Here is a 144179-nt window from a genome sequence, read left to right as displayed (position 1 = left end):
CTACAATTGTTCAGGAGGCTGAAGTTTCAGGGGATGCCCATGCTGTAATGATCTTTTTACTTTTACATGGCCTGAACTCTCTGCCAGATGTAATAAGCACCCCCCCTCCCCCTCCAAATTGCTTGTAAATGGGCCTTAATGTGTTAATCTGCCAGGATCTGAGGTTTCTCTGTCCTTGGCAGTTAGAACAGGAGCCTGGCTGTCAGTAGTTGGCCAAGCTATAGCTTTAGGCCTCCCTTCACACAGGCATTTTTGTACAGCGTTCAGCATTGCCTTTTCAGCGCTGTGCTAAACGCTGTACAACACTCCCATTCATTTTAATGGGGCTGCTCCCACAAGTATCAAAATGCAGCGTCAAAACGCTGCGCTTTGACAGCGATGCAGGTTCTATCTTTGGCCGTTTTCAGTCGTGCGTCATCCATTGAAATGAATGGGCAGCGGTTTCAGTGCTGCTGAAACGTGGCACAACTGAGTACCATGTTTCTGGTAGCGCTAAATACAAGTGCTAGGTATACTACCCAAGAAAAAAAAAAAAGCTGGTGCAGTCTAGGCCTCTGCTGCTGCTCTCCAGAGCTCCGGGGCAGGCTGCTGGGCAATTGTTATCGCCTTCGGAGCATATTTTGCTAGTGATGGGATTTGAAGACCCCGCCTAGAGTAAGAGATTGCTCAGATTGGTTTTTTTTTTTAGCGCTGGCCAAGCCAATCAGAGCCAGCGCTCGATGAACCCATCACAGCCATTTAAACCCCGTCACTAGCAAAAGATGCTCTGTCGGCACTGACAGCCAGGCAGCCCTGGAGCTCCGGAGAACAGCGTCAGGGACCCAGACGGCGCCTGCTAGAGGAGTATTGATTTTTTTTTTTCAGCTTCCTTGGCTTTCGGAACTGAAAACACAGCCAAAACGCTGGCAAAATGCATGCCAGCACTGCTTGAACCACAGTAAATGCAGCATTGAAAAACGCTGTGTTTCTGCAAACATCTATGTAAGGGAGGCCTTAAAAAGATGTATATGCAGATTTAAAGCTCATTAATGAGGTCAATAAAAAGACGTATTGGCCGCCCCTAAAGGGTTAAGATGTACCTATATGTTTCCATTGTAATGACAAAAAAAAAAAAAAAAAAGGGTCACTCTTGGGCATAGATTGTTGTGTGGATATCATTTTCTGGCTGGGAACTGAAAAGCTCAAGTGTCTACATTATTAGGTTGCCATCATCACAACAAATCGCACACTTGGTGTTCGTCAACGATTATGAAACCCAAAATACAGGCGATTCAAAAAGAATGGTGCAGAAGTAGCACGCATTTCTTCAGACACATAACATACAACTGCAAGAACAACATGAAAAGATTGAACATCTGTAAGTTGCGTTAGAAGAACTTTCAAGTTTTTACGTGGGCGTCATTAGTGACATTAGACGACTGAAAACACCACATCACCACAGTGGGATCAGTAACAGCAGATATCCCGGGACGTGTCTGGCCAGAGCTGAACCTCTTCTGCGTCATCGATTGTGCCCACATAGAACTCAAGTTTTAATGCACCTTACAGATGTTCTATCTTTTCAGGTCATTCTAGCTGTTGTACGTCACTTCATGTAAGAATAATGCAGCTGTACTGGTGCACCATTATATGTTAATCACCCTGTATTAAGGTTGTGTGCGATCTTAGAATTACTTTGAAATGTGGTCACCAAGAATCCAACTAGCTTATGAAGTACACCCCGGCCTTTCAGCCTACAGTTCGTAGTCACACAAACTGTTCATGGATACTTTCCCTGCAGTGACATCAGGTCCCATGTAAAGGATACAGACGTTCAGAGGCTTTTCCTGTTCTTTAGCCACTGAAGTCAGGATAATTGAGAAAGTAAGGGCTTGTTTTTCTATCATTGGAAAATATGACTTGTCTCAAGTCACAACATAATCAAGGAGGTATGCTCAAGGAGTACAAAGCAAGCTTTGTTTGCCCAATCTGAGGGTGAATCAATCACATCAACTATATACAAGGGCAGATGGTTTGCTTTCCTGGATCCTTTGCTGCAGGACTTTTTGATTGAGTGATGGACATTATGGGTCTTTCTGTGCCAGTGGATTGTTGTGTCCTTTAAACACCTACTACATTCCCAGAAATATGAAACCGTTTTCCAGACGACCACCCAAAAGAGAACTGTCTTTGCTACAAGAGCATTAGCAGATGTGCTGTGTTCAGTTCTCGAGAATTAGCATCCTTTAAGGTTCATCTCACTGCATCTTGTTCGCTCAAGATAGGCTTCATTGAAAAGGTCAAGACTTAGTACTTAAGGTTAAAGGAACTTTTAGCTCTAAATCACTCACCGTAAATATGAGTTACTAGGATGAGGTTCGTTAAGCGTTCTTTGCAAGTGTTACTTAGTATGTGTTCTTTTATAGTTGCCATTATAGTTTATATAGGGGTTGCCACAGATTTCTTGGTACGGGATGGAAAACCCTGCCTCTCATGTAGCAATAGAGGAGCAGGGGATGCATCACTGGGTATATATACACCATTCAGAATGCTAGAAGAGTAGGAAGAGCGAGACACTTTCCATTTTTGGTTATCAAAACTAGAATGAAAACTGGCTTTATAGCCCAAAGCAAAGCAGTCACTACTCTGATCTGTGGTATATGCTCCTTACATACAGTACAGATTTCATTTTTTCCAATTATAAATGTCCCCTTGTGAGGTCTGTACCCGTCTGTCAATGTGTGTCTGTTCACTCGGTGTGCATTCTGTCTCCATTAGCCTCTGTTCACACTTACATTAAATTTCTCATTTTTCTGTTCCATCATAGGGAGCATTAAAAAAAAAAAAAGACGAAATGCCGGATCCATAATATGGCAGACACCAACAGACCTCATTGACTTGCAATGCAATTTTTTCGGTTCCAATACAGGGTGCATTGATAAAAAGTTTTTCGTCAGTTTCTGACAAAGAAAAAGTGGTAAATTTTTGCACACAAGTGGGAATTTGCACAAAAATGTATGTTTTGGCGCCTCACTTGACACTTTTTTCTTTTTACAAATGTGGCCGTAGCTTGTCGAGAGGAGGTATGGCCACCCCAGGACGACACATGTCTACTTTACCCTAGAACTGGTGTAAATATCAGACATGGTAGGATGTGGAGTCCATTTCAGTGTAGGTGCCGAGATGGGCCTAACATATGAAGAGGCATATGCTTCTTCATATAATCAGGCGCATCATGCACTATGCAAAATCCTATTAAGAGCAGCATTTAAAAGACCGATTTTAATAAATGTTCCCCATGGTGTCTGTCATTCTGATAGGAAGACTAATACCGCATACTGCCCTACTCTTACCAACAAAAAAAGAAATCTCCTGATGGAAGTGTGAACAGAGTCTAAGAGGTGAGGATGTGCTCAAGGGGGAGTAATTCGTGGAAGAAGCTCTGACGAGCCAGTAGCAGTTGATGAGGAGCTCCTGGTGGCACAGTGAAATTGGCTCTCATTAGACACTACAGGCAAGAATCAATGTTGGTATGTGGGAATACCTGAATCTTTGACAAGTGTAAGGACAGCAGGAGTGATGTGTTCACCCCATACATAGATCCAGGTGGGACTTCTGCAAGGCTGAGCTCCCCGATCTCTGTATATCCCTTTAGTTCAAGTGCCTGGAAATGTGCATATGAGCCTCATGCACTAAAATATGGAGAGCCCCGTGGCCTTCCTCCCCTTTGTATGGGGTTGACCAGTGACAAATTTTAAAATATACAAAAAGGTAATCAGTGGCAGAGTGGACTTTTTTCTGCCAAAGCCTGTGAACACATAACCATTAAGAATACCCCCAACACCGGTCCTATTTACTTGCAAAGACACAATCTTACAAAGAGACTTCTGTAAAATGATGTTCAGTAGTGGAGGCTTGTTTAACATTGGTCATACATTTCCAAGTTCGCCAACCAAGAGTTTTACATGTAAGGAATTCTGGTAGGAAATTGGTTACATGAAGTATAGATAGAAGAAAGCAAATTATAACCTTTTCTATTAGGTTGGACTCCTTATTTACTAGCTGTGTGAGTTTCTGCAAGTTTGCATCTATTGCTTCCTGGCCTGCAGGAGAGGTTCCTAGACAGAGCAAGGAGATGGAGAGGAGAAAACGTGTGATAGACAGGATTAGTATGTACAGCAAAAAAGTAAAGCAATGTTAAAGAAGAAAGTGTACCAGGAAAGTTCATAAGAAATGCAAAGTTTTGACTGCATACTATCAAATCACTTTCTTAACTTTCATCTGCGTACTAGGTGTGGTCTTGACATTCAAGTGTAAATCTTAATATTCAGCTTCTGCCCAGTAATGGCTCTTTACAACCTATGGTATCTATACCATGACAACTATCGTCATTGTGTCTAAAGTTAAAAATTAAGCAATTTTGCAAATAGTCGCCAATAAAAATATTGCACCGTTCTACAGATCTGACATGTATATATGTCTCTCCATGTCTACAGACTAACTCCATGTAGTCTGATTCTGCAACCATACTCCCATCTATCCAGTAGCAGTAGACATGGCTAATACTCCTTTGTACATTCTCCTATGGGGGAAAATTTAAATTCTGCTTGAGTTGTTTTTACCCCAGGCATCATGTGCAGCCTAGAAGAGGACGGCAAAGGCATCTGCAGAACAGTGGCCTTCAGGTAGTCCCGTTTTTACAAAAACAGAGCAGCATAAGTATTGGCAAAATCTAAATTCTCAGTTTTTCCTAGGTTTAAACATTAAAGAGAAAGCTTAAAAAAAACTAGAAATTCCACTTTGACTTATTTTACAACCCAAGCACTTTACAGGCACCTTCATACCTTCAGCATGCTCCGTGAAATAGAGACAGAGAATGTGGTCACAGAAGTCACACAAGTTGGGAAGCTGCTTTAAATGTTCTTGTAGCTGAACCTTGAGTAGACGTGCTTTATAGAGGGGGGCAAGAAAACCAAAAACAAAGGCATCTAGGGTTGTAGGCCTGCAATAAAATATGTGAGTTATTTTGATACCCTAGAACAGCAGAAACAAAGTGTTTCCTACAAAGAGACCTGGTCCTACAGCGTTTCTTTCTACTGTAACCATGTGTAGCTAAAATATGCGGAATTGAAGAAAGGGGGGGGGGGGGGTTTGCGCTTTACCCCTAAATTAAGCATACATTTTTAGGAAAGCAGATTCAATAGAAGTAGTCTTGTGCCTTGTATCTCTCATTCCCACAACCCTCCAAACATGTAAACACTCCCTGAAAGCTTACCCATTTCAACTATCCTATAACTGGGCCTTAAAGGGGTTCTCATTTAAAAAAAATAAATAAATAAAAAACCTGCACTTACCTATTGCTCCCCAGTCAGTCTTCTTACCAGACCTTCACCCCGCCAATCTTCTCCTGGCTCCTCCAGTCCCCCGGGTCACCTCACCGCAAGCCGACCGGATCCTCCTCGTCTTGTGATGAAGCGTACATTGCCGGCATTCTGCTACTGCAGGTCAATGTACCCAGTCACTAGCAGGGAATGCTGAATGCTCAGCAGCTTGCTTTAACGCGACTGAAACACTAGCAGCGAGATATCGCGCATGCGCGCTAATGCAGGCTGGCAATGTCTCTGCATTTCCTGCTAGGCAGTGAACACTACGAACTGCAGCTAATGGATGCTCCAAAACAAGAAGAGGATCCGGCCGGCTAGAAAGGATGTGACCCGGGAGCCAGCAGAAGATAGGAGAGTAGAAGATGCGGTAAGATGGCTGAGGGGGAGGAATAGGTAAGTATTGTTTTTTTTCTTCTTCTAATGACAAAAAACCCTCTAAGAGTCCCCTACCCAGTATCCCAATACCAGCTCTGTCATTTTTAGAGCAGATAACTCTGATTCCTTATAGACTGTAAGCTCACATGGGCAGGGCTCCTACCTGATGCTTCTTACAAAACATTTTCACTTGCTCAAGTCATAGGAATGGTACCATGCTGGCCTCTCCCTGCTGGGACCACCGAGTTTGTGTAAAGGGAGAGCGCAATCACTCTAGAAGTTGCAGAGAGGTCCCCACAAATGGAAACGCTGTCCAGACCGGATCTTCAGAGTATATTTATTCGGAAATGCTGCAGCGTTCCAGAATATGACATATCTGTCCAGGGTTCATGCTGCCTGCGGTTTGGGCAGCATGAAACTGGAGACCAGTTCCTTTTAAAACTGTACTAGTGAAATTATATCCAGAATGTGATTGGCCGTTATTGACAATTCATCCACTGTTCTTTGTGCTAGCTTTTACATACTGTTTAGGTCTGTCTCTTTTCTACAACTCACGTATCTCCAAAAAAGAACTGTGATGTTCCGAGTCTGTTGGAAAGGAGATTCAGACATTCCTTGGCATCTTTATAGATCTGTAAAAATAAACAGAACCTGTATGAATCGACAAAAACTCATAGAAAAATTCCCAAATAAACCAATTACTGAAAAATATAAACAACTCTTGCTCTGGTATTTATTTAAAAAAAAATAATTCACCTAAAAAAAGAGAAAATCAGGACATAAATCTAAATTATTCCCACAAAAGGTAATGCCCTCTAACCAAATACATGTTGTATATTATGTGCTGTACATAACCTCTTAAACGACCTCATAATTTGAGGATAGGTGCTACATTTTAGAGTGAACCTGCTCAGTGGCGTAGGAAGGTGGGTGCGGCAGGTGCGGGAAGCCCCGGGTGCTATCACTGAGGGGAGTGACAGCTCAGCTGTGGTCCTGCCCGCCGTCTGGAGTTAGAGCCTGAGGATGCCTCATCCTGCAGTGGCTTCAGAATTCCCCTTACTCACTCGTGCACCCATTGTATGCACCCCCCCCCCCTTTTCAGTCTGTAGATCTTCATCTGCCCCCTCTGCTATAGAGGGCTGTGTCCTCCACCCCGACTCCTGGCAGCCCAGTAGCGGCCAGCAGCCGCGGGCAGCGCCATGCTCTGGAGGACTGTTATCGCCGTACATGTACTGCCAGGCGGCTGAAGGACCTGCGTGACATCATGGTGGGGGAGGAGTCACTGGGGAGCAGCCGTCTGCAAGAAGAAGAGCGGGCTGACAGCTGACTAAAGGCATTCCATGGATGTGACAGGTTCTCCTGGCCTCTTTGCTTGCACAGCTCATCCCGACTTCCAGGTAGAGTGAGCAGGTGGAGGGCACAGGAGAGTATAACTTTTTTTTGTTTTACATTTCTGCAAAAATGTCTTCTCCTTCACCGGCCCCAGGAACAGACCAGCCCACCAGGAATTGGTTGATTGGCCAGTCTGCCCCCGTTTACTGCTGTGTGACAGGATTCTACTGTGTAAGAGCTCTGAGTCACATATCTACAGTAGAGCTCTTTTTTTCGTTTTGCTGCGGGATCCTGAAGCAATCGCCCGCTCCGGATCCTGCAGTGCAAATACAACCGTGGGCATTGAACCTCACTGTTTACAATAGCGACCATAGGCCATTGCAGGCCGGGAAACAAGTGTCTGTCGCCTGGTTGCCACGGCAACTCATTGGCCCTCTGCGATTACATTGCGGATGCAGGCTGAACATTTGTCTTTTTTCAGCCTAGTATACTATGTTACAGTTGGAGCACGCTCCCTCTGTGAACCCTTTCCATGCCGCAATATGGCATGTAAGGTGTTCTAGAGCGGGGAATCGCTGTTCTCATCAATAGCGAGTCTGCACTATCCACAGAACACACGTTTACGCCTTGTTGCGTTAAGTGCCCCCCAACCATGACATTATGCCACAAAAGAAAGTTTAAGGGATTAAAGAGACTGTCACCATGTTTTTGCAGTCCTCACCATAAAGGTAATGCCCGTCACTGATTAGACATATGTCTGCTGTGTGCATCTCTGCAGTAGTTTTGGAGAAACTTGTATTTATATTAGTATCAGCCAGACACAGAACTAATCCTGCATATTCATGAGCTGCAGGATGGCCACACCCGCCCTGCCCTCCAACCAATGATTGGCTGCTTTCTCTCCATGCACAGTAATAGGCAGACAGCTGGAAGGCAGGGTGGGTGTAGTTAGCCTGCAGCTCATGAACATGCAGGACTACCCTTCAGTAGTCCTCTATGCATGTGCGGCTACTGATAAAGGCCACATTTTTTTTACAAACTCCTGCATAGATCCACACAGCAGACATATCACCATCATCAGTGACAGTGTGACTACCTGGTGCTGCCATCAGAGAGGTGCAAAAATAATGGTAACAATCTCTTTAAGGCCTGCTCACAGCAAGGCTTAGCACACAAAGATGAAAATCACCGATCAGTATATAGTAAAAGCAATTAAGTGATTGCAAGTTCAAGTCCCCTATAGGTGCTAATTAAAAATGTAAGAAAAGAGGTTTAACCCCTTAAAGGGGTTCTGACATCAAAAAAAAAAAAAATTGTACTCACCTTGCCTGGCCCGATCGCCAGGCATGTCCCCTCCAGCCGGCATCTTCTTCTGTGCCTTTAAAGCAGAGCAGGAGCGGTCAAAAAGACCACTTCCTGCTCTGGTCCATCCGTCAGGCACTTCCGAGGTGAACGGACGGACCGCACAGTGCTTGCTGTGGGCGGCCCGTCCGTCCTGCTGAACTCCGGAGTGCTGCGCATGCGCAGTGGAGACGCAGCCCGTCCTGACTCCTGTCAGAGGGCACCTCTCCACTGCGCATGCGCGCGATCCCGGAGCGGCGTGGCTTGTGCAGACAGAAGAGGAGGAACAGCACCTGCTGGGAGATGACCCCCCCCCCCCCCCCCGATGTCAACAACAGAAGAACAGGTAAGTGTTATCTTTTTATGCTTTAGCAGCCATTAAACTATGGGTTCACTGGGTCCATTAGGCAGACCAGGGAACAATGGCTGCTAAAGCATAAAAACATTATTTGTGTCAGGACCCCTTTAAGGATGCGGCCCTGGCCCCCCACCCCACCCCCCACCCCTTTTTCGTTTTTCCTCTCCTTTAAGAAAATCGTAACACCTTTATTTATCCATCGACGTCGCTGTATGAGGGCTTGTTTTTTGGAAGATGAGTTATATTTTTCAATGGTGCTATTTAATATACCACATAATTATTGAAAAACTTTAAAAAAATTCTAAGTGGAGTAAAATGAAAAAAATTAAAAAGTGAAATTCCACCATCTTTCGGTGCGGCTTGTTATCTACAGCGCACAAACTGCAACTAAAATGACATGACAACTTTACTCTATGGGTCAGTAATGATTACTACGATACTAAACTTATATAGTTTTTTTTCAAAGATTTAATTTCTTTAAATGATTTTCTGCCGCTATCTTCTGAGCACAATAACTTATTTTTCTGTCGACATAGTTGTGCAAGGGCTCATTTTTTGCACGATGTACCATTTTGGAATACGTACGACTTTTTGGTCACCTTTTATTGCAGTTTTTCCTGGAGACAGTGACCAAAAAAAAAAAAAAAAGCACATTTTTGGTGCCATTTTTTTTACATCATACTGTGATCAGGCAGGCATTCCATCAAGCCACCCCATGGAGATGGCATAATAGGCATTTTGCCATGACAGCCCTGGGGCCTTTTAGAAGGCCCCAGCTGACATGACGCACGAATGGCTCCCTGCGAACCCATCACTGTGGGCCATACAAGGGGTGGGGTTAATATGTTATTAACCCCTTTATAAAATAAAAAAGTTAAACCTTTTCCCACAATAAAACAAATTGTTTATGAAAAGTATGAACTATTAAAATATTGCACTATTTATGTCGCATGGTAGGCACTATAAAGGAGAAAAAATAAAAATCATGTGCTCCCCAAAAATTTAATTTAAAAAAGTGTCAGAAAAAAAAAAAAAGATAAGTATCCCAAAAATTGTACTAAAAAAAAACAAAAAAAAAAAAAAAACAAACAACTCAAAGCTTGGCCCACAAAAAATGAGCAGTCACACAGTCTAATTGACAACACAATAAATTCACTTTTGGCAAGTCAGTTCATCTAATTACGCCACAACTCTAATCATTGGCATATTAGCCCGAGATGTAACGGCATGCCGAGTTTTGCAGTAAAATAACTCCTTCTGGGGGCTGTAATTTTTTCCCTCACAAAGTATATATAAACCACCCAGCAACAAATGTACTGTATGGTTAAATGGGAGTATATCTTCCAACAATTCCTGCCAATAAGCAAATACTTGTCCTGACCACTAAAATATTTCAAGTTGCTCTGTGCTATTGTCTTTGGATCCAGAAAGTGGAAAACTTGGTTGTGATTATATTTCTAGCAAACCATAGCTGCAGAGGGACATGATAAACCACGGTAGATCTTCACAGTAACATGTCGAATACGCCTTATCAGAAATACATAGTGAACCGTTAAACATTAACAGTGAAAAAACGACTACAATACATTACAAATATCAATACATATGTTAATGCAGGTGGATGGTGTCGCAACGCTGAATCAGGAGGGATACAATGTAGCAGAAGGAGAACTAAAAATATCTAAGAACAGAGTAATGCAAGTAAATAATGCTATAACAAGTCAGCAATTAACTCGCACCTTTAAATAACCCAGCAAGATATAGTCAAGGCAAACTAGATCTTAACAATATTTTGTACACATTACTGAATAAGGAAGAACAGTATCAATGTTGTACAGAGATCAGTATTGGTGAACAGAAATGCACTTCTTGCAACAAAACACCCAGCTTGTCTGTAAAGTGTTACCACTCTTTAGCAATACACTTTGTTGGAAACTAAAGGCTCAAAACTCAAATGTAAAAGTCTCTATAATGTAGGCTCGCGTCCCAGCATCCCTATCTCAGCCTATAACCGCAAGCAATGGAGGTTTAGTACACGGTCCAAGTACTCTAGCATGGCATCTCACTACATATCAGGCATGTTACTTAAGTCACGTCCTTATTGGTGTGTACACCTAGTAGTTGGATTGAGGCCGGCCTCACTTACAGTTCTGTTGTATGGGAGTCCCCACTACTACCGTCTCAGGCTCGTCCAAGTCAAGAGTGCCACTCCACAATGCTGTTCTCATTTCCTTGTCGCGATCAGCTTATCACACCAGGTTGTGCCTGCAACATAGCTACTTTGTCTCCCTTTGAAGCAGGCAGCCTCCGGCTCCTCAGTCCGGCACCAGCTATCCTCTCCAAGCAGTCCCTTCTCAGTCTCTGAGCTCCGCTGCTGCACCTCTGCAGACTACGAGGTCCCTCTTAGCAGCTCTGCAGGAGAACCTCAGCTCACTAACACAGTCCCTACACTCTTCAATGCACAACAAAAACTGCCTTATATAATTATGACTAGTGTTACACTTTACATGGTCACTATAAGAAACTATAGGTTAGACTTTTCAGATGCTGTAGCACCAATTGGATTACTCGCACAACAAGGAGCTGGCTCATGTCCCTTCAGCTCCTGTCTAAATTGCTCAATTGAGTAGGAGGAGCATAATTCGAGGGCAGTCTTGGAAAGCCGACGGGAGTTGAAGGGGCTCAACATACAGAAGGCACCATGGCCCTTTTCACTCTCATGATTGGAAGGCATAGGTCAGTGACCCTGTAAGAAAACGGGAGGCTACAAGAATATGTTAAAGTAACAGTGTGCAATTACCTGTGCTTCCACTTCATTCATGCTGTATAGCGGTGGCTGCCCCTTGGTCACAAGAATTCTATTCAAAGCTTCTCTAGACATCTTTCCGGGCAAGTAAAATCTCAGAGGAAAAGGAATCCGTGAAGCATACCAGGGGCGCGTCACACTGGAATAATTGTCAGAATCCACCCAAAACGTATGCACCTGGGACATAAATACAGAAGGCTAGTAAGTACAAAGAAACCTGCTTTCATATGGGTGGTCAAACACTTTCACCCAATCCACAGTACTCATGAAAAGTATGACGTTTTTAAAATAATCTTAAATTGACCCTCTTGTTTTGGTACAAGATTCTGTCCAAGGCATGAAGGGAATATATCGCTGCACTTTAGCGTCGCCTCCATCCCACTGCACCAGTTCTACTCCTGTTATTTTGCGGCCAAGGTGGCTACCGCTAAATCACATGAGAAGTGCTAAGCAATTACAGAGCAGTTCTAAATTATTAGTAGTCTAACACTACTAGTATACTCGTGTTAAGGCAGCAGGAATGCAGTGCTAAGCTCTCGCTGACGACCTGAAGGTTGCAAGTTCAATCCCCGCTTGGTTTAGGTAGCCAACTCAAGGTCAACTCAGCCTTCCATCCTTCCGAGGCTGGTAAAATGAGTACCCAGCTTGGTGGTGGGGTAATAAATAATAAATAAATTACCTGAAAGCGCTGCGGAATAAGTTGGAGCTATACAAATAAGATTTTTTAAAGTTTTTATGGGTTATTCGGTAATATAAAAGATAACAGACTTCTTGGCCCCTTGAAAAAGAGAGTAGAAACAGTGGGATGTGAATTTCAATGGCAAGTAATATATTCCCTTCCACCCTCCAACCCAGAGACAGAATTTTGACCAGAAACTGGGGATGGTGGGGTGTTGCTTTAAACTGGTTATATACCTTACATAGTTCATGGCTAGTGGCAACCACCTCCTTAGACTCAGTCTTGTTGGATCTTGAAAACTACATGAAGTAAAACTCATGAAGTATCAATCACAGCAAACAATGGCTGGTATGAAGTCTTTAGATATTGGTGTAGAAAGTATAAGTAAATACTTACTATTGCAGGAAGCAGCCTCTCCTCAAGTAGGGCAATGTATGCCAGGGTGTCGGATCCCTCTCTCGCCGACAACACATAATCGGCGTTATATTTCTGCAAAGACGTGAAATAAAATATTCAGACATGAAACGTGCGCAATGATTCAAATAGCCAGCAAAATGATATATTCCCTTTCTAGATGGTGGTCCCCAGCCAGATCTGAATACACAGCGAGGTTCCTGGTGCAAGAGGCCCAATCACTCAACTTTATTCCGATCTAGTCTATACCTCCCCCCTCCCCATGCGGTGAGATCGGAAGAGCTGTGTGGGTGTCATGGCAGCCGGGGTCCTTCTGAAAGGCCCCAGGGCTGTCATGGCAGAATGCCTATCAAGATAGGCTGCCTGCCAGAATGCAGTATGATGGAATACTATAGCATTACATCATACTACAGGAGCGATCAAAGCATCACTGGTTGTGATCCCCTAGGAGGACTGAAAGAAAAAGTAAAAATAAGAATAACGTTTCATTAATTATTTTAAAAAAAACAAAAAAAAACAAAACAATAAAACATCTAAATAAAACAAAAATACATATTTGGTATCGCTACATCCGTAAGAGTCCAATCTATCAAAGTAATGCATTATTTACCACGCGCAGTGAACGTCGTCTGAAAAAAAGAAAACAAAAAAGCCAGAAATGCGCTTTTTTGGTCACCCTTTTGCCATGAAAAAAATTAATAAAAAGCGATCAAAAAGTCCTATGTATTCCAAAATGGTACCAACAGAAAAGACAGGACATAACGCAGAAAATGAGCCATCACACAACAGAAAATTTTAAAAGTTATTGTGCGCAGAAAATGGAGAAAGAAAATAATTTTTAAAAATTAAATATCTTAAAAAAAATATATATAAGTAGTACAGCAAAAAAAAAAAAAAAAAAAAAAAAATTATACAACTTCGGTATTGTAGTCATCTTACTGACCCATAGAATAAAGTTATCGGGTCATTTTTCTTGCAGTTAGTGCGCCGTAGAAAGAAGACGCACTGAAAGATGGCGAAATGTTTTTTTTTCCATTTCTCTCCACTTAGTGTTTTTTTTTTTTTTTTTAAGTTTTTCAGTACATAATAATATAATAATAATAATCTTTATTTGTATAGCGCCAACATATTCCGCAGCGCTTACATAGACAGGGGGAATACAGAAAGACAAAATACAAACATTACAGAACCACGGTTACATATAGTAATCAGTTGATGGAAACAATAGGGGTGAGGGTCCTGCTCCAACGAGCTTACATACTCCAAGTAATGGGGTGATACAGAGGGTAAAGGGGCTGGAGATGTGCACAGTATGGCGAGGTGGAGAGTGAGCGATGCTATACACATAGACAATGGTCAGACATTTAGCCGTGTGACGGCAGAAACGGTGTGACTGCAGGAGCGGTTTATGATGGCTAGCAGGGATTGCAGTCAGTAGGTCAGGGAGCATGTTATCAGGCGGAGTACAGAGAGGTTTGTTTAGGGAATGCGGTATGCCTCCCTGAAGAGGTGCGTTTTTAGAGCACGCCTGAAGTTCTGCGAGTCCTGGATTGCTCGGGTAGCCTTTGGTAGTGCGTTCCAGAGGACCGGTGCTGCTCTGGAGAAGTCTTGGAGGCGGGAATGAGAAGTTCGAATTAAAGGGGCGCTCAGTCTGGTTTCATTAGCAGAGCGGAGAGCCCGGGCTGGTTGATGGATTGAGATGAGGGAGGCGATATAGGGTGGCGCTGTACTGTGGAGGGCTTTGTGGATGAAGGTAGCGAGTTTGAATTGAATTCTGTATTTAACGGGCAGCCAGTGCAGTGACCGGCACAGGACAGAGGCGTCCGAGTAGCGGCTGGACAGGAATATGAGCCTGGCTGCTGCATTCAGGATGGATTGGAGAGGGTAGAGTCTGGTACAGGGGAGGCCGATCAGCAACGAGTTGCAATAATCGAGCCGGGAGTGGATGAGGGCGACAATAAGCGTTTTTAACGTCTCCACAGTGAGAAAAGAGCGGATTCTTGCGATGTTCTTGAGGTGCAGCTGACATGTTCGGGCCAGAGATTGGATGTAGGGGGCAAAAGAGAGATCAGAGTCAAATATGACCCCAAGGCAGCGGGCGTGTTGTCTAGGAGTTATGGTGGCGCCACACACTGAGATGGAGATGTCAGGATGAGGTCGGTTAGTGGAGGGTGGAAATACCAGTAAGTCAGTTTTAGAGAGGTTTAGTTTTAGGTAGAGAGAGGACATGGTGTTAGAGACAGCGGACAGACAGTTAGTGATGTTTTGGAGGAAGGGTGCAGAGATGTCACGGGCAGAGGTGTATAGCTGGGTGTCATCAGCGTACAGGTGGTATTTGAGGCCAAAACTCCTGATGGTTTGTCCAATAGGGGCTGTGTAGATAGAGAAGAGAAGGGGGCCAAGGACCGAGCCCTGGGGGACCCCAACAGCAAGGGGAAGAGGAGGGGAGGTAGAGCCAGCAAAGGAGACACTGAAAGAGCGGTCAGATAGGTAAGAGGAGAACCAGGAGAGGGCAGTGTCCTTTAGGCCAATGGAGCGTAGCATACTGAGGAGGAGTTTGTGGTCAACAGTGTCAAACGCTGCAGAAAGGTCAAGGAGGATCAGTAGGGAGTAATCGCCCCTCGATTTGGCTGACAGTAGGTCATTGGATACCCTAGTAAGGGCAGTTTCTGTCGAGTGTTGAGGTCGGAAGCCAGACTGTAGGGGGTCTAGGAGAGAGTTCTCTGATAAATAGCTTACAAGGCGGGAGTAAACATTATATGGTACATTAAATAGAACCATTGAAAAATACAACTTGTCGCGCAAAAAACAAGCTCCCATAGAGCTACGTCTATGGATAAATAAAGGAGTTACGATTTTTTAAAAGGGGAGGAAAAAACGAAAATGGAAAAAAAAGCAAAAAAAAGTATAGTCACTAAGGGGTTAAATACTATATTTTTAAAAGGCACGACACAAATTAATGAACGTATTCAATCATGTAGACTTGGAGTTCTGACCGCTAGCCAATATTTGGCAATAGAACATTTAGGCATGTAAAACCATCTGGAGGCTTTGAATAAATGTCAAGGACCATAAATAATAAGCCCAGCTCGGAACTCCCATTTGATCATTTAAGAATTTTATCAGCAGCACCCAATAACCCTGAAGCTTTGGACAGGACCCTAATAAATAGATACAAATATCCTGTAGGTTTTGGCACTTGAGACATGTCGAGGTATTCTGGTTTGAACCCATGAAGTCTACTAGCTGTGTAGTATGTAAGATATAAAGTTTACATTCTTTCTGCATAGTTGGGGGAAACTATTTACTTTCTCAAAATCTGCCATGTCACTCCAGCAGAATAGAAAACCGTGTTAAACTCTTTAATTTCAGTGGGATAAATGGACCACCAGAGATGCAGGCAACTCTTCAAAAAAAGCTATCGCATTCTACTGTTCTAGCTAAGAAATCCGATCAATTTCTTCTTGCTTGCCATTAAATATGTGCCAGTACCCAGTAGAAAAAATACAAGCGTTCCAGAGTCAGGAGCGGTGAACTGATACCTTCCTTCCACATGTGGGATTCATAGAGGAGTAAGCTATAGACTCAGGGGTCAGAGGAGAAGTCAGTAATAAAGCAATGGAAACACATGGATGGTAGCACTCCCTTTTAACTGTAAGAGTGAGGTGTAATTCCAGGGGTCCCACTATCATGGCTCTCTGCATCTTGTGAGAAGCTGTGACAATGTTTACAGGCTACAGCAGCGTTCAAGCTCTGAGGTCTGCGACTGGCTGCAGCCTGTAAACAAAGATAAGGTACATAGCTGATGCCTTGGGACATGCGGGGACCCAGGACAGATGAGCATATCCTAGCTTATTCTTTTCAGGTTCCCCATCATAGAAAGTAGCAAAGAAAAAAAGACCCTTTGAAGCTAATATTAGGGTATAACATTCACTCTAATAACAGGAAATATATTCAGCAAGCTATCTGGTTCTCTTCAAGACCCAGAGCTATCAGATTATGTGGGAAAGCCTTAAGATGGGGTTTCCTCAGTGACTACAGTACAAGTTTATACTGTAAAACACAATGTCCACGAGCAGATTTGAATTGCAGAATCTGCGCGGGTGCTCGGATCCAGAAGATCCGCAGTTCAAGTCGCCTATAGGGAACCATGGGCGTGCGCACTTCAATTTATACATGCAGATTTGTTTTCCAGCTTCCGCATGCGGAAAACAAAATCGCAGCATGCTTCCTGTTAGTGCGGTTCCTGACGGACGGCTTCCATTGAAGTCAATGGAAGCCGTCCAATCAGCAGCCCGTCCACAGTTGACACTGTGGATGGGCAAGCTGATTTCGTGGGAAAGCAGGGGTTTGAAAAAAAGAAATAAAAATGAACTGTGCCAGCACTTGCGCACACATCCACAGTACATTAAAAAAAAAAAAAAAAAAAAAAAAAAAAAAAAAAGACGACCCAAAAAGGTAAGCAGGGTCGGATTCCTCTGCGGGCTCCTGTCTGCAGAATTCAACCCGCCACTGGACATGAGGCCTAAAGGCCCACTTACAGTTAGGAAAGCATTATCTCCACAGAGATTCATGCTTCAGGGCATGGTAGCTCTGTAGATACTGGGTAAGAATACAAGGAGAGAACAGAAAGGACACCATTATAGGCATTTACTATAGGCCGCCTAGACAAGCAGAAGATATGGATGAACTCTTTCTACATCAGATGGCCAAGCTCTCAAAGAAGCATGACAGTAATTATGGGAGATTTTAACTATCCAGACATTTGTTGGGAATGTCTCTCGTAAAAGTAATGGATCCAACAAATTCTTATCCGCTCTTGCTGAAAACTTTATCTTCCAAAAGGTTGAAGAGAAAACAAAGGGATCTGCTATCTTGGACCTAATTCTTACCAGTGGGGACAAAATGGTTGAGGAAGTAAGAGTGGTTGGGACCTTAGGAGATAGTGATCATGCTATCCTTGAATTTTAGATAACAAGGGGAGAAAGACCTGAGAAAACTCAGACTTCAAGGTTGGATTTCAGAAAGGCAGATTTTAATGAACTCAGAAAGAGGATAGGAAGAATCCAATGGCTGGATGTTCTTAAGGACAGAAATGTCCAAGGTGGTTGGAAAATATTGCAAAATGAAATTCTAAAAGCACAATCGTTAACAGTCCCTAAAAGAAGGAAGGATGGGAAGCATTTAAAGAAACCAGGATGGATGAAAACAAAACTTAAATACATGTTAAAAAGGAAGAAAAATATATCTTTATCAAATGGAAAGAGGGGTGAATATCTAAAAAAGATTATACTGCAGTTTGCAGAAACTGTAGGGCAAGTGTCAGGAAACCTAAAGCTAATGAATTGAGGATTGTATAAGAGGCCAAAAGCAATTTAAAAAAAAATGATTTTGGGGGTATGTCAAAAGCAAAAGAAAGATGTTCTAGGAGGTTTACAGAATGGAAATGGTGAATTGGTTAAAAATGATGTTGAAAAGGCAGAACTGCTAAATTCCTATTTTGTATCCATTTTCTCTCAGAAAGTAGATGTAACGTCAGCTGATCTTTCATGTGCTATTTGGGGAATAAAAGAATGCAGGCCATCTATAAGAGATAAGGTGAGGGAACACTTAGATAACTTAAAAGGGTTGTCCCGTGGCAGCAAGTGGGGTTATACACTTCTGTATGGCCATATTAATGCACTTTGTAATATACATCGTACATTAAATATGAGCCATACAGAAGTTATTCACTTACCTGCTCCGTTGCTGGCGTCCCCGTCGCCATGGTGCCGTCTAATTTCAGCGTCTAATCGCCCGATTAGACGCACTTGCGCAGATGGGTCTTTTCCCTTCGGCTCGGTCCGGCAGCAGCGGCGTTCTGGCTCCGCCCCTTGTACGCGTCATCGCGTAGCTCCGCCCGTCACGTGTGCCGATTCCAGCCTCCTGATTGGCATTAATATGGCCATACAGAAGTGCATAACCCCACTTGCTATCGCGGGACAACCCCTTTAAGTGAATTAAAGTCTCAAGGTCTAGATGAATTACATCCTAGGATACTGAAGGAAGCGGCAGAGGTGATTGCTGAACTTTGAAAATTCCTGCAGAACAGGAGAAGTCCCAGAAGACTGGAGAAGGAAAATGTTGTTCCTATTCTCAAAGAAAGGTAAGAAGGTGGACCCAGGAAACTATAGGCCTGTGAGCCTGACTTCTATACCAGGAAAGATCTTTGAACAAATTGTTAAACAGAATGGATCAATTAACCAGAGCTAGCATGGGTTTGTAACAAACAAGTCATGCCAGACTAATCTAATTTCCTTCTAGGAAATTACCAACAGAATCACCAACTGCATTGATCAGGGAAATATGGTGGATATAGTATATCTTGACTTAAGCAAAGCATTTGACAAAGTAGCTCATACGATACTTATTGAAAAAAATGACCAAATATGGGATTGACAAGGCAACTGTTAGGTGGATTCACAACTGGTGGATTCACAACTGGCTGAGTAATCATACTCAAACAGTGGTCATAAGTGGCTGCACATCCAATAGAAAGAATGTCTCCCGTAGGGTACCACAAGGCTCTGTCCTAGGCCCAGTGTTCAATATTTTTATAAGTTACCTGGAGGAAGGAATTGAGGGGAAACTGATTACATTTGCAGATGACACAAACCTAGGAGGTATGGCTAACACTAGAGAAGAAAGAGAGGATTCAAAAAGATCTAGACAAGCTTGAACAGTGAGCAGCAACTAACAAGGAGAAATGTAGGGTCCTACATCTGGGCAAGAAAAATTAAAAAAAAAACAAAAAAAACCCACAACATACAGAATGGGAGGAACTGGGCTAAGCAGCAGCACATGTGAAAAAGACTTGGGTATACTAATAGATCATAGACTGAACATGAGTCAACAACGTGATGCAGCATCAAAAAAGGCAAAGACAATTCTGGGATGTATTAAGAGAAGCAAAGAGTCTAGATCATGTGAGGTAATTATCTCCCTCTACTCTTCCTTAGTCAGACCTCATCTGAAATACTGTATCCAGTTCTTGGCACCCCAATTTAAAAAAACAGACCAATAAACTCGAGCAAGTTCAGAGAAGAGCTACCAGGATAGTGAGTGGTCTGCAAATCATGTCCTATGAAGAATGGTTAAAGGATCTGGGAATGTTTAGTTTGCAAAAAAGAAGGCTGAGAGGAGACTTAATAGTTGTCTACAAATATCTGCAGAGGGATCAGCCCTATTCTTATTTGCACAAGGAAAGACTAGAAGCAATGGGATGAAACTGAAAGGGAGGAGACGCAAATTAGATACTAGAAAAAAAAAAAAACTTTCTAACAGTGAGGGTAATCAAAGAGTGGAACAGGTTGACATGGGAGGTGGTGAGTTTTCCTTCAATGGAAGTGTTCAAACAGAGGCTGGACAAATATCTGTCTGGGATGATTTAGTGATCCTGCAGTGAGCAGGGGGTTGGACGCGATGACCCTGGAGGTCCCTTTCAACTCTACCATCCTATGATTCTGTGAACTACACATCTGTCAGGCAACGATCTCAGTGCACACAAAAGATTTCAAATCACCCTGTGGATGACGTCTCGTACATGTCACTCTGGCAGAGAGCAGCAACATTATGGGATGTATTCTGGCCCCACCCACTGGACTACTTAGTCATATTTTTGGCGCAGGAAAATTTTTTAAACTTATTTTTCGGGGTATAACTTACATAGTAGTTATAACAAAATACGTTTCGGAATGAGGACTACTTTCATGCTGTATAGGCATAGTCAGTTTACTAGTCTTAGAAGCGATGACAGGTTCACTTGCATGTCTATACATCATTTATGTGTAATGTTTATATAGGTGCCATCTGTAAGCTAAGCCCTCAAACTGGAATTGGTGTTCATTTTACCTCTTCAACTGTGCAGATAAAATCACTAGCAGTTTTGAAAGAAGAAAAAATTAGATTCTGAGATAGCCCCTATAAACCGCAAGAGGGAAAATTCATGGGAACAAACATTACCTAATATTTTACGGATTATTACGCTTTCTTCTTACAGTAAGTCAAGTGTTTGACTGAAAGTTGTAAGCATTCCTCTTACAGATGTTTCATGACAAAGACGCACTCCAATAGCTGCAGCCAGGAGACAGATTTTCAGCCCAGAATTAGGGGGCGTCTTTAGACTACAAAACTTTAACACTCTTCACTTATTCTACGACTTTCTAAGAATGACATCAGCTTATGCAAAGGGGCTGAAAATGCACCTATGTTAGAGAATAGTTAAATTAGTTGTCTGCTTTACAGAACCCATATGCACAATAAGAGAATATTAGGTTAAAAGGGTATTCACATCTCAACAAATTATCACTTGCTGATCGGTGGAGGTCCAATCATTGAGACTTCCATCAATCCAGGGGATTCAGCCCCGGCATATCCTGCAGCTCTGGCAGTGATTGATGCCTCTGCTGCATTCACTTCCATGGGACTGCCAGAGATGCTGGAGTGCTTGAGCGCAGCCAACGTCAGCCGTTCCATTGAAGTGGAGTGGTGCATGAGCAGCCACTGCTTCAGGACGTACTGTAGCTGAAATTGGAGGACCAGTGCGGTCTATTTTATGGCTAGGGTATAACTATCCAACATGGGAAAACCAGATCCTTATTTCTTGGTCAAACTGAAGAGCAGCTAGAGGAAGGAAAGGGGGACAGGGGATGGGAAGGGGATTAGAAATGTAAGCTTAGGTTTACAAAAAATGACAAAACTCAAAAAATTATTGAATTAAAAAACTGAAAAGCAGCTACAAAGTCTCTCGCTCCAGAGAAATTGTCCTGTCTTAAAATACACAGAAAACGGAATACTTTGAACACACATTGTGCATTTACTATATTTTTTGGACGATAAGTTGCAACTGACATGAGGAAAGAGGGGAGGGGGGAAAACCGCTGCATAGTCCTCGCCATGACAAAGCTGAAAATAATTTGTACATTACACTCCGTTTCTCCTGCTGCCCTGCCCTCAACGCTCAGGCAGAGAGCAGTCTATTACACTTCCTGCCCTGACCACTGATGTGGACATCCGCTCCAAATAGTCAGGGTCGGAAGTGTAATAGGAGTGAAGAAGTGTATTACACTTCCGACTCCAACCGGGCCCCACTGCACTGACCATGGGCCAGAGGATCACCTGAATGAAGGGGATTTCAAGGAGCAGAAAGATCATCAATAGTAATAAGTGAGAAAACCAAATAACTTTCTCTAGTTTATTACCATCAGGTTACAGAGGATTAGTGAGTGATGATCTAAAAGCTTTAAAAGGGATTAGTCCAGGTACACACTCAATCCAATTTTCCCATGCAGCAAAGCATTAAAAAAAAACAATATTTTTTAATGTATAGACCCAAGTCTAAGGCCTGCAGACGGCCCGGTCGGATCCAGCTGCGAGAATTCTAGCAGCGGCACCTGACCCAAGCGCCTGCAGGGAGCACCACAGACTCACCCGCTCCCGCAGCTCTGGCTTTTTCATGTGCCGGCTGCCGAGCAGCCGGTGCATGTGCAGAGCGGAGCCAGCGGCCGGTGAGTGACGTTTCTGTGCGGGGCTCTGCGAGCCCCCCACAGAATTAGAGCATGCCGCGTTTTTTTTTGCTGCGCGTGATTTCGTGCAGACAAACCGCGGCAGTCTGCATAGGATTGCGTGCTGTAATGCAATCCTATGCAGGCGTCCAGGGGCGGAAATTCTGCAGGGAATCCCGCCGCGGAATTTCCGCCCGTCTGCAGGCGGCCTAACAGCAAAAACAATCACAATACAGTAATATATAAAAACATTGCAACTCACGTGTTTCCTGCAAAAGGTTAAAATGTTGGCAGGCTTGGTAATAATTTCATCCTCATATGTTAATATGGGCACTATACCTAAATAAAGAGAACACCGTATATATTTTTTTCGTAACAAAATAAGAGATCCTTAGGGGATGCGCTGAATAGGAAGCCCTGGCCCAATCATGCAATCTGTTTTACCAAATTCAAACACCACTTGAAGGCTGCTAGGCTTTATTAGAAGGCATATGGTAACATCCAAGCTTTCTAATCTGACTAAATCCCATTTACAGGAAAAAAAATGTCTGTAAGTATATAGGATGCACCCCATGCGTACTCAATTTAAAATGCATAAACGCCACATCCACATGGTTTGACTTCTTTAACCCCGCTGCAAAGGAACAGTAGCATTCCATATTGGTATTCAAATTAATGACTGACCATGGTATGCATAAATGAGCTGATTTTTTTCCTTTGGTGCCCCGCTAGGACATCCATATGCCATAAAATGGTTGTCCAGGTTGGTGATAGACCTGTGGGCAGAGAACTGGCCCAATTTCCTGATAGGGAGAGCCATGCCAAGCTCCATTACGGGGGAGTTAAGGTTCCCTACTACTCATATTCCAGCAACTGTGGCATTAGAGTCTTATGGCCAAGATCCGGCCACATTGGTTCCAGTGAGGACTTGGCTATGAAGTAAATGACCATGGCCCAAAGGCTCCAATGATAACTCACATAATCCATGGGAGTCACCACTGCTGAACACAAAAACAGTTCTTTATCAACCATAGAAAAAGATGTAAAAAGAACTTGTAAGCCGATAATCGGGGATGATTCAGTCTTTTAAAACCATCCAAGGATAACAGTTCTATACCTCGTTAACCAGGAGTTACCATGCTTAAGGCCAGCTAGAATGGGTACACAGAAGTTGGAGGCACTGGCGTAACTATAGGGGATGCGGTTACACCCGGGCCCAGGAGCCTTAGGGGGCCCATAAGGCCTCTCTTCTCCATATAGGGAACCCAGTACTATGAATAAAGCATTATAGTTGGGGGCCCTGTTACAGGTTTTGCATTGGGGCCCAGGAGCTTCAAGTTACGCCTCTGGTTGGAGGGACGGGAAAGGAGAAACACTTGGCTTCTGCCTTTCCTGATCCATTTGCAAAACCAATGAGAGACTCCCTGAGACTTTCACTTTTTACCCCACTGTTTGACAATCACGGCCTGCCTCCTCTTCACACTCGGCAAGGTTTCTCCCTTTCCACCCTCCTTAAAGACACTACAAATTCAAACAACATGAAAATAATGGCTGTCACCCCCTTACAATAACCCCTTTAAATAGAAAGTCCTTAAATAAGGTTAGAACCTTTCTCAGTATCCTCCAGCCACATCAAGTATGCCAACACTCAGGCCGAATGCATAGCTCCACTATAAAGGCATCTTTATGCCCGATTACAACTGAGCAGTGTGCAATGACTTGGAATCTGGAATAAGGACATCAAAATGGGCAGGCGGGTTTAATCAGTGCATATAGCTCATGCTCAAGATAACGTGGCATTGCTTTCAAAAGTCAAAACTAGATGTTCTTTGTTTAAATATCAGACCCGTCAATTGGGAACGAGGTTACATAATCCCTTTAGATCCCCTATGACCTAAAGAAAGCTATTAGTAAGCATTCTTTCTGCAGTACATAATGTCTATGCGAGTGGGACATCTCCTTATGTTATACCAATATTAAAAAGCTCATTCTTCAACATGTCACAGCCCCAGAACAGAATGGTTATTATCTTTTCGGGCTCTATAGAAATCTATTTTCTTCCTTATTACAGCATGGATGAAAGTTAAGATTTTTGGTTTTCTGGTAAAATTTCTACATGCACATAAGAGTAAAGTCAGTCTATTGCTCATAGGTAGTAGAAAGGATACCATTACTTTTCCAGCATAAGAAGCGAATCGTTTCACAATCATTTGTGAATGAAATTGCAGATTGTACCAGAAAAGTGACCGGTACCTTGTCTACCATTGTTGACCCCCATGGCACTATTCTCAGGAGGAGAACCAGACTGGGCAGCAGTCACATTAGGTGTTGCATCCCTTGCAACCCATAAAAGTGAGCACTATAACTTGTGACATACTGTCAGTTTTAAGTTCTTCCTCTACATGAAGAGCCCGCTTTTCTTTCTTTGCATGATAATGCTCAAAGGGTCACTGTCCAAGTACTTAGACCCCAGCAACCACTGGAACAAAAGGCAGACAAGTACTACAGGGGACATTCATAAAACAGTTTTCTACCAGTTTGTGGAATAAAAAGGTTGCAAATTTTTGTGTAAGCAGGCATTTCTGCAGAAATGTGTGACTTCTTTCTGCTGACTTTTTTTTTCCCTTTTGAAAAGCGGATGGGTCTTGCCAGCCGAGGACAGACATTTTGCTTAATTCAGGCCAAAAATTAGTGTAACTTATTAGAAATGTACGCTAGGTCAGACCTGGCATACATTTCTCTGAAGGCACACGGAGGACCTGGGGATGTGCTGAACACATGAAGAGGCATGCACCTCTTCACGTATTAAGCACACGGTGCATTGGGGAAACCTGTACTAAGCCCGGCAAATGGAAATGCTGGGCCTAGTACATTCGCCCCGTCCTTTCAGATTTCATTGAAAGCTGCAAATATGGCAATGGTAAGCCAAAGACAATCCGAGAGACATCTTCCAGTAAGCCTACCTACTGGACCAGAGGCAAAGATACCAACAGGAGCTAAACTGGCACAGAGCCCAACCAGGCAGCTGTGCAATCTGCTCTAAGGGCCTGTTCACATTAGGATTTAACCTTCCATCGAGTGCATACGTTTTACTACAAACTGGTGAAACAGTTCAAGAGCGATTACATTTTATCTCCCTTATGGCTGTGTACTTTTTTCCATGGAGTGCAGAAGTGCTGCTCACTAAGCTTTTCTGTCCCACAAAAAAAAACAAAAACGTATGGAACCCTCCGTAGTGAGAAGACGACTGAATGGAGCGCTGGTCGTACAAGCATACTGCCACTTCTTTCATTTTCAGTGGGACCGTACAAATACCCGAACGCTTGTCGCTCAGCTATTTCCGTCAGCCCCATCTAAATTAATGAGGCGCTGACCATGCATGCTTAGCTGGCGCTCCATTCACTGTGAGGTTATTGAAGCATCCCCACAGTGATGAGAAGATGATACACGGGACCCCGGATCTCAGGATTGATGGGAATCTCAGCAGTAAGACTCCTACCAATCAGCAAGTTATTACCCATCCTAGGGTCAGGGGATAACTTGTAATTCTGGTACAACCCCTTCAAAAAGGCAAAAAAAAAAAAAAAGGAGCAGTAAGTGTAGTCGAATGCACAGTACCACCGCCACTCCAGCGCTAATGTTCCAGACCGAGAAAAATATGGCTTACTCTACCACCGTTTCAATTTTAGTAGTCTAACAATATGTAATACACAACACAATGTACGATTACAAGTTAGGAAATACCTTGTGAACTTGCCCAGGTGTAATCCACAGGATTTAAGGTCAGCGGAGCACCACCAAATTTTGCATATGCCTAAAAAAATAAATAAATGAATGATAGCATGACATTTTGACAGAATGCAGGTTGTCATAATCAGCAGCGTAAACCCATATTCACACAGGGTGGATTTCCCATGCAGCCAACGTGCATCAGCGATCTAATGCCTGCCACCAGCACCCTACTCATGAACTACGGTCACCTTAACATAGACCTAATTTACATAAACATGTTCATGTTAGAAGCACTTGGCCTAGGTTATCATCTAGCAGTCCCTGACATCCCCTTTTGTTGGGATAATGGAAGCAATCTATAGCTATCTGGCTGCCTTTGGGGGGCACGGAACCAACAATAGCAGAAAAGTGTGAGAATTCATTATCATTCTGGTAGCCTGCAGCCATCACTAAGGAGGCCTGACTGCAAACATGGAACAATGGGAGAAATATAACTACATAAGCTAGTAGCTCCCGCTACTGGCAGTTGTTAGTAGCCATTTGCTGCTGGTAGTCCAGGAGTTCTCCTATTTCAGGTCAGGAAGAGTAGGTTTTCTCCTTAAGGAGATCACCTAGTAAGTATGAAGAGACTTATAATTCCATGCATGCTCCTCTGGGAAGTTTTTGGAAAAAGGGAGATGAAACAACGCCTCTACAGCTCCACCTATCGGAAGGCAGCATTCCGTGTCAATGTCAGAGCTTTTAGCAAGCCTTGAAACAATAACTGGGAATATGAGCCAAAGCTAAAGTCTTCTCCAGACGGAAAAGATAGCCATGTACAGACTATTCTGGAGTTTTTGCTCCGCATTGCTGTGCAGCAGGTTTCTGGCTTGGCTAACGAGAGGCCTATAGATGTGGGTCGGGAAGGGTATCATCACTTGTTAAGGAGAGCATCTAGAAGGTGTGAGGACACTTAAAGCCATACATGCTCCTCTGGGAAGTTTTTATGAATGGGAAGAGGGATCAACGAGGAGCAAAAACCCCAGAACAGTAAGTGGCTGCATGGTTACCTTTTCTTCTGAAGAGGGTTCGGGCTTAGATTACACGGCTTGTTAAAAGGTCTGACACTGATTTCCAGGACCGCTGCCTTCTAATAGGTGGCGCGATGGAGGCATTGTTCCATATTCCCATTTAATAATCTTTATTTATATGGCGCCAACATATTCCGCAGCGCTTCCAATACAGGGGAAAAAAAACAAGACCACGGTTATATGAAGTAATCGATTGATGGAAACAGAAGGGGTGAGGGTCCTGCTCCAATGAGCTTACACACTACAAATAATGGGGTAAAGGGGCTGGAGATGTGCACGGTATGGTGAGGTGGGGAGTGTGGGTTGCTATACACACAGACAATGGTCAGACCTTACAGTGGCGGAGTCGGTATGACTGCAGATACCGGTTAATTACGGCTAGCAGGAGCTGCAGTCGGTAGGACAGGGAGAATGTTATCAGGCGGAGTTCAGAGGGGTTTAGTTTAGGGGATATGGTATGCCTCCTTGAAGAGGTGCGTTTTTAGAGCACGCCTGAAGTTTAGTGTGTCAGTGATTGCATGGATATTTTTCAGTAGAGCATTCCAGAGGACCGGTGCTGCTCTGGAGAAGTCTTGGAGGCGGGAATGAGAGATTCGAATTAGACGGGCACTTAGTCTGATTTCGTTAGCATAGCAGAGGGCCCGGGCTGAGTGGTGGATTGAGATGAGGGAAGCAATGCAAGGCAGAGCAGTGCTGTGGAGCGCTTTGTGGATGAGGGTAGGGAGTTTAAATTGTATTCTGTATTTGACGGGCAGCCAGTGCAGTGACCGGCACAGGGCAGAGGCGTCCGAGTAGTGGCTGGACAGGAAGATGAGCCGGGCTGCCACATTCAGGATCGATTGGAGGGGGTAGACTCTGGAGCAGGGGAGGCCAATCAGCAGCGAATTGCAATAACTGAGCTGAGTGGATGAGGGCAACAGTGAGCGGTTTTAGTGTGTCCACGATGAGAAAAGGGTGGATTCTAGCGACCTGAAAAAGCTTCCCATCTCAGGAAACTCCTGTACACCTAGGAGCGTAGAAGGTACAGGTAGAAGCTGATTCAGAAGGAGTGGGAAATATAAAGGAAGGACTTGTAATTCTCCTTCCTGCGGGATCCACTTCTGGTTTGGCTCAAAAACACTATTAAAATCTGTTGTGGCCTTCATTAAAAAAAAAAAAAAGTTGTTTGTGAAACTAACCTGAGCAAGTTATTGCATCTGTGCCAAAAACCCTTCCTTGTACAGATCCTCATTCCATCGCTGGTTCTTCACTTTCCTGCCTACAATTATTAGGTTACACTCAAAAAAAAAAAAAATACTAGGAAGAGAACACTTTACATAAAGTTATTTACAGAATTTTTTCCTTGTTCTGCATCAAATAGAACAGCAGAATGTTCCCAACAACTTTGCGATGGTGAAAAGTTATTGACTGAAGTTGTTCTACAGGTTCTACAAGGCATCAGATTGAAATGCATTTAAGGACACGAATCCAACGATATAGGACTGCAAATGTATCTACAAATAGATATAGAGCTGAAAATGCTGCAGGAATTCTTGCAGGATTTTCTGCATCTACCATACAGAGACAAATAAGGGCTCATTCACATCTGTCCCGTAGGAGCAGAAAAAACATCTACTAAGGCCGCCTTAGTCGGGATTTCCGCCGCTCAAAGCCTGCATAGGAGTGCATTACAATACGCACTCCTATGCAGACGGCCGCGGTTTGGTCGCGCGGCAAACAAACCGCGGCATGTCCTATTTTTGTGCGGGGCTGGCAGAGCCTCGCACAGATACGTTACTCACCCGGCCGCCGGCTCCGGTCTGCGCATGCGCCGGCTGCCCGGCAGCCGGCACATAAAAAAAGAGCCGGGGCCGCCGGGCGCGGGTGAGTACGCGCTCATCTCTGCAGGCGCTCAGGTCGGGTCCCGCGGCGAGAATTCTCGCCGCTGGATCCGACCCGCTCGTCTGCAGGCGGCCTAACTGAACTAATCCTTCTAACAGAACCCAACAGATATATTGATTAAATGCGGCCAGTTGGGTTTCTATCCAACATTGTACGGGATAGAGTAGTGCTGCATGCTGCACTATTTTGACATGTGTTAACAGAACCCGGCTATGGAGGCTCCAAATGGAACCCCAGGCGCTGGCTCGTTGCATTGGGATATCAGCCTTGGACAAATTTCTGGCTAGACATTATATAATGTTAATTCCGATACAGTTAGGGCCAGAAATATTTGGACAGTAACACAATTTTCGCGAGTTGGGCTCTGCATGCCACCGCATTGGATTTGAAATGAAGCCTCTACAACAGAATTCAAGTGCAGATTGTAACGTTTAATTTAAAGGGTTGAACAAAAATATCTGATAGAAAATGTAGGAATTGTACACATTTCTTTACAAACACTCCACGTTTTAGGAGCTCAAAAGTAATTGGACAAATAAACATAACCCAAACAAAATATTTTTTCTTCAATATTTTGTTGCGAATCCTTTGGAGGCAATCACTGCCTTAAGTCTGGAACCCATGGACATCACCAAACGCTGGGTTTCCTCCTTCTTAATGCTTTGCCAGGCCTTTACAGCCGCAGCCTTCAGGTCTTGCTTGTTTGTGGGTCTTTCTGTCTGAAGTCTGGATTTGAGCAAGTGAAATGCATGCTCAATTGGGTTAAGATCTGGTGATTGACTTGGCCATTGCAGAATGTTCCACTTTTTTGCACTCATGAACTCCTGGGTAGCTTTGGCTGTATGCTTGGGGTCATTGTCCATCTGTACTGTGAAGCGCCGTCCGATCAACTTTGCAGCATTTGGCTGAATCTGGGCTGAAAGTATATCCCGGTACACTTCAGAATTCATCCGGCTACTCTTGTCTGCTGTTGTGTCATCAATAAACACAAGTAACCCAGTGCCATTGAAAGCCATGCATGCCCATGCCATCACGTTGCCTCCACCATGTTTTACAGAGGATGTGGTGTGCCTTGGATCATGTGCCGTTCCCTTTCTTCTCCAAACTTTTTTCTTCCCATCATTCTGGTACAGGTTGATCTTTGTCTCATCTGTCCATAGAATACTTTTCCAGAACTGGGCTGGCTTCTTGAGGTGTTTTTCGGCAAATTTAACTCTGGCCTGTCTATTTTTGGAATTGATGAATGGTTTGCATCTAGATGTGAACCCTTTGTATTTACTTTCATGGAGTCTTCTCTTTACTGTTGACTTAGAGACAGATACACCTACTTCCCTGAGAGTGTTCTGGACTTCAGTTGATGTTGTGAACGGGTTCTTCTTCACCAAAGAAAGTATGCGGCGATCATCCACCACCGTTGTCTTCCGTGGACGCCCAGGCCTTTTTGAGTTCCCAAGCTCACCAGTGAATTCCTTTTTTCTCAGAATGTACCCGACTGTTGATTTTGCTACTCCAAGCATGTCTGCTATCTCTCTGATGGATTTTTTCTTTTTTTTCAGCCTCAGGATGTTCTGCTTCACCTCAATTGAGAGTTCCTTTGACCGCATGTTGTCTGGTCACAGCAACAGCTTCCAAATCCCAAACCACACACCTGGAATCAACCCCAGACCTTTTAACTACTTAATTGATAACAGGTTAACGAGGGAGACGCCTTCTGAGTTAATTGCAGCCCTTAGAGTCCATTGTCCAATTACTTTTGGTCCCTTGAAAAAGAGGAGGCTATGCATTACAGAGCTATGATTCCTAAACCCTTTCTCCGATTTGGATGTGGAAACTCTCATATTGCAGCTGGGAGTGTGCACTTTCAGCCCATATTATATATATAATTGTATTTCTGAACATGTTTTTGTAAACAGCTAAAATAACAAAACTTGTGTCACTGTCCAAATATTTCTGGCCCTAACTGTACATCATTGCTGTTTGTGCACACATTCAGGGGCTCTACTAGACTTGGTCAGCCTTTCCAAAGTTTTTGAAGCATTCTGCAGCGCTATTCTTGCTATCAAAGATACTGGAATCCTCCATTAAAATCGTGAATTGATGGTCTTGGCTCTGCCGTGTGCCCAAGGCCTTAGACTGAAACAGATATGTACCAAATCTGCAGCTCACAAAACTTCTCCAGACCTTTATACCAGGGTGACTCAAAAATTATCTGCACGCCGTTATATTAAAGCTGCTGTTGGCCGCATTGTCTTAATGCTTTCCGTTGCAGGTCGCCGTCGCCCCAGTCACTGCTGTGCAGGTTTCAATGTTACGTCAGTTAATTTGGGACTGCAGTGCAAGAAATAAAAGGTTGCTCCACTAGTGACTTGCACAAAAGAAGATTCGTTTTTGTGATCTGAGGGTATGTCTGGTGCTGATATTTATTGAAGACTTTGTGCACAGTATGGCCGCCTGCAGACGGCCGGGTCGGATCCCTTGCGGGCACGGGCGGAAATTCTGCAGGAAATCCCGCCACAGAATTTCCACCCGTGTGCAGGGGCCCTATTGAGAAAGTGTTTTGCCACAAAGAAATCCACCCTACAATCCTGATGTTGCCCCCATCAGATTATCACCTGTTAGGGTCTCTTTCAGTGGACCAAAAAATTTTAGCAGCATGTCATATTCCAGTGCGAGCCTCGCACGGACAGCTTCCATTGTAGTCAATAGAAGCAGTCCATCCCACAGCGAGTTGCTGCGGAACTGCGTCATCACTGGCACGTCATTCTCTGTACTCCGCACATGCAGCGGCGCGCAGGCCGGCACGTCCGCAGAACAGAAAGACAACATGACAGGTTCACGGGGGTCACTGCCGGGGTACAGGGTCTGATTCGGCTGCGAGATCTTGCAGTCGGAATCTGACCCGGCCGTCTGCATTCAACCTTAATGAGGGAATCCGAAAGCTTGTTGACAGATGGACAAAGTGTATTAAAAAGCAGGGAGATTATGTTAAAAAAATAATGTATTTGTCTTTTGTGAAAGTTGATTAAAATAAATGCGAAAGCCAGAATGCGGCTAGCTTGAGTCGCCCACAAAGAATAACCTTTAGAAAGCTTAGGAAACAAGGAGTGCAATCAGTCCATGGCAAACATGTAAACCGTAATCTTACTTCAGCGCTGATATCTACACAATGCTCTGCAGCAGCTCCTACTGTGTACAGAAACACACATTCTTCACTGCCCAGGAAGGTTACATCGTCCCAATCGTGTTCAGCCCGGAACTGCTGGCACAGAACTGGCAGCGAGCTGAGGACAGCAAATAGGTAACAGGATAACCAGCGTCTCACTGCCCCACAGGTGGAATATTGGGCGAGTCACAGTCCTGACAAGCGGCAGATACAATTATTGGTTGCTTTTGCCCAACTGCTCCACTTACGGCCCTTTTACACACAACGAGAACGGCACGATTCTCCTTTGCCCGAGTGAATGAGCTTCTGACCACCATCACCATCATCATCCATGCAGCCCGTTTAGATCATCGTTGAGAATCATGCAGCTCTTGTTCAGCGTTTTCCATTACTATGTAATGTGTTTCAACGCACCGAGAAGTGAACGAGCCGATGATGATTTTTATGCCAACTGAAACGGAACAAGCGATTTCTGTTCTTCGTTGGCTTGCGTCTAAACTAAATGATCATCATTCACTTTTGTTCGTTTGAACGATTTTTGGAACAATAATCATTTTGTCTAAACGCACTTTTATTACTTGTATTCATTTTCTAACCTCATTGATCAGAGCAAGCAGAAGCTGACCAGCCATCGTTCATCAATCATTGCTATACTGCCAGCTTTACTTGCTACGTGAAAGGTCCAGAAATGATACATTTTAGCACAAGAGAAGGGCCTTTGCTATAAAGTAACATCCTCCAGCAACGGCCAGTACCAGGGCTACATGGCTTCACATCAATGGAGTTGCAAAACAGAGCGACTCAGGCTTTATGTCGGTGATTGGAGCAGGTCTCCACAGTTGTAAACAATATAAAGAAAACTGCCAAACTTCCACTTATTCAAAATGCTTTACGCCAATGCCCGCAGACGGATTATCTCTGCGGAATTCACAGTCAGACACCCGCAGCAATGCCCGTCCATAGACATGCTATGTTAACTGATTCTCCCCTGCCCACGAGCAAAAATCAACTGTGATTTTCCACTTGCGGGGAAGGGGTTGGGGGAGGAAAAAAGAAATATATTTCACAGCATGTTCTATTCTGTGCGGAGAATCGCACAGATGGCTTCCATTGCAGTCAATGGAAGCCATCCTTCCCGCAATACTTCCACAGAGAGAACTGTGGAAGCACTGCGAGGATCCGCGTCACAGCCCAATGAGTCATGCGCTGCACTGCGTGCTGGCTCACAAGGCAAGACGCTCGCGGCGGACCCGGAGAGGCAAGTATAGGGTCACTGGGGGGTGCCGGGTCTGATTCCACAGGGATATTTCACAGGCAGAATCCGACCCGGCCGTGGGCATGAGGCCTTACAGAAATAAGAATCCTCTTCACATACACTACCGTTCAAAAGTTTGGGGTCACCCAAACAATTTTGTGTTTTCCATGAAAAGTCACACTTATTCACCACCATGCGTTGTGAAATGAATAGAAAATAGAGTCAAGACATTGACAAGGTTAGAAATAATGATTTGTATTTGAAATAACATTGTTTTTACATCAAACTTTGCTTTCGTCAAAGAATCCTCCTTTTGCAGCAATTACAGCATTGCACACCTTTGACATTCTAGCTGTTAATTTGTTGAGGTAAGCTTGTGAAATTGCACCCCACGCTTCTAGAAGCATCTCCCACAAGTTGGATTGGTTGGATGGGCACTTCTGGCGTACCATACGGTCAAGCTGCTCCCACAACAGCTCAATGGGGTTCAGATCTGGTGACTGCGCTGGCCACTCCATTACCGATAGAATACCAGCTGCCTGCTTCTGCTGTAAATAGTTCTTGCACAATTTGGAGGTGTGTTTAGGGTCATTGTCCTGTTGTAGCATGAAATTGGTTCCAATCAAGCGCTGTCCACTGGGTATGGCATGGCGTTGCAAAATGGAGTGATAGCCTTCCTTATTCAGAATCCCTTTTACCCTGTACAAATCTCCCACCTTACCAGCACCAAAGCAACCCCAGACCATCACATTGCCTCCACCATGCTTAACAGATGGCGTCAGGCATTCTTCCAGCATCTTTTCATTTGTTCTGCGTCTCACAAACGTTCTTCTTTGTGATCCAAACACCTCAAACTTGGATTCATCCGTCCACAACACTTTTTTCCAGTCTTCCTCTGTCCAATGTCTGTGTTCTTTTGCCCATCTTAATCTTTTTCTTTTATTGGCCAGTCTCAGATATGGCTTTTTCTTTGCCACTCTGCCCTGAAGCCCAAAATCCCACAGCCGCCTCTTCACTGTAGATGTTGACACTGGTGTTTTGCGGGTACTATTTAATGAAGATGCCAGTTGGGTACCTGTGAGGCGTCTGTTTCTCAAACTAGAGACTCTAATGTGCTTATCTTCTTGCTTAGTTGTGCAACGCGGCCTCCCACTTCTTTTTCTACTCTGGTTAGAGCCTGTTTGTGCTGTCCTCTGAAGGGAGTAGTACACACCGTTGTAGGAAATCTTCAATTTCTTAGCAATTTCTTGCATGGAATAGCCTTCATTTCTAAGAACAAGAATAGACTGTCGAGTTTCAGATGAAAGTTCTCTTTTTCTGGCCATTTTGAGCGTTTAATTGACCCCACAAATGTGATGCTCCAGAAACTCAATCTGCTCACAGGAAGGTCAGTTTTGTACTTCTGTAACGAGCTAGACTGTTTTCAGATGTGTGAACATGATTGCACAAGGGTTTTCTAATCATCAATTAGCCTTCTGAGCCAATGAGCAAACACATTGTACCATTAGAACACTTGTGTGATAGTTGCTGGAAATGGGCCTCTATTCACCTTTGTAGATATTGCACAAAAAACCAGGCATTTGCAGCTAGAATAGTCATTTACCACATTAGCAATGTATAGAGTGCATTTGTTTAAAGTTAGGACTAGTTTAATGTTATCTTCATTGAAAAGTACAGTGCTTTTCCTTCAAAAATAAGGACATTTCAATGTGACCCCAAACTTTTGAACGGTAGTGTACACTTGTCAATCATCACCACAGTGTGTACAGCCCATTCGGTGAAGTCCAGAAGCATACGGCGGGGACACACCACACACTATGATAGCAACATTTTGGACACTTGCTTGAGGAAGGGGGAGAAGCGCCCGAAACATTGCTGTCAAGGTGGGCGGTATGCGGCTGCATTACTCACTGAGCAGAATTGCTAAATAAAATGTAATTGACTGAATGCAAGTTACCGAGTATCACACAGGCGTATAGCACGTGGGTAATATGTGGTAATCATATATTCGTGTGAGCCCAGCCTAAGGACAGAAAAACAAAAAACAAGATTTGGCCTGAACACAAAGTCTAAAACGAGTCAAATCCGATCTCCCAATTGTTCGTATTGCTTCCTCACTAAAATCCAATGCAGCAGCCCCAATTCGGAAAGAATGTGAAGGAACGCGTGGAGTCCTAATCCCAACAAAATGCTGAGCGTCCACAAAAGCCAATAGGTTATGAATCGGACATAAATCCAAACCAGCCAAACTAGTCACCCGAATCCAAACACCCCGACCCACCTGCTTTAGATCAACACAGGAATAACTTAAAAGAAACCCTCTCCAAAAAAACACCATCAACAGCAATAGAGGGAACATGTTAACGCTGGACCTCGACACCAAAGAAGGCCAACAAAAAGGCACATACTATATCATATACTGAAAAGCAAACCCAAGACAAGACCGATAAATCACCCAATAACTTGCATGAAATAGGACCCGATGATCTGGGCCCGACGTCTCACCTTTACCAACTGTTTCCAATGTCCAGGAGCAGCACCGATGGTGTACGGTAATTACAAACTCACCACTTCTTGAAAAAGCCCCATGCTGCGGGTTGAAACAGCTGTTGCTGTATATTATGACCATGGAAGGAAAATAAAAGTTAGGCCGCCTGCAGATGGCCGGGTTGGATCTGGCTGCGAGAATTCTCGCAGTGGGGCCCGACCCGAGCGTCTGCAGAGAGCAGCGTGACACTCACCTGCTCCCGCGGCCCGGCTCTTTCATGTGCCAGCTGCCGGCACATGCACAGAGCTGAGCCGGCAGCCGGTGAGTGACGTTTCTGTGCGGGGCTGCGATTTGTTTATTTTGCCCAATGTGTGCGAGTAGCAGCAAGGGAGCCTATGGCAGATTGGTGCAGCATATCGCAGACGTAAAACCCGCACGTGTAATACGCCGTCAATTCGTGTAAGAATTCATTGGGCAAGCGTTGTGCCGCTTCTGAAAAAAAAACGAAACCCCAGCGTCATACCGTAGCTGTAAAAACAACCACTCATGACGAAACGGAGGATAAAAAGGAATCAAAGCGCAATATAACGCTCGCCAACATGTGATATGCCCGCGGATACAAGGCATTTTTATCTCAAAACCGCCTTGCATCACTTCAGATAAGCAGCTCTCAATGGAGAAACCTAGCAAGCAGTGCGACGCTGCCACCGTCCCCAGTGTGAAGCCGGCTTTAGGTCACATGAGCAGATGTGCATTGGCTCTGCATTTTTGCGGGTCGAGCATTGCGTATTTCTATGCGCGCGGTCCTTTTTCTGTACTTTTTGTGCATGCACTTACACTGATAGTACACGGGTCTGGGGTATGTTCAGACATAGCAGAAGACGATCCTTATCATATCTGCTAGGTGGGACCCTGAAGGTGGTTGCCAACAAAATGACGTCATGTCCTGGATGATGACGACACGTTACTATCACTGCAAGACTGGGGAGCGCAGTGCCGGAGTGCTGCAGCAGTCACTGCACTCAGCGGCCGACAGGGGGCCACAACTACTAAGTTTATTACTGTCTAATTGCTGGAATACCCCCAGAACAAGTCCCCCTGCAGGGGCTGCAGCAGAGCATTACACCTGCGGGCTCTTACCAGCACGACCAGGCATTCGGGGTGTACGGAGGGCAGCCCCCAGTCACCACCCCAGTACCTCAGCTCCATCACCGGGAGTCCCCGGGGCAAACCGGCCGCAGCACCGAGCGTCGGTCCGGAATTTCCTGCCGGAGACTCAGCCTGATACGACGTGCCTCCCCTAGAGGCGGAGCCACGGCCTCACATGCATAGCGCGGTAACCCCGCCCACCACGGGGAAGCCGTGATGTAAATATTTATAGGCCACGCCCACTTCTAGCTCTTACCTATTTGCCCGCCCACTAGAGTACTCACTCCGCCCCGCTATGACGTCACTTTTGTAACTGTCTATATATTCTTGAGCGTGTGCTAGGTGACGACATTGTGGAGCTGCTTTACGGCTCAGCTTACGGTTTTGCTCCGGTTTTGGAGGAGAGAAACTGAAATAAGAGTGATTTCATATCTGTGCTGGAAACTCCTCAGATCCTGCACAAAATACCAGAAGGAATAGCACTTTTTCTTTCGGCAACATGCTGGGCGAAAACTGAACGGACTCCATTATAGTAATGGAGTCCTACGCCGCTGTTCGGTTCTGTCATAGGACGGATTTGTTTGGCCAGGAGACTCCCCTTTCTTGTTCCCTGGGAAATCAGACCCCCCCCCCCCCCCCAGCTGTAGATGTGAAAGATGCCGGAAAAGGAATAAAAAGATTGATTTCAATGGGGTTTAGAGAAAACAAAAAGGCTGCTATCACATTTGTGCTCAGGGGGCGTCCATTTTCCTGCTACTTTATGGGAGTCGGAAAGGGGAATCTCCTGGCTGAATGTATCCATCTTATAAAGGAACCGAAGAGTGCTGAACGGACCCGCCACTATAATGGCGTCTGTTCGGTTTCCGCTCAGCTGACTGGCATCTTACCGGACAAAAATGCGCTGCATGCAGCCCTACGTCTTCTGGTATTTTGTGTCGGATCTGCAGCAGAACCTCCGGCCAGAGATTCCAACGCAGATGTGGAAGCGGCCAAAGGCTTACGTTTGCTTCCATTTTTTAAAATGGCAAAATAGCGCAGTCCGCAGCATTATTTTTCTGTCCAAAAAATCAGAAACCTGATGGAATGGAAGCAAACTGACGCCTTTCCGTTTTTTTGACCTCCATTGAAATCAGTGCAGAGAAATCATAGCAGTTTTTACCGTTTTCTATCAGTTTCTCTCCTCCAAAAACGTAGCGTAATGAAGGAAACCCTTAGCTGCCTCTAACACAGCCGAATTCTAGCAGTTTGTGGAAAAATGACCTTCCTGTAATAAAACATGAGATTTAGAGGTTAATAGTGTGTTTTTTTACCGAAAATAAGACCTACCCCAAAAATATCCCTTTTGTTAGGGAACAGTGATGGCGAGGCTAGCCCTCTACCAGGGTCCTCGAATTTATGAGCGCCAGACAGAGAGAGAAATAAGCAGCTTCCGTGGAGAGACCAGCGAGCCTAGCAGAGGAGACAGAGACTGCAGAGCTGAGCGGAGAGACCAGCGAGCCTAGCAGAGGAGACAGACTCCAGAGCTGAGCGGAGAGACAAGCGAGCCTAGCAGAGGAGACAGAGACTGCAGAGCTGAGCGGAGAGACCAGCGAGCCTAGCAGAGGAGACAGAGACTGCAGAGCTGAGCGGAGAGACCAGCGAGCCTAGCAGAGGAGGCAGACTCCGGAGCTGAGCGGAGAGACCAGTGAGCCTAGCAGAGAAGACAGACTCCAGAGCTGAGCGGAGAGACAAGCGAGCCTAGCAGAGGAGACAGAGACTGCAGAGCTGAGCGGAGAGACCAGCGAGCCTAGCAGAGGAGACAGAGACTGCAGAGCTGAGTGGAGAGCAGCAAGCCTAGCACAGGAGACAGAGCCTGCAGAGCTGAGCAGAGGGACCAGCAAGCCTAGCAGAGGAGACAGAGACTGCAGTGCTGAGCGGAGAGACCAGCGAGCCTAGCAGAGGAGACAGACTCCGGAGCTGAGCGGAGAGACCAGCGAGCCTAGCAAAAGAGACAGAGTCCGGAGCTGAGCTGAGAGACCAGCGAGCCTAGCAGAGGAGACAGAGCCTGCAGAGCTGAGCAGAGAGACCAGCGAGCCTAGCAGAGGAGACAGAGACTGCAGAGCTGAGTGGAGAGACCAGCGAGCCTAGCAGAGAAGACAGACTCCAAAGCTGAGAGGAGAGAACAGCGAGCCTAGCAGAGGAGACAGAGACTGCAGAGCTGAGCAGAGAGACAAGCGAGCCTAGCAGAGGAGACAGAGACTGCAGAGCTGAGCGGAGAGACGAGCAGCGTTGCGTCAGCCGCTACAGAATGGCGATTGTGGGCAGTTTCCCCTGCTGGGGGGTGGCTGCCCAGAGCCTAGACCACCAGCGAGCCCTGGGGAGCAGCTGGGACGCAGAGGGACCACTGGATTTGCCCTGACACCAAAGAATGGGACACCGACCGTATCCCTGGGGTGAAGCGCCCCACAGCACGTGGGAGAAGACTTCATCCACGCATTGCCAGTCACTGTGGTGGCGGTGCGGAACAATCATCACAGACACTTCAGCAGAGAAGCGAAGCGGGCACTGAAAGAGATTATCAGCGAGTGGACTACTTTCCATATGAGATAAAAGATCCTGAGGATAGGTCATCAATATTTGAAGGTTGGATAATCGCTTTAAATGCTGCAGTCACAGCATCTTAAAGGGGTTTTCTGGGACTGAACTAATGACCTATCCTCAGGATAGGTCATTAATATTTGATCAGCGGGTGTCTGCCACTCAGGATCCCCAACAATTAGCCATCCGAAGAGGCTACGGCGCTTGTTTGTGTGTAACTGCCTCTTCCCAGGCATACATATAATGTCACGTTTATCAGTCAAGTGGCCTGAAAGCATCAAGTGATTAGGACTGAACTACTATACCAGACACAGCCACTATACAATGTACAGCGCTGCGCCCGATATGGACTGAAGTGGCTCTAACCTGGTGTGATCACTTCAAGTAGCTGATTGCGGGGGCATTCTGAGCGGTGGACCCCTGCTATTCAGCTAATGATGTCTCATCCTGGGGTACAAAGCCATAATAGTTCTCTCATAGCGGTGAATGAGTCCTCTACTGTTCTTCTGTACCCCTTCACTTTTATATGGAGGCATAGGGAGCCTTTGATGCCACTGCACCAAATGCACCTTTATGGAAGAACATGGAGGTTGTGTGGCTTTGTACCTGGAAGCCATATAGACGTGATGCATAGTGTTTTGCCACGTTCATGAGCCCTAAAGTCCAAAGGCACTTGGTTAGTATACAGTAATCCCTGAGGCCATACTCACACAGGCAAACTTGATATTGGTCTGAGAAACTAGAACGACATTGCACTTGTAAACTTGAAATTTTTCCTGCGATTACAGTACATTTTGTGAGAAAAACACATCATACCACTGTACTACGCGTGAAAACTGCATATTGTTTCAATAGTAAAAGTTTTAAAAATCGCATCGCATTCGCATGCAAATTGCATCTACGAGAGGGGGGGTTAAAAGGTCTTTGACTTTAACGAGAAAGAAACGAGATAGGAAGATGAAACTTTACATTTATTCCACATCCTCTCCACTGATGCCAACACACTTCTTACATCGGTATTCCAAGTTCTGTAAGCCTTGCAAAAAGAAGGATTTCGGTTGTGCCTCAAACCAGTCATCCATAGCAGTCATGGCATCAGAAATGGTGTGAAATTTGGTACCCTTGAGCTGTTTCTTCAGGTTTGAAAACAGATGATGGTCAGAGGGAGCTAGATCTGGTGAATAAGGTGGGTGGTCAACCAGCTGGAAGCCTAGCTCCACCAGTTTTGCCGTGGTTGCTTGTGCAGTGTGAGCGGAGGCATTGTCTTGCAGGAACAAGATTCCTTTGGACAGCTTGCCGCACCTTTTGGCCTTCAGAGCTGCCTTCAATTGGTCCAAAAGTTCAATGTAATACCTTGCATTGATGGTGTAACCATTTTGAAGGTAGTCCACTAGCAGCATGTCCTCCTTATCCCAGAACACAGACGCCATCACCTTAGTGGCTGATTCTTGCACCCTGAACGTCTTTGGGCGAGGAGAACCACTGTGCCTCCACTCTTTTGACTGCTCCTTGGTTTCAGGGTCATACAAATAAATCCAGGTCTCATCCATAGTGACCAGTCGATCCAGGAAGTTCTTATCAGTCCGGAAACGCTGACAAATGGACCGTATGCTTTTCTGATCTGTTGTCAAACATTTGGGGACCCCCTTTGCAGATAGCTTCATGTTCAAATGTTCATGGATAATGACACAAACACGTTCATGAGGAATCCCCCTGATGTCTGCCATTCCTTTAGCTAAAATTCGCCGAATCTCCAGTATGAGGTTGTACACAGCATCGACGATCTCCGGAACAACAACCTCTTTCGGTTGTCCAGGACGTTCCTCATCATTGGTGCTGAAGTGGCCCGTTTTAAATTTGGCAACCCAGTTCTTAACTGTAGAATATGAAGGGCATTGATCCCCCAATGTCTGTGACATATCACCATGAATATCCTTCGCGGACTTTCCTTGCAGAAACAAGAATTTTATCACTCCTCTGCTCTCATTTGCTGCGAATATCGCCTTAGACTCCACCATTTTGTTTTCCCGCGTGCCTAGATCACTGTTGCCATAAGCTACAAACACAAAATTTTGAAAACATATATTAGACACATAAGGCTTTAATGTGATGTAACATTCGTTACCATAGAAACAAAAAAAGAACACAAAGCCGAAGACTTATCAGCAGCGCCTCGTACATGCTACTGCTTTGCTTTTTATTTTTGCACACATAGAAAATCATGGGCAATATCGTCCCAAAAAATAGGACGTGCTGCAATTTTTCAACCTTGCACTTGCAGTGCGAGCAAAAAATCATTCATGTAAATTTACTCATTGTAAATTATGGGTTATTGCAACACGTGAGTTCTGTGCATTCTGCAATCGCACAGGACACGTAAGTTTTTCTTGCCCATGTAAATACTGCCTAAGTGATATTTTTGTACTCATGATGCTGTCCCGTGCGGCGTCCCAGCGGAGGCAAGCCAGATGTGCCAGGGGAGACCACAGGTAAAAATAAGATGGTGGTCACGGGTGGCTAAGCGATCCCTCCCATCACTGGCTGCAAAAATGGCCTTGCTGGGTCATGCACAGTAGAAACAGAATTTTACTCTGGGTAGACTAATAGTTAACAGTTTTGTCACGGATGACGCCAGTACCTTAGGGTTGTGAACTCTAACAGATGGCAATAAAAGAATTGAGGCGAGTCCACAGTAGTCTTGTTGTAAACTGAAGGCACACAGTTTACTAACAGTCCTTTTGAACAACTGGTACAATCCAAAGCAATGCAGGTTTTCCAATAGCAGTAGACAATAATGCTGAATTTAGTACATTCAAGAACATAAGAACAGAATTTTCTTCAAGGCACTCTCTCTGTGTTAAGATTTACTTTTAGCAGGAGTCCCGTCAGTCTAAGTTATCTGAGGGTTTTGCGTTAGTGGCTCACAATGCAGACTGTGTTTGTATTGGAGACTTGGGTAAACTGTACTTTCCCTGACTTCTGTATAACAGGGGCTCGTAACACTCACTGTTCTGTAGTACGATCCCAAACTATACTACTCCACACTGCACTGGGAGTTAGAACTTTGTAAGCTTGCTTCCTCCACTTTCTGCCTGGCTTTTGGACATAAGAAAAAGTACCAGCGCTTTACCTTCTGGTATTTTGAGCTGGCTCCGTAATGGATCCTTTGGACGGAGGTTGCGACGCAGATGTGAAACTGGCCTTAGTCAGTGTGCCTTGTCACAGTACAAATTGAAGATTAGGTGTTCTCAATATTATTACCGTATATCGCTCATGGCGTGCTATTTTAGCACCTCCAGCAATGTTTTAGTAGGACTGTGAATTTGTAAGACATGTGTCAGTTCTTAAAGGGGTTTTCCAGGCAGTGCCCGCTGTCAGTGCCGGGATACATCGGGGTCAGAGCTGCACCTGCAATTATGAGAGTCGACCCCTACACAGGAGTCAGAACAGCGGCTTCCGCTCTGACCACGGTGTATCCCGGCACTGACAGATGGTACTGCATGGAAAACCCTCATAATATTTCTCCAGACACATTTAGATTTTAATATGCTATGATATAAATAGTTTGCTTTACTAGTGGAAGGTTGGGTCACTAGCTGGGCATTTTGCCCTTTTAGTTGTTTTTCGCTATATTGGAATCATTGCCTTCTCCAGGCTCTCTTTTATCATCTTGTATTCTTAAAGGGGTTTCCAGAGAAATACTATTGATGACCTATCATCAGGATAGGTCATCAATAGTTGATCGGCTGGGGTCCGTCGCTTGGGCCCCCGACTGATCAGCTGAGCGGGCGCATGCTGTCAGCACCGCAAACGCGCAGAGGTCAGAGTAGAAACCTCTGTGCCGACCTCTGTGTAGTGGTCAGCTCTTGTAACTACAGGCACAGTTCTCATTGATTTCAGCATAGCTTCACTCAAAATACACAGAGGCCATCAGTAGTATATCCCTGGAAAACCCCTTTAAACATTATTATACATTGTTATTGTGGAAGCTACTGCTCCGATTCCTGTGTAGTGGTCGGCGCTTGTAATTGCAGAATGGGGTCCCATTGATTTCAATGAGAGCTACGCCTGCAATTACAAGTGCCGGCCACGACACAGGGGTCGGAGCAGCGCTTCCACTCCGACCCCAATGTAACCCGGCGGGCACTGCCTGGGAAAACCCATTTAATATCAACATAGTGATTCCCAGCCTGGGAGCCGCGACACACCTAGTTGGGAATCACTAAAGTATAATGTAATTGATCATAGTTCACATTTCACTTAATACTATTAGCTGGAATGAGGTGTGCTATGAGATCATCATTGGCGGCCATCCTAAAATTTCACTCACTGTCAATCTGAAGAATCAGTTGAAGTCACGTCTGCATCACATCTACATCCCATTATATGGTCCAAATGAATACTTTCCAGTTTACAGTAGAACATTTATAATGTCCTCCTCGTTATGACAGCTTCGTCACTGAACCATCAACTCCCTACAATTAGCAGCCATGTTTAATATATGCAATCAAGCTTAGCTGTGCCTTTCTGGTTTGGGTCTGTTTCCTTAAATCTGCAAGTATTTTATAATCGTTTAATTTTACTTCTGAGATCTTTTACTGTAATTCGCTGTCTGGAAAATTCATCAGTTCCCTAATTATGTGTTTCCTGCTTTCAATAATTTCATCTCATCCGGTGTTCTTTTTTTTTTCAGATATTTTCTCTTATGCTGTAGCCCTTTTTTTTCTAGTCTGACATTCTGGTAACGATAAAACAGAACCAGGGCTCATGTACAGACCCACTTGACTGAAAACCAGTATCTGTAATAGTGCTGCTCACCGCACCAATCGCCAGACAAGCGATGCTAAATAGACAAGGGGAAAACGTATTGCCGGCGCAGGACCACCACTCTGAAAGGGGAGTTAAAAAGCTTGATTAAATGTGGTAAAAACAGCTACAAGTTGCACAGCCGTTCTGGCTTCTTCCTCAGGCAGATCCCCACTGATACAAACAATGTCCTAATCAGCAATTATATACACCTGATAACCCACAAACTGTGAGATCAAATTCATCAAACATGCAGAATAAATGATGAAAACAAATCAATGGGTATGAATAAATAACGCATAAAGCAAGGCACACTTTCAGCGGATGAATTCATACAAATTTACATGCATAAGTGCCATTCTGGACTAATAGCGCTAAGGAATTCATAAAATAGTCATAAAAATGAAATCTGAATAAAAGATAAAGTTTAAAAGTATAAAGTTTAAAAATGAAATTTTAAAAAGTTTTCACTACTTTCCTAGAAATAGATCATCTATATACCGCCTATAAAATAATAAGTTACCATGATTGGGTTGTTTGAGGACCACCTATAGAATGATGTTACCATATGAGAATGAGCAGGTCTAATATAAATGTCTCCAAACAATCCAAATAGCAGGTTAGCATAAGCTTGGGCCACTGTCGTACCCGTGACTGTTCACAGCTTGTGGCGATATATTTCATTATTATAGGTTAATAAGTTACTATAGAATATCAATTTCAGGCAGTCCACTAAAAATTATTTTTGTTGGGCTGTAAGCGAAGGGTATCTTGTTAGATAATCTATACATGTAACCTCCAAGTTATGTTGGATATTTGAATAGAGGACCTCTACATCCATTCTAACCAAAAACACTCCTCTTCCCAAGTTTGAGATCCAAATATTGGGACAACTTGAGGCTGATTTTACTAGGGACTATTAGATTTTCGAATAATTTAATTTTATCATTACATTTAATTCCGAAGTGGAGGAGATCAGGTCTATGCTTGACAAGAATTGGTACATTTTACGGTAAGATCCTCATCTATAACCCATTCTTCCTTATAAACCTAGATTAACATATAGGATGGCCCCCTTACCCTTAAAAATATGCTGGTTTTGAGTAAAATTCGAAGACAAGAACAGTATTAAAAAAATCCATTTGGCTCCAGGTAGCTTCAAGTGCAATAAAGCTAGATGTTTTGTTCAGCAGCTGATGTTGAGGTATATTATATCATTTACCATTGGAATTGCATTTCACGTTATGTAATTTATCTTATTGAATGCAATTGCGGTTTACAGTATGTTGGCCTCACTGTACAGTCTTTAAATCAACATAGACATAATATTAAGAGGGGCGCTATGGATCACTGTCTGCCATTGTACAGTAAGTAACAAAGGCACTGTAATCCAGTCGTTATTACCCTGATAGATATTACTCCTGAATTCATAATTAATGGATACGAGAAGTTATGTCATAAGGAAACCTATTGGATTCAATGATGACACACCCTTGTCCCAATAGTGTTGAATGAACTGGCAGATACTTTATAATAACATCTAATTGTGTTCATTTTATATTTTTATGGGTATTTACAGTTTTTTCCATTATATGGTTCCTTGGTTTGATACTATTTTTCATCAGTTCCTCTCTAGCACACGTTCAGGTATCTTCAGGTTATAATGGTGACATTGAGTTGTTTTATATCCATTCCTTCTCTTATACTGGTTTTATTAAGAATATTAACACCTAGTGGCCATGCATATATTACATCACTCATACCATAGGATTAGTGATGAGCGAACGTACTCGTTTAGGGCGATTTCGCAATCGAGCATCGCTTTTTTCGAGTAACTGCCTACTCGGGTGAAAAGATTCGGGGGGCGGGGGGCGGCGTGGTGGAGCCGGGGGTAGCAGTGGGGAACAGGGGGGAGCTCTCTCTCTCTCTCTCCCCTCCTCACTCCCCTCTGCAACCCCCCGCTCAGCCCCGGCGCCCGCCGAATCTTTTCGTCCGAGTAGGCAGTTACTCAAAAAAAGCGATGCTCTATTGCGAAATAGCCCTAAACAAATACGTTCGCTCATCTCTACATAGGATATGTAGTCCCGGTGAATGAGTTTTCTTCCTTTTTTATGATTTTAAGCTCTAATTTGATATATATTTTTTTTACTTTATTGTTAAACTTCATTTTTTATACATATGTCATTTTTATGCATATTTTGTAAATTCCTTGGGTTTTAGTAATGGTCAGTAGATCAGTAGCACTACTGGTCCAGAATGGCACTTTTTATGTAAATTTGTAAGAATTAATCCACTGAAAGTGCATCTTGTTTTATTTATTATTTATTTATCCCCATTGATTTTGTTTTTATCACTTATTCTGCATGCTTGATGAATTTGATCCCACAGTTTGTGGGTTATCAGGTTATAGAATTGATCATTAGGACATTGTATCATTGGGGATCTGCGTAAGGCCTTAGTCAGACGGGCATTTTTAGCTGCGATTTGCGCATGCGCATGCGTCCGGCGATTTTTTAAAACCATTGCTTTGCAATGGTATCGGACACATGAGCGCTTTTTATGCGCTCGTCCGATAAATTATAGAACAAAAAATCGCAGATCGCACCTATCTGCGATCTGCGATTCCTGTTCTCTTCTGTATATGCGCTCAATGGGGCCGGCGGCAGCAGCGCTGACCCCATTGAGAACATATAGAAGACAAATCATTCTTCTCTGCCACAGCTGTAACAGCTGTGGCAGAGAAGAACGATGTTTGCCCATTGAATTCAATGGAGCGGCAATACAGCCGCTCCATTGAAAGCAATGGGCTGCCGGCGTGCGCAGGGTGAATTGTCGGGAAGGGGTTAAATATATAAGCCCTTCCCGGCAATTCATCCTAAAATGTGTTAAAATAAAAAAAAATTGTATACTCACCTTTCCGCTGCAGCCGGAGTCCAGCCGCGGCCGCTGTCAGTTCTCCTGAACTGCTTCTTGGCACTATTCAGCCGGCGGGGCTTTAAAATCCCCGCCTGCTGAATGATCTGACTCTGATTGGTCACAGCCCTGACCAATCAGAGGCTGAAAACACTCACACACCCATTCATGAATTCATGAATGGGTGAGTGACTGCTGCCTCTCAGCGCTGAGCCAATCAGGGGCAGGTCTGACTCACATCCATTCATGAATTCATGAATGGGTGTGAGTGAGGCATGCCTCTGATTGGCTCAGCGCTGAGCCAATCAGGGGGCAGGTCTGACTCACACCCCCTTCACACCCACTGCAGGACGGCCGCGCGGAGCTCCGGCTGCCAGCAGAAGGTGAGTATACAATTTTTTTTTATTTTTACACATTTTAGGATGCATTGCAGGTAAGGGCTTATATATTTAAGCCCTTACCGACAATTCATCCCGGGCTCACCCGCAGCGCATTGCTTTCAATGGAGACGGCTGTATTGCGGTCTCCATTGAATGCAATGCGCTGGACAGCTCCGGCCCGTTTCTAATGAAACGCGGCTAGGAGCAGATTTTCGGGCGATTTGCGGGCGACTTGCGCGCACCGGTCACGCGATTTGCGGATGCGCATCCGTCATGCGATCCGCAAATCGCGCGAAAAAACGCCCGTCTGACTAAGGCCTAAGGAAGAAGCCTGTCTGGCTGTGAAACATGTAGCTGTTTTTCCCTGTTTCAATAAAGATTTCTTAGTCACCTTTTTGGAGTGATGGTGCTGCGCCAGGACTACATTCTCCTCTTGTCTCTGCTTAGTACCATATTCTAAAATATATGTGGCATATCACTTTTGAGTTTTCTTTTAAAGGATAGTTACACACAAAAATCTAAGTGTTTGTCTGTATTTATACAGAAACTCAATGTCATGTTGTCTCACTATAGATCCAGCTTGTTATGGAATAATCAATGTACAATAGAGCTCATGAAAGCAAGCCATTAACCATCTTTGGAATTTATACGACCAACCAGAAACATCCGCTACATGTCGCTTTCTGTACTTAAGCTATACCTTTTGTCCATGGATAACGATTTGATGCGGATCTAAGCTTTCAAGAGGTACTTTGGGACTTTTGAGGGCCCATTCTTAGAATTAGGCTGCCAGCAGGCGGTCGGGTCGGATCCCCTGCGAGAATTCTCGTAGCGGACCCGACCCCTGCACCTGCAGCGAGCAGTGCGGCTCTCAGCTGCCCCCGCGGCTCCGGCTCTGTGATGGGGTGACATTACCTGATCATAACCTCACTGATTAACCTGTTTCCAGCTAAATTTCCACTATGAAATGCAAATGGCCTTACAACATGTCATTTGTATACTTCTATGTCCTTGTCTCTAGATACCATCCAATATTTAACTTCAGTTTTTAACATTACCTTCTCTCTTGTCCACTAATCTGCTCCTCATCTCCAATAATTCTCTTGTGTCTCCTCCCTGCTCTGGGATTCACTACCCATACATATCAAACTCTCTCCTACTCTCAAGACATTTATAGGGCTACATTCACACATAGCAGATTTTCCATAGTGGAAAATCCGCTATGGATTTTGGTGTGCTTCCTAATTTGCACCAAGTTCTGTAGATACAGATTTTTATGCAGATTTCACTTATCATTCAAATAGGTAACATCTGTTCACAGCATAAATTGACATGCTCCAAAATTAAAGAGTTTTTTACAAACTTTTGATATTTCAGAATGACATGTCAAAAGTTTTGATCAGTGGGGGTCCAGGTGCTGAGACCCCCACTGATCGCTGAAATGATTAGACAACCCCTTTAACCAATTTAGCTTATTTAAAGGGGTCGGTTCATAAAGACAATTCTCATCCATATGCTGTATTAGTAGATAAGGACTTTACAGACATGAGTACTCTAACTGGGAGCCTCTAGGAGCAGGAGCAGTGAACCACTAAGAATAGTTCATTCTATATTGGTTCTTCCATGCTTTTGATGGTTGACCATTCATTGAATGACCGGAACATAATGCTACATTTTTAAACATGCCATGCCACAGCTATAGCAGCTGATTGTTGGGGTTCAGAGAAGCCAGCATATGTCTTAAAAAGGCTTGTTACAGTATTTACGCGGGTTGTTCTGCAATCAGTTTTTCTGTAAACTTTCACTTCTTCATATCTTCATTTAGTGTTGCTCATAGGGTGACTTTATGAGGTTAACATAAAGGATAACATGGAGGCAAAGTAATCTGTTCTACAGAGACTGATAGTGTGGTGTGCAAGTTCCCCTAGGCATGTCTGGAAAAGTTTTTTCATTCCTACTCCGTGTTAAGATCAAAAGCCAATGTGACATCTGTAGAAAATTATACCAGTCCCCTGCCATCCTTCACAAGCCTGGAACATTTGGGCTATGTTCTGCTGCCTCCCTGATTATGATTGATACAGACATGCTGAAAATAAGGCCATTGTCATATTCTCATGGGGGGGCATTGGTGTTACTTACACATTCAGTGTTGTGGCTTTTCAGATATTCCCTTTTGCCATGCTTCGCCATACTGGGCATGATTAGACCTATTAAAATTTTTTGGAAAAGGTTTGGCAGGAATGATGTTCTCACGTACAGGATCCTAGAATGGAAAATGTAATTTTACAAGTTTTTTTGTCTTCGCTGTAGATGCGATAGTTGGATTTTATATGCTATGACATGTTGTTTCTAGAACATTTTCCTTAGTGATACTGTCAGAACTAAGAAGGTATTTGTGAAGAGACCTACTTGGAGCCAGATTAATTGGCCCTGGGTTCTGATAGTGCACCTGCAATAACAGAGGAGATATACTGCTGTTGTCTTATTAACTTACATCAATGGGAATGAGGTCAGTGGAATCAGCAAGAGTATTTACTTTATGTGATTCATCTGTAGTTATTTGGCTAGATCTTCCGGTAATTATAGGATGAATGTTAGTGTACCGACAATACCGCTGTTGTCATGGAATTACCAAAGTATGCCGTGACTTCTTGAGAAAGATGACGAAAATATTGCCATGGAATAATGACTGAATATGTTTTACTGTAATGCCACACCATGACGATTTTGTTCCCGTATTCTTTAACTTTCAGGACATGTTCAGGTAAACAAGTTATGGAAATTGATGCAGTTTCGGGTCAATCACGTGATCAGGCAGTAGGCGAAAAACACGAACTTTGGAAACATTGTCACGATAACAGAAACTGCTTTGTGTTGTGTTTTTGTGTCAGGATAAAGATGAAGGAATGAAGATGCCATCAAAACCCATTTCATCAAATGTAGTCAAAGGTTTCATCGTAGGGCTACCTGAAGCCAGTTGGTCTTTGCATCGAATTGCAACAAAAATTCAACAGGATGCCACAACCGCGGGTCAGATTTGGAGACAGTGGTCGTCTTTGTGGGATTGGTTGAGGCAGGTTTGCGGTCAAGCTGTCCGTAGCAAAGACTGGCCCTCACATTGCACCATCGCCACAATTGCTTGCAGAGGTGTCACTCCTGAGCTAACTGGCATGAAGAATGGCACTGTATGGTGATCAGCAACAAATGGAGATTCTGTTTTAGCAATGTTGATCACTTATGGTGGATTCTGACGAGCGTGTTTATGTGCACACAATTGTGCGCACCAAAACATGCATCTATTAGAACTATTGGTTCCCTATGTTGTGTTCACATGTCCGTGTTTTACAGGCGTGCAAACGCATGTACCAGCAAAACATAGGACATGCGTGCACCATAGGTCCATTGTGCATGTCAATATTCCCCAGTAGGGAGTCCCCTTGTCACTGAGCACTGTGACAGCACTGTCCCAGTGTTCAGTGACAAGGGGACTCTCCGCGGGGAGTAAAGAATCCCCTGCCACAGCTGTGACAGCTGGGACAGAGGATTTCTTCATCTCTGCGGGGAGTAAAGAATCCCCTGCCAGGGCTGTGACAGCTGTGGCAGAGGAGTTCTTCATTTCTGCGGGGCTGTGACAGCTGTGGCAGAGGAGTTCTTCATTTCTGCGGGGCTGTGACAGCTCTGGCAGAGGATCGCGATGTTCTCCCATTGCATTCAATGGGACTGGCGCTTCTGCAGTCCCATTGAAAGCAATGGGCTGCCGTCAAGCCCTGCAGGAATTTTCAGGGAAGGGCTTTAAATATAAGCCCTTCTCTGAAAAATCATCCCTGGAATGTGTTAAAAATAAAAAATATATATATACTCCTCAGCTGCCGGGGCTCAGGCGCGTCCAGCTGTGTCTTCTACTTGAACTGCTCTGAATCTCTTTCAGCAGGCTGAAAGGGCTGCATGTGATTGGCTGAGCGCTCAACCAATCACAGGCAGCACTTAGCCATTCATTGAATGACAGCTGACAGACAGCTGTCTGTGATTGGTCACAGCACTCAGCCAATAACAGGCAGCGCTTGGCCATTCATTGAATTTAATGACACAATTGAACGTCAAGTGAATTTTTTCCCAGAGGCCTTGTAATGAAGATGAGCTGTGGACTTTGGTCAATACAACATGTCAACACTATCCCTAGGACAACATTCAAGCACATTGTCACTGCAGCTCAACCATCACTGGTGCCAAAATCGTGTGCTGCTCCTCTTACCTTACCCCCTGAGCTATGCCCTCTTCTTGGTGCTCTTCCTCTGCCAGTTTCCTCTCAGCTGCCTGCTCCCTATCTTAAAAGGCCAGCATGCACTCCTTAATTCTGTCCTCCACAAGGTACCAGTGAGGTTAGTGAAGGGACCCAAAAGTAAATACATAATTTCCCATTGGGGAACAAGAGCCCTAAAGGGAATGTATGTAAGAGGTATGTCCAAATACATCACAGACTATTGCAGATCAATAATTTTACACAGCATGATTTTACCATGCAGGCATTGTAAGCCAACTTCAGACTCACCAACTGGGGTGAGACGGGGGAGCGCTTAGGAAATAGCACCAAAATGTGATGCTTTGACAGTTCTTTACTGAAGAACAATCACAGAACAGCAGTAACAGAATTGGTGGTCTATTTTTGGTGAAAACAGCGTATGGCAATGGCACTCGATGCTGGCTCAGCTCTACTTGGTCTCTAGTACTCATGCTCCCCATGCATCACTCATCTAGTGGAACTTGGCATTTGTCAGGCATATTTCAAATATGTTGGCTATATCTGCAGTCATACAGGCCCTCTCAACAATGTCCTCCTCGCCACACAACCATAGGAGCACCAGCTTAGATCCTCCACGTCTTACACCTACTCACTGAGCAACCATGCTGGAGTCACCCATCTCAACGTCACAACACAGCTTGCTTTGTGCAGGGGCCCAATGCTTAAGGCCCCATTAGCATACACAAGCATGACCCTAACATCTACAACTGCCATGCCATTACAAGTCTGTCACATTACAATGTAAAGCACCATTTTAAATAATAATTTGGAATCAACTATAGTAATCCTGTAGTTTTAGGTCATCAATAAAGGTTAAACGCTCCTCAGTGGTTAATCTGCCCATACCAACCCTTCTTTTTATGTTGCCTGCAGTCCACCAGTGCATCTTTTGTGTCTACACTCAGGCCTACCTGCTACTGCACTGTTACTGAGCACATGCTTCCTCTCAGTCCTACCTCTAGCCCACCATTATCTCATGGCGGCTACTCAGTCTCTTACATGAGCCTAGTCCCAGACACTCAGTACTACTTAGTCCAGGAGACTTTCCACAATTCTGGGACTTGGAGTCCTCTTATCTTTGACATCCTTTATGCAGGCTGGATGGGGCTTGCTTCTATCACAACATTGGTAGCAGTTCCATCTGGCCTCATACATATCCAGAATTGCCCTGCTTCCTTCTGCTAACTCTCTCTAACTCACCTTTTCCTGACTCCCCCTATGATAGCATTATGGCACAGTGCCCACCACCATCACTCTACCCCAAGCTTTGCCCACATTGAAGCCCGAATCTTCCTCCTGTCTGGATATGTCTAGAAATAATGAGGCATACTTAGACCGATAGTGTGTGAAATATGTGCCGATGTCAATTAAACAAATGTAATTAGAGGTTAAGCTTTTTAATACGTTTGTTGCATCTGGCTGCATCCCTGTACTAGGTTTTGGCATATGTTTTAGCTATACTTTACACCACTTTCTGGTGTAAATTATAGTTAATGTAATGGGACCACACCGATCTGTCAGAACCGGCAACTCTCGGGGCCTCTGTGCCCGCACTGCCGGTCCCACCACCTAGGTTGCAGGAGTGCGGCGCAGGGGAGTCCCAGTTCTAGAGATCTCCCCTGGCCACCGTAAATCTGGTCGCCACCGGGTTGCTAGGGACGCAGCAGGTGCCGCCCGGCGGCGCGTCCCCACTTCCATGACTACCGGGCGCGCTTCCTCGGCATCCGTCTGTTCAGCAAGGCTAGGGGCGGTGTTCCCAGCGTCTCCTTGATTGTGCCCTGCTGCTGTCAGGCTCCCCGACCCAATCAGCTGCTGGGGCAGGAGTTCTGACAGCATTTAAATGTGTCTGTTTCCTTCCAGCATTGCCAGTGTTATTTGGTCTTCCAGCTGCACCCGCGTATTGTTTAACTCCTGTTGTGACCCTGACTTTCTGCTTTCTGGACTTGACTTCGTTTTTGCCTGACCCCTTTGTACCGCGTACCCTCCTATTGCCGACCCGGATAGTCTGACCATTCTACTGTTTGCTTGCCTCCAGTGTCTGTTTGTCGTTCCCGTGTCCTGCTTCCTTAGTTTAGGGTAGGGACCGCTGTCCAGTTGTCACCCTGGGGTTTAGCCCAGGGGGGGAAAGTAAGCAGGGACAGGGGTTGCGGGTTTTCTCAGGGACTTCCATTATCCCAGACCCTGTCCTGACAGATGTCAAGAAATCACCCGCGTCAGGTCCATAAATTTTGACATTGGTGGTCGGGTATGCACACCACCACACCATTCACTTCAATCTCTGGCGATCCCATTGAAGTGAATGAGATTGCTGAACGCTTGAACTTGGCTATCTCCAGCACATTCCATAAAAGTGAATGGTGCAGAGGCGCGCTTATGCAGCCACTGAGGTCAAAATTCAGGGACACTTCCAGGAGTAATATCTCTTTTTGAAAGAATATTTTTATAAAATGTTGACACTTTTTTTTGATAATGAAAACAAAGTAATATTTGAGTTCAGGCATATAAATTATTACAGTCCTAAATTTCATTGCTTAAATTAAAACAGATTAAACAGTTTTAATATAAAAGTAAACTTGTCAAGTTATGGATGCTCGAATCACATATAGTAATTCTCTCAATAGGTCAAGTGTAGACTGAATATCGTTAGAGTATCAGATCAGGGAAGCAACACTTATCTCTTGATCGGTGGGAGTCCCAGCAATCAGACCCTCACTGATCAGCAAGCTATTCCCTATCCACAGGAGAGGAGATAACTTACTGAGACTAGGGGCGTAACTACAGGGGATGCGGTTGCACCCAGGCCCAGGAGCCTTAGGGGGCCCATAAGGACTCTCTTCTCCATATAGGGAACCCGGTACTATGAATAAAGCATTATAGTTGGGGGTCCTGTTACAGCTTTTGCATTTGGGGCCAGAAGCTTCAAGTTACACCTCTGCGATGAGTAGGTCATCTAGGTGTTTCCATTATTTTAATAAACCCCTGTACAAATACTATATACATACACAAATACAAAGATGTAAAAGTGCAAACTCACAAATAGTTTTTCAATCTTCTCCTGTAATCTAGGGGTCTGTTGCATAAAAATATTCAGAAATTTTTTTGAAAACCCAAACTACTCCATGTCACGTGTCAAACTAGTTCAGACATTCTTAAAGTTAACTTATCGTCTCATGGGATTGTGCATGTTTTTACAGCCTGAAACATTAACTCCCTGGCATAACCTCATTGTGCCAAGCTAGAAATGTTCTGTATTCCTCCTCTACTTTTACACTTTTTTTGAAGGCGGAGGTAATATACACCCTGGGATTTAAAGCCCAGCTGGAGTTTCCCCCCCAAGATCCCACCTCTTTTTGTCAGAGCTACTGCCAAATAAACAGTGAAGGAATCAGAGCAGATCTTCAGTGTCCCCAAAAAGTGTTCTGCTGGCCAGCTGTAGCCTCTTCCCATGCATGTTTAATAGAGGAGATCAAGCCCTTCCATTGCTGCCAGGCTTCTCTGTAAACCTGCCCTCTGCTGGGGAGCTCTCTACTACCACTGCCTCTCCGAAGAGAGAGAGCAATCTGCTGCTCCTGGATAATCTCACACAGTAGAGGTGAAAATGCCTAAAAGGAAAATCTTGCTGCTTTTATTTCAGGTGCTGCTGGAATTATACAAGGGATGTGATGCACAGACAAATTATCAAGGTAACCACTTTTATATTTACCTCTACGGACTAGAAACTCATGAATTTGTTAATAATTCATCTCCGCTCTGCAAAATATGTTAGTACATTGCAACTCTTACATTAAGAAAGCCGTAAGCATGTATTTGTATTTTATTTTCAGTTATACCTGTTGTACTTTGTCAGGCCATGCACTTCACGATTGTAATTAGGGATCATAATTATTACATCTATGGTACCAAAATGTATTGAAAATTTGTTCCATTGATCTGAACTCCTACTGCTTCAAGATCAGAATCAGTAAATAATTAATCATATCCCTTAGTTCACTAGATGTGGGGCCATGCAAATTCACACTATATCACATGAAATGATGTCTCTTTCCTGATAAGCAACTTAAAATTAAATTGTAATGTCTATCGCATTGAGGCCAAATCCTGTTTTTCATGCAGAGATGTAGCAAAATGTGAATTGACTCCTAATGTGTTAAGTTTTATTGACCTAGTTTATTTGCCTTTTGAATAGTTTTTGTTGAGTTAAAAAAAAAAGACAATAGCTTTTCAATGGCTGCTGATAAAATAACTTGTTGCTGAAAGTTATGTTGTCAAGTTAAATCTTGCTACATTTGAACTTCTTAAAGATATTATAGAGAAATTAGAAGTGTAAAATGTGAATTTTGCACATGATACTAAACTGTGTAAAGTAACACAGAAGAGGACAGTATTACATTGTTGATGGTTTTATATTTGGAGGCTACACAGAGCAGTGGCAAGTAAGGTTTAACAGTAATCTATATGCACTTCGCAAGGGATAATACTTGTCACCATGGACAGCAAACTAACTGAACCTTAGAAACCAGTGCCAGGCAGCTGCTGCCAAAGCAAATAGAATCATAGAATGCAATAAAAGGGACATAGATGTACATTCTGAGAACTTAGTTTTAACGCTTTACAAATGACTAGTCAGATCTATCATGGAAGACTGTGTATTTGAGCACCAATGTACAAGAAAGTCATAGAGATGGTACAGAGAGGGGCAATCAAAGTAATAACTGGAATTGGTGGTCTGTGGGACTCAGAAAGAACAACAAAGGTGGGGCTGCCTAGTTTGAAAAAGGTGAATTAGTGGTGAAACCTGGTAAGAATGAAACATATATATGTGCGTGTGCGTATAACTGCAAAGACCACTCAAACAATTCTCCCATCAATGCCCCATGCCAAATAAACACACCAACTGTTTTAATTTCTGTAGGAGAGGGTCAACCACAACTTTAATAATCTTTATTTATATAGCGCCAACAGAATCGGTATGATTGCAGGGGGCAGTTTATGATGGCTAGCAGGGATTGCAGTCAGTAGGTCAGGGAGCATGTTGTCAGGTGGAGTACAGAGGGGTTTGGTGTAGGGGATATGGTATGCCTCCCTGAAGAGGTGCGTTTTTAGAGCACTCCTGAAGTTTTGAGAGTCCTGGATTGCTCGGGTAGCCTTTGGTAATGCGTTCCAGAGGACCGGTGCTGCTCTGGAGAAGTCTTGGAGGCGGGAGTGAGAGGTACAAATTAAAAGCGCGCTCAGTCTGGTTTCGTTAGCAGAGTGGAGAGCCCGGGCTGGGTGATGGATTTATTAAAAGATAACTTCATTTTTGACTGAAAGCTCATTGTTTTATACAATTCTCTCCAAAGTCAAAGTGATATGCCTTGCCAGCGCCCAGCAAGCAGGTTTGCCAATGCACCGTTTATTCAGCTTTAGCTGCTTGCTATGACTTAAAGGGGTTGTCCCGCGCCGAAACGGGTTTTTTTTTTTTTCAACCCCCCCCCCCGTTCGGCGTGAGATAACCCCGATGCAGGGACGTAAAGAAAGCTTACCGGAGCGCTTACCTTAATCCCCGCGCTCCGGTGACTTCAATACTTACCGGTGAAGATGGCCGCCGGGATCCTCTGTCTCCGTGGACCGCAAGGCTTCTGTGCGGTCCATTGCCGATTCCAGCCTCCTGATTGGCTGGAATCGGCACATGACGGGGCGGAGCTACACGGAGCCAGCATTCTGCACGAGCGGCTCCATAGAAGACTGCAGAAGACCCGGACTGCGCAAGCGCGGCTAATTTGGCCATCGGAGGGCGAAAATTAGTCGGCTCCATGGGAACGAGGACGCTAGCAACGGAGCAGGTAAGTAAAAAACTTTTTATAACTTCTGTATGGCTCATAATTAATGCACAATGTATATTACAAAGTGCATTATTATGGCCATACAGAAGTGTATAGACCCACTTGCTGCCGCGGGACAACCCCTTTAAGGAAAACAAAAATACAATCACGAACATTAACATAATCACAACCCCAACAAAGCAAGTGCCTCCAGAATGCAGGTAATGGGGAAGAGGCTAAAATGGTGACTGCAGGGGCATGCATATATCTATATTCCACAACACTTTTGCTCGATTCACAAGCTGATTGGTTTTTTGGGTTGGCTGATTCACAATTCCAGCAACCTGATTGGTTGTTTGGGTTGGCTGATTCACAGTGATTGGTTGTTTGGGTTGAATCAAGCAGAAGTGTTGTGGAATATAAATATATGCCAGGGGCATATGTACCATGGGGAGGGTGCTGTAGTCCTGTGAAGTGCTCTTATTGGCTACAGCCAGGCAACATCAAAATTACCACTACCAAGAGGAGAAGGGGCAGGGATGGACATGCCAAACTTTTCTATAATGGGTGCAGCACCTCTTAAAGAGGAAAGAATTAGCATGCTTGGATCATCACTACATCAGTCCGGACTACATGACCCAACAGTCAGGAGCCCATTCACTATGCACCTCTGTGCCCTATATCTCAAAGGTAAATATGGAAATCTATTTCATGATCCATTTATACCCAGGCCTGTAACTATAATGTTATAACAAGGCGGCACTACATCTTTAGCAAGGACTGTTTCTATAGAGACATAGAAGATTCTCTCTGTACTGTAAGATCAATGAGACTACGGAACTTTCTGCCACAAGATGTGCCGATAGTTAATTCCTTCGTAGAGTTTAAAAGGGGCCTGGATGCCCTCCTTGAGTGTAGTAATATTAAAGGGAGTCTGTCAGCTCCTTTGCCTTTGCAAAATTGCTTACAGCTCTATGTAGGGGCAGGAGAATTGTGTTCGGACATACCTGTGCAAAAGCAGTATCTGCAGTACTGATGAATTCAACTCTTATTATCAGCATGTGCCACCACAACTGCCCTGAAGGTGGGTCAGTTCACTGAGTTGCTCTCCATTGAGTTGCTCTATGGCTTTGATTGACAACTGTAGCATCCAACCAAGAGACCGCTGCAGCTGTCAATCAGAGCTATGGAACAGATCAATGGCGAACACTTGAGGAAGTTGGCCTGCCTTTGGAGGACTTGTGCCGACGCACTCAGATGACTAAACGTTGAGTACATTGCTGCAGCAGCTATTAACATGCTTCATACAGGTATGTCTGAACACTGCTCCCCTGCCTCTATCCTATATAGAGCTATCAGCAGTTTTGCATTTGAAAACTGCTGTAAGACTCCGTTTAAGTTATGGGTACTAGATAACTGGAGATGGGTTGTTGATGGATGGATTCATTCTGACTGCCATAGTTGGAATCGGGAAGGAATATTTTGCCTAAAATGAAGAAAATTTGCTTCTTCCTCATAGGGGTTTTCTTCCTCTGGATGAACACTGTAGGATAATGTTTTAAACTATGTTATATAAGCTCTAGGGACATCTCAATAATGATTTATTGTGTTATAGTGCACCATTGTTCCTCAAGCTCAGCTATCATTGGGAGCCATCATCCTCCACATGCTGCATACCATGCTATGTCCACCGCTGCCTCTCTCTGCCCATAGGGCTTGAGCACGCTCCTGCCATCTTTCTTAAAGGGCTAGGGCTTGATCCCTAAACCTGTCCCTCTCCAATCCTATTCACTTCCTACATTAGTGATGCATGCACTATGGTGGATGCCTAAGTAATTTGTCTCATTAGCTATTGTGACAAAGCCCCTGTCAGTCATCTATTCCGGTCTTGACTTCTGCTTGACTCCTGACAATTCTAACTTCTGTGCTCCCTGATCTTTGGCTCTGTTTACTGGACTTTGCTATTGTCTGCTGCCTGCCCTGACATTCAGCCTGGACCTCATTTCTCCATTTCTGCCACCAGCCCTGACCATAGCTAGTCTTTTGGATATGCATCTGTTTAGACCATCAAGAGCTGTGCCTCAGCCCAGTGCAGGCTCAGCAGCCACATATCTGTATGAATAACGGCTTAGGGGCCCTGAAGCAAAGAACTATCCCACTTGGAAGAGTCAGGGGTAAAACCTGGAGTTCCATAGGTACTGCTCCCAAGATAGCCCAAAGTCAAACTGGTGTGTGGCAAGTTGGGTCCACGTCCGTCTGTCTTACATATTGGGACATCTGTTTGAGATGGCCACTGTCACACAGACCTGTCTCCAAGGGTAGGAAACATATGGCATCATTGAAATAAATTCCTCAGTTTGCACTATCATTATTGTGTGCTTAGAAAAGCAACTGCATTTTTGGGGTCTTTTGAAACTTTTTTTTTTAAAGGGTCATCCCTTTAATGTAAGTAAAGGAGCTTCGTTGTGTGAATGTTCCAATGCTACAAAAAGAATATAGGTACAATAAATCTCTTTACAGATTGCTCCTACATCTGCAGCCTATAGAAGGTATCTGTCCAATGTGTTGTTCCTAATGTAGACTGTCACACTTGGACAAACAAGCACATTTTTGTAGTCAGTAAAATCCCTGGGGTCTAGAATTTCCTGCTTATTTACGACTTCCAGACTAAATGAACATACTTCAAGGATTTTACAGAATGACCAATGCTGTGCACATCTCTGCCAGCATATTACACCTATTTTGGCAGAGAAGTCAATGTAATAATAGCTGTAAATGGCACATGGCCATAGTTGCCAGCAAATGATTAAAACTTGCAGTTATATTCCGACTAGGCAGGTGGGACTTATTACAGTAGAGCAGCGTAACTAGAATTTGATCTCTCGTGTCAGGGACTTTAGTACAAAAAACTGGATTTCTGCCAAGCAAAGGCTATATGTTGGTGTATACAGATGTAGCAAAGTTTAACCTGAGAATTAATGCGTTAAGAAAAAGTTCTGTGCCAGAGTTTATTTGCCATTCCCAATAGTTGTTCATAGTCTTTTGTTATTACAGGGTAAAGGAACACCAGCTTTTCAGTGGCTTAACATTAAATAACCTGTCACAGAAGGTTATTGCACTGAGGTAACACTTTGCTACATCTGTATAGTGAACCATAATTGCAGAAACCAGGCCTTATTGCTTGTTTGCAGAGGTTTCAGCAGTGGAGTTATCTGATACTATTGATCAATCAGCCCCACACCACCAACTGTCAACAACCAGTATATGGCACTTATTTGGATAACAGAACTCTATTTACAAGTTTTTCAATTGCCATTGACTGTACTCTGAGTCCCAGGGTCAAATCTGATCAAGAACAATATCTGCATGGAGTTTATATGTTCTCTTTGTGCCCCTTCCCCCTTCCCCCTTCCCCAAGAAGCATGGTGGCTCAGTGGTTAGTACTGTTGCCTTGCTGTGCTGGAGTCCTAGGTTCAAATCTGACCAAAGACAACCTTTGCACGAAGTTCTCCAATTTCATCTTGATGGTGTTCTTGGTCACATTTGAATTTAGGACCCAAGAACTCCAAGACAGCAACTGAGCTACACCCATTGAAGTACCACAACCTATGTGTTTTATAAACTTTCGTACCAAACCAAACTTTTTGACGAAATTTGTCCAACCACACTTTTTAAAAGTACACTCATCTTTAGTCATAGACATAAGATATCCAAAGATAGAAAACAATATAAACAGTTTTGTAAGCAAAAACGGTGGCTCTGAAAGAGGAGGTCGCCTGAAATAAAATGAATAGATGTGGAGATGGAGCATAACTGAGCCAGACAGGGTATAAAATATAATAGACAATATGATGATGACAATAACCTAAGCCCGAGCAGAGAAACTCTCCAAGGACACCAACAATACATTTGTGCATTAACTATAGAGCAAGCAGATAAAAGAAAAAAAAGATAAAAGAATAAAAAGATAAAATAATAAAAAAAAAAGAGACAAAAAAGTGAAGAGAAAACAAAGAAGAGAAAAAGAAAGGTGAGGAGGGAGAAAGAAAATAGAACAAGAGGTAAGGAGAAAAGAAAAGGGGAAGGGATAGGGATGTATGACCCAGTCAAACATGCAATATGCAAAAAGTAACAAATACAATGAATGAATTACACCAGGGCAGACACAAGTGGGAATGGGCATTGAGTCGATCCAAGGTTGCCAGATCTTAAGGAACTGGTAGTTTATCTGAAAGTATACCAGACTGTTTCACGTTTATAAACCTGTTCATCCTAGATTTAACCTGTTATAGGGAAATCTTTGCTTTTTCCAAGAATGGGCGATAGTTTATTTTGGTACGAGGAGAAGGAAAGTAGAATGGCAAAATAGGGTGTTAGAAAGAGCTTGAGTGTCATGATGTAGTAAGGCAACTCTCAGATCGCGTCAGAGAATAATGTTAAAAAGGCAAATGACTTAATCTTAGACCAGTAGCGGACTGCCAAAGTACATCTGCCCAGTATGCAACATGGTTCCTGGGTTTGCACATTCTCTGAAACATGAAGAATGGTAATTGGGTATATACAGTAGTAGGCTATCTGCAGGTACCAAATACCTCATGAGCACCTTGTACGCTGATTCTTGGAAAGTAGTGTGACTGTAACATTTGGAAATCCTAAGCCATAATTTATTCCAGACTGAAGGGTCCTTGTTCTGTCGTAATTCCAATACCCATGTCTGAACATTGGGAATGAATTCCTTTTCTAATAAAATATTAAGATGTGTCACTCTCCAGTAATATCTTCTAATCACCTATCCATGTAAGGCTGGATTTGGGCATTTATTTCACCATTGATAGTTATTGTACATATATACTATGGCCAGATACTAAGGGTTCATACATATGACTCTTACCATGCGGCGGTTGCTGGTCCTCCTAGGGTGGCGGTGTGTGGGGTCCCGCGGTCGGGGCGCATCCCCCCGGCTTTTTGTCCGGCTGCCAGGGGCGCGGGTGCCTGGCCAGCGGTGTGCTGGTGGTGCGTGACGCCCTGCGCGCGCACCTGTGAGTGCAGCTGCCATGCACAAGCTCCCTTTCATTATGATCTGTTGGGAGTGGGCTGTCTCCCTCTCTCCGCCCCTGTGCGGAGGCTTTTGTTTAAAGGTCTGGCAGGGACTTGCAGTCACTGCCAGTTATTGGTTTCCCTAAGTGTGCTAGCTAGTCTGCCTCTGTAGGTCTCCTGCCTCTATCAGCTTGTCTGCTATAGTTGCTACCATCTGCCAGGTGTTTCGACCTGCCTCTGTTCTGATTAGTTTGTTCATGTTGGTTGCTTTTCATCTGCCTTTTCTGTCAGTATTCTACCTTTCCATTAGGTACGCCAGTGTCCCTTCTCGGTCCCTAGTGAGAGTAGGGACCGCCGTCCAGTTGCCTGCCTGGGGTTAGCCAGGAGTGGAGTCAAGCAGGCAGGGACAGGGGTTGTGGGTGAGATCCAGGGCAACCCAGGCTGGCATATCACGGGTAGTATACCGTAACAATGACAATGCCATGTGTATAGAGCTTGTATAGCTTCTTCCATAAAAGCTTGTAGAGAAGCATGTCTCCATAACATGGGATCTTATGGAGCAGGCCACAATTGTTTTGTGCGAGAAACAAAACCTTGTGCAAAATTTGAGGCACATAAAAGCACAATATGGACCCATCAAATCCTTTTGTAATCTTAGAAGTATTATCTAAACTAGCCAGTGGAAACTCATTTTGGGAAGTGGAAAGTCATGCTTCTCTAGTGTGAAGGGACATCTGGGCTTACTGGATGCTAGGAAGATGTTTCTTGGCTGAGTGTAATTGTACAATTTGGTATAGGAGGAGTAATGGGCTAACTCGGTCCATCATTGTTGGGCTAGGCCTTTGTGTGAAGAAGAATCTCAGTGTCACTGTACAGTTCTGGACAGCGATGGTCAGGAAAGATGTTGCAGTGCTTGAGGGGGTTCAAACAAGGGAAACTAAATTAATAAATTGAATGAGAGGACTGGAATACCCAGAGAGGCTATCAAAATTGGGATTGTTTACCCTGGAAAAAAGACGGTTAAGGAGCGATCAAATAACCATGTATAAATACATTAGGGGACAATACAAGGATCTCTCCCATGATCTGTTCATACCCAGGACTGCAACGGTAACAAGAGGGCATCTCTAGAAGAAAGCAGGTCTCATCACAGAAAGGAGTTTTTTACTGTAAGAGCAGTGAGACTGTGGAACTCTCTGCTTGAGATCATGGTGATGGCAAAATTGATAGAGTTTAAGAGAGGACAAAACATCTTTTTAGAGCGCTATGATATTACAGGATATAGGCATTAGGGGACCAGTGGGGTTGTTTATCCGGGTCTTGGAGTTAGGTAGGAACTCATACGTTGATCCAGGGATTATTCTGACTGCCATTATGGAGTCGAGAAGGAATTTTTTTCCTCCAAATGAGCTAAATTGGCTTCTGCCTTGTTGTTTTTTGTTTTTTTTTTTGCCTTTCTCTGGACCAGCAAGAAATTGGTTGAAACAGGCTGAACTAGATGGACATTGTCTTCATTCAGCCTAACATACTATGTTACTATGACATCCTAGTTTCCCAGCCGAGAGGCTGCGACGCTCTAGAGCTTTTTTGGAGGACCAAAAAAATTCTATGCTGTATGCTGGGTAGGTCTACTAGAAAGTCCACTACTGGCATTACGTCTAGTAACAGCCATTACTCATCCATTGAGTCTCATTGTCAATGCTACTATCTTCTTCTACTGTGATTGACGTAGGAATGATCAGCTCTCTGGATGTACTTACTGGGGAGAATGGTAAACTCTGTTAAGTCTATGCTAGATGAAACCACAGCGGCCTGCACGGATGTAAATATAATGTCTAGAAAGGACAAATATACACACCATAAAATAGTATCATGAAATGAAAATAGGTAAAACTGGGAAACTGACCCTCATCAACTAATAGGAGGAGACCCAACTATAAGCGGGGCAATCACCCTGATGAGGGCAGCCCCACGTCAGGAATCTGGGGTGACCCTGACTTTCCATAGTTGGTGACAGGGAATAGTTACACAGGATAGAAAAACAGTAAATGTAGAAATCACAGAGGTACAGATAGAAGATGTAACCACACCATAGAAAATGAACAGCAGACTTAGCTTGAATTTAAACCCAGAACGGACAGGAGTCAGACTGACGGGAATCGCAGACCACAGACAGGGAGTCACACCAGACCAAATAAATAACTGACGCCCACTGAGAGGAGGGTCCGGAATAAATATACACAGACTAATAACGATTGGATGGCTGGGCTCACCCACCGTTAAGCCAACAATTCTGCCCATACACATTAGGAGATGCATCACTGTCAGCACCCAGTGCCGAAATGACAGAGAGCGTACACCAGGATGAGGCCGTTGCGGACCGGGGCTGACAGCATGACATCACCCTGAACCCAATCCTCACACTGTGGCTATGACACTCTGGCTGTGATTACATTTACTTGTAAGGGAGTCTAAATAATTATAGGGGTCTGGTGTGGGGGTCTGATTAAATCAGGGGTCTTGAATTCGTATTTATTCTGGAGTCTAACATCTAAGGTCTGAATTCATTTTGCTGTATGAGGTCTGCATTCATTTTGGGGTCTGATTTTTGGAGTTTAATTAAGTTTGCGGTGTCTTTAATTAATTTTGCGGTAATTAGGTTGGGTACAGACAAAGCAGATTTGCTGCAAATGGCAGAATGGGTTCCGTATTGCAAATCCACAGTAATTCATAGTACAGTACATGTGGATAGTGTTTCCAAAACCCCGTCCACATGAACTGGAAAATGTCTTCACTGAAATCAAGCATATCACGGATTGTCTAATCTGTAGCATGCTTATTCTGTTGCAGAAATGCATCAGCTTTCACTCTTCGCAGTGCAAAGGGTGCAATCTGCAGCAGGATCTGAAACAAAATCCACATGTAAGGGCAGGGACATGCGAGCATTAGCACAAATACGGTCATCGCAGGGCAGAGTATTTACGCATCAACAAGGTTTGAAGAGCAGGTTAATCAGCCTGTTGAGCGCATACTACTGCAATTTTTGTGCGTGCAGGGCCAGGTTAACACGCGCGACACCCTTTCTGTGGAATTTAATGACTATTTAAAGCCTAATTAGTTCTCGTTGCTTTCTTTTCCTGCGTTTTATGCAGTGGCACATCCTTCCTCCTGCATAATTTCACACCTGCCGTAGACTTTTATGACAGTTGCATTGTGCAAAACGCAGGAAAATAGAGCAGGACCTATTTTTTGCACACACACGAAATGCGCATATGAGATTGAACCCATTGAAATCAATGGGTTCAGATTTTTTTAGTTTAACATGCACAGATTTTGCGTGCATAAACGCGGCCGTGTGAATAAGCCCTAACACATTATGATTTGGCAGCCAATCTGTTGTAGGTTTATCACAGGTTTGCAACATATCCTCAGTGAGAACGAAGCTGTCTGCTTCCTACAGAGATCAGCTCAGTGCACAAGCACACCAGTCCAGAGATCAGCTTATCAGCAGGAGTCCTGGACAGCAGACCCCCACCAATCTACTATTGATGGTCTATCTTAAAGGGGTGGTCTCGCGAAACCAAGTGGGGTTATACACTTCCGTATGGCCATATTAATGCACTTTGTAATATACATTGTGCATTAAATATGAGCCATACAGAAGTTATTCCACTTACCTGCTCCGTTGCTAGCGTCCTCGTCTCCATGGTTCCGTCTAAATTCGCTGGCAGCTTGCTTTTTTAGACGCGCTTGCGCAGTCCGGTCTTCTCCATTCAGCACGAGCCGCTTCAGTGTGCTCCCCGCTACAGCTCTTCTGCGCATGCGCTAGCGCTAGGCCGGGGGGGCTGTCGCTGCGATGGGGGGGGCTGTCGCTAGGCCGGGGGGGCTGTCGCTAGGCCGGGGGAGCTAGCGCTAGGCCGGGGGAGCTAGCGCTAGGCCGGGGGGGCTGTCGCTGCGCCGGGGGAACTAGCGCTGGGGAGCCGGGGGCTAGCGCCGGTTACCTGCTGTCTGGTCGGCGGCTGCGGGGCGTCTGGTCGGCGGCTGCGATGCGTCCGGTTGCCATGGAGACACAGCTGGCGGCGTCTCGGGAGCGCGCACGTCGGGCTGCAGCGAGCGACTGGGAAAGAGCCGGCGGCCATCTTGAGGAATCTTTTATAACTTGCTGAAACGCTGGAACGGTAAGTACGAACCAGCTAGGAATGTCATTTACAGGGGGGCTTAGTAATGTGTGTTTAATGGGGGGGACTGGGCAAAAAAAAAAATTAACTGCTTCCTCGAGACATCTCCTTTAAGGATAGGCCATCAGTAGTTTGCAAGTGGACAACCCCTTTAAGGAATTAAACACTATATTTGTTATGTCCCATGTAGAGTCGTAGAGTAACATTTCTCAGCTACCTAAATGTACAGCCAAGAATTGTACATCATCAGCAGTGTTAAAATTCCCCTAATATGATGTACTTAGGCCAAGTGTATTGTATATGTATATATGCATAACAACGTACTTCTAGGCCTCTCTTATGAGGGTTACAGTTGATGCGTTCTCATTAGAACTACATTGGCATACCTAAGTGATGTTTATAGTCCCTGTGCACAATAGGCTGTTCTGCAAAACCTATGATGACAATAGCAGTCTGTCTGGACTGTGCCAACATCTGTTTTTGTTCTTCAGGCTCTAAGAATGGACTCTGTGGATGCCATCATGCATACTTTCCATTGCCCAGCAGGATTTTAATAAGCTTCCCTTGAGTAATGCCACGCAAGACGTTTTCTTTGTAGCAAAATATGCAGACATCCTTCTATGTATAATGAAGGTAACTGCTACTAAATACTGATATTCGTCATCCTTTAAGCAAACTGGAATGATCATTTTATGTAGATAATTTTTAATTACACTGAGCTAATAGGAAGCACCACTCTTGTCTGTGTCTGGTATTGCAGCGCAACCTCCATATACTTGAATAGTGCTGCAATACCAGGCAAAGCCTGTGCACAGGAGTGGCGCTGTTTCTTGGAAATAAAAAAAAAACTGCCTTTTTTTCTAATCTCCTACAGTTCTTTTAAACACATAATACTATCCCGTCTATATTTGAATTTCATGATGTACGTTGACAATATATCTCAGACAGGTCTAGATAATACATCAGCGAGAAATGTCATCATTGACAGGTTTTGGAACGGAAGGCATTCACAATTATCAGGATTGGTCCCACCATGACTTTGTTGAGGTCATGCTTCATTGTCTAAAACTATATAACACTGCCTTGTATTTAATTGGCCATCATGAAAGGCTCTGTTGACACCACGACCATGGCTTCTTTTCTTAATTGGGTTATCCAGCTCCCATTCCAACGGGCTTGGTACCCCAATGATCTATACCTTCTGATCACCAACAAAAGTGACATGTGACTGCTGCAGCCAATCAACGGCTCACTTTGACTAGAGATTAGCTGCAGAGGTCAGATGTCCTGTTATCGGTGACATCACTGCTGCAGCAGGAATTAGAGAGCAGTGGGTGACCAGGCTTTGTCAGAACATGAGCAGTTATAGATCTAGCAAGGTGAGGACGCCTCCAGCATGGAGCAGGTATCAAACAAAAGTTTTTGTTGAAACCCCCCCTTAAAGCAACCCTCTGATTTCAGGACAAAATTCTCTCACAAGCCCAGAGGGGGTGGGGAAAATATTAGCTGCAGCTGTTCTTCTTTGCCATCCCTCTGATCCCTCAGTTTTGCGTCCTGTTTCCAAGATAGTTGATGCAATCTTCAAACTACCTAATCCCCATAGTGTATTGGTAGTGTTAGACTACTAATGCACTATAACTGCTCTCTGATTGGCCAGAATTGCTCATGTGATTAGCACTGGCCAATTAGATAGAAGTGCGCAGTGTGCATTAGGTACTTAGAAAATTGTTGCAGCCATCTTGGATGTCCAAAACAGGGCCTGAAAGCAGAGAATCAGAGGGGCAGTAAACAATAACATCCGGTGGTAATATAGTTCTCCTTCCTTGACTCAGGACAGAATTTTGTCCCGGAATCAAAGGGTCGCTTTGAAGGGTATTCCCATCTTGGCCAATCATGACCATGATGGGAATACCCAGTGTATGAGGTGGTTGGCTTGGTCAGGGGTTAGAGAAACAAGCAATAATAGCACTGAAGAATATTTTAACTTTATTCTTACTTTTAACATTATTTTAACATTAACCCCCCGTCGTAACAAAAAACAACACCCATGTATATGGAGCTTTAATTCTTTGCCAACAGTTTTACATTGTGTTTAGACTGTCAGATCAGCGTACTGAAGAGTTTGCAGCAAAAGAGAGAACTGGCGGACCAAATTTAGTTCAGTGGAATAAAACAGATTGTATTGGATTATAGTCAATCTGTCATATCCGTCATGGAAGGAAGTCAAGATGGCACTGTGAACTGAGCCTTATATATAAACCTGTATTCTTATAGCCCTACATTTTAGAAAGATTTGGCTCTTTTAGTTTGACTCTTAAAAAAACGTAACCTGAAACTGAAATTTATCCACATTCCTTGGAGACAACTTCTAAATGCCAATGACTCCAGTGCAGATCACTTTTCCAATTGTTGCTATGCAGTCTTCCTAGTTTACTTGGTGTTGAACCAGTATTCTTCTTTCTTATATCTGGCTGCTATAGTCTCTATGTACTGGGATGAAATATGACAAACTCACTTTCTACTACTTTCTACATAGTTGTAATAAACAGACAGGTCCATGGGAAATGTTCCTGCTGAAGGGATTTAGATGTGGCATAGTCTGAATTAGTGATGTGTCTGCAATATTTATATGCCAAGAGTATTTTCCTTACTATTTTATTAATATGGTATCTCATGTAATGTTCTTTGATATCTGCCAGCATAAGCATTAAAAGTGATTTGGGGGTTATAGAGTTTAAATGTGTTTTGCAGACATCTGTGATATTACTAGTTGAGGTTAATAAAAGAAAAGCACAATTTACTGGTATCAACAATTAACCTCAGCCTTATTAAATTATCCCAAGTTCCTCGGGGGTGGGGTTATGTTAATGGAGACAACACCTCTTATAAAAATTCATAGCAATTCATAATAATATTTCAGCGGATATGGCTGTTGCTATTATGAGTCTGGTGAAATTTCATGGTATTATAAGTCTATCATGGGATATCAAAATGTTATAGTATAATGTACCTAGGAGTTGATAAGTAATTAAAGGTATTTGGTGAAAAAATATTGATAGTTCATCTTTAGATCAATGGGAGCCATATCCTTGACTGAGGTTGAGCTGCAGTACCATGACAGCAGCAAATAAAGATAAGCCACCATACCCGATAGTACTGCTGATAGTAGGGTCTGAGGTGCTAGAACCAACACTGATCACACATTTATAGTCTATCCCTATTTCCCAGGAAGCTTCTTTGAAATATAAGACAGAGGTTTTACATGGGTAGAGGGAACATTCTGTAACATCGAATACTAGATAAGTTCTTAAAGGGGTTTTCTCATTAAGTAAAATTGCTCCATAGCCACTCTGTACTTCCTGGTTGCTACTGACCAAGACATATGACTGCTGCAGCCAATCACTGTCCACAACAGTGATCTTCTATAGCCACTGATTGGCTGCAACAGTCACATGCGTGTTCAGCAGCAACCAGGAAGAACAGTTGTATAGCAAATTTAAATAATGGGAAAAACCCATTAAGGGGATTTGCCAACAGACACAAGCCCTTTCAGAATGTGGCATTTGGGGCAAGCAGCTGATTAACCCTTGTCCTTCTCCCAGTAACCCTGGTAAATGGATTGGATATGCAGGAGAAATGTATTATTATAGGACAGCTCAAATGTTCCAGGTCATAGAGGTGGGTCCTACACAGGCATATGAATATGGATTGCTTTCTTGACCCAACCCCTTTAAGTAGAACTCGAAGCCCTGCCAAAGCCAAACACAAAGCAATTATCACTATACATAATTTAAAGAGGTTTTCCGAGACTTCTGATTCTTCAAGATAGGTCATCAATAGTTGATCATCAGGGGCTGCCGCTTGAAACTCCTGGCAATCAGCTGATATTGAGCCAGCTGTAAGTGGGGACAGAACTGGAAGCTAACAGCTCCATTTGCATTGCAGAGGCCTGGCTTGTTCATTGCTGGCACAGCTCCCACTGAATGCAGTTACCAACCCAGGTCACTGATAGTAGGCACCATAACAGCTGATCCCTGGGGGTCCTGGGTGGCAGACCCAAGACAATCAATAGCAAAGTCCCAGAAAACCTGAATATGGTTGAAAATCTGTCCTGATCATGTCCTAACAAGGATGTACAGCTTATTTCATGCACCTGTTTCAATTCAACAGTTTTTCAGGTTCGGTATCTCCACAAGAAATCACAATCTCTAAAGTTGAGTAAATAAAAATATGTTTGACAACTGTGCAACTTTTCACTATATAATTATTAAAGGGGTTTTCCAGGGAGAATACTATTGATGACCTATTCTCAGGATAAGTCATCAATAGTATCCTCCCTTGAAAACCCCTTTAAGTATTATTTGCATATACAGGAATGCAATTTAATTGCCAGCTATGCTTTCTTAGAGATGATAAATAGGAGCCACTGTACCGCATAGGGAGGGTGGCAGGGACTGCAGCGGTTAATGCTGGTTGCCACCTCCTGTGATCTAATGTGCACAGTTGAGGGGGATTGGCTGGTTTTATTGAAGCAGGTCGGTTTAAGGGGTCTAATGGCTAAGTGGGAGGTTTTCTACCCACTCTTACCTCAAGAGCAAAGGTGGTACAACCTGTGCTGTTTCCTGGGTTTTCAAGAGCCTTTTCTCATACTACACCCCCCTCAGCAATGGCAGACGAGTTATTGTGGCAAGTGGCCCAGTGTGTAGCTGTGGCGAAGATTGGATGGCTGCAGGAATTTTTACCGGCTGAGCATGAAGCACTGGAAACCACAGTTGAGGTCCAGCCATTGCACCCTCAAGATAGGCCACATTGCGTGGTCTGCCTCCCCTCCCGTTTGAGCCCCAGTCCTCAGCTTAAACAAGGCCGACCTCACCATTCTACTAGCATGGCTGTTCGGGCTACGCAAAGTATACGGCATGCCAAGCATTTAAGTCGGGTCAAAAAGAGTATGCTAGCAGATTTACAGGTTTGGCTGGCCTTCCTAGCAGATTTTAATGGGAAAACAGTCTGCAAGAAATGTTCTAATGTAGACTTCCACCTGTTCACTGATGCTGCTAGCGTGTTTTTGGCACAATTTTTGGTTGTGCACGGTGCAGTGTTCTTTGGAGCTCACTAAAAACATTACGTTGTTGGAGTTATTCCCAATCATCATAGCAGTTGAACAATGGGGTTCCATTATGGCATTTGTTTTTGGAACGATAATTATAATGCGTCGGAGGTTCAAGCAATCAATACCCTTTTGTTGAGTTCACGTCCGGTATTAGCCCTGTAATGACAGTTAGTTTTATGATGTTTACAACTTAGCATTTGGTGACAGGCAAAGCACATCCTCAGTGTTGATAGGTAGGGCCGTTTTGGGCTTTGCATACGTTGACGTCGAAAGTTAGAGAATCTTGCTCAGATCGCTTGTGGTCGCTGGCCAAGGAGAACTTACCCAGCTAGTTAAGTATTCTGTGGTTCCTGGGACATGGAGAAGTCACAGGAAAGCCTGCTTTGAATAGTTGCCGGCGAAGGGTGATTCTTTTGTGTGCAGCGGCGTCAGTCATTTGAGGTCACTTTGGATTATTTAGCACGGTTGCAATGGGACGGTTTATCGGTTTCCCTGGTATCCAAGCGGTTATCCGGTATCGTTTTTATGTTAAAGCATTGGGATTATGTAGATGTTATCAAACACATTTTATACACCAGGCGCTAAAAGGTTGGAAATGTGAATCAGTTTCGATGGATAGCTGGCAACCAATTACATTTGCTGAAAAAGCTTTTGGTGGCTGTTGATGTGTGCTTAGATGCATACCAAACTTGCTTCTTCAGGTCGGCTTTTGATATCGCCTTTTTCGCAGCGTTACGGGTTGGAGAGTTGGTATTTTTTCAGTGTGTCTAAACTCGGTGGCCTGCAGGCATCCAATGTTTTGGTCATGGATAATACTGTATGGTTACAATATGTGTTTATAAGTGTAAGATGGACAAGGATAGCAGGGATGGTTGGCTGTTCATTAATGAGTTAGATGATGATATTTGTCTGGTCTGTTTACTACGTCATTTTTGTTTGCTGTGTCTGGTGGTTTCCAATTTCTTGTTCATAATGGGTCAGCATTAACTCGTTTTCAGTTTGGTTCACTTTTTCCAGCATGTTTGGGCATGCTGGGTTTTGCTCCAACGGTATTTGCTGCTCAATCTTATAGAATTGGAGTGGCCACAGAGGCGGATGCACTTCGGATGGGCATACACCAAATGGAAGAGTTGGGAGGTGGGGTTCAGACAGCTTCATCAGCTGCTCCTGGAATGTCTACTCATTTAGTCAGAGGTGGTAGTAAGAAAGAATTGGAGGCGGGCCTAAAATTTGGAGGTTATTGAGTTCAGTCATAAAGTCTTTAACTTGCTGGCTGCCTGCTTTGTACGCTTTTTGGGTGGTTTTGCAATTTGCCGCAGGATGCTGGAAGGAGACAATGGCAACCTACTCATGTCTGATGGGGTTCATCTGAACGCCATAAGGCTTAACATTTTTTTATCAGATCTTCAGGATGGTGTTGAGATGGCTCTTGGTTGGCTTGGGGTGGTCAAAGAGACATTTCAGACAGTACTCTCCTTCATGCTGGTTGGGCCCTGAAGGGGCTCATCTCCCTACATTCGCACTGCACCTTGGCAGTGGTTAACATTTTCAGGAGTTTTGGTTCAGGGACAATATCGAGGTTACTTGCCCTTTGGGCATGTTTTTGTTGTGGAGAAGGTTGTGTTAATAAAATTGGCGACTCGCATTTATCCATCAATTTTGTGTTATGTGTTGTTAAATATAGATGCTTAAAGAGGTATTCCAGGGACAGACTAATCTAAATCTAATCATCATCACAACAAGTCATTTTGTAATAGGTTCACTGTATCGGGTCTAGCTACTTTCTTCATTCTATGTATGTCATGTGACCCTCTGCCCAAAAAATGTCTCCACTGACCCTCTGACATCTTGATTGCATCTACTACTTCCACCCCTGTCCATAGCCTCCAACATCCTGTGAGCAGTGCATGATGGGAAGACAGGAGCGGAAGCCGGACGGTCCTGTCTGCTTCAGCAGTTTTCTCTGGTACTAAATGGGAGGGAGGTTGGTGCTGGTAAGTTGTAGGACCTGTGAGCTGTGGGTGGAGCTACAGGCTGGCCGGGAGACAAGCTCTATACATGCTGGGAGTTGTAAGTAACCATCTACCTCAGTGTTTACTGTGTAAGTGAAGCATGTAAGCACAGCATAAGATTGGTGGTTGCCCCTGACAAAGTAGAGAGTCCAGACTGACAGATAAAGGGTACAAGTTGCCGATGCTTAGCTGTACCTCCTAGATTTCTGCATTTTCAGAATTTCCATTTTGTGCCCAGAAAACCCCTGCAAATGGGTAAGCATCTGGACACAAGAGGTGTGGGGTGGAATCTGTGCAGTCCTAATGTTATAAAATCTGCATGATATGAGTTATACAATGTCCAGATGTGGTTACATGTATGTTTCATTAAAATGACCATTGTGTATATACATTGAATGCTGTTTTTTCTTTTTACATTTTATGATTTTGACTTGGTTACTTTTCCTATTCCAGCCCTTGACCTCTTATCACCTCCAGTCCAGCGACAGATCACAAACTACCTTCAACAAGCGCTCAACAATCCCTCCATGAATGAAGTGTATATACTGTCCACATTCAAGCTGCAGCCTAAATCCACGGCCACGCTGTTTGGTCTTTACTCCACAAAAGACAACAGTCGGTTCTTTGACTTCACAGTGACAGGACGTTTAAATAAAGGTAATCCAGAAGAATGACAATTTTCATACTAACATTGAAATTGAAGTCTACAAAAAAATTCGAGTCACTTTTATGCTAAACATCCCAATTCTATTATACTGTACCCCATCATCATGTCTATCCAGCACTGTGCCCACATGATTGTTTAAAAGTTATGTAGACTTTTGAAAATTTTTACATTCTTGTTCTAAGCGTTTATTCACATGGATGATTTTCACATTTTGTATGCTATGCGTGTTTGCAGCAGATACAAACAGAAAGATGGAACAATGCCTCTACAGCGCCACCTGTTAGAAGACAGCGTTCCTGCAAGTCAATGACTGACCTTTAAACAAGCCTTGTAACATGACTAGGAATATAAGTCAAAACCAGAGTCTTCTCCAGAAGGAAAAGATAACCATGTACGGACAGACTATTTGGGGGTTTGTGCTCCTCTTCATTGTACAGTAAGTTGCTGTCTGGCTGTGTGAGAGGCCTATGTTGTGGTTCGGATGCAGTAAAGTTTCTCCTTAAGGAGAGCACCTAGTAGGTGTGAGGAGACTTATAAGACCATGCATGCCAGCCGGCAACCTACTGTACACTGGTGAGGGGCAAAAACTCTGAAACAATCTGTCTGTGCATGGTTATCCTTTCCTTCTGGAGAAAACTGTGGCTTTGCCTTATACCCTGTATCACCAAAAATAAGACCTACCCTGATTTTTCAGGATTTTCAGAGGATTGAAATATAAGCCCTACCCCAAAAATAAACTCTAGCTGCATTACATTAAAAAAAGGAATACATTACCTAGCAGGCACTGTCCAGGTCCCTCCCGCTGCTCTTTGGAGCTTTGACACGCTTATTGCAGTCCTCGGCCACCCACAAAAGATCACTTACTGTTTATGGGATTCATAAATCCCACCTCCAGGAAGCAATGACTCTGATTTGTTCTCGAGCACTGCTTAGCCAATCAATGCAGCACTCAATGAACCAATGCAATGGCTGTAATTGGTTCTCAAGTACTGCATTGATTGGCTGAGCAGTGGTCGAATAACCAATCACAGCCATCACATTGTGGAGGTGGGATTTATGAATTGGCCAATCAATGCCACGTCTCAGCGCATCAGAGCTCTGGAGAGCAGCAGGAGGGACCTGGACTGAGCCTGCTAGGTAAGTATAAGAAGACACCCCCCCCCCCCCGAAAATAAGACCTAGCACCTCTTTTGGGGAAAAATTATATAAGACAGGGTCTTATTTTGGGGGAAACACAGTATTCCCAGTCACGCTACAAGGCTTGTTTAAAGGTCAGACATTGACTTCTAATAGGTTATAGAGGCATTGTTTTAACCTTCTATTTGCATAAATTTCCCAGAGGAGCATGCATGGTCTTATAAGTTTCATCACACCTTCTAGGTGTTCACTCTAAGGCATCCTACACACAGACAAGCTTCATATCAGGCCGCGAAACGTGACTCTGTAATGACTCTACAGCTTGAGGCCTTAGTCACACGAGCGTTTTTTCCCGCGATTTGCGGATCGCATGACGGATGCACATCCGCAAATCACGTGACCGGGGCCGAAAAATTGCACGAAAAAAACTGCTCCTAGCCGCGTTTCAATAGAAACGGGCCGGAGCAGTGCAGCGCTGTCCAGCGCATTGAATTCAATGGAGCCGGCAATGCAGCCGGTTCCATTGAAAGCAATGCGCTGCGGGCGATCTAACGATGAATTTTCGGGAAGGGCTTAAATATATAAGCCCTTCCCTGTAATTCACCCAGAAATGTGTAAAAATAAAAAATATATATATACTCATCTGGTCCCGGCAGACGGAGTTCAGCCGCGGCCGGCGGCAGTTCTCCTGAACTGCTCTGAGTAGTATTCAGCAGCCGGGGATTTAAAATCCCCGCCTGCTGAATGAGCTGCCTCTGATTGGTCACAGCCTCACCAATCAGAGGCAGCTCTCACTTACCCATTCATGAGCAGGGACCAATCAGGGGCAGCTCTCAGCTGAATGTAGCTGAGAGCTGCTCTTGTAGGAGCGTGAAAGTAACTAAGTAATTTTAGTTAAAGTTCACTTTACAACCCTCTTCTCCTTAAGTTTATTGTGTGCTGATGTAATACTTGTAGCTACCAAAGAGGCACGCGGTTGTAAACACCAATTTATTGTCATGTCTCAAATTTTTGTGGCATCCCAAAGAACACAGAACGTGATTATAGGATGGGATATAAGTATCTGTTGGAAAATAGTTATGAGACCAACGCATCCTGCCAGTTTTTTCCTGCCAACAGTTCAAAAAGGTAGTGCCAAATCCTGAAAATGCCCTGAATCTTGGATAGTATGAATAAAATCTATCTAAATTTTGTATAGTCATGCCCACATGGAATATTAATTATGACAGTGCAATATAGTACCATTCACATGGTGCCAGTGCAGTAGTGCCTACTGGTAGTTGTACCTATTAGGCTGCTTTCACATGATCGAAGCGATATCGCTGCAAGAAAATTGCAGCGATATCGCATGTGTCTTATGTGGGACATTGCTGCATTTTCTCCCAGACAATATCGCAAATTTGTAGCGCTCTTTTGCCGAGAAGGCAAAAGGGGAAGGGGGCTTGAAATATAAGCCCTACCCCGAAAATAAGGTCAGGCTGCATAAAAAAAAAGAAAGAATACATTATCTAATAGGTGCTGTCAGCTCCCCGAGCGTCTTCCCAGAAGCTACGCGTGACTTCCTTGAAGTTCTCTGGCAGAGCTTCCTGGTCAGGAGTTTGAAAATCCCCACCTCCAGGAAGCTCTGCCTCTGATTGATTCTCGAGCGCCACAGCTCAGCCTATAAGAGCAAGCGCTTAAGGAACCAATCACAGCCATTCATTGAGGTAGAGCTTCCTAGAGGCGGGGATTTTCAAACTCCTGACCAGGAAGCTCTGCCGAAGAACCTTAAACAAGTGGCGAGCAATTTTGGGAGAAGTGTGGCAGAGCGGACAGTGCCTCTTGAGTGGTGTGTTTTTTATGTAGCTAGGGCTTAATTTAGGGCTTTTACAGTAGGATTTCCTACTGTAAAAGTTGCACCGCATGAAAACCGTGTTTTCGTGTGATTCAACACATAGGAAGGCTCTATAGGGAAACATGGGCTACAAATCGTGGCTGTATAGAGCATGCCATTATTTTGTATTCTAGCAATGTCGCAGGCTCCAAAACATTGCTCATGTGAAATAACCCATTTAAAACCATTGGCTTCTCATGTACACGTTTTGTAGCACTCCTGCATTGCTACAAAATTACGCAATTGTGTAGCCTGTGTGAAAGCAGCCTTATATGAAGTTACAGCAGCTGAAGCGCAAAGCTAAGGAATCTAAATACTGGTATGAGAATTAGGTGTGTGACATATAAGGTTGCCTGTCACTAGTAAAGGGGGCACCACAGGCCCTGATGACTTTGAGAATTTGCATCCCCGATCTCACACTTGGTGCACAAATCTATGAAGAGGTATCTTGAAAGGATGCAGCTACACGCATTAGTTTACTCATTGGGTAGTATTAGTTTTTAGGTAACATTCAGGCATTGTTATTTGAGCATCTTCCAAGAACCAAAAGTAAAAAGTTCATCACAACGCTGTATGACTGTATTATTTGGGCAACACATAGTGAGCGCCTGTCACAGGTCGGGCTGTAGTGGTACAAGGTTTAGGATACAATGCAGCAAATGGAGTAACCAAAGTTTTTAAAATGTTTATTTGTAAACACAGAAATAAGAGTAAACACTTGGATACTAATGAGTAAACAATTAGATTCCCTTCCTCTGCCTTTCTAGACACCACCTCCTGTTAAATATAATGCAGTAACATCTTTCTGAACAATAGCAATGATATGTAGCTCATAGAATCATAGAATGGTAGAGTTGGAAGGAACCTCCAGGGTCATCGGGTCCAACCCCCTGCTCAGTGCAGAATTCACTAAATCATCCCAACAGATGTCTGTCCAGCCTTTGTTTGAAGACTTCCATTGAAGGAGAACTCACCTCCTTCCATGGCAACCTCACTGTGAGAAAGTTTTTTCTAATAACTAAATTGTGTCTCCTCCCTTTCAGTTTCATCCCATTGCTTCTAGTCTTTCCTTGTGCAAATGAGAATAGGGCTGATCCCTCTGCAATGTGACAGCCCTTCAGATATTTGTAGACAGCTACTAAGTCTCCTCTCAGCCTTCATTTTTGCAAGCTCAACATTCCCAGATCCTTTAACTGTTCCTCATAGGACATGATTTGCAGACCACTCACTATCTTGGTAATTCTTCTCTGAACTTGCTCCAGTTTGTCTATGTCTTTTTTAAACTGGCGTGCCCAGAACTGGACACAGTATTCCAGATGAGGCCCGACTAAGGAAGAGTAGAGGGGGATAAATACCTCACATGATCTAGACTCTATGCTTCTCTTAATACATTTAAGAATTGTGTTTGCCTTTTTGGCTGCTGCATCACATTGTTGACTCATGTTCAGTCTATGATCTATTAGTATACCCAAGTCTTTTTCACATGTGCTGCTGCTTAGCACAATTCCTCCCATTCTGTATGTGCTTTTTTTTATTTTTCTTGCCACATGTAGGACTTCACATTTCTACTTGTTAAATAACATTCTGTTAGTTGCTGCCCACTGTGCAAGCTTTTCTAGATCTTTTTGAATACTCCCCCTCTCCTCCCTAATGTTAGCTATCCCTCCTAGCTTTGTGTCATCTGCAAATTTGATCAGTTTCCCATCAATTCCCTCCTCCAGATCATTTATAAAAATGGGCCTAGGACAGAGCCTTCTGGTACCCCACTTGACACATTCTTCCACATGGATGTGCAGCCATTTATGACTACTTTTTGAGTACGATCACTCAGCCAGTTGTGAATCCACCTAACAGTTGCCTTGTTAATCCCATCTTTGGTCATTTTTTCAATAAGTATGGTATGAGATACTTTGTCAAATGCTTTACAATAAGTCTAATAGAGGTCATGGAGCATAATACAGTTTCTTTTTGACGTTAACGCTCATTCATCTCTAAAGTTCCTACTTTCCCACTGTGAAATATCTCAGTACCACAATAAGCAATGTCTGACACTTAACCCTTTCCAATCCACTGTCTGACGTCTAAAGACATCATGATTTAGGGCTGTACAGCTCTGATGTTGGAAGACGTCCGTCGGGGTTCTCTTACTGTATATTGCCAGCCTCTCTGCTGTTGGAGCCTATCCAAGGTGTCACCTCATGCAGTACTGGCTTTAGCCAGCATATAGCGCTGTTGTATAACAGCAGAAAAAGTGTAAGCCTCCTAGGAAAATCTGGATACAAATTGGATCGGAAAGGGTTTACAATGCAAAGTCGAATCTCGAGAGTTTAAGCGACAGAATGGGTATTTTCCAGTTAATTCTCTCTAAAATTAGAGACCAGTACAGCAGGTCTGCTGACTAATTACTACCACTCCTTGTCAGAATGCGTAATCTCTTTGGAGGCTGGCCTCACTTACACTTTGTTGCAGTGTGAACTTTAGGTGATTCTGTCAGTCCAAGGCTTGCAAAGGAAGGTGTTCCCCATTCACTCCCTCGGTGTCATGATGTCAGCAATGCCCCCCCTCCCCAGCTCGGAGCCGTGACATTGTTGCTCATTTCCAGCCTAAGTCAGCAGAGTACCCAGCTGGCTCTAACCTTGTCCCAATGGTAATGCAGCCGCTGGGCATCAAAAAAAATTGTCCCTTTTTATAATCAGTAAATTGATTTTTATAACTCAGTTGTGCCAAATTTTGGAGCACACTATCATTCTGGCGCAATTTCACGTAGGTATTAAAATTGGGATTGGTAGATACAATGATGCTAAGAATGTATAAAGATTACAATTAACAAATAGGTCAGAGTTGTCTTGAAGACATAGTAGATGCACTACACCGTATAATGTGTCTTTCTCTTCTGTTTCTCATTGGTTCGAACACTTTCCTGGCTCAGCCTCCCTTCGATACCTCAAGAGTGATGGAAAAACGAACTCTGTCATCTTCAGCAATATAGAACTAGCTGATGGGAAGCAGCATTCAATGCTCCTACACCTCAGTGGTCTACATCGAGGGCCTAGCACTGCTGAGCTCTACTTGGACTGCGACCAAGTAGATGTTGTGAAAGAACTGCCCCGGCCACTATTGGGAGTAACCCTGAACACAGGAACTGTGCAGCTAAAGACACTGCAGAAAAGAGGACAAGTAAGTGAACATATAGAAGAAATATTCTGCAGAACCTTTCTTTTTTACCTACTTATATTTGAACATCTTTTACCAACAAATTTCTAATCTCATTTTTTAATTTTCATATTTATGTAAAAAGATGCATTTATATTATGTTAAAGGACTTAAGAAAAATTTTTGTTTTCAAAACACAGAAAATAAAAATAGAAGGTATACTCAAGGGTTCGATCCCCTACAGGTCCTGTACTCTCTGCCGAGCTTTGTTTACATGGCTACAGCGATGATGTGCCCTTATATGACAGCTACGACCAATCATTGGCCTCAGCGATGCCCTGCTGTACCTTTTTCTTACTATAAAAAATTTCCTCCAGTTAGAATAATCTCGGACAATCCCTTTAAAACGATTTTCTAACATTTAAACAAAAATTATTTCTAGAATTGCCAAAGATTTCAAATACCCTGTTTCCTCGAAAATAAGCCGCGTCTTATATTCATTTTTGCTCCCAAATATGCGCTACGTCTTATTTTCAGGGGGTGTCTTATTTCGCCGCGGCAAATCCGTCTGTGGCCGCTAATCCCTCAATTGGCCAGCTTTGTGGGCGAAATTTCTCAGAAATCTCGTCCACATGGGACAGCAAATCTGTCACAGCAAAGCTGGGAGAAGCCGGTGTTGTGGTGTGGATTCACCAGCCACAGAAACGGAAAAGCGTCTGAGTGCCGTGGGTTTTGAAGCAGCACTTTCCCGGCGGAAATCTCGCTGTTTATCGCTGTGGCCAAACTGCGAGATTTCCGCTGGAAATACGCTCTGTGAGAACCCAGCCTTAAGAATCACACACAGGTTGCCTGACTCACACAGAGCCATAAAAAAATAAGGGCTGTAAAGTAACGTGCCTGTCTGCAGACAGAAGTTCCTGTACCACTTGTAAGCAGGGATGGTATTGCAGCTTCTGGCCACCTGGGGGAGCTCATCACAGCAGACATGTACAGCAGGAACAGAGCGTACAGTATGGACTTTTCCAGCCAGCAAGGGGAGCTCACAACAGCACACTCGTACAGCACAGCAGGGACAGGATAACAGCAGACTGTCTGCAGATATACATATACATCTGGAGGTAGGAGACAATGGGGATGGCAGCAGGGGACAGGCCTCTTGACTTACCTGCACACTTTACTATGTCTTACTATCAGGGGTGCCTTATATTTGGGACTTCTGCAAATTTCAGGGGGTGCCTTATTTTCGGGGAAACACGGTAATACCATTTTCAACTATACTTTACGTCACCATATCTGGTTCCACTGTTTCATGTAGCCTGCTCCAGTGACTTGTCAACCACAGTGGCATTACTACAACGGTCATCACTGGCTGGCCCTCTCATGAGACGTGTTGTCCATATGGATAAAAGGTCTTCACACAAGAGTGTAAACAGAGAGAAGGTGGAGAACTTAACCATTAGCAGCAAGGGAACGAAAAGTTATTCTGAAATTAAAGGGACTGCTGTACCAAAATATAAAATTATACCCTATCCACTTTATGATCAGTAGAGGTCCAATGGCAAGGAACCCTACTGATCCCAAGAACGGGAACCCCTACAGAGTAATCTCTGGTGCTGTCATTGAAATGAATGGAGTGATGGCATGTATGTGAGACTGCTGCTTCATTAATGCAGGGATCATCGGGACCCACGTTCTTGGGATGAGTGGGGCTCCTAGCAGTCAAATCCCCACCGATCATAAAGTTATCCCCTATACTGTGGATAGGGAACAACTTTATATTTTGGTCCATTTAACAAGACTTGTCCAGTTCCTTACCTACAACTCCAGGATCCTTATTACTTTATAAGAATGGAGATGGAGAACAGTTGCAAATAGGAGGACGTGTCTTGCCTTACACAGACAACCTATTGTCTCAAATGAGCACCATGTAATCCATGCATTTGCCCTGCAAGACTGAGCAATTACCTCCGCTGCCAGACACATGACAGGTCCTCTTTAACAAGAAGGGATTATCCAAAATGAACAGCCTCTGTCACAATTTTACTGGTAGTAGTTAAGTGTGATAAATTGGCCAATTTTAGTTTCTTTCTCCCTTTTTATGTATTCTTAAATATACATCGCACTTGATGGACACTTTTTTGCTGTGTATTTGGGGAATCTAACCAGTAGATTCAGGAGCTTCAAAGACTTTCAGCTACATTTCTCAAAGTAAAAACAACTTTTCTTCCAAAACTTTCAAAGAGGCCTTCTAGACGTTTACTTACTCTATATAAAGAGGTATAAAATGTCCGTGATTTTAATACATTGCCTAACCTGCCAACAGGAGTCAGCCCAAATTCTATCTTTTAAATCTGGGTGGCCATGGGGTTTGTGGAAGTCAGTAAATCAAAGACAAATATGTTATAGATCTATACTATTTTCAGAGCCTCTACAGATCCTCACACATAATAACTAATACGTAGTATCCTTCTTGTTGCAGGATTCTTTGGATGAACTGAAGTTGGTAATGGGTGGCTCTCTTACCCAAGTAGCATCAATACAGGACTGCTTCATGCAGCAGAGTGAACCTGGACAATATGCAGGTGGGTATCCATGAATGGGTTTTGGAGTTATTCCCCACCGAAGCAGCTGGGGGTTGGACGGGTAATAATATAAAAATAACAGAAATTGCACCACTATCTCTCTTCACACTGAAAAAGGCCCGAAAATAAAATATAATCTTTATTAATTTAAAGGATAAAAAACCCCTCTAGATTCCGGGGGTAATTGAGACCCGAAACAGACACAAAGAGACAAACACACAAAAAGCCTATGGGAATTTAAGCAATTGGCTTAGATACATCAATTCATACCGACCTCATTGGTTTTAGAGGTAGGTAATACTGTGAGGGCGTAAAATGAATTAGTGAAAGCGGTGGCCGTTTCCTGTGAAAGGGGGCCAGAAAGGTGGTCACTAAATAATTAGCTTGTGGTTATTATCCACTGGTGGAAACGTGCGCGTTATGTTAGAGGGCCTCGTTCACACCAGGATATATTGCCACTCCACAGTATTAAGTAAGGGGTGTTGATACTCAACAATCCATTACACAAAAAAATATTATTATATTCATATCCAATTGTGACAACAATGCCCTGTGTCCATATGTCACAATTGCTACAATTGCTATTCCGATAGGGGCAACGGTCCGTCAAGACCCAAAAATGTGATATAATCCCAACCTATGTTGGGTCTGACAGCGATCTAAATGTTTTAATAAAAAGCTGGACTAAAGTGGTGTTGACAATTCCTTATGCCAATTATATCAGAAGGAGTCAACAACGTTTATAGTATAAATAGTACACGACAGACATACACTTGATTCATGTGTGTGTCAAACGCTGTAGTCTAATAACGACTAAAGCCAACAGAAGTCGTCCGTAATCGTCACAGACATACACTTGATTCATGTGTGTGTCAAACGCTGTAGTCTAATAACGACTAAAGCCAACAGAAGTCGTCCGTAATCGTCGACGCGTTTCTGCAGCACGGGTAAAATAAATTTACCGCTGCTTCATCAGGACGAAATTGAGACAATTTATTAGATTATACTAGATTTGTTGTTGTTGATCAATCTGTGTAGTGAGCATCAAAACTGCACCGATCTGATTTTGTATGCTGATGCCTGATAGCTGATGCTCAATACACTTAAGACGCTGCTGCGAGGACAAGTTTAGTGTAGTATTGATGGACACACGGGCAAGCACATTATAATGCCGTCCGGGTAATAGCCGCTAAACTGAGTTGATATAGCTGAACAAATTCTGGCCTGCGACACTTATATTGAATGAGTGCGTTATTTGATAATTATATAACGAACTTTTTTCAAAGTGTCGGCTGGTTAATTGTATAGGAGTCTGATGATTGACTTCCAGACACAGTAAAGAGCCAAAAAGAGTCAGTTTAGAATTGTGTTAGTAAACACCCAACCACAGCTAAACTACAGCGCGGTCCACGGTAGTGACCGCTGGCTAAACTACACAACTAGCCCCTGTGAGACAGCACTTCAGTTTGACAGTTTGAGGTCTGTCAAACTGAAGTGCTGTCTCACAGGGGCTAGTTGTGTAGTTTAGCCAGCGGTCACTACCGTGGACCGCGCTGTAGTTTAGCTGTGGTTGGGTGTTTACTAACACAATTCTAAACTGACTCTTTTTGGCTCTTTACTGTGTCTGGAAGTCAATCATCAGACTCCTATACAATTAACCAGCCGACACTTTGAAAAAAGTTCGTTATATAATTATCAAATAACGCACTCATTCAATATAAGTGTCGCAGGCCAGAATTTGTTCAGCTATATCAACTCAGTTTAGCGGCTATTACCCGGACGGCATTATAATGTGCTTGCCCGTGTGTCCATCAATACTACACTAAACTTGTCCTCGCAGCAGCGTCTTAAGTGTATTGAGCATCAGCTATCAGGCATCAGCATACAAAATCAGATCTGTGCAGTTTTGATGCTCACTACACAGATTGATCAACAACAACAAATCTAGTATAATTTAATAAATTGTCTCAATTTCGTCCTGATGAAGCAGCGGTAAATTTATTTTACCCGTGCTGCAGAAACGCGTCGACGATTACGGACGACTTCTGTTGGCTTTAGTCGTTATTAGACTACAGCGTTTGACACACACATGAATCAAGTGTATGTCTGTCGTGTACTATTTATACTATAAACGTTGTTGACTCCTTCTGATATAATTGGCATAAGGAATTGTCAACACCACTTTAGTCCAGCTTTTTATTAAAACATTTAGATCGCTGTCAGACCCAACATAGGTTGGGATTATATCACATTTTTGGGTCTTGACGGACCGTTGCCCCTATCGGAATAGCAATTGTAGCAATTGTGACATATGGACACAGGGCATTGTTGTCACAATTGGATATGAATATAATAATATTTTTTTGTGTAATGGATTGTTGAGTATCAACACCCCTTACTTAATACTGTGGAGTGGCAATATATCCTGGTGTGAACGAGGCCCTCTAACATAACGCGCACGTTTCCACCAGTGGATAATAACCACAAGCTAATTATTTAGTGACCACCTTTCTGGCCCCCTTTCACAGGAAACGGCCACCGCTTTCACTAATTCATTTTACGCCCTCACAGTATTACCTACCTCTAAAACCAATGAGGTCGGTATGAATTGATGTATCTAAGCCAATTGCTTAAATTCCCATAGGTTTTTTGTGTGTTTGTCTCTTTGTGTCTGTTTCGGGTCTCAATTACCCCCGGAATCTAGAGGGTTTTTTTATCCTTTAAATTAATAAAGATTATATTTTATTTTCGGGCCTTTTTCAGTGAGAAATAGTCTAACAGCTTATAAGAGCCTTGGTTGTCGCAGTGAATACTATCTCTCTTCAAGTTGTCTGTTTTCACTGATTTTGCACATTGATACAAGGTATTTTTAATTCAAAAACCCCTTGCATCACTTCTGTGAAATTGCAGTCCTCAGGGTGGAGGGTCTTCATGGAAAATCTGCAGTAAATTGCCTTATGTCGACATAATCTTATAGTGCATGTACTCTATAAATCAGTGGTCTCATGTCCACGGGGAAATTCGGGCCTGCACTGATTCGCCATGCAGAATCCCGCAGCAGGTCCCTCCTGCGCCGCAGACATGAGGCCAAGAAATCAGATTATATTTACCTGTCCGGACGCTGCGGGTCTCCCATCCGTCGCGAACAGATCTTCTTTCCTCAGCCTGGTGGATGTGCTCGGCCTGCCAGCAGCGTGCCGTGCGCATGCACCGTACACATTATTATTTTTTTTGAACTCCTGCTTTCCGGCGGTCCCGAGGCACAGCACAAATACAACTGTGGGTGTGCCGTAGGACTGGACGGCTTCCACAAAATGGAGCATGCTGCAGGTGGTTTCCCACACTTGTGATCTGCGCGCCAGGGAATAATGACATCCTCAGGTATTTAATTACCTGCGGGTGTCCAATGATCCCCCATGGGCACAGATCACGCGTGCAGGACACCCGTGCGGTTTTACTAATTCCATTTTGCCCGTGGACATTGGGCCTTAAGGGTATGTCCATATTTTGCAATTTTTCTATTGTTTCTATATATCTAGAATGAGAAAAAAATACAGCTACTTTGCAAATAGCCTTGATTAAACATTTCCTAGCTCTGCTCCTAATCTATAGTGCAGACAGCTAAAAAGATGAGAGTACAGGATGACTTGAAGATCAGACTGCACAGAGGACATGTTTGTAGTGTGGAACCATATAGGTCTGCACAGAAGCTAAATACACAATTAGGGCAAAAATACATTGGCTAATACGCTCACCGATACAGAGGAAAACTACATGCAAGAAAGATAGGGCAAGTCCTGTTTTTTTCACGGACATAGTATTAACGTGCGAGAATAATGAAAACGAAAGCATTAAAATCAATGGTTTTGTTTCATCCCATTATGCAGTCATGATTATTATGGCCGCCTAACGGGCCAAAATCATAACCATCTGTTTAAGTAATTAGGAGATTTTTAATCAAGGCTATTTACAGAAAGGCACATTTATTTATTGTAGCTGCACTGGAGCAATAAAAAAAGGTTTATGGAGACTACATAGCAAGAGCATACTTATATTAGGTACATTGTAACAGATGCAGGGATATAGCAAATTCCCAGCTGTAGGAATGGTTGTCACAATCAAAAGAAATTCTTCTGGATTGGCTACATATATACTGTTTACACAATGTTTCCCAAAATTGTATTATGCTTTCATGTGTTTTGTATACTATGCAAAAAACTAAAACACACTAAAACGCACTCGTAATATGTATTTAGGATGGATATGATGTTTTTAGACTTTCTGATGTTATTGTATATACACTTTTCGCACACGGCTCATTACCTGTCACTATGCACAGCAGCACCTCTGTTCCTTACAGCTTTGTCCTTGATCTCGCACTTGGTACATATGTTGCAGGTGGTGGTGTGACGCAGGTTCAGGATGGTGCAGCAGATGACTGAGGCAGCACATTTTTATAAAAATATGCTTTACTGAACATTAACCAAATTAACCATTATTTCACTTCATATGAGAGTTTTTGTGAACATGTTGCGTAATATCTCTGCATAAACTGTCTTAAAGCGCCAGTACTCTGTATATAAACTACGACCCAAAATATACTTTTTATCACTCGGTGTCTCATGCTTAGAGTGCATTCAGACGACCGTATATCGGCCGGGTATTCAAGCCGGCCGATTTATGGCGTCTCTCTCTGCAGGGGGAGGAGGCTGGAAGCAGTGCTCTGAGCTCCCGCCCCCTCTCTGCCCCCTCTCCACCCCCTCTCCGCCCCTCTGCACTATTTGCAATGAGAGGAGGCGGGATGGGGGCGGGGTTAACTTGGGGTTTATTAGCCCCACCCCCGTCCCACCTCTCCTCATTGAAAATAGTGCAGGGTGGGCAGAGAGGGGGCGGGAGCTCAGAGCACTGCTCCCGGCTCTTCCAGCCTCCTCCCCCTGCAGAGAGAGATGCCGTATATCAGCCGGCGTGAATACCCGGCCGATATACAGTCTTCTGAATGCACCCTTATAGTTAATGGGTCCCTTGGATATTGTTTATTTCCATCATAGGATGGATCCATCCCTGGTTCGCATTCTGTTTTCTATTCGCATGATGGAATAGAAAAACAGAATGCCCAAACACAAGTGGTAACAGAGCTTTACTCTATATTTACCATAGTGAAGTGATTGACCATCGCAATACGGCCGCTTTCAGAGCAGCGCATTTTAAGGGTGCATTCAGATGACCGTATATCGGCTGGGTTTTCACCCCCAGTCGATATACGGCATCTCTCTCTGCAGGGGGAGGAGGCTGGAAGAGCCAGGAGCAGTGCTCTGAGCTCCCACCCCCTCCCTGCCTCCTCTTCGCCTCTCTGCACTATTTGCAATGAGAAGGGACGGGGCGGGGCTAAGTTCAGGTTATTAGCTCCGCCCCTGTCCCGCCTCTCCTCATTAAAAATAGTGCAGGGGGGTGGAGAGGAGGCAGAGAGGGGGCAGGAGCTCAGAGCACTGCTCCGGCTCTTCCAGCCTCCTCCCTCTGCAGAGAGAGATGCCGTATATTGGCCGGCGTGAATACGCGGCCGATATACGGTCGTCTGAATGCACCTTAACTTTGTATATGGCCCGTGTTTTGTGGCCCAGTGTAAATCTATGTATCTATTTCCTTGGCTGTATTTTTCACTGCTATGTTTTGAAAATGCAGCATGACCTGTCTTTGTCCATTTTTTGCCATATTTGCACTCATTCGTATTATTTTCTATTAAAGAAACACCTATTCCCATTTGCCCTGTAGAAAATAAGGCCAATGATTGCAAATATGGAGGCAAATACAGATCAAACAATGATGAACTACTGATAACACACGGTTGTAATGTCATCTATAACACTTCTGTATTACGAATACATTTTACGGACATGTGACAATACGCTCGCATGAAACTGGCTCATGGCTTGTTTCTACAAAGTCACCACAATGTCTTGTCTGTACCCTCTTAAGGCTTCCTTCACACACTTTTCATGGTGTGTTTTTTTGGTTCATTAATAAAAAAAAACACCATGAATATCATGTCCTTTTGTTTTTTTTGTTCTTTTGTGTGCCCTTTTTACACATTTTTCACGTTTTTTCTTTTTAGGTGATTACTTCCATATAGAGAGGTTTGTAGAAAAACACCTAGAACATGCTACATTTGGGGGGGGGGGGGGGGGGACTGTTAAAATGCACAATGACAACATAAAAAAGATACAAAAAAATTCATATTTACCTACTGGCTTGTAGGTAACATCTGGGTACAACGTTTTTTGTGTACGGTAGGAAAAAAAAAAAAACAGCACAAACTCTCAGCAAAAACTTGACAAAAATTGCCACATTTTTCAGAATAACATAACTGTACCATGTGTTTATGTAGGTGACGTCAGCAGGCAGCTCTTGGGTCAAATCTCACAACTCAACCAACTACTTGGAGAACTCAGGGATGTTATGAGACAGCAGGTAAATCCGATAAGTAATGTTCAAAGATGTTATGAACACCGAAATAAGGGCTTATTCAGACGACCATATATCAGCCGCGTATTCACGCTGTCCGATATACGCCGTCTCTCTCTGCAGGGGGAGGAGGCTGGAAGAGCCAGGAGCAGTGCTCTGAGCTCCCGCCCCGTCTTCGACCCTCTGCACTATTTGCAATGAGGGGAGGTGGGACGGAGGTGGAGCTAATTCTTTCCATTTAGCCCGCCCCCATCCCGCCCCTCTCATTGCAAATAGTGCAGAGGGGCGGAGAGAGGGTGGAGAGGAGGCAGAGAGTGGGTGGGATCGAGAGCTCAGAGCACTGCTCCAGGCTCTGCCAGCCTCCTCCCCCTGCAGAGAGAGACGCCGTATATCGGCCGGCGTGAATACCCGGCCAATATACGGTCATCTGAATAAACCCTAAGAATGATATAGTTAAATGATGTAAAATTTCAAAAAGTTGCGTTTTCATAGGATGTGACAAAGATCTTATATTGCATTATTTGTGTGTAATAAAGAGAAAAATAAATGTTTTCTTCATATTTTAAAGGTGAAGGAGACCATGTTTTTGAGAAACACTGTCTCAGAATGCCAAGCTTGTGGTAAGTTTAGTTTATCGAATGGGCGTACAGCATAAATGCTCGACCATATTTGTGCACACAATAGGCAGTAAATGGAACCCATTGATTTTAATTGTTATTTTCACATGCGCATGCTCTGTTTTCCTGCACATTTGTGCAGGGATTTAGGACATATGGAAGGCTAATTAGTAGAGATGAGCGAGCATACTCGCTAAGGGCAATTACTCGAGCGAGCATTGCCCTTAGCGAGTACCTGCCCGCTTGAGAGAAAAGGTTCGGCTGCCGGCGCGGGTGACAGGTGAGTTGCGGCAGTGAGCAGGAGGAGCATGGGGGAGAGAGGGAGCCGAACCTTTTCTCTCGAGCGGGCAGGTACTCGCTGAGGCTGAGAGGGGGGCGGGAGCTCAGTTCCTGCTCCTGGCTCTTCCATCCTCCCCCACCCCCCTGCACACGAGGACAACGTATATCGGCTCGGCGTGAAATCCGAGCCGATATACGTTCGTCTGAATGCAGCCTAAGGGCAATGCTCGCTCGAGCAATTGCCCTTAGCGAGTATGCTTGCTCATCACTACTAATTAGCCATTTTAATTTTTGGGACCGTGGATGTGGGTTTTTTTGCACCTGCCAATGTGTGCAAATTTGCGCATGCAAAAAGTACAGCAGGGGCTCCTTCACACAGACATATGCGTTTTTACGCACATCTCAGCACAACATATTTGTGCTATGTAAGAGGCTTTTTTGCACGTGTATTGGCGTTGTAACCTTTTGCACATGCTGGGCATATTCATTTGCGTGTGGCAGACGAGCATACCCCAATTTAAATGGCTATTTTAACCTAACAAATTCTAGATCTGTTCTTTTTTTCATGGAATTTCGCAGTGTTCCACTCATCCCCTTTTGCGCACAAAAAAGGAAATGTGAATAAGCCCATGGGCGCACACTTACATGAAGGAGCCCTTAAAAAAAAACGCAGTTGCGCATGTAAATATGCAGCGTCCATGGGGCAAATGTGCACACAAATATGCATAAGCTCGTGTGAATAAAGCCTTTAGGCTAAAGCACCTTCAGGCAGACAGTCTGACAGAAGTGGTAACACAAGATCTGCTGCAAGACTTTCAGTGATTTCACAATCGGCTGCTCCTTTATGTTTGTTACTTTTTTGTTACCATTTGTATTCTTACTATGTATCATTTGAAAATGTTGTGTTTTCTCTCTTTCCGTTAAGGTTTGGGTACAGACTACCCATTTCCCACACAAGCTCCAACAACTCCACAACCTACTACACCTCCAAAGCCTCGATGTAGCGCCACATCCTGTTTCAGGGGTGTGAAATGCACAGAGACAGCCACCGGGTTTCAATGCGGACCCTGTCCTGAAGGTTACACTGGCAACGGGGTCACATGTACTGATATGGATGAGGTATGGCATCTGTAATGGCATCTGCAATGATATCTTAATCATTGTATAATGAAAACGTCTGAAACTTGGCTTAATCTTTGGTCACCATTTTCAAAATCTCTGCTTGCTCTCTGTGAATGGAACCAATTTAGTTTACAAGCAAGTGCTGAAGACCTGATTTTGTCCTGCTGTCATTGTTACACAGCTTGTTACATGAGAGACCCCTGATAGCTTTAAAACTTCAACTGAGAAGGAGAAGAAATTGACCAAGACAGGTTTTTAGCCTCTGGATGAAATCAAGAATATTTCAATTTACTGAAAGCCAGCAGAGGGCTACAAAAAAAGTTATGGAATTGAGAAACACAAAGGGGAAAATTTACTTACTGGTATTTTAGAAAAGTGGCGAACAAGTGCAAAAAGGTTAAAAAGTCCCAATTTTTCTTGTAAGTAAACTGGCTATAAGTCCTAAATAAAGGTTACCCAAAGTATATTAGAAAGTTACAGAACTTGGAGAAACCCATTTAAGTAATAATGTGTTCTCTCCGCTACCACCATAATTAAGGGCTTCTACAGACGAGTCTATGTGCAAATACGCTCCCCTCAGCACAATGTATTTGCGCAGTAAACTAGGTTGTGTCTGCACATAGAACTGTACGTTTTTGTGCACGCAGGCTCTGTTCATGTGACACACCTCCGTCCTAATTTGAAAGACCATTTAATCTAATGAAGTCCAGATGTGTTCTCTTTTTCACTGAATTGCATAGACTTCTATGGGGACTTTTGCTGCGCAAATATGCAGAAAGATAGAGGTCCTATTTTTTTTTGTGCACGCACAAAATGCTCGCAATAGAGATCATTGATGAGAACAAATCCATCGATATCAATGGGTTCTATTCTCTGCGTATTGCACACTCTAATTCGTCTGTCTGAAGAAGCCCTAATAGTGCTTTTCTCCCTGTTGCCAGCAATGATTAATTACCTTAAGGGGGTTTTCCGGGACTAAAACATTCATGACCTATCCTCGGAATATGCACTCAATATGGGATTGGAGGTATCTATTTTTGGGACCCCATCCGATCAGCTGTTTGAACGTGGCATGGCACTCCCATTGTAGTGAATGGAACCATGCTGCAATACTCAGAATGGCCACAACTCAAAGTATGGTGATCTGAGTAAGAGCAGCTCGCCAGACAGATGTAAAGACTAGAGATGAGCGAGTATACTCGCTAAGGCACATTACTCGAGCGGGTGACAGGTGAATTGTGGCGGGGAGCGGGGGGGAGAGATGGAGAGAGAGAGAGATCTCCCCTCCGTTCCTCCCCGCTCCCCGCCGGCCCCCGAATCTTTAGAGATGAGCGGGGAGATACTCGGGTAAGGCACTACTCGCTCGAGTAATGTGCCTTAGCGAGTATACTCGCTCATCTCTAGTAGAGACCCCATCTATCAGCTGATAGGCGTGAATTCAGAGAGCCGGACCCCCACTTTTCAGATATTGATAGCCCACCCTGAGGTTCAAATAAAAAAAAAAAACATAACTCCTTTAATCTAAAGATCCAACACCACAGTGATGTCACTGTCCAATGTCACCCATCTCTAGCTTTAATTAATTTCCAATTCTATTTCAGTGCCGAGTGAACCCTTGTTTCCCTGGAGTTCGATGCATCAACACTATGCCAGGCTTCAGGTGTGAGGCCTGTCCCCCTGGGTACACAGGACCAGTGGTACAAGGTGTTGGCACTGCTTATGCCAAGCAAAATAAACAGGTAAATGCATCTGCGATAGACATCAGTAAGGCTATAATAATTGTCAGGTAGAGGTTCAAATGATGTATGTTGTGTGATGTCACTTCAATAAATGAGTGCTATGTATCCCAACACTAATGGTGATGTATTGTCTTAGGTCTTATACACACAGCTGTATAACTCCATACATCCTCCAAGTTTTACAGAGATGTATTACGGCAGCTATAGACTTCTATGGGGCTGTACTGTATCGCTGTATCGTATACCTCCAATTGTTCCATATTCCATTGGATGCCATATCAAGTGGCTATTCTACCTAAAGTCATTTAGGGAAATTACTTAGCAAATCATCACGAATCGTTTATCATAATCCATATGAATAGATTTTATTGCATATTTGCTGAAGATTTCTCCTACTGTGTGAATAGAGCCTAAAGGTACCTTTATATTGAGTAACTATCATTTAGATAGTCGCTCAGAAAAGTTGATGTGTACAAATGACAGTCGTTCGTTCGCTTTTACACACAGCAATGATTGCTGATTAGTCGTTTGCTGATCATAAGGGGATCTCCATGCAAATTAGTCCGCAAGGCGTTCAAATAAGACCAACTGTGACTTTACACCAGACGATTTTTGATCAACCAGCAACTATTTTTCGGTAAGCTGAAACGAAACAACTAGCAACTTAAGGTTCCTAGCATGTAGTTTGATTAAAGTATATTGGCCCATCCAACAAAGTCCAGGTGACCATAATTTCAAATGGGTCCGAACACCAATACCAGGCAGCTTAATTATAACTTGGTAAAGATGGGTTCCTACTGGAGTTGAGCGAACATACTCTGCAAGCTTGTTTGAGTATTAGCGTACTTGAAGGTGCTCGTTACTCGAATAAACATCAAGCCGTGTTCGAACACGCCCCAGTTTTTGGCTCCTCCTCGCTGTGACGTGCCTGTTTTGGCCCCTCCCCGCCGCAACGCAGCGCGCTTCATTGGCAAATTTTTTTTTTGGCTGGCTGGTGAGAGAGAAAAAGAATGAACCTAGGAAAAAAATTTAAAATCGGCACCCGGTGTCCTACATACAATAATGCTCGAGTCTCCCATTGTAGTCAATTGGGTTCGTTACTCGTGTAGAGCTCTCAAATTTTACGAAAAGCTCGACTTGAATAACGCGGACTCGAGCATTTGGGTGCTCGCTTATCTCTAGTTCCTACCTTTTAGCATACATCTCTCTTGGGTCTAAGCCTACAGATAAAAGCAAGGGAAGTAGGATACCCACCAGTATGCCGTTCGACAGAAGTATAATGTGCACTTAGTCATACATTGCCATGAATCCAGTAGGACCAAGAGGTTCTACAATGTCAATGTGAAATGGGAACTAGGGTGGTGAGCCCTCTTTTCCCAAATGGTCCAAAGGCAAAAACACATGGGCATATGCACAACTTTGCTCGCGCTACAGAGCGTAGTTGCGAATGAACCGTTTTTTTTGGGGGGGGGGGGTTCGGGCCTGTCAAACTTTGCACCATAGTATGCAAGTTTGAAAAAAAACTGTGGGAAGATAGGTCTTGCCCTATCTTTCCCGCACATAGTGTTAACGGGGCAAGTTCTATCTTTTCTCATCCCTGCTACTAAGTGGCGAGAATGTCGCTAGTGAAAACGTAACCATGGAAATCAATGAGCGTTTCATCTTATGTGGCCGTGATTATCATAAGAGGACGAAAACACGCCCATATGAAGAAACCCTAAATATGTAAGAAGAAAAAAAAAAGTCTTTTTATGCCAAAGGTATTTTTTTTTACCAGTATACAAGTGATAGATGTTCCACATTATATAAGACCTAAAGTATTTAGCTATGTGCTCAGGTATCAGTATTATGGTCTGTCAGTCTATTGGAGTATTTTCTGCTTTACGATGTAGCATAGACATGCTGGAAAATTTCTGACCGGCTGCAGAAAAAATACACAGTAATGATAAAAATGATGGGAAAACCAACGCGCATGTTGATATTTGCGCGGGAAATGATCACATTAATGGCATGAAACTGAGCTTGTGGTTGCAACAATGAAAGGCTTTGCAGGAAAGCCAGCAGACATAACATATTGCGATCATCTGATTACATTACCTGACACTGGCTTCCTGTATAGAAGATTACCAAACTGAGGAAGAATTATCTGCTTTACTGTGCTTAGGTGGAAGTATGGTTTTTGTATATGAGGAAAGATGAGATATTGAGGCCGCTGGTCACCAACTATTTGGCTTATTCTGCTTCTGGAGACTGAAACATTATTGCATCTCATTTCCTTGTAGCTGTTATGTCTGAGCTGAATGCAAAACGCTACATCTGGCTGGAAACATGGATAATGTTTGCTAGCATAAATAAGGATATATACGGTGTAGATGTTAAAAAAGCATGCAATAAACCAAATGAAATACCAATACAGAAATTCCAATTAGTCAGTCAGTCCAATTTGATGTTAAGAATATTTGGGGACTTATTTGACAGTGGGACAGGACAGGAGCCTCTGACTTGACCAGAAAAACCTTCAGACTAGAAGTATAACCAGTATCCTCAATGAGGAGGAGCCGGTATAAATGTGTACAGACAGGCGCTGATTGGTCATCTGGGACACACACCTCTTAGGCAACCAATCCATCCACACCAGCAGAGAAGTGCTCATGTCGATGTCCAATGCTGGAATGACACTGAGCATCAACATGAGGTACAGATGTACCAAAGTTTAACTTGAGACTTAAAGCATTAAGATAACTTTCAGTGCCACAATTAGGTTACCCCTTCTATTGCTTTTACAATGGCTTTTGTTGTATTAAGATACAAGAACAATAGCTTTTTAATGGCATGAAGGGGGTGTCCAAATTAATTTTTAAAAATTCTTGTTTCCCATGTCTAAAATACTCATCTTCCAATTCTCTGCAGCTTCAGTACCACAACTCTGTTCTCCGCGCCAGGTGTGTGCCGACAGACTGCAGTCAGCCTGTGTACGGTATGTCAGGTTGTAGCAGCCAATCACAAACCTCAGCACTTGAATGCTGAGGTCTGTGATTAGTTGCAGCAACCTGTGTCAACTTGTACACAGGTACAGATTTGAAAACAGCAACAATAGTCCCATCTTAGCTTCCCATTGGAATGCAGCAGACTATCCAGCCAGGTTGATCCACTCCAACATCAAAGACCAATCCAGGAAAATATTGACGTCAGCATCTCCATGTGATGTACTTATTGGGCCAAAACAATGGTACCTATTTACCAATGGCTAAGTGTTTGTTACATGTATGAATAAGTAACATTGTGGATCATTTGTATCCTTGAAAACGGCTGATAGGAGCTGAAACATTGCCATTTTTCGGACAAAAATATCACATGCAGATGCAGGATTGGGAAGACTGGAGGATGTGGCACTGGAACAGAGAGGTGAGTATTTTTAGGCATGGAGAGCAGGAATTAAAAGAAATTAGCTTGGACAACTCCTTTAAGATTACTTGTTGCAGAAAGTTATCATACTCAGGTTAAACTTTGCTACATCAGCTAATCCTATGGGTTCAGAGAAGGGCAACTAAACTAATACATGGAATGACGGGACTGGAATACCCAGAGAGGCTATCAAAATTGGGATTATTTACCCCGGAAAAAAGACGGCTAAGAGGCGATCAAATAACCATGTATAAGTACATGAGGGGACAATACAAGGATCTCGCCCAGGATCTGTTTACACCCAGGACCGTGACGGTAACAAGAGGGCATCCGCTACGATTAGAGGAAAGTAGGTTTCATCACCAACATAGAAGGGGATTCTTTACTGTAAGAGCAGTTAGACTGTGGAACTCTCTACCGGAGGAAGTGGTGATGGCAAAATCCATAGAGGAGTTTAAAAGGGGACTTGATGTCTTTCTGGAGAGGAAGGGCATTATAGGATACAAGTCTTAGGTTAATTGTCAATCCGGGTATACAGGCAGGTAGGAACTATTAGGGGTTGATCCAGGGAACAGTCTGATTGCCATTAGGGAGTCAGGAAGGAATTTTTTCCCCAAAAGGGCTAAATTGGTTTCTGCCCTTGGGGTTTTTTGCCTTCCTCTGGATCAACACAGGAGGATAGACAGGCTGGACTAGATGGACATTGTCTTCATTCAGCCTTACATACTATGTTACTATGTTATGTTCCTTTCCCAATCTATATGAAGCTGTAGGTGAGCATACCCCGTGTCTAGAGTTGCCACCGGGCCGGTATAACACTAGTCAAGCTAGTATTTGCGCTAGTAAAAACAATTATCAGCGAATGCAAGTAGTTCTGCATAATAAGAATATGTGTGCAGTCAGATTACTTAATATTTCAGTGCATCTCCCCTTTTTTGTCAGACCGAAGACATACTGAGTCATTTTATCTGTGGGCCTCCCAGAGTAAAGTTGTAAATTACACTTGAAGCTACACCAACTTTTTACCCATATTGGGGTATAGGTAGACAGAAAAAGGCAAAAAAAAAAAAAGCACCGCAACAAACTGCCCCTTGTAGCTTATTTTTGTAGTGGACATAGATTTTATATAGCAAAAAAATAAGCTAAACAGTCTTTACCCAGCTGGTATTTTTGGCTGGTAAAGATGGCAGCCCTCCTTGTGTCCCTTTTCAGGGATGTTCCAAGTCTAAAATTCATAGTAGCCCATAGCAAACTGTGCTCTCAGCTTGTTGTAGTAAACTAAACTGTACTGATGCAAACAGCAGCAGAACTTTGCCCAAAATACAGTCCATATGATGGGCAGAGGTCGGGCCAGAACACTCTCGTTCTGTATCATGGACGCATAAATGCTAGTGTGAAACTGGCCTTATAAATATGTTTAAGGGTACGTTCACACAAAGCATAAATGCTTTAGCTTTCTGCATCACAAAAAAAGTTAGAGCTAATGCCCACGGACGGTTTCATGCCACGTTCCCCGCGGCGGAATAACGCAGCTATTAGGTTCTATTGAACCTAATAGCTCAGTCCTCGCATGCAGGATTCTGCCATGGATTTGCACTGCGGGAAAAAAAATCGCGACATGTTCTATTTTTCCACGGTGGGAGATCTCCATTAATATAGTATTAATGAAGACCATGCAAAAACCGAATAAAAAGCACAAGGACTTTTTTGTTTTTGTTTGAGCCCTTACAATCCACACCATTGTTGTGGATTTTTACTCAAAATCAGTTGTGGAGCTGCAACTGCTTTCAGCCTGCTGCTCCTCTCACCTCGCAGGTAGCATCCCCTTACTGTAGTGCACGGAGCAGCCCTCACAACCCTATTTTGGGAATCGGTACTAAACGCCATGGTCACCAGTGAGGTGATGTGGAAGTGGGCACATCACCTGACTGGCAGCGCTTTGTAGCGGTTGTCAAGTGAGGCTGCTCTATGCGCTGCAATGAGTGGCTGCTGATTGTGAGGATACAGGGGCGGCAGGCCGAAATCAGTTGCAGCTTCACAGCTGATTCTGAGTAAAAATCCAATATCATTTGTGTGAATTTTTACTGTTCTTGCTGTAGAAATGCTGCGGATTTGATGTGGAAAATCCGCAGCGCTTTTGTTATGTGTGAACAAAACTTCAAAGTGTGTTTGCTCTTTCATGTGATTGCAGCATCCAAGAAGCGGGCCCTCAGACAGCGGGGTAGAGTTTGGGCCTTGTCACAGGGCTCTACCATCTCCCACCCCGAGGGTAGCAAGGGGAGCCAGCAAAGGAACCGAGGGTAGGCTATTAAATTGGGGGTAACCCAGCTGTAGTTTACCCTCAGTCTTTGGTCACATGTGACGCCACCGTTCCGTCCTCTGCAGTGAATCCGTTGGATGGTGAAACAAATGGTCTACACACACAGGGGAAATTGTATAAAAGTAAAGCTGGGAACGGTCGGCAGTGCTATCTGCACTTAATAATCAACCGTAACAGTCCAACGTAATACGAAAACCAATACAGTTCACTAATGCAGGCACAATGGGTGAGATGACAGTAAGGCAAATCTCAGGATGAATATTGGGCCAACAGTCTTCGTTATCTGTGTGACTCTGCTCCCAGTAAAAAACTCTTTCCTACTTCTACGAACTCTCAAGCGGTCACCATACAGTCCTAAACACCGCATTAGTGCTGTTTGGCACACTCCTCGCATCCGTTCATTCTAGGGAACTCCTGGGTATAGTAGACCCAGGGCAACTTCTAATATACCGCTCAGCTTCTTCCGCGTTCTTCCATCACTGAGGGGTTGCCTGTGTTCTGTATACCCCACTCGGAGCGCTCAGCTGTATACCAGCTGTGTGCTCTGTGAACACAGGCAGAGTATGAAGAACACAGCGCTCCAGCTGTGTTCTGTATACCCCGCTCAGAGCGCTCAGCTGGGTACCAGCTGAGCGCTCCAAGAAGACAACAGCTGTATGCAGAAGATAGCGGTCCTGCTTGTCTTCTGCATACAGTGTGCCTTCACTTATCCAAAGTGAACGCTCAAAACTGTCACTCAAACTGATGTTTGAGTGACTTTTGAGCAGTCATCTTGCCGTGTAAATGCACACAACGATTCTCGCTCAAAAGACATCTTTTGAGTGATAATTGTTGTCTAAATGGGCTGTTACTGAGAACAATCACACTTTTCCCAAGTAATAGAAACAGTGCCCTTCCTGCACATAGGTGCCCCTCATCCTCTGGGCCGGACGGAGCCATTACATAGTCTCTTGCCCATCTATATGAAGTAATAAATGGCATGTCTATTCACGTGGCCATCAATATCTGATTGGTGAGGGCCCGTGCCCGGGACCCCGGCACATTAGCTGATTGAAGGGGCCGTAGTACTCATGCAAGCATTGTGGCCTCTTCCATGTTTTCATCCTGTCTGTACTCAGAGCATCATACTTTTCGCAGCGGCTGTTCTAAGTACTACAGACGTGTCCTACTGAAGCTGCTTTCATGTTTGCATTGGGGGTTCTGTTTCCATACTCCTTTCGGGGAGCAGGAAAGGGCCGAAGGAGTCCGTCCTATGATGGAACTAAACGGCCCCTATTGAGTATAATGGAGTGTATTCGGTTTCCGCTGGCATATTTTAGCGAGGGAAAAAGCGCTGCATCCCATGTGAACTCGGCCTGACTTCAACAGGATAAATCTGCTGTTCTCAGAACCCCCAGCGAGCAGATATTGATGGCATTTCCTGAGGATAGGCCATCCATTTCTATAACCCCTGTAACACGCTATTACACAATTCATCTTTCATTCTCCTAAGCTGATATTAATATAAATTAAATGTTTCTTGTTTTGATACAGAACTGCCTTGATATCAATGAATGCGATAATGGAAGAAATGGCGGATGTGTCTCCAACTCTATGTGCACTAATACCATGGTGAGTACCGTGTGTAACATGATGGATGACTGGATCTATAGATATGTATGTCACTCACCGTATAATGGGGAGATTGATGACAGCTAGTGCAAAGGAAAAGCCAAGTAACTGCTCATAGTATCAGCAACTACAGTTCTCCACTTTTCCCTTGCACCAGTTTGATAAAAACACTAATGTTCTTTGATTTTCAGCCATCTACTCTATCTTGCCCCAGGCCCATATTCTGGATATTTCAGGTTATCTAGACGCTTGTATAATTACAGAAGCCATCCAGGCATGCAGGCATGTGTGATCACTCTTAAGCATCCTTTTCTATGGCTTCTATGGCGTCATGAATTTCATACATTTTTCTCAGGCCTTTTTTTTTCTAATAGAGAAGTCCTAAAAAAAAAGAAAAAATACAGTGAGATAGCGCCTTGTGCAATAACAGCTATAGGTAGATGAATAAAAAAATGGATGAACACCCACTGGTGATCCGTTATCCCTGCGATGTGAGAGTGAGTGAAAACGCATGATAATGAAACCAATGATTTTCAATGGTTTCATTCTCATTAGCGATGTTTTCACTGTTAACTTGCATCGCAAAGAAGAATCTTTGACATCGCCCATTGTTTTCAATGGGGCCAGTGGCAGCAGCGCTAGCCCCATTAAAAACATAGGGAGTACATCGCGCTCCCCTAACACAGCTGTGACAGCTATGGCAGGGGAATTCTTCATTCCAGCGGGGACCGAGGATGAAGGAAAGAAAGTTAAAAAAAAGAAAAGATTAACTCACCTAGAAGAGCCATCTGGCTCTTCTCTCCGCCCTGGCAGTCGTTTTCTGTGTTCTGGAAAACGCTGCCTCCGATTGGCCACATTAAATGACAGCAGAGTGCTGCCTCTAATTGGTCACAGCGCTCTGTGTTAATCTTTGTTTTTTTTACTTTTTTTTTTTTACAGCTAGCCATGATTTTTCCTAAAGGGCTTATATTTTAAGCTACTACATTAAAATTATTGCCGCGGTGGTAGCCTTCATTCCATTGCTTTCAATGAGGCTGCAGCAGTGCCGGCCCCATTGAAAGCAATGGGATAGCATCGCGGACGTCTGCCACAGCTGTCACAGGGCATCCCGCGGGGATGAAGGAATCCCCCTGCCATAGCTGTCACAGCTGTGTCAGGGGAGCGCAATGTACTCACTATGTTTTTAATGGGTGATATCACAGATTCTTCTTTGTGATGCAAGATTACAGTGAAAACATCGCTAATGAGAATGAAACCACTGAAAATCATTGGTTTCATTATTATGCGTTTTCACTCACTCTCGCATCGCAAGAATATCGTATAGCAAGTGGGTGGACGACCACCCCTAGGGGAATGGGCTATTACCACACCCAAAGTCCTGCTATGCAAAAAATACGATTCTTGTGCACATGGGCATCCAAGCAGTAGGAGAGCAGCAGGACTAATCCAAAAAGTGCAGTTTTTGGTAAACAAAAGGAGAACTATCCAAAACAAAAAATCTGTGCTCACAAGAGGTGCATTAAAGGGGGATCAATTAAACCAAATTTAGTAGGTGATGAAAGGAGTATTTAATGTATACAGAACAATAAATAGTACATTTAAAAGTATACACAATAAGATGCAATGCGTTTCGGCGATACTAGGTCTGCTTGAGAAAGACGACATATTAGCACCAGAACGCACTGCATTTTTATTATGTATACTCTTAAGTTTATTACTTATTGTTCTGTATACATTAAATACTCCTTTAATCACCTACTAAATTTGATTTAATTGATCCCCTTTAATATACATCTTGTGAGCGCAGAATTTTTGTTTTGGATATTTCTCCTAACGCCGCACGTAGAGCACACTGCCTTTTGAAGAAGAAAATGGACCCAAAAACACATCAAAAGTGTGGAAGACGTAATGAGGGGAGATTTATCAAAGTTATTACACCTGGCTTTTGTCCTAAACCATGACTTTTCTGGTCTAATTAGCATGTGCCTGATTTATGAACCTTGTGCGCCTGTTTTTTAATCTGTACACCAGGTCACTCCATTATCATTTTAAGGCTCCTTCACATGTATTCGTGCATGAAAATTTGTGCCTGCAAAAAAAGAAGGTATTTGCCCCTAATTTAACATTCTTCGTGCAATATTTTGAATAATTAGGCGCATCTTGGACATAAGCATCGCCAAATAATTGCAACAAAACTATGCATCTGATAAATCTCCCCCAAAGTTTGCAGTACATTTTATAACTTTCCTATTGACACACTGCTAACGTCTGACCACTGTGTTTTTAGCTGAAAATAAAGTGACGAAAAACACTGCGGAAAAACATTGTTTTTCCTAAAAACACAATAGGGCTTAAAATGTTCCATATTTCTCACAATACCTCTGCTGAATCATAAATCTGTTGAATTTTAAGATTGTCTAGTTGGCTTAGTTTGCACCAAAAATTGAGCACAATTTGCCACAATATGGAACAATGTAAGCCACACACTCTTTTTATGAAGGACCGCCCCTTTGTCAGATACAGCAAAAGAGCGTCTAAAACACCTAGTAAATGTGTCAAAGTGTGCTTCACAGTTTTCTGTGCCAGAAAACATTTACATTTTCAATAATCAATAAGCCCCCATGTGTGAAACCACCCTCAAAATGCAGTCAAAGAAGTGCAGGTTGCACACAAAGTTTAGGTATCAGATTCTCTGGTCATGTATATAATGGAGGGGGTCGGGGGTCAGTGTCCACAGCCGCTAACAAGCAGGCCCAGACTAGGGTTTTAGAATGCACCCCTCCTCTTCGTCCCTGAAGTTCATCATGATGCCTGTCACATGGACAGTCGTGCAGCTGCCAGCTATCAGCCTGGATTCCATGTTATGTCTATGTGTGTAATGTTTGTATATGTATATATGATTGTGTTTCTTTTTTATCTTTGTGTTTATATGCAGATTTAAACCACTTTATTAAAACTAATTTCTTGTTGTCCAGGGTTCTTTCCGCTGTGGACCTTGTAAAGAAGGTTATGTCGGTGATCAGGCGCAAGGCTGCAAAGTAGAAAAGAAGAGCTGCTGGAACAGGGGGCAGTACCCCTGCCATCCTAATGCCCAGTGTATCGAGGAGAAGGCGGGAGGCATAACCTGTGTTGTGAGTATTAGAAAGGGAAATACTGAAGCTGAATTACAGAAGAAAACTTTTAACTGGGTCTTCATACGGCAGGAGTGACTATGCTAGCTAGTCATTAGTGTAAAATAGGTGAGCCCGTTTTCATAATATGGGTGCCACCCTTCTATTATAATTTTATGGTTTGGTTGCCTGGGGACTGTTTTTTTGTTTTGTTTTTAAAAGATGCAACTCCTGTCCCAAGCCACTAGGACAAAATCCAAATAAAAGCAATAAGATGTGCACAGCCCAAATATAATGTAACCAAAGGATACTAAAATGTTGAAAACGGAAGAGACCTCACCGAAAATACCAATTTATATAATGACATAGGAGTATACTGTTGCGTTCAATAACGTGCAACCTCCAAAACATAAATCAAAGGCACAACTGCGCAAAAGGAAAACAAACTAAAGGGGAATGCTCTCCCTACCGTCCCCTAACCCGGGAGGGGACCCTGCCTACTCGGCAGACTAACAGCGCTGAAAAGTGCGAGCCCACACTCGAACCTGGGCCACTGACCAGTCCCTAACTGGGAGCCCTAGCACAAAACAAAAGGAGAACAAAACCAAACAAAACAGCAAAGAACTTAGCTTATCCAGCAGAGCTTCCACCGCACTGTGTTGCTCCGTCGCTGTCCAACATGGAACTGCAGAGAATCATTGACCAGCACAGGAGTAACCGTTAGCCCTGCTTAAATAGCAGCAGAGCTACTTAACACCAGGTGCTGACTGACATTAATCTTGTCACTACCACACCTCTCAGCTCCAGGAGAGGTAGGAATGCTACTAAACCCTGGTTTGGCCTGAAAGCAAGGTGGGAACCTCAGGACGGCTGCAAGAGTACCTCCCCTTCTAGGAGGGGCCCCAGGACCCTCGAGATCAGGACGAGCAGGGTTTGATCTGTGAAATTTTTTGACTCGGCGGGAGTCCAAAATGTGACTTATTACCAACTGCTCCTCCCCATACGTTAGCACAGGAGCCGGGGGTGGATGGTCATTCCCAGGATCCATGAATCTTTTGAGCAGAGATTTGTGGAAAACATTGTAATTTTCATCGCCCTGGGAATTTCTAACCAGAAGGCCACCGCGTTAGTCTTCTCAATTATTTTAAACGGACCGATAAATCGCGGGCCCAGTTTAGCGGATGGTTGTTTAAGTTTTATATTTCTGGTAGACAACCAAACCAAGTCTCCAACACGGAATTCCGCCCCCTCTGGGCGGTGACTGTTAGCAACTCGCTTTCTCCGCTGAACTGCTCGCCATAACTCTCTCTGGACCTCGGCCATAATAGGCCCAGAAGAATCCGGCTGCCCCGGTGCCGGAGCCGTAGCAACACACTTCTTCAATTTCTGAACCCTCTCAGGATCCATCTTAAAACCCTCTTGGGTATAATCTTTGAGCATCAGTCTCTCAGGAGGGGATATGCGGCTCCTGGGGAACTCGTGGTCAGGGAGGAGTTTAATTGCACAATCCCCCTGTCGGAGCGGTGGCAATCTGTCTGCCCCCTCTGGGGAATACACATCAGAGAGGTCAGCGATGACTTCCGGCAGCTCTTCTGCCTGAATAGAAGCTCGATCGACCAAAATGCAACCAGACAAACACCTAGGGCTCCATTTAACAATGCCCCCCTTCTCCCAGTCTACCACCAGGTTGTGTAGACGTAGCCAAGGCAGATCCCAAGACTACTTGCGAAGGGAGGGATTCTATGACATATAATGTTATAATCTCCATGTGGAACAGCCCAGTTTTTAAACGGATATTAGGCACACAAAACCTCAGACTTCTCTGCGATAGTGGAGCGGCATCAATGGCAGATACTGGGATGGGAGACTCCAGAGCCTTCATCTCTAAGCCTAAACGTCTGACCATCTCCCGATGTATTAAATTAATACTAGCTCCACAATCCAGAAAGACTCTTATGGGGTTGCCCACACTATCCGACAGGATCTCAGCCGGAAGCACCAGTCTGGAGGGTGATATCCAGGCAATTTGATGGCCTAGAGGGGCCCCCTCAGTAATCTCCCAGTCATCAAGTCCTGGCTGGCAATTATGACAGGGACAACACTGAGCCATACGACCAATGCGATTACAAGAGAAGCAACGACCTTTACACTGTACTTTGTTCCCATTCCTAGCCCTGGCAGCCAGAGACCCCAACTGCATGGGTTCCTCCACATCTGCTGATAAGAAGCCAGAATCTGTGGAGAGTTCCTGATGTCTCTCCCTGATCTGTCTCCCAGCTTTGATAGCCAGAGACATGGCCTCATCAAGACTGCGGGGTACTGGATAACCTACCAGTACATTCTTGATTTTATTGGATAGACCCCAATGGAACTGGCTCTTTAAAGCAGGGTCATTCCACTGGGTTTCTGCTGCCCAACGTCGAAACCCAGCACAATAATCTTCGACAGAGGAGTCTCCCTGTCGTAAATGTCTGATATTCCCTTCAGCCACCGATATCTTGTCTGGGGCATGATAGATTAGACCCAATGCAGCAAAAAAGTCATCCACCGAGTCCAAGGCCTCAGACGTTGGGGGTAGTGAAAAAGCCCATGCCTGCGGCGCCCCCTGCAGTCTGGACATGACAATGCCCACCTTCTGGGCGTCGTCCCCTGAAGACACGGGACGCAGTCTAAAGTAGAGCTTACAGGCATCCCTAAAGGATCCGAATTTCTGCCTGTCCCCAGAAAAACGGTCGGGTAGCTCAATTTTTGGTTCCTTGCTGGGAACCTGCAGCGCAGTTTGCCGCTGTTTTATCTCAGCGAGCTCCGCAGCCAGCGTGCCAAGCTGGTGCGACAAAACCTCAAGGGGATTCATAGTAACAGCACAGAATCTCCCTGAGTAGGTAAGGGCTGGTCAATCTGTTGCGTTCAATAACGTGCAACCTCCAAAACATAAATCAAAGGCACAACTGTGCAAAAGGAAAACAAAAACTAAAAGGGGAATGCTCTCCCTACCGTCCCCTAACCCGGGAGGGGACCCTGCCCACTCGGCAAACTAACCGCGCTGAAAAGTGCGAGCCCACACTCGAACCTGGGCCACTGACCAGTCCCTAACTGGGAGCTCTAGCGCAAAACAAAAGGAGAACAAAACCAAATAAAACAGCAAAGAACTTAGCTTATCCAGCAGAGCTTCCACCACACTGTGTTGCTCCGTCGCTGTCCAACATGGAACTGCAGAGAATCATTGACCAGCACAGGAGTAACCGTTAGCCCTGCTTAAAGGGGTTGTCCCGCGAAAGCAAGTGGGGTTATACACTTCTGTATGGCCATATTAATGCATTTTGTAATATACATCGTGCATTAAATATGAGCCATACAGAAGTTATTCACTTACTTGTTCCGTTGCTAGCGTCCCCGTCGCCATGGTGCCGTCTAATTTCAGCGTCTAATCGCCCGATTAGACGCGCTTGCGCAGTCCGGTCTTCTCCCTGGTGAATTGGGCCGCTCGTGCCGGAGAGCTGGTCCTCGTAGCTCCGCCCCGTCACGTGTACCAATTCCAGCCAATCAGGAGGCTGGAATCGGCAATGGACCGCACAGAGCCCACGGTGCACCATGGAAGAAGACCCGCGGTGCATCGTGGGTGAAGATCCCGGTGGCCATCTTAGTAAGGTAAGGAAGAAGTCGCCGCAGCGCGGGGATTCGGGTAAGTACTAAACGTTTGTTTTTTTTTAACACATGCATTGGATTTGTCTCGCGCCGAACGGGGGGGCCTATTGAAAAAAAACAAAAACGTTTTGGCGCGGGACAACCCCTTTAAATAGCAGCAGAGCTACTTAACACCATGTGCTGAATGACATTAATCTTGTCACTACCACACCTCTCAGCTCCAGGAGAGGTAGGAATGCTACTAAACCCTGGACTGGCGTGAAAGCAAGGTGGGAACCTCAGGACGGCTGCAACATATACCTTGTAATAAAATGCAAGCAATGGTTGACAGATAATGGAGGGCATAAAGGTCTTAGATAAACAACGTGAAGATACACAGAATATGGTACTGTATTGCACAGTGCTCTATGTGAAAGATATAATCTATGTGAAATGAAAGGTATATAAACAATATATACCCTAAAATAATGCATGTAGGTGCTAACATGTATATACACAGAAATTGCAAACAAGCACAAAAAGAATTGCCAATCCAACAGCCATGACATCCAGTAATGCAGCCTGACATAGACTATGCTATTACCCAACCATTAAGGAAGAATCTGTGGATTTCTTTCAAGGTCCCATTATTGAAAACAATGGTCGATGCGTTCTGATAGAATGCCACATATAGAACATGCTGCTTTTGTGCATGGCCCCACACAAAACCCATGTGATAATCTCATTTGTTTGCATAAGCCCTTAGACAACATTCAAATTAATGGCAGTTTCTTCACAGACCTGCCGGTAGCACACGCCCAGATTTGAATTGCGGAATCCGCGATCGTCGCTCACGCGGATGATCTATGGTATTTCGCACACATTACAAAAATAGTACATTTGCATGTCCGCTCGTGAGCGGACAGCGATTGCGATTTCCATGAGCGGAAATAAAATTGCAGCATGTTCTGTTTTGTACGGATTCTGCACGGACGACTTCCATTGCCGTTAGGCCGCAGGTACCCACGTTACCACCCAACGACATTGCGGGAAATACAAATATTTCAAAAAACTCTCTACTGTGCATGACGGATGGCAACCGTCCAAAGTCATCCGCTGTAAAGATAATTCAGGTGCACGGGGTCGCCGGCCGCAGTCAGGGAGACAGGCTGGCCTTAAATTGTAAATATGACAACATACCCCGCAGTGCAAATGCAGTACACATTGATGAGACTACAATGTAAAGTCAGCACTCTCATATCTAGGAACTCTAGAAAATATACACTAGGGCATATTTATGTTGTGCCAGGGTTATGGTATAACTCTCGTCTTTTTTGGCACAAATTAATTGATTTGTGCCAAAAATAATGGATACTACAGCCTTCATTGCACTTTTTAAAAAGTCGCAAAATTTATCCCAATCACACTCCAGTAGCTGAGTGACGTACAAAGTGACTCCACATCTCTAGATATATTTAAGGAACCGACAAATTTAGCAACATTGTGAACATTTAATAAGCTTGTTGCATTGAAAACTTCAAGAGGGGGAAAAAGTGTCATCCGAAATTTCCCTGGTGATAAATTCCCCCCTCCCTTCTCCCATGCTAGTCCTTAGTTTGATTCTGTCTAAGCATCATCTGCCACCTAGTGGTGAGAACTGTAATTGTACATGAGAGATATCTTCCAAAACACAATAAAACAACCATTACTACTAACCAAAAAAGAAATTTAGTGTGTACAGTATTAGGAAATCATTTTTTCCCCCAATGATTCCAATGGGGTTTCCAAAAAAAAAGGGAAGCAAACAAAAAGGCTTCCATTTTCTTCCATTCCATGATTTTACGGGTATTTTGGACGGAAAAATAACACTGCAGACTGCGTTATTTTTACGTTGGAAATAAATGGAAATCTGATGGAATAGAAGCAAACACAAGTCTTTTTGTTTGCTTTTTTTTTGCTTGTTTTTTTTTAAACCCCATTGGAATTTGATTTCAGTTTCCCTCCTCCAAAAATGGAACAGAGAGATGGAAACCCTGAACTGACAGTAACGCAGTGGGAAAGCAGCCTAATTAGAAGAACATAGCTTCCAAAATTCTGATCACACGATAGTAATTAAAATAAATGTAATGTTTCCTTGGTATAGACAGTAACGATCCTAGAGCATCCAATGCAACAAAATGACATGAAAAATGTAGGAAATTTTAAAAACACATTACAAATTGATAGAATATAAAGGATATTAAAGTGACAGCAGAGAACAAGAGAGGAGCAGTCCGTTCCTGCAGACAGGGCTGGATCCAAAGACAAAATATACAGAATTGACTATACAGGTAAACCAAGGAGAATATCCAGCATGTGCCTCCCCTCCAGGTGACCACATGGCAGGACCTGGGACTGATATAGCTTCCACAATGGAGATGGAATATACTGTATTATAACCTATTACACTGCTATTTGTGTGGTTGTATGTTAGGTAATCGTCTCCTTTTCCCTCTTGCAGTGCGCTGTCGGCTGGGCTGGTGATGGATACATCTGTGCTAAAGACACTGATATAGATGGATATCCTGATCAAGGTCTTCGCTGCAATGAGCCAAATTGCAAGAAGGTTAACAATTTGTATTATTTCTAATCTATTGCAAAAAACATACAAAAGAAGAGAATGTGAGACGGCAGCCCGAGGGAGCTTTTAGATGGAACAATATCGTTTTAACCCTTTCCAATCCAATTTGTATTCTGGTTTTCCTAGGGGGCTTACTCTTTTTCTGCCGTTATACAACGGCGCTATCTGCTGGCTAAAGCCGGTACTACATGAGGTGACACGTTGGATAGGCTCCGACAGCAGAGAGGCTGGCAATATACAGTAAGAGAACCCGACAGACATCTTCCAAATCGGAGCTGTACATGTATAATGTCTTTAGACATCAGACAGTGGATTGGAAAGGGTTGAAAATTGTTCAAATGAGTGAAAGTGAACGATAACATTCTGTCTAAACATGAGTGATGAACGAACTTTTTGTTCGTCGTTGATTTTTCGCAGGCATAAAAATCATTGTTGGCTCGTTAACTTATCATTCTGTTTAAACAGTGCTCATTCAGTCCTTCCCATTCACTTATGCGGCGAATGTGAAATCTGAATGATGCTCCTTTGAGTGAGCCAATGATGTATCTGACTGTATAAACAGACTGAATGGTAGCGAACAAGCTAGCGGTGACGTCATGTGCTTGTTTAGCCATTCAAACAATTATCAGCTCTTCTGAAAGAACCCTAAGGCCTCATGTCCACGGGGAAAATCAGGCCCGCTACGGATTCTTCATGGAGAATCCGTAGCGGGTCCCTCCTGCCCCGCGGACATGAAGGCTGAAAATAAGAATAAATCAGAATAAACTTACCTCCTGCCCGCTCCGGATCCTTCCTTCGCTGCGGCGTCATCTTCTCTGCGTCGCGGCCGGATCTTCTTTTATTTTGCCCGGCGGATGCGCAGGATGACGTCGGTGACGTGCCCCACGCATGCGCCGGCCTGAAGAAAAAAGATCCGTCCGCAACGGAGAGAAGATGACGCCGCGGCGAAGAGAAGAACTGGAGCGGGTGAGTATATTCCGATTTTTGTCTCCCGCGGATCCGGACGGCTTCCATAGGCTTCAATAGAAGCCCGCGGGAGCAGTCCCCGCGGGAGACCCGCACGAAAATGGAGCATGGTCCAGATTTTTTCATGCTCCATTTTTTTAAAATCACTTTTATTGACCATCCGCGGGTATTTATCTACCCGTGGGTGGTCAATGCACCCCTATGGGATGCGGATCCGCGGGCAGGAGAAGAGTTAAAATCCGCTGCGGATTTTAATTCTTCTTTTGCCCGTGGACATGAGGCTTAAGGCCGGTCTCACATGTGTGGATTACAATTGCATGATCCGCGCAGAGGATCCGCGAATAAACACAGGCATTGAAGAGCATGTAAAATCCTATTTTTCCTCACTCTCGCGAATACGGATTGTGTATTCCGCAAGCGGAGGAAAAATTGTAGCATGCTCTATTTTGCTGTAGGCTCCCTGTGGACGGCCTCCATTATAGTTCATGGAGACCATCCCACCCACAGCCCTTACACAATTAATATTTTAAAAGAAACCTCTACTATACATGACTGATGGCAAACCGTCACAGTCATCTGCAATACAATGAAGATAAGGTACGCAGGGTCGCCTGCCGGGCTCACAACCACAATCTGGACTGTCCACGGACGGCCGCTTTGATGCATGGCCGGAAAAGATAGGTCTTACCCTATCCTTTGGTCGCAATCAGCTCGCAGCTCCCATAGAAGCCTATGGAAGCTGTCGGCAAGGGGAGGGACTTTAGGCTTTTATGGGAGCTTCTATTGCTGCAGTCAGCTGGTGAAGGGAGGGGGAAAGAGTTTAGCATCACTAAACTCTCTCCACCTGGCAGACGAAATTCCAGGTTCCAGCATATATATATGCCACAAACTGCAGTATAAATGGGTGAGAAAACACGAGATTTCGCCACAACGTGGTGGTGGCTTTCTCTCGTTCATGCAATTTACGTGCGTGATGTGGGTGGCTGAAGATCGCAATGCCAGTGTGAATAAAGCCTTAGGCTGCCTGTCCAGGGGCGAGATGCCATAGTGGGATCCACGGCGATAAATCACCTGCAGAGCTTGCATGACATGCTTTCCACAGGATAACTATGGAAAGCGCAGCCCGTCGTCCACAAGCAGAGAATCATAGCGATTCTCTGCTCATGTGATTAAAATCGCGGCATGCCGGGATTCTCCACGTTGAACCTATTAATTAGATAGGCTCATCACGGAGACCTGTCAGTGCTTCCCCCTCCTCCCCCAGCGGTATTCTGTCACGGCTGTGGACAGGCAGCCATAAGCTGATGAACTCCACAATGAACTGTTGTTTGTTTGTCTTCTGTTATTGCTTTGTATCTCATATATGACTGTTAAGTGCTTTTCTCACTCAGGACAATTGCATGTATGTTCCCAACTCCGGCCAGGAAGACTCTGACAAGGATGGAATAGGAAACGCCTGTGACGATGATGCAGATGGAGATGGTATTCCCAACGAGCAGGTAATTTGTACTATTAAAACTTATTGAATGCTATGGCCTTGTTAACATGCTAGAAATTGACACAAATTTGGTGCATCATCTGTGAAGTTCAAATAAGGGAGATGGAATAAATCCTCCACAGTGCCACCTATTGAAAGGCAGCATTCCTTCAATAGGTGGCACTGTGGAGGATTTATTCCATCTCCCTTATTTGCATATTACCCAGAGGAGCGTGCTTGGCCATTTGAGTCTCCTCACTTAGTTTATAGTATATAGTTGCTCTCCCTAAGGAGAAAAGAGTGTTTCTGACATCTGTAAAGTTGACATGCGAATTCTATTTAAATCTGCATCTCATTCATTCAAAAGCAATCTACCCCATAACTTATTTAATGTAGATTTCAAATCAGCATTGACACAAATTCTGCACAGAATCCACATTGGGTTATCTGCACACGGATTATTCCCATGGAGTGAGGCTAATCCACGGCAGCTGGCAATGCAAATTGATGGCAAAAATCTAAGGCTCAGCCTCAGTGAATCATATGGCTCCGAAGTGAATTTTACCCAAATGCACATGCCCTTAGAGCAGGGGAGTAACTATAGAGGATGCAGGGGATGCGGTTGCATCGGGGCCCAGGAGCCTTAGGGGGCCCATTAGGCCTCTCTTCTCCATATAGGGAGCCCAGTACTATGAATAAAGCATTATAGTTGGGGGCCCTGATACAGGTTTTGCATTGGGGCCCAGAAGCTTCAAGTTACGGCTGTGCCTTAGAATATGTTCATGCATCATGGATTTGAGATGTATCAAGTCTGTATCAATAGACTATGTCAATAACATAAAGGAATTGCCCAAACCTGTATAAAAACAATGCACTCACCGTGATAGCAGAGTGCCATTGTGGTGTTCCAGTGCCATACCATCTGGGAAGTGACATCACTGTGCCCTCTGGCTTGCTGACGTCCCATAAACTGCTCACGTGGGCTTCTGATTTGGTGCCCTGACTGGTTTATGGGACGTCATCAGTGACGTCCTGTCAGGGTCTTCTTTTGGCTGCAGTAACCATGTGAGTGAACAAACACAGGACTACTGCAGCTGAAGTAAACCGAAGACTGGAGTAGCAGCAGGGGAACACCGCCACAGCGGGGAGGTCAGTATTGTTTTTCTTCCTTTTATATATATTATATCCCCCAACTGCCACCAATGCTGAGTGCATTTGTAAGAGGAACCCTGAGAGAAATATGAGGACAACACAGATTTCTCTCATGGATGTGCACTTTGAGGATTTGACCCATTGACTGGGGCTATTCCATATGTGGCTAATCCATCAACAATTTAGTGCGAATTTATGAGAATAAGTAGTATGCTACTTATTGTCACAATTTTTTTCTCCATGCTGCATTTAAAAAGCCGCGTGGATCGTTTTCTTGAGTAGTTAAATGAAATTGTATAAACCCCATTTGCATGCATTAGAGGTGGAATGTTAGCTGATTTCATGAGGATTTCTATGCAGAATCTGGACTGAAATGCTGAACATAGGGCCTTATACAATGGGAATAATTTAGTAAGCAAAATACACAGAAATATGAAATACACCGCATGTGCCACATTTATTACGTTTTTGACAATATTTACACTTTCCTTAAAGAGTACCTGGACTTTATTTTAACGTACAGAGTAGGTAATTTTAAGCATTCTAACCATAGGTTTTATTAGCGTATTCTGTACATTTTTCTTACAAGACTCCTATTCTGCTATGCATCTAGGTGAAGACAGGGCTGAGAAATCCGTCTTCACCTAGTTGTACATTAGAGGGCGCACCAGCCATCTGTATCTCTCTAGGGCAGCTGCAGACAGAGCTGTTTCCATATTACAGTTAATTAATAGATGTCTATTATATATAATTTATTTTTAATAGCACTGTGTCCCATCACCCTCAATTGTTTTAATGCTCTCCCTGCTTATATGCTGCCGTCTTCCAATGGCATGTTGTGTCAAGAAGAGCCCTTCAATTCTGCAGACGGCTTCTCTTCTCACAGTGCTCACTCCCCGCCAGACCCAAATCACCGGCAGGGGCTTATTGCATCAGGTGTACACTACTATATGTCACAACCTGATACACTGAGCTCCTGATGCAATCAGGTCCAGCAGGGATCGAGCTCTGTGAGGGAAGAAGCGATCTGCAGAATAGACAGAATAGAAGGGCTTCTCTCTTTCACAGTGTGCCGCCGGGGATGACACCTTATTAGCGGGGAGAGCACTTAAACACCGGGGGGTAGTGGGACACAGCGGACACTGGGTTATTAAAAATAAATTGCATAATAAACACATATTAATAAAATGTGATAGCGGAAGAGTTGTGTCTGCAGCTTTCCCATAGAGAAGAGATGCAAGCACAGCTGGATGGAGCGCCCTCTACTGCTGTACAGCTAGGTGAAGACGGATTTCACATTCCTCAACAAAAAGATAAAAGGACCCCCTAGAGACAGGGCTCTAAAAGGTCATACCAAACTTGCCTGTAAGGCAACCAATGCCCAAAGATATATCTACCACATATGCATAAAACATACATCTTTATTGCCAAGACCGTAGAATGAACGAACAGGTGTACATATAGAAGATTTAGAAGCCCAGGAATGCTGGGAGTTCAAGTGTCCAACAAGTTCCATATAGGATGGTTAGATTCTGTAGAGTTTTTATACATATGGTCAGTGTGATACTAGTACCCCAAACTAAGAAATACAAGAGTGTGGCTCTAGTCTGCAGCACTAGAGTCACCAAACTAGTATGTACTACAACTCTCAGCAATCCCTGCAGTTAAAAGATCAGCCCCCAGACAAGTCTGTTTAATTAACTAGTGACCATCTACTGAGCATATAGCCCCTTTCGCCTGAGGATGCCACGTTTGTGAAGGGCTGTATTGATCTTTGAACTGCAGGGATTGCTGAGAGTTGTAGTACATACTAGTTTGGTAACTCTTATGCTGCCAACTAGAGCCAAACTCTTTTACTTCTAGTTTGGGGTACTACTATCATACTAGGAACCCAAACCATTCTGTATGAAACTTGTTGGACACTTGAACTCCCAGCATCCCTGGGCTAAAGATGTATATTTTTTGCTAGGGTTCCTCAGCCCCGTCTTCACTAGCTGCAGAGCAGAAGAGGGTTTTTGTAAGAAAAATGTACAGAATAGGCTAATAAAACCTACTGCAAAAATGCTTAGAGTCGGCTATTCTGAACATTAAAAAAAGTGCAGATATTATTTTCAAAACTATTAAAGTGTCTTGAAAAAGGGTTCTGGGTAAAAAGAGTTGTAAAACCATTTTTTGCCACAACATACTGGTGTAAAGTATGTCAGCCAAGAGATGGCGTAAGAAGAAAAGTGTCTAACATGTTTAGCAAGGTGCGTGAAATTTATCATACAGCCACTGTAATCAATTTGGTGCAGTTTCTGTCTGTCTAGTTTTATTTGTCTACATTTAGGACAATGATAATAAATCTACCCCCCTGTGTCTAAGTAACACTGCAGCAACAGGAGAGCACTATCTGTTTAATACATGTTTGGTTGATGGATAGATCATACTCAGTGGTGCAATTACCAAAGATATAGGAGATAAATGTTCGCTCTTCAGAACCCCTAGGATAGATCACACGTCTCTCAATCAATGCACTTTTCTGTTTTGCGAATTCTTTTAAATTCTATTCTTTATTTGCTCCTTGTTCTCTACCCACTATAATACTATTGCTGGGACAATTCATAAGAAATAGGGCCAACTCTATGAAATGTTGCCAATTTAATGAGAGACTATGTAACACATACAGTAAACCCAAAAAGTTTGGAAGCCCTCCATGTTTCAAAGAGCGAATCACTAGTAATAAACATTTCTGAAAGGTATTCCACCAAAAATGGAATCGTATCCTGCCTGATGTAAGGCTGATATAAAGGCCAAGAGTAGATACTCTGAGGTATCCGGAATTTGAAGCCATTTCCCCTTAATACATTTGTCACTCACAGCTGTCCGCAGGCTGGTGTATGGAACACCAGTCTAAGTAAATAAGCCCCACTTTTCCTTGGCACTTTTCAAAATTAAAAAAGTTGCAAATTTTGTGCAAAAATAGTGTTTGCCGAAATTGCTGACTTTTTTAGGTTGGTACACTGATTAATAAATGTGCACCCATGTATTTTCCCGCCATCATGAATCTCTGTGGGATTAAAGGAGTTTACAAATTTTACCATCTATCCCTAGGAGAGGTGATAAAATTTAATCAGTGGGAGTCTCACAATTGAGACCCCGATGGATCCCAATAACAGAGATGATGTGTCCCCCCATCATCTTCACTGTGGGCTCACTGTACCACCCACAGTGAGGAGGTTGAATGGAGCAATGGTTGAGCATGCATAGTGCCACTCCATTTCAGTGGGACTGCAGGAGATAACCAAGTACAAGCGCTTAGTTGCTTCCTTCAGCCCCATTGAAAGGGAAGGCTCAGTGGCTGCACATGGTTGCTCAATGCTCCATTCAATCTGATGTTACTGCGGGTGGGAGAAGCATCCCCATGATTACAAGGAGAGGAGGACACAGGATCCCCATTCTTGGCATCAGTGGGGGTCTCAGCATGAGATCCAATGGGCAGATGATAAAAGTTAATTCTAGTACAACCCCTTTAGGCAGGTTCTATAGGCTGTCATTGACACCAGTTGTCTCCTTGATGTATATCATTAGTGTTACATCCACCCTGGCTATGTTGGTAAGACTCCTGTAGTTATCAGATGTTACTTTCCTAATCTATTGTCTATTTTCAGGATAACTGTGTGTTGGTGTCCAATGTTAACCAGAAAAATAGTGATCAAGATATATTTGGAGACGCTTGTGATAATTGCCGATTTAAACTAAACAATGACCAGAGGGACACAGACAATGACGGGGAAGGTGATGCCTGCGATGATGATATGGATGGAGATGGTAAGGAGAAGATGACACTTCTATAACTGGGACTTGTAGGCACAATAACTTTAGTACAAAAAGAAAATTAACTTAGGGTATGCTCACACATAGTGGAAAATGGTGCAGCTTTTCTGCAGCGGAAAATCCACAACAAAATCGCATTATTTCCACCATTGCTGCAGACAAATGTGGATTTTGGTGTGTATCCGTAGCAGACTTCGTCTCTTCTAATGAAAGGGTTCTGCTACAACAGCTGGTTGTCTCCCACCTCCCATTATGCCCCAAGTCTGCCGGGCTGCATTGCATTCTATCGCAAGCCAGCAAGAAGCTGTATCTGACACTATGGTGTCTTGGAGGCCGCAAGTTGAAGCCCACAGCACCATATTGAAGGCTGTGTTGCCACTGGTGGGGTCAGGCTGTAGGTGGAGAAATTGCTCCAATCTGCTGCAGTCAATGTCCTTTCAGCGTCCCATGGGGAAGACAGGCGAGCGATTCAGAGGCTGCTTGAAAATCCACAAGGCATAATCGAGGGTTTCAGGAGCTGAAATCCTTCTGAACATAAAGTGTAAAATCGGTTGTGGATCCACACCAAAAACCCGGCCAACGGTGAGGATTTTGACATGGTTCTTGACGCAGAAATGATGCGGATTTTAGTGCAGTTTTTACGTAGTGGAAAATCCACGCCGTTTTCCACTATACCCTTATAGACACAAAGCATTTTTCTAAAAGGTATCAAGAACTTCCTGGACAACTGTCCGCGCATCCCTAACATAGACCAGAAGGACATGGATGGAGATGGTGTCGGGGACGTCTGTGACAGCTGCCCTGATATTGTTAACCCAAATCAGGTTAGTGGTAATGAAGCACATGGACAGAGGACCAGCACAGAGATTCATTATAACAGCAGTGGGCCAAGGTCTGTTGATGCACAATGCCCAGGCATGTCTTAAGTACTTTTGTGCCCCAGTACCTAATCTACAGTGGTAAAGTGCCCATTCAGATCCCCAGTGTTTTGACTAATGTCTCAGTATTCATTCTCTGATGTCCAGGTTAGCAGGTTAGTAAATCACTGCTTGGCGCGCAATGATTTAATCCCTCAGTCTCTGGCAGTCAGTAATTTAATACCTCAGTGTCTGATGCCCGGGGATTTAGTGGCACCAATCCTGGTACAGTATTAGTGGTTGAAAATAACAGTTCTTAACATCCAATAGGATTTAGTGCCCCCATTGCTCATAGATGCCTTCCCTCTCCCTGTTGTCTCATCCCTACACCACAAAGTGAACTACTCTATCAGGTCTCCATCATGTATATTAGCAGTCATATAGCAATGGAAACCTGTGATAAAAGAGCTAGTGGAAGTCTGAAAATGGCCATATTCTGTTTTTTTTATTGTTGCTGATAAAGTGCCAACATATTCCATAGTACTCTTCAAGGATTATCACCAGTCACATCACTCTCCAATGGGGCTCACTAATCTAATTTCCCCTTCTCATCCACTAATTAACCTACAGTATCAGGATGTTTTTGGAGTCTGATAGGAAATGTATGGAAACCTCAGGAAAACATACAAACTCCTTATAAATGTTTCCCTTGGTGGGAATCAATCACAGGAGCCCAGTCCTATAAAGCAACAGTCCTAACCACTAAGCCATCGTACTGCCCATGTAATCATTATCTAGCCTACATAATTGTCACAATGCCACTGTATGATCTTGACTCGTCTCCTCTTGCCTCGATAGTCAGACATTGATAATGACCTGGTGGGAGATTCCTGTGACACTAACCAAGACAGGTATAGTACATTTATCTTCAGTGTCTTAATGTTTGTCTCATAATACATGCAGAAAATCCTTATGTGCTTGATGTGAATCAGGCTATATCAAAAGCATTGGGTATAGCGATGAGTGAACCCAAACAGTTGGACCCTGTTCCAGGTCGAACTTTGCCAAAAGTTTGGTTCAGTGAAAACCCAAACCTCAGGTGGTTTAGCCCAGCCAGACCTGTTAAAATGTGTATTATTGTTTTACCTTCTTCACCTAATTTTTCTTTCCTCTCCTTTTTCCTTCGATTTAAAAATAAGGAAAAAGAAGAATGAAAAAGAAAATAGAAGGAAAATAAAGGAAAACAAGAGGGAAAAAAAAAGAAAAATACTTTTCCCTTCTTGCTCCCCCCCCCTTTTTCTTCTTCTTTTTCCTTCTCATCCTTTATCATCATCTTTTCCCTTCTTGTCCTTCTTTATCCTTCTTCTTCCCATTTCTCTTTCCTTCTTAATCTTTTCCCTTCTTTCTTCTCCTTCAATAAATTTTGCCCTAAAACAGTTCAAAAGTACTTAGTTACATTCCTCGGTGACCTAAGAGTGTTATACAGGATTGTTAAGTCAATGCTGCATACCAGTTTTAGGGGTATTGGTGAAGTTCTAGTTGGGTTCAAATTAATTTGGACCGAACCAACCTTTTTGCAAAATTCGACAAACCAGCCAAACCCAACTTTCCAAACATTCACTCACCACTAATCGGGCATATGTGGCTCTCCAATGATTGTCAAGTATTGAAGTACAGGGTGTTCAGAGAAATATCTATCCAGGGGCAAAAGGGATCTTTCCAGCATTGCATGCAGGTATGTGTATTGAACTACTTGTTCCAGTGCTAAAATAACCAAAGGGAAACAATTTAAGATGAATTAGCATAACAAACCAAAAGTTTCTGACTGTATGGGATAAAGACAAATGTAGGACTGGAAACATAAAAGTGAGCTTTATTATCTTACAGAAAATGTTCAAAATGGCCGCCATCAGCAGCTATACACAGATGTACATGGATGACCATGGCAGTATGACTGGCACGTAGTATTTTTGGGTTACAGTTTCACAGGCCGCTCATATTCGTCTCTCCAGTTCATTAACATCACGAGGTGCTGCTGGGTATCCGTTGCAGATGGCTGCTTTAAGGTGACCCCACAGGAAGTAAGCCAAGGTATCAAGTGTCAGGGATGTGGTGGCCAAGGAACAGGGTGTGTGTAATGCAGCAGGTTCCAAACCAAGCTGCAAGCCATTCATGCGCATCTTTCCGAGAATTAGGGGGAGCACCATTGTGCCGGTGCCATGCCAAACCCGTTGACATTGCGTCAATGACAAGTCATTGAGCCAGTAATCCACCATGCAGCTGTCACTGGGTGCTTTAGGTGACTGATTATTTAATTTCACTGATTGTATTAATTCATTCTTGGCATTTATAATTGCCACCAATGAATAAATGCATCGTTATGCCAATTCTTCTTAAATTGATTTCCTTCAGTTATTTTAGTGCTGGAATCGGCAGCTCCGCACACATACCCTCATGCAATGCTGGAAAGATCTGTTTTGTCGTTGGTAGGTATTTCTGTGAACACCTTGTATATGAGCATATGTCAGATGACCTAAATCTCCAACATACGGTAATTATATGTTTCAACAAAAAGTGGCTTTATTATTCCTAAAATGTAACTGGCCACTAGATGGCATCTAGGCACTAGCTGCAAAAAAATAACTTTCTTTTTGTGATGGTTCACTAAATGTTGTATATAACTGTTATAAAAGGGGGATTTCTAGCAAGTTCTCATCTACAGAAGGGTTTGTCCTGATGGGACAACCCCTTTAAAGAGAAGTTTACTCTTCTAATTTCACTCCAAACTTTTCTTGATTCTTATATTTTCTTCTGGGGAACACTTACTGTTGAGGTGTATTGTCAATGATCTGTTACAGTAGAACCAGCATAAAGCACATTAAAAGGACATTGACACATTTCCGTATATGACTGGCCGACTATCTGCACATGCTATACCATGTATGAATCTTCATCTCTTCTACACAGTGATGGAGATGGTCACCAGGACAGCACAGACAATTGCCCTATGGTCATTAACAGCTCACAGCTGGACACAGACAAGGATGGCTTGGGAGATGAGTGTGATGATGACGATGATAATGACGGAATACCCGATATTATCCCTCCAGGACCTGACAACTGCCGACTAGTCCCCAACCCAGGGCAAGAAGATGACAACAGTATGACAGCATTATGATTTCATTCATTATACTGTAACTGTAGACAATAGTAGAGCATTAGTAATCTTCTGAGCCTATGCTATTACAAATATCAGTAATGGAAGTAGGGAAGAATTTATTAAAACCACCCATTTCAAACAATGATCTTAACCCCTTAAGGACCGTCCCCTTATTTTCAGTTTTGTTTTTTCCTCTGCACTTTCAAAAAAATCATAACTCTTTTATTTATCAATCGACGTAGCTGTCGTAAGGCTTGTTTATTGCAGGAAGAGCTGTATTTTTCAATGGTACTATATAATGTACCATAAAATGTACTGAAAAATGTTTTGTAATTTTTAAGTGGAGTGAAATGGAGAAAAAAGCCGCAATTGCATTGTCTTTGGGCGGGTCTTGTTGCTTCGGTATACTGTAGGAGTGCAGTATACATGATGGCCTGCAGAGGGCTACAGACAGGCATTCTGGAACACCTGTGGGTGTGCAGAAACTAGATAAAAAGATCAGTTCTTACCACACTCAGGGGGAAGTTGGCTAAAAGCCAGAGTGAGAAGTGGTGTGGAGACACTGCATCAGGAACTAGGAGCCTGAGGTCTGGCACAGATCAGTTGGGAAGTTGATGACTCAGCAGAGCTGAAAGGGCTGTAAGCCTGAGGTCAAGTGGGGACTAGTGGAGGCCTCAAGTCTGACAGGGAGGACGCCTAGACTCTTACCCTGGTGAGGTCCAGTGTGGACCAATGGAGGCCTCGAGTCAGACAGGGAGGACAACCCTAGACTCTTACCCTGGTGATGTCCAGTGTGGACCAGTGGAGGCCTCGAGTAGAGTAGGAATGACAGCCCTCTACTCACACCCTGGTGGGGTGCGGATAAGGAACTGTTGGGTATGCTGAACATATGTTTGCTATGACATGGAATAAAACTGTCAGGCACCAGATTTAAAAGAAATACACATCTCTGGAGCCTGTATGCCTGTGGTGTCCATTCCTGTTGAAAGGCAAAGATAGCGATCCGATAGACAAGTAACCTTGGCTTGCCACAGTATATGCTCGGGCAAACATGACATGGCAACTTTTTTCTATGGATCAGTATGTTTATCACTATACCAAATATTCATGTACATACGCATATATATTTTTTTTATTTTTGCTGTACTACTTTAAAAAAACAAAACCTCTATAATATCTACATTTTCTGGATAGGGAATAACTTGCTGATTGGTGGGGGTCTCACAGTTAAGCCCCTAGCTGATCTCAAGAATGGGACTCCCATGTCCCATTCTCCTGTCATTGAGTGGGTTGCTTCTATTTCAGCAGTGACGTCACTCTAAATGGAGTTCTGTCTCAGCTTGTGTAGTCAGAACTTCATTCATTTCAATGGTAGTGATGGAAATACCCAAGTCAAACAAGATGATCAGAGGACTAGCGTTCCAATCATGATGAACCCCTAGAGTAGGTGACTACGCAGTGATACGTGAGTGTATGGAGAGATAAAGGAGGACTCACTTGGTGTGGAGCACCCGTCCCATGACAGGCTTCCACACCGTCAGTCCGAGGCAGCTTGTCAGATGTACCCAAAAAACAGAATCCCTAATCCTGCGGGAGAGCGTCTGGGGGGAGCCCGCAGGTAGAGATGACTTTGGTCGAGAACACAGAAAAAACAAAGTGGAAATGGATCCCGCGCTCTTTAGCAATTTGCATAATGCAAGATAGTCGAACTGCTGATGAGGATAACTTACTTTGTAGAGAAGCCCTATGGATATGCAGGACTCCTCTAAATCCCCATTGCCAGCAGCTGTCAATATCATAATTGTGCTTGAAAAAGGAGCCATATTAGCTCCAAAACGCGTTGCACTTCAGCGGCCCTGTCTTCACCTTTGTCTGTGTCTTCATATGTCTACTTAACAGTAAACCAGTTGTTACTGAAACTTCCCAGGATTTCTTCTGGATCTCTGAGGACGTACTAGGATTACAATAGGGGATCCTTTTAAAGCGGGCTTGTCCAGTAACCGGACAACCCTGTTAATATTGCATTTGTATTCTGATTTTTTTGCAAATATGTCAAGTATGTTAAGTCCTTAGGCTCTAAAACCTTCCGAAGCACCTGCTTTACTGTGTGGCAAGTTTGGTGTGGATTGGTCCAGTTGTATGGCCGTGCATAAAGAACCAGCAACATTAATTCATTTTTTATATATACATTATTATCAGAGGCGTAAATTGAAGCTCCTGGACCCCAATGTAAAACCTGTAACAGGGCCCCCAACTATAATGCTTTATTCATAGTACTGGGCTCCCTATATGGAGAAGAGAGGTCTTATGGGCTCCCTAAGACTCCTGGACCCGGGTGTGACCGCATCCCCTATAGTTACACCAGTGTTAATAATCTGCAAGTGTTCAATTCCGCTGCAGCGCCACCATGGGATGTATCAAGCATTACACTGAGGTTAATGGTGCCACTGAAGTTAATCCTTTCCAATCCAATTTATATCCTGGTTTTCCTAGGGGGCTTACTCTCTTTCTGCCGTTATACAACGGCGCTATCTGCTGGCTAAAGCCAGTACTGCATGAGGTGACACATTGGATAGGTCCCAACAGCAGAGAGGCTGGCAATATACAGTAAGAGAACGCCGATGGATGTCTTCCAACATCGGAGCTGTACAGCCTTAAATTATAATGTCTTTAGATGTCAGACAGTGGATTGGAAAGAGTTAAAGGTTTATTCATGCAATGTTTAATGTGTCAGGTCCTTCAGCACCAAAGACGATCTTTGTACCTACTCTAAACTTTGGTGGACAGGTGAGAATCTTGTATAAGGGACCCTCCTTTAATAACCCAGAATTCCCTAATATAGTATATGAAAATAGTTTTTCTAAATCAGACAGTCCCTTTAAGAAGACTCTTTTCTTTAGATGATGCAGGTTCATTGTGCAACCATGTATTCAGTTAAAAAAACAGGACTCTTTAGCTCAGTTACCCCACACCTAGTATAGATCTACTGCAGTTTGCAATGACCTAGGGTGGCAGAAGCTCTCATAATTCTAAAGTTCTCAAATTATAATGTTTGACATGTCTTCTCCTGTGCCTAGGTGATGGAGTTGGAGATATCTGTGAGTCTGACTTTGACCAGGACACAATCATTGACCGCATTGATGTTTGCCCAGAAAATGCTGAGATCACCATGACTGACTTTAGAGCCTATCAAACTGTTGTTCTTGACCCCGAGGGTGATGCCCAAATTGATCCTAACTGGATTGTTCTGAACCAGGTGAGAAACGTAACTTATGAGTAGGGCCTAAGGAGAAGGTGGGGGTGCATAATTTAAGGCTATGCATTAGGCATGACAAAGTTTTACACAGAGGGTTCCATTAAGGCTGCATGGCAACTTTGGCCATGACACAAGTCACATGACCAAAGGTCACAATATAGCCCTTAAAGGGGTTGTCCCGCGCCGAAATGGGTTTGTTTTTTTTTCAATAGCCCCCCCGTTCGGCGCGAGACAAACCCGATGCAGGGGTTAAAAAAGAAAACCGGATAGTGCTTACCCGAATCCCCGCGCTCCGGTGACTTCTTACTTACCTGGTGAAGATGGCCGCCGGGATCTTCACCCTCGGTGGACCGCAAGTCTTCTGTGCGGTCCATTGCCGATTCCAGCCTCCTGATTGGCTGGAATCGGCACGTGACGGGGCGGAGCTACGAGGAGCCGCTCTCCGGCACGAGCGGCCCCATTCAGAAAAGAAGAAGACCGGACTGCGCAAGCGCGTCTAATCCGGCGATTAGACGCTGAATATTAGACGGCACCATGGAGACGAGGACGCTAGCAACGGAACAGGTAAGTGAATAACTTCTGTATGGCTCATAATTAATGCACAATGTACATTACAAAGTGCATTAATATGGCCATACAGAAGTGTATACCCCAACTTGCTTTCGCGGGACAACCCCTTTAAACTAATGATTAAGAGCAATGCAAACTAATGGAAGTCAACCAGGCCACACTGTGACGCACACGTTGCTGTGCCCTGAAAGTCCCAAGAAATCCAAAACTTGAATTGTAGCAACTTGCAAATTACAACTGCATTGGCTTCTATTAGTTTGTGATGCTATATGATTATAGTGTGAACTTTGTCCTCATGGCCTTTGTCGCAGCCAAAGTAGCTGTGTAGTCATAATCTAAGGTGATTCTCAACTTTTAGCATCTTACAGGTTATAACAAGCATAGCTCTCTGCTTATTTATCTGTGACCTGGTGCGTCTTCAGCACAAGCTGTTACATTATAGCACATAGGCTTTAAGTACAACAATTGTGTTTTGCAATAGGATAGTCTCATCACTTTTGTAACTATTGCATTAAAGTTGGTTTTCCAGACAATTTTTATTGATTACCTATTCCCAGGATAGGTCATCAATAGTAGATCGGCTGGGGTTCGCTGCCCTGGACTCTGACCGATCAGCTGCTTGGGCGCCTGCTATCACCTGCAAAACACACAGAGGACAGAGCAGAAGCAAATCGCTCCAACCCATGTAGTGGCTGGCGCTTGTAATTGTAGGCACATCTCCCAGTAAAATCAATGACAGCTGCTCCTGCAATTATGAGTGCCGGCCACTACACCGAAAGGGAGTTAGAGTGATCTGCTACCACTCCTTACCCTGTGTGTTTTGCCAGTCACAGTGGGTGTCCAAACATCTGATTGGTCAAGAGGGGGTCCAGAGTGGCAGACCCCAGCCGATCAACTTTTGAGGTCCGATCCTGAGGATTGGTCATCAATAAAAATAGCCTTGAAAAACCCTTTAAGAATTATTGATCTTCTTAACCATGTACTTTCATTTACAGGGAATGGAGATAGTACAAACGATGAACAGTGATCCAGGACTTGCCGTAGGTACGTCCTCACCAGTGCTGTCTTCTTTCAGTCATAGCTAGAAACTCGTGTGGAAAATTGCATGTCAGATAACGGTTTCATGTGCATGGTAGTATTATGGCTGCATTTTGTATAGAACCCCACTAGGTCACCCATAGAGGTGTATGTGGCCTTACTCGACTGCCATATGCCACCAGTTTCATACCAAGCATTGCTTATAGGTAAAATTCCGCACATCACCACCACCACTACTGGATTAATTGACTTTGACTCAACTTCCATTTTAACATCAGTATGGGCTTCATTCATATTATTATTTTGTTTTCTCCAGGCTATACAGCTTTTAATGGTGTTGATTTTGAAGGCACCTTCCATGTGAATACAGTTACAGATGATGACTATGCTGGTTTCATATTTGGCTATCAGGACAGTTCTAGTTTCTATGTGGTTATGTGGAAGCAGACGGAACAGACATACTGGCAGGCCACTCCTTTCCGAGCCGTTGCAGAACCCGGCATTCAGCTCAAGGTAACCCTATTGAAGACTCTATCTATATGTCATTACTTTTATATTAAATTTAAAGCACTGATATACACTCTTTGTCAAAAAAAATTCAGCTCCTAGAATGAGTTGTCATTAGAGATGAGCGAGTATACTCGGAAAGGCAAACTACTTGAGTGAGTAGTGCCTTGTGCGAGTACCTGCCCGCTCGTCTCTAAAGATTCGGGTGCCGGCGGGGGAGAGCGAGGAGGAACAGGGGGGGGAGATCTCTGTCTCACTCTCCCCCCCCCCCCCTACTCCTCCCTACTCACTCCCGCAACTCACCGCTCTTCCCCACCGGCACCCGAATATTTAGAGACGAGCAGGCAGGTACTCGCATAAGGCACTACTCGCTCGAGTAGTTTGCCTTAGCAAGTACGCTCGCTCATCTCTAGTTGTCATTTTGCTGTAAAACTTGGCATGCAGTTACATCTCAGGCGGATATACAAATGTCTAGAGTTGTGGTGTGATTAGATGAACAGTCTTGCCATCTGAGGGCCTAAAAGTGGTTCAACCCTTGGCCTATATAAAGGCTCTCAGATGCTACTTGGGTGTAGTGACCTCTTTATCTGCTTATGTAGAGTTTATTGATCCCTGGACATGTCTCTACGGCACAATCAAAGAGATTACACCCAGTTAACAGAGTTTGAGAGGGGGCGAATTATTGGAATGTGAGAAGCTGGTAGGTCGTATTGACGAATTGCCTGCCACCTGGGTCATTCTGACCAGACTTAAGAGGTGTTGGGATTGGTGGATGATTAAGGACACGCACACAAGACAACAGGGCTCATGACACCCTCAACAGATCGTCAGTAGAGAGGGTCGTCTGACAAGCACCAGCAGCTACAACTGTTTTGTTCACCACCATCCAGAGACAGCTGGCACCATCATTACCCGGCCCGTTTGTCTGTTGGAATCATTTCCAGATGGTTGACTGAAGGATATTTAGTCTCACGGCACCCATTACGTATACTGCCTTTGGAACCCAACCACAGTTGCCTCCATTTGTAGTGGTGTCGTGAACAATGAAACTGGACTGGTACAGAACGGAACTGTTTTGTCTCCAGTTACAAATTCTGACTGCGTTTATGCACAGACAACGGCCATGTTCGTGTCTGGAGACCTAGGGGTGAGCGCATCAATCCTGCCTTTGCTGTGAAGTGGCACACTGCCCCCTGCTGGTGTGATGGTCTGGGAGCCATCGCATACAACAGTTGGTCACCCCTAATAGTGGTACAGGGGACAATGACAGCTCAGTGATATGTTCAGGACATCCTGCAGCCACATGTGTTCCTCTCATGGCTTCCAAGAGGCATTTTCCAGCAGGATAATGCTCAGCTGTACGCACATGGGGGTCACAGGAATGCCTCCACAACATTGTCACACCTCCATGGCCTGCCAGCTTTATAGCTAATAGAAAATGTATTGAACCATCTGGGATGCCAACTTTGACAGTCTATGAGTTTTCATGATCTAGAGGTTCAGTTACAGCAAAAGTGGAGTGAAATACCGCAGTTTACCATATAGAACTTGTATGCCTTCATTCCTGCCCATATTACATCTTGCATCCAAGCTAGAGGCGGTACAACAGGGTACTGGAGCCTTCATGCCCATCAGTATCACATCTTGTATCCAAGCTAGAGGTGGTAAAACAGGGTACTAGAGCCTCCATGCCTACCCGTATCACATCTTGCTTCCAAGCTAGAGGTGGTATGACAGGGTACTAGAGCTTCCATGCCAGTCTGTATCGCATCTTGTATCCAAGCTAGAGGGGGCTAAACAGGGTGCTAGAGCCTCGATGCCCACCCGTATCACATCTCATATCCAAGCCAGAGGCAGTACAACAGGGTACTAGAGGCTTCATGCCTGCCCGTATCACATCTTACATCCAAGCTAGAGCCTGCCCAACAGGCTACTAGAGCCTCCATGCCCACCTGTATCACCTCTTGCATCAAAGCTAGAGGCAGCCCAACTGGTTACTGCAGCCTCCATGCCCATCCCTATCACTGCTTGTAGCCAGGCTAAAGCCTCCATGCCGCCCATATCACATGTTGCATCCAAGCTAGAGGCGGAACAGGGTACTAGAGCCTCCGTGCCAGTCCGTATCACATCTTACATCAAAGCTTGAGGTGGTATAACAGGGTATTAGAGCCTTCATGGCTGCCTGTATGACATCTTGTATCCAAGCTAGAGGCAGTACAACAGGGTACTAGAGCCTCCATGCTCACCCATATAACATCTTGTATCCAAGCTAGAGGTGGTACAACACGGTACTAGAGCCTCCATGCCCGCCTGTATCACATCTTACATGCAAGCTAGGGGCAGTACAACAGGGTACTAGAGCCTCCATGCCTACCCGTATCACATTTTGTATCCAAGCTGGAGGCAGTACAACAGGGTACTAGAGCCTCCATGCTCACCCATATAACATCTTGTATCCAAGCTAGAGGTGGTACAACAGGGTGCTAGTCTCTCCCTTCAAGGGGTCGGTTTTCCACAATCAATTATCCTTTTGCTTTGATATTGTAATCACTTACTTATATCCATGTTACAATCACACAAAGAATGTTTCATGCCATTCTGACAACTCCTTCTAGGGGAGGGATTGTTTTTTTTTTACAATAATTGTATGACTATGAGCTAAACACAAGTTTAAGTTTTGTATTGTCTTCTACACAGCACATTTCCTAAAGTACACCGCACGGACATCTTTTTCTGATTAGACTACTTAAATATTTCTTGGCTCCATCTAGGCTATTATTCCAGTTGCACTGGGAGATGTGCGAGGTCAGCTCTTGGTAAACTTCCATATAACACATTCAGCGGATGGTAGGTGTGTACAGTAAGAGCTTCATTCCAGAGGCACGAGCCTCACATGGAAAATTTCCCTGGGTAACAGAAGGGTGAAGTCATATTTGTCTTCCAGCACATAGTTCATTACAGAAAGATGGCATCAACCCCAGCAATCTGCGGACATTATCCAATCTCATAAACATGTGGTAGTGATAATATACAGTACAGATTACAATTTACAAGTCTTAGTATTCAAATGGTTACAATAAGCAGACATTACACTCTCCAGCCCACCAGTTATCAAGATCTATGGATACCTACATATGCTAGATTGCAGTTTTATAGCATAAATACATGGAGTTTTGCCTGAACATCATATTCTTCAAGTTTATGAAGCCCTGTGCACCTTCTAACATGTTCAAATGTGTTGGAAAAAGTTTCCTCCATTGGACTAATCCTTTTAAATAGAAAAGTTCTTGAAAACAATGCCAACTTCAAACTGACTGTATTTACTCCCCACCTTGCACCACGTTCATCAATAGCTTATGTGCCCAGTCGATAAATATGGCAAATGATGCAATGGAGGAGGATACTGGGGAAATGCTAGGATGGTGCCCCACTATTAAAGGCGTTGTCTAGTTCCAAATTCCATTACCAAATAACTCATTAGGGAATTCAGAGTTAATACAAGTCCCTTATTGCAAATTCCCATCATATATCAGTAATGGAGATTAGCTACAAGACGTGTGCCACTCTATTAGACCAAGATGCCCATGCATTACATTGGCAGTACACTCATTTTGGTTGGCACACTGTAATGCTTTATTTCACCACTGTTGGTGCTGTAGAGGTTTTGGTGAAGATTACAGCTGCTGGACAGTGGAATATCCTACAATCAACTTATTGTATTGGGGCTTATCTAACAAAAAGATTAGCCAAAGCAGAGCACCCCTTTAATAAATCTCCCCCATTGGGCATCATTAAAAAACTATCTAACAAGCAAACTGGCCTGATTACCTATAGCAACCAATCATAGCTCAGCATTTACTTTGATAAATAAGGTTTAAACTTACATAAAATGAAAAAGAAATAACTAAGACCGGGCTTGTGATACCTTTTCGGGTATTTCCTTGTTTCCCCCGATCTGATGGAGTATTGAGTAAACTTACATTACAGTACAACTGTATTCTTCTAAACATGTAGAAATGATGGATAATTTTGATTTCACGATCTTGTGTCCAAGTTTAGATTGTGGCTCGGATGACATCTTCTTCCTGACTCATATGTAACTAGTTCTGCAATCTATGTCCTTTTAGGCAGTCAAATCAAAGACAGGGCCTGGGGAACATCTTCGAAACTCACTGTGGCATACGGGAGACACAACTGACCAAGTGAGGCTCTTATGGAAAGACCCCAGAAATGTAGGCTGGAAAGACAAGGTGTCTTACCGGTGGTTCCTACAGCACAGACCTCAGGTTGGATATATTAGGTCAGTATATACAGTAAGATGAATTTCTTTGTATAAAGTGCATACTGCGTAGATGGAGCACGGTTTATTATGTTGATCTGTATATGATGATATGAATTTATGATACTTTTCCAGGGCAAGGTTCTATGAAGGTAGCGAGCTGGTAGCAGATTCGGGAGTTACTGTGGATACCACTATGCGTGGTGGAAGACTTGGGGTATTCTGCTTCTCACAGGAAAACATTATCTGGTCCAACCTGAAGTATCGTTGTAATGGTAAATTTTCTACATACCATAATAATCTATATGTGAAAATTTGTTTGTTCCTGATAGGCTTCTACATGCTCAATGGATCTTAACCAAAGTTGGTACACATACTGTTCATGATCCAACTTAAATAAGCAGGAGTGGGGAGTCTGTTTCAAAGATTTATTGCTCATATCAAGCAATCACAGCACAGCTTTCATTTTAGTAGAGTAGCTTAAGTAAAGATGATTGGTGCCTATGTGCACAGTTTCAATAAATGAGGCCTATTGAATAATCTATGGTAAAATAAGATGCTTTGTGATTCAGTGTGGTGACCAAGTTAGATGTGTGGTGGATCTAGAATGCTTCTGGAAAAGCGGAAAGCCATCCGACAAGTCCAGCTGGAAGCAAAGAAAGTAAAATTACTGCGAACGAGTGAGAGAATGGAAATATGTGACCAGCGACTTAGGAATGAACGGTAAAGAGCCTGGACATCAAGGGCTTTAGAGATCCCAAAACAGCATGAGGCACCAATTCAAAAAGAGAGGGAAAGAGTCAGTGCGAGAAGGGCTGCAGAGACCTCAGAACAGCATGGGGGCCGTAGTCAAAAAGACAGGGTAAAGAGACAATTCATCAAGGATGTCCGAATCCACAGAACATGAGGCCTGACATCAAATATTGAAAAGAACCACTACATCAAGGGCCGAGGGAACTCTGAAACACCATGAAGAACAAATTTAAAAAGAGAAGAATAGAGCCAAGACATTAATCGCTGCAGAGACCCTGGAACATGATCAGGCCCAAATTCAAAAAGAAAGGGAAAGAGCCGAGACATCAATGGCTGCAGAGACCCTGGAACAAGATCAGAGCTGAATTCAAAGAGAAAAACAGAGCTAGTGCTTCAAGGGCAGCAAAGCATTCCAATTTCTTGCTGGAAGGTATTCAGTACAGTCCTCACAAGGACTACGATCAACATCCGAATGTTTTTATTGGAAGAAATATGTAGCTGGGCATTTCCTGGGTATATAAGCTAGTAAAAAATATCTATAAATTGGATCCTGAAAAAGGAACAAAAATTCTACAGTAGGATGGTACTATGTATTTACTTGCCTATATAATATGACTTATAGCTGAACCAGGACAAGGGTAAAGAACAATAGGGGGCGGTCTAGGATGCCGCTGAATTAATGAATTAGAAAAAGAAAGGCAAAAGATTCTTTGATGCTACATTTTTCTGTACAACCAATTGGACATGGTGTTGAAGATGCTGATAATGCTGTAGGTACAATGGCACGATGCGCCCTTCTATTCAATACATTGGGAAGTGTCCTGCCACAACGGAATAGACTATCACTCTGTGACGGGTGCCCACTGCAACCTTGTAAAAAACAGCAGCTGATTAAAGACTGCAAACCTCAGGTTGTAATGGAAAGTGGCTAATTGAAGAAATCCAGTGGATCGACCATGTGTGGAAGAATGTGCATTTGGCCTGGCATTGAGAACTTCAAATGTATGGCGAAAATGGAATTTGAGTAAGATGGGAGGTATGATAATATAAGAATGTTAGAGATTTGTGGCAAAGAGGGCAATTAAATGAGTTGCTGTCAATATAACAGCTATTATGCTAAAGATGGGGGACGGGATTGTGGGGGCACGTTCTGAAACCCATGACAGGCACCATGAGGACTGGTCCTGCTATTGACCCATAGTCATCAATGACTAGTATGAAAAAGAGTCGTCTTTGGCATAACAGCAAACAAAGATCATCATTATTCACTAACTGTGTGAGTTACTGTCACTGACACAAATGATCCAGAACTCTCGTAAACAGGAAAGGATGGTTTTGATGTTTTTCCAAATCTGTGAGATCTCACTAGTGGTCAAACTGGAGGTCTGAAACTTTCTGTACAAGACTGTAGTCCCATTATAGGGCTTCAGAGAATGTGTACATGAATGTGGATTATTACCACAAGACAAACCTCTTGTTAATTCTGCATATCTAATGGTACTAAATATTTAACTTTTCAGAATATAATTGCTATTATTTCGACTTGCCAGTAGAAGAACAGCATTCAGGCTGTGAGATAATGTGTTTTTCCCTTTCATTTCCAGACACAATCCCTGAGGACTTTCAAGCTTTTCAAGCTCAGCAGTTTGCAAGTTAAGGGAACTTAGAGCCACAGAAGAAGTTTATATTTTGTTGTGCTGTAATCACATTTTTATTTGTTGATAACGAAACAATCTCTGATGTAACAAAGTTCTTTTTATACCTACTGTACATGAATGTATGTGAAATAAAACAGATACAATAAAGAAAGGTTTAAAATTAGGTTAAACCGTTTTAAGTCATTCAAGATGACCTAGAGGCACAATTTAGGAAGAGTTGCTGCTTCAGAGTAAGGAATTTGCTACGATACCTGACGGCAGAGTAGGACAAGAGATACTGCGGTCTAGAGCAGGTTCTTTCAGTACTTCTGTTCTAGAATTATAAAATAGTCCGGGGCCACATGATGGAGGTTGAGAGTTGGTGGAAAAGGGGTCTTCTGAAAAGTACTGCTCACTGCCCACTTAAAAGGCAACCAACCAAGCTGGCCTTGACAAAGTGAGGATCATACTTTATAGTATTATTAAAAAAAAAAAAGAGAGAAAGATTATTATTATTAGAGATAAGCGAGCACGCTCGGTTAAGGCAGATACTTGAGCGAGCATCGCTCTTCTTGAGTATCTGCATACTCGTCCAACAAATGCGGCGGGGGGGGGGGATAGCAGGATGGGAGAGATCTCTCTCACTCTCCCTGCCGCTCCTCCCCCCCCCCCCCCGCCGCCACCCCCCTGCATTTGCTTGGACGAGTATGCAGATACTCAAGAAGAGCGATGCTCGCTTGAGTATCTATCTTAACCAAGCGTGCTCGCTCATCTCTAATTATTATCTGTCTAAATCTTAACAGAAGGTATTTGTTCTCTATTCCTGTTATTTTACCCAGTGGGGACTTTCATGTTCTATGGATGAACTGTTATCCTCACTTTTTCCTCCTGAGATACCGCAACAAAAAATCGTTAAATGTGGGCCAGTATTCTTAGCACGAGTTCATCAGTGTTGTGCTAAATTTTGGAATAAAGTACAACTTTTAAAAAATGTTGCATTGAAAATTGCACCAAATTTGCATAATTGGCAGAGCTTTTTTAAATGCATTTGAAAAGTAAAAATAAGAGTGGGCATAGTCACGCAGGAGCTGTATTTTAGGCCATATTGTTTCAATGATGGTGACTAGAGAAAATGCTGGCTTGAAGCACACCTTCAGTGTTTTAAAGAATCAGGTCAAGTGTAAAAGTTGACTTTTTTTTTAGATCCAGCTAGTATAATGTGCTTCAAAGCTTCACTTTGGTTCCTTAGATTTGCTGAATGGTACACTATACGGTAGGAACAATAGTGAATACATACAAACAATAGGAAGTTGTACAAAAACTGACAAAAAGGAAACAAAAATACACACAATGATGTTAATGTTAAAACATGGATCATGTAAAAATCCATTGGCTATAAAGAGCAAATAAAAAATATAAGCAAGAAAATAACGGTCAGGGTAAAAGCAAAATACATAAGTGCATTTTTCTAAAAGGTTAAAAATGTAATCTTTTTGTAATTATTTGGTTGTTTTAACTCTTAATGAGGTCAGAAAAGGCTTTTAAAATACTTGTTGTTGACTTCAAGGATAGGGGAGCACAATATTAAGTGTCATATAAGACAAGTGGCACTTGTACCATCACCATCTGTTTACAGCTCATGTACCACCAAAGGAGCACATAACCACTATAGATCTTTGTCTTTTTTTCCTAACCATACCACGTTGGGTCTAAAAATACTCCCAGTGCATATGCTGAATGGCTTCACAGAACTTGTTACGGTCATACAGTGCCGAAGCACCAGTCCCCTGATGGACATCGCCATGTCAGACCAAGATGTAATAAATGTCCACAAAGACAAATACAGACATAACACTAGAATGCGGGGAAAACAAGATAGGGCAGATAACTGTAACAGAAATATGGGAATGGGAACACTATCCTTAACCAACCTTGGTGTGGCAGACACCGCCTAGATGCAAGGCGATTGCCCTAAGGACGGCCCCTGTAAGGAACCTAGGGGTCCTAGACTGTCCCTAGGTGGGGGAAAGGAAAAATATTTAATGCAGAAGGAAACAATGTATATAATACAGTACAAATAGCCACAGGTACTTAGCTGGAGGGATTCCACTGCTTCACCAAACACCTTGAGTAGAACAATGACCAGCGCCCATGTAGAGGAGGGCCCAGAATAAATATGTTGGCTAAGAGAAACACCTCCCTGTCATGAAATCAGTTCATACACCACATGACATGTTGTAGCTGGGTAGTAAATAAGAGCACATTATACACTGAGCCCATTGGAGGATTTCCGACAAAAGACACATCGGGGGCCTTAAGCAGTGACAGAGAGAAGGCAATCATCGGAATCTACCACTAAATGATAGGGCACATGCGCCAAAGGCATGGTCACGTGGGTTGGAGCTGATGTTCTAAAATTACACTGGCACCAATTCCTGATTGAGCCACAAAATATTTTTTTACTTTATAGGAAAGCATAGCCTGTCTTGCTTTCTTATACAATGGGGCACTGTAAAATATTGCAAGCCACAGGGCTATACGTTTTGATTTTGCTTTTTTGTATCGGGGGCCTATGGATGATGTATGCAACTATATAGCATAATCTAACTTACACCAGAACCTTTCCCTTTAAGCATGGTGTAAATACATACTTACTATTTTACCTTATTGTCCAATATGTTGATTCTGGATCTAGAACATCCTAACAGAAAAGGCAGAGCTAAGACCCTATGGGGCATCATTGTGGAGGAAACCACAATTCATCATAAACCACCACAGTAATTCTTTGTCTCTAACAACATTGAGATCTGCTCTTTCTCAAACCCATATCCATCTCCTCAGTGTCCAACTTGTATATTTACAATGAAAGGAAACAGAAAACACTTGACTAACTTGTATATACAATCAGTTCAGCCTTGGCAGGAGCCAAAGTTGGAGTTTAGCCGAATGCCTCCAGACTCAGAATCTTTAATAAGCAAGTTTAAAGTATGGGCTGCTATGCAATTATGTGCAGCAATCAACAATCACTAGGTAAGAAAATACAGGCTGGAGGTGAGAACGTAGGAGCGATCAATGTCTATATGTAGCAAGTAGATAAGAGATTTAGACAGGGATTCCCATTGCTGAGACCCAACCAATCACCAATACAGGTGTTCAAAGTCCCCCATTACCCTTCATGTGCATGGAGTTTGTATGTTCCTCCCTGTTTGCATTAGTTTTTGAATGTCCATAAGATAGATAGAGGGATGGTTGAGCAACGGTACCCATACACATTTGACTAAAGTAGACTAAAGTGACTTATTTCAATTAAAATAATTCTTTGTTGGGGTGATATTGGTTGTGATTCATGCATACGTCCGCCATCTTTCTTAATTGTCAGCTGGCGTGTGTGCTCTCCTCTCAGTGGCAGGTGCCAGGCTCTGGCCTCCTATCAATCTCTCTCTGCTGTCCGAAGGGCGTGCACATCTCCGCAATCTTAAGGCCAGCACACATTCTGTATTTCTGTCCTTCTCCAATCCTTGAGCACCTCTAGATCAAGCACCTTCTCCCTACGGAAGGTGCCTAAGCTTTTGGCCTCTTTGTCCAGCTGAAGGTACCGTTAATTTGTGCTGATTTCCTGGTTATCGATTCTGGCTAAACCCAAACTACTCTGCATTCCCCACTTCTGACATTGACCTGCTGTAGTAATCATTCTACTGCCTGCCCCAACTCACTTGTTTGTAACATGCTGAACCTACTATGTGTGTCCTGACCTCTTGCCTTCCACAATACCAGACTTCTTTGACTACACCTCTGTTCACATGTTCCATGTACCATGCTTTGGTCTATAGATGCCTTAGCAGCCATGAAACTGGGATCACTTCTAGTACAATGTTCTGGGGACCCCTCAGCAAAGACCAGATCCCGATTCAGACAGAATTTAACAATTAATGATCATTTTAGCCAACGGGTGACATACTGACATCATCTGGAAAGAAGTAGGCCACTCTTGAAATCTTCATCCAATAGACTAAAGATCTTCATTTGAAAGAATGTTCTCAGAAAACTATTTTGTCCATCGCCCAATGTCATTGAGTATGTATGGTCAGTATGAACGACTAATAGCCACTGTATACTAAAGTGTGTATGCGGTGACTGCTAAACTATCGTCCACCAGATGATTGTTTAATCAACAGTTTTTCAACCATCGCCCTACTGTCTAATTTGTATGACCATCTTTACTACAGAGTGCGAGAGTAATTTAAGTATAATCGTGTTAAAAGCACATGATTTCTGTACAGTTTACTGAATTCTTCTTCTAAGCAGATGTCATAGAGATTTTGACATTCTTTCTATTGTTTATGTACTGGATTCATCTTCCTCCGAGGATTATATTTCTTTAGTAATCTTTACACAATGTTTACGAACTAAATGTGTCCTTTCCAAGGATTGTTTTGTTTTCAGTAGAATAATTTGTAACAGATTTTCTATACTTACGTAGCTACTGTGTTTCCCCGATTAAAAGCCCTACCTGGTGGAGGGCTTGAAATATAAGCCCTCCCACAAAAATAAGCCCTAGCTATACTGCATCTAAAAAACGACAACAAAACACCTAGCAGCCGGCATTCAGGTCCCTCATGCTGGGCTGCTGCAGGCTTCCATGTCCTTCTGCATGCGGCCAGAGTAGTTCTTCCTGATAGCGGGGCTTGAATACCCCTCCTCCAGCAAGATAATGGTCTGATTGGTTAATCGGGTGCAGCGTCAGCCAATGAAAGCTGGCGCTCGATTAACCAATCATAGTTATTCAATGATGTCATTCAATGAATGGCTGTGATTGGTTAATCGAGCACATGACTGTTACACGTTTTCTTCTCCAAAGCATCAAAATAATAATTAGGCAATCCTGATTGATAACGCTATGATACACATGGAGTATCACCTAAATGAAGTGATATTATTAAAGAAGTACAGTCTCAGGGATCTTTTCGACGAGCCGACATACGGCTCTGCCAAAATCCTCAGGATGCCTTCCTTCAGTGCCTATATAGAGGCATCTGTAAAGTTTTCGCAGCATTGGATGCTGCAAAAATGCCTCCCCCTCCCTTCTTTTTTCCTGCTCTTCTTGGAGTCTACGGGACCAGTCAGCATATGTTGGCCAAAAGATAGTTCCAGAACTATCTTTATGGCCACCGTATATACGCTGGACGTATTTCGGTTGCTTATGTTCTATCATTTACGGTTCTGACGTATTTACGTGCCGTATAATCGCCCATGTGAACAAATGCTTTGGGAACCAATGCTACCCATGGGTAGCGTGTATATACACCTGGACGTAAAAACACGCCGTATATGCGCTCGTGGAAATAAAGCCTCGGGGTGGTTTCAAACCGTTTGGAGCCCATTTAAAATTTTTAACTGAACGTGGACTGATTATGAAATTTTGCATGCATGCAAAGACCTTTTCTTGGGTAGAGTAGCGTATTATTGGATATGCAGGTCATTACACACTCTGCAAGTTTCACTCTGAGAGGTCTGCCAGAGCTCTCTAAGCCACCACAATGCACACAATACACACTCCTGGCTGGTGGGTGGTGGCTGGGCTACTCCCTCCCCCTCCTCTTCCTGAGGATTCTCTCCTCTTCACTTTCCCTCCCTCTGAGGTCACCTATTGTTTTTCTTCGGCGTGTACTGGTAAAAAGAGTTCTTTCAACACTGAGGGCAGAACGAAGCCCTACATTTTACTTTCCTCTGACATTGATTTTAATGCAAAACAAAACAGAAAGGTGCTTTCTGGTTTTTTTTGGATTGGAATATTAACGCTGCAAGCTGCGCTTTTTTCTGTTTTCAGAAAAACTGAAAGCGAACAGAATTGAGTCAAACTGAACCCAAAACTGACAGCAACATTTTTTTATTGCTCTCTATTGGTCCAGTTTACATCCATTTTTTTAATTAAAAAAAAAACAAAACGGAAAACAAATACTAAGGGACAGACTCAGATGTGAAACCACCCTTATGGGGGGTCTCACATGAATGGATTTTAATTGCAGAATCCACGAGCACCTGTGTGGAAGACCCACGGTAACACGCAAACATTAAAAAGCATGCATTTTTGATTTTTAATTCATACTTGCCAGTATGAATTGTGTATTCCGCAAGAGGAAGAAAAATTGCAACTCGCTCTATTTTAGGGCAGATTCTGTGTGGATGGACCCCAATGAATGTGAGTGTTCCGTCACCATACGCAATTAACCCTTTCCAATCCACTGTCTGACCTGTGAAGACATTATGATTTAAGGCTGTGCAGCTCCGATGTTTGAAGACGTCAGTCGAGGTTCTCTTACTGCATATTGCCAGCCTCTCTGCTGTCGGAGCCTATCCAACGTGTCACCTCATGCAGTACTGGCTTTAGCCAGCAGATAGTGCCATTGTATAACGGCAGAAAAAGCGTAAGCCCCCCTAGGAAAACCAAGATACAAACTGGATTGGAAAGGGTTAACATTGTGTATGAGTGGTGGAAATGCTCCCTTTCAGCCGGCATTTTGGCTTTTACATTAAAGCTGTGAGCGAAAGAGCGCTCTTCCTTGCAGACGATACACTGTGCATAGCATACATCCGCGATCATTCGCAATTACTTTACGCAAATGATCGCCGGTTGATCCATTGGTGTGAGCCCGGCCCTACAGTTGTTTAAAAATACCAGCATACAGGGCTAAATAGAAGCAGCAGTCAGTACATAATGCCGCTACACAGTACATTTCTAACATACCACTGTGCAATTTCAAATCGGTCTCATAGTTTTGCAATGATACATCAGGGTGGGAGTTTACCTTGGACTATGCATGGTGTTGACAGAGGGGCGGACGTCCTGGTGCTCGTACCGTTTTCGCTATGCTATAATTCATGTACTAGGTAGCAGAGTCACAAAACAAATGTATGTGTGTAGCTCCAGTAACAAAGTCACTTTCATAGTTGTGTTAGCCATAACTTACATACACAATTCTATTACAGACTCTGTATTTGGTCACTGGTTTCTAGATAATTTCAGGGCACCTTATTTAGCTACATGTAACAAAGCAGAGACACCTTTAAATTTATACTTATGGCATTTATTAAGGGTGTTACACATACAATTTTGACACATTGAAGTGGGTTACATTATGCCATGTTCTATTCTCCGTACACATACATTCACTAGCCATGGTAGCCGAGAGTATTCATCCTGAAATACTTAAGTGCTATATGATTCCGGGAAGACTGTGATTTACCGTGTGTTGTGGTTATGTCAGGGGACACAAAATTACAGATCTGCATATAGCACTGCAGACTGGGGGAACCACAAACTGCGGAGGTTTCCATTTAGAGAACAAGCTTGTATTTTATTCTATCCATTCCTTTAATCCAAGATGTACTGAACCGACCAAAACCATCTCCATACAAGTGTAACCTACATAAAAATACATCTGCAACTACAAAGAAGATAGCTGAACTCTGCCAAGCTTGAATCAGGTCAGTGCTCCACCCTACTCCGACTTTCTGATTCTTGTAAAGCATATCCTAAATATTTGGAGCTTTCCGAAAAGAATTTTGGAGTTTTCTGAACTAACATTCGGAGAGTTATCATGGACGTCTTCCTCCTGGCTCCATTCTTTTGCATTAAAGGGGTTGTCCCGCGCCGAAATGGGTTTTTTTTTTTTCAATAGCCCCCCCCCCCCCCCCGTTCGGCGCGAGACAAACCCGATGCATGTGTTGAAAAAAAAAACCGGATAGTACTTACCCGAATCCCCACGCTCCGGTGACTTCTTACTTACCTTGTGAAGATGGCCGCCGGGATCTTCACCCTCGGTGGACTGCAGGTCTTCTGTGCGGTCCATTGCCGATTCCAGCCTCCTGATTGGCTGGAATCGGCACACGTGACGGGGCGGAGCTACAAGGAGCAGCTCTCCAGCACGAGCAGCCCCATTCAACACAGAGAAGACCGGACTGCGCAAGCGCGTCTAATCGGGCGATTAGACGCTGAAAATTAGACGGCACCATGGAGACGGGGACGCCAGCAACGGAACAGGTAAGTTAATAACTTCTGTATGGCGCATAATTAATGCACAATGTACATTACAAAGTGCATTAATATGGCCATACAGAAGTGTATACCCCAACTTTGTTTCGCGGGACAACCCCTTTAAAGCCCTTCTCTTATTTACACAGGGTTGTCAAGTTTAGAAAAAAACATTTTCTTTCCCATTTTTATCCCCTCAAAATGTTTTTTTTAAGGTTTTCAGTAATAGATCAAAACAATATAAAAACAGTCAAGGAAACGCAAAGTAAGTACCATGACTGAAGGAATGATTCCTACAAGAGTACAAGGTTGAGGTAGATTGATGATAGGATGGTAACTTGTCTGTTATCTTTACATGATAGGAGGTAGGTATCAAGTAGGAAATTCGACAAATGGTTGCAATATCCAAAAAATATAGAGCAGAAATTGAAAAACCGCTGGTGCGCAAAAAAGAAAAAAAAAGCATATATCCAAGCTTTCAAAAGGTGTAGGAGGAATAAATATGAAATTGAAGTAAATGAGATGATTAAAATCCAAACTTACTCCACAGTGGGCACTGAAGCTCACTCAACCCCGTACATCCGGGATGGCACAACAGATATCAATGTGTTCTAAGCAGAAGCTACAGGCGCCAGTCAGGAAAACCCAAATTTATTCAATAAGGTAGGTAAAACAGGTGCAACGTGTTTTGATGCAAGCCTTGAACCATCATCGGGCCAATAAATGTGGGTTTTTCTGATCCTAAATGGCCTCAATCATATTGGCAGTGCAGAAAAAAAAAGTATATATCCAAGAGCTCCGAGGTGCTGGAGAAAAACTAAAAACTGGAGTGTAATCGCACTCAATTCTGTACATCTGGCATGGCTTATCAGATATCAATATCCATTCGTTCAGAGCAAAAGCTGCAGGTACCAGTTAGGAAAACCCAAATTTCTTCCATAAGGTAAAAAAGGGTGCAATGCATTTTGGAGCAAGACTTGAACCTTCATCAGGCCAATAAATTTGGCTTTTCCCGACTGGCGCTATAGCTTTTGATTTGAACAAATGGATATTGATACCTGATGAGCCATCTCGGATGTACGGGGTTGAGTTTCACCAACACCTTGTGGAGTAAATTAGAATTTTAATTATCTCATTCACTTAAGTTTAGGGTTTAATTACTCCTACACCTTTGAGCGCTTAGATATACACTTGACTTTTTTTCTGCACTACCAATATGACCGAGGCCATTTAGGATGTTTGGGGCATACACCAAGCACTCCTCCATTATGGATATCCATCAGCTCAACAGGGTATCCAATCTGAAATCTGATTGTTAATTCAAGGCTATCCAGGACCGTAAGTGTGACTGTCCTCCTCAGGCATTCCATTCACACTAGGCGAATCCCCCACCTTTTTTTGTCAGCCATTTCTGAATATTGGAATTTGTTGTTAGAGCTCTGTCCTGCACTTAACTTTAGAGAAACCATTAGGGTTTTGGCACAATCTAGCTGTTGTGATAGGTATGGAGATAAGCAGTGCCATATATTCAGAACAAAGAGTAACTTTATTCAGACCCAGTAGGTAACATGTTTCGAGGCAAAAGCCTCTTTATCAGACAGCGCAGCAGAATTTTCTCATAATGAATCCGTGTCTTATAGTCAACTACATTTTGGGACCATAAGGCCTCGTTCACACGAGCGCTGTATTTGCACATTATAGGCGCGTTGTTGTAGTAATATAAATGTGTTACATACATCAGCCTGGGAAAACATATATATTTATATATCCACCTTCATTAGGAAATAGCTAGCAGTTAAATGGTTAATGAGCTCAATATTATACCCTGGTATGTGCAAGTACATTGTTGAAGCTAAACCCCTACCCATCTTCCCAGCATTGGCCCACAAGTGGGAGGGGGAAGGGTAGGAAACTACGTATCTACTACTGCATTCCTTTAGTTCAGGTAGGTATATCATTAAAGGGGTTGTCCCGCGCCGAAACGGGTTTTTTTTTTTTTAAAACCCCCCCCCCCCCGTTCGGCGCGAGACAACCCCGATGCAGGGGTTAAAAAAACCACCCGCACAGCGCTTACCTGAATCCCGGCGGTCCGGCGTCTTCATACTCACCTGCTGAAGATGGCCGCCGGGATCCTCTGTCTTCATGGACCGCAGGGCTTCTGTGCGGTCCATTGCCGATTCCAGCCTCCTGATTGGCTGGAATCGGCACGTGACGGGGCGGAGCTACACGGAGCCCCATTCAGAAAAGAAGAAGACCCGGACTGCGCAAGCGCGGCTAATTTGGCCATCGGAGGGCGAAA

The 144179-nt window shown here is 43.7% G+C and overlaps 2 protein-coding genes across 3 annotated transcripts in view; one reads left to right on the top strand and one right to left on the bottom strand.

The window, feature by feature from the left end:
- MTX3 (metaxin 3) overlaps nucleotides 1-37084 on the bottom strand; it is a 43127-nt gene extending 6043 nt beyond the window's left edge. The window contains exons 1-8 of one of the 2 annotated variants that reach the window (XM_066602833.1): nucleotides 36940-37084; nucleotides 25955-26024; nucleotides 22473-22549; nucleotides 12651-12743; nucleotides 11570-11752; nucleotides 6294-6370; nucleotides 4824-4981; nucleotides 4009-4097 (exon numbers count right to left, since the gene is read on the bottom strand). In XM_066602833.1, coding sequence (XP_066458930.1) covers nucleotides 4009-4097; nucleotides 4824-4981; nucleotides 6294-6370; nucleotides 11570-11752; nucleotides 12651-12743; nucleotides 22473-22549; nucleotides 25955-26024; nucleotides 36940-37008 — 816 coding nt within the window. In that variant the 5' untranslated portion in view covers nucleotides 37009-37084. The remainder of the gene's footprint in view (nucleotides 1-4008; nucleotides 4098-4823; nucleotides 4982-6293; nucleotides 6371-11569; nucleotides 11753-12650; nucleotides 12744-22472; nucleotides 22550-25954; nucleotides 26025-36939) is intronic. The other variant, XM_066602832.1, reaches the window with a different exon arrangement.
- An 18219-nt stretch (nucleotides 37085-55303) lies between these two features.
- Nucleotides 55304-134032, top strand: THBS4 (thrombospondin 4). The gene is made up of 22 exons (XM_066602831.1): nucleotides 55304-55607; nucleotides 74516-74719; nucleotides 80669-80916; nucleotides 83372-83474; nucleotides 89857-89939; nucleotides 90502-90553; nucleotides 91755-91948; nucleotides 93553-93690; nucleotides 100949-101026; nucleotides 104002-104157; nucleotides 110261-110365; nucleotides 112738-112845; nucleotides 117626-117785; nucleotides 118497-118615; nucleotides 119507-119559; nucleotides 121616-121809; nucleotides 124886-125064; nucleotides 126630-126678; nucleotides 126989-127185; nucleotides 131307-131479; nucleotides 131594-131733; nucleotides 133816-134032. The coding sequence occupies exons 1-22, from the start codon at nucleotides 55523-55525 to the stop codon at nucleotides 133866-133868; spliced, it is 2871 nt and encodes a 956-aa protein (XP_066458928.1). The 5' UTR covers nucleotides 55304-55522; the 3' UTR covers nucleotides 133869-134032.
- Nucleotides 134033-144179: the final 10147 nt, after the last annotated feature.

Source organism: Eleutherodactylus coqui, chromosome 5 (assembly GCF_035609145.1).
Source record: "Eleutherodactylus coqui strain aEleCoq1 chromosome 5, aEleCoq1.hap1, whole genome shotgun sequence".
In the NCBI taxonomy this organism is placed as follows: domain Eukaryota; kingdom Metazoa; phylum Chordata; class Amphibia; order Anura; family Eleutherodactylidae; genus Eleutherodactylus; species Eleutherodactylus coqui.
Note: the sequence above shows the minus strand (reverse complement) of the source record. Positions and strands in the feature narration are given on the sequence as shown.

Coding starts and splice junctions, on each gene's coding strand:
- THBS4 (XM_066602831.1), top strand. CDS start 55,523: ATGCCTAAAAGGAAAATCTTGCTGCTTTTATTTCAGGTGCTGCTGGAA. Junction 74,720..80,668: donor GACAGGACGTTTAAATAAAG/GTAATCCAGAAG, acceptor TTCCTGGCTCAG/CCTCCCTTCGATACCTCAAG. Junction 104,158..110,260: donor CGGGAGGCATAACCTGTGTT/GTGAGTATTAGA, acceptor TCCCTCTTGCAG/TGCGCTGTCGGCTGGGCTGG.